General features: G+C 40.0%; 2 protein-coding genes across 3 annotated transcripts in view; both read right to left on the reverse strand.

Annotated features, from left to right (window-relative positions):
- Positions 1–16,915: 16,915 nt before the first annotated feature.
- LOC127652488 (neurogenic locus notch homolog protein 2-like) lies at positions 16,916–69,044 on the reverse strand. Its single transcript, XM_052138635.1, has 33 exons — positions 68,738–69,044; positions 66,812–66,878; positions 45,101–45,237; positions 44,303–44,638; positions 42,442–42,564; positions 42,123–42,356; positions 40,730–40,885; positions 40,423–40,608; positions 38,645–38,758; positions 37,426–37,539; positions 34,895–35,128; positions 34,657–34,767; positions 34,092–34,284; positions 33,852–33,997; positions 33,362–33,595; positions 33,115–33,267; positions 30,260–30,488; positions 29,974–30,175; positions 28,518–28,674; positions 28,243–28,427; positions 27,792–27,924; positions 26,227–26,481; positions 26,005–26,117; positions 25,262–25,791; positions 23,855–24,181; positions 23,619–23,767; positions 23,252–23,474; positions 23,067–23,157; positions 22,799–22,964; positions 22,215–22,519; positions 21,304–21,451; positions 21,119–21,216; positions 16,916–20,689 (listed from the first exon to the last, which is right to left on the reverse strand). The coding sequence occupies exons 1-33, from the start codon at positions 68,796–68,798 to the stop codon at positions 19,223–19,225; spliced, it is 7,377 nt and encodes a 2,458-aa protein (XP_051994595.1). The 5' UTR covers positions 68,799–69,044; the 3' UTR covers positions 16,916–19,222.
- A 74,452-nt stretch (positions 69,045–143,496) lies between these two features.
- rdh8a (retinol dehydrogenase 8a) overlaps positions 143,497–144,179 on the reverse strand; it is a 19,430-nt gene continuing 18,747 nt past the window's right edge. For both annotated transcript variants that reach the window (XM_052138638.1, XM_052138637.1), the window contains exon 6: positions 143,497–144,179. This exon is cut by the window's right edge and continues 169 nt beyond it. In XM_052138638.1, coding sequence (XP_051994598.1) covers positions 144,121–144,179 — 59 coding nt within the window. In that variant the 3' untranslated portion in view covers positions 143,497–144,120.

A 144,179-nucleotide genomic window follows, 5' to 3' on the forward strand; every position in this document is an offset into this window, starting at 1 on the left:
AGACATCCGCATACTCAATTACCTCGATGACCGGCTGATCCTAGCTCACTCTCGAGAGTCACTGTGTGTCCACAGGGACCAGGTGCTAAGGCACCTCAGCTGGTTAGGGCTTCAGGTCAACTGGGAAAAGAGCAAGCTCGCCTCAGATCATCTCTTTTCTCAGCATGGAGTTAGACTCAGTCTCAATAACAGCACACCTCACAAACAAGCGCACGCAGTCAGTACTGAATTGCCTCGCCTTATTCATCCAGGCACTGCAGTCCCTCTAAAACAGTTCCAGAGGCTCCTGGGGCATATGGCATCCTCAGCAGCGGTCGCGCCGCTCGGGTTGATGCATATGAGACCGCTACAGCACAGGCGCCAGACTCGAGTCCCCTGGACAGACCTCTGCTTTCTGCGGACAGGTGTCCCCCTGCAGCAGGTGTCCAGATGAGTCGTGGTTACCACAGATGCCTCCAAACTGGGTTGGAGCACCTTGTGCAATGGGCACACAGCCACCGGTTCCTGGACAGGGCCTCGACTGCTTTTGTAGTTCTTGCCCTACGCAGGTTTCTCCTGCTGATTCAGGGCAAGCACGTCTTGATCCGTTCAGACAGCACCACAATGGTAGCATACATAAATCGTCAAGCCGGCTTGCGCTCTCGTCAAATGTTGCAACTCGCCCGACATCTCCTCCTCTGGAGTCAGCAGCGACTGGAGTCGACACAACAGCGGATGCGCTGTCATGACATGCCACGCTCAGCGGAGAGTGGAGGCTCCATCCCCAGGTGGTCCAGCTGATTTGGGGCCAATTCGACAAAGCACAGGTAGACCTGTTTGCTTCCCAGGAGAACTCCCACTGCCCGTTCTGGTACTCCATGTCGGAGGCTCCCCTCGGGACAGACGTGCTGGCACACAGTAAATATGCATTTTCCAAGGTGCTGTGCAAGGTCAGGGAGGATGAAGAACAGGTCCTCATAGTGGCCCCTTACTGGCCCACTTGGACTTGGTTCTCGGACCTTATGCTCCTCTCGACAGAACCTCCCTGGCGCATTCCTCTGAGGAAGGACCTCCTTTCTCAGGGTCAGGGCAATAGTCAGGGCTTTGTGATGGCCACTCCAATACCTTGACTTTGTTGTCCTTAAGCCATTTTTCCACAACTTTGTAGGTTTGCTTGGGGTCATTGTCCATTTGGAAGAACCATTTGCAACCAAGCTTTAACTTCCTGGCTGATGTCTCAATATGTTGCTTCAATGTATCCACATAAATTTCCTTCCTCATGATGCCATCTATTTTGTGAGATGCACCAGTCCCTCCTGCAACAAAGCACCCCCACAACATAATGCTGCCACCCCAATGCTTCACGGTTGTGAGGGTGTTCTTTGGCTTGCAAGCCTCACTCTTTTCCCTCAAACATAATAATGGCCTTTATTGCCAAAAACAATTTTTTTTTGTTTCATTAGACCAGAGGACATTTCTTCAAAAAGTTAGAGCTTTGTCCCCATGTGCTCTTGCAAACTGTATTCTGACTTTTTATGGTGGTTTTGGAGCATTAGATTCTTCCTTGCTGAGCAGCTTCTCAGGTTATGTCAAAATAGGACTCGTTTTACTGTGGATATAGATACTTGTCTACCTGTTTCCTCCAGCATCACAAGGAGACAGAATGCGTCTCCTTCCTGAGCGGTATGATGGCTGCGTGGTCCCATGGTTTTTATACTTGCATACTGTTGTTTGTACAGATGAATGTGGTACCTTCAGGCATTTTGAAATTGCTCCTAAGGATGAACCAGACTTGTTGAGGTCCACAATTGTTTTTCTGAGGCTGATTTCTTTAGATTTTTCCATGTCAAGCAAAAAAAAAAGGCACTGAGTTTGAAGGTTGACCTTAAAATACATCCACAAGTTCAGAACACTTCCTATCAGAAGCTAATTTGCTAATTGTCTAAAGGCTTGACATAATTTCCTGGAATTTTCCAAGCTGCTTAAAGGCACAGTTAAATAAATTATGACCCACTGGAATTGTGATATAGTCAGTTAAAAGTGTCTGTAAACAATTGTTTGAAAAATTACTTGTGTCATGCAAAAAGGAGATGTCCTAAATGACTCACCAAAACTATAATTTGAAAACTATAAAACTATAAAAGTTTTAATGACTTCAACGTAAGTGTATGTAATCTTCTGACTTCAACTGTATATACAGTATGTGTTGGTTTATACAACTCCCATAGGATGACGTTAGTTGAGCCAGGTCCAATTATAACAGAGTTTGAGAGAAAAGTGTACGAGGAAGCCGAAAACATGGACCCATAAGAGACCAATGAGGAGACGGCACAGATCTTCCGTCTGATCTGCCTGTCAAATTCACACAAAATCTTTACTTTTACAATTGGACAGACACCTGAGGAGGTGGCAGAGGTGATATTATAGATGCTGTGCTTTTCTGCTTGTTGGTCGTGAAACCAAATGACATGAAAACATCTCGTATTTCTTACATTTACATTTATTCATTTGGCAGACGCTTTTAGCCAAAGCAACTTACAAAAGATAAGAGAATCATCTTAAGGAGACAGTGGTACAAAAGTGCCATATTGCAAAGTTTCACTAGCATCAGAATAGTATTCAAAACATATACAAGTGCAATTCTTTATTTTTTTTAGTGACTAGTTAAGTGCTCTTGGAAAAGATGCGTTTTAAGTCGTTTTTTGAAGACAGGGTGAGTCTGCTTCACTGATGGAGTTGGGAAGGTCATTCCACCAACGTGGTGTGATGAAGATGAAAGTCCGAGAGAGTATTTTGGTGCCTCTTTGTGGTACAACAAGGCGACGTTCCTTAGCCGACCGCAGGCTTCTAGCAGGCGTGTAGCTCTGCAGAAATTATTTGCGGTATGTTGGAGCAGACCCAGTAACTGTTCTGTATGCCAGTATCAGAGCCTTGAATTTGATACGTGCATCAACCGGTATCCAGTGGAGAGAGACAAGGAGTGGTGTAAAATGTGCTCTCTTTGGTTCATTAAAGACCAGACGTGCTGCTGCCTTCTGGATCATTTGCAAAGGTCTAATTGCACATGCAGGGAGGCCTGCAATGAGAGCATTACAGTAGTCCAGTCTAGTTATGACAAGTGACTGAACAAGCAGTTGTGTGGCATGTTCAGATAGGAAGGGTCTTATCTTCCTGATGTTGTAGAGTGTAAATCTACATGATCTTGCGGTCTTTGAGATGTGGTCCTTGAAATTTAGTTTGTTATCAATGGTTACCCCTAGATTTCTGACTGTTTTTGAAGGCGTTACTGTAGTCGAACCAAGCTGCATGGTGATGTTGTGTTCGACAGCAGTGTTCGACAGCCAGAGTTCAGTTTTGGCTGGATTGAATTGCAGGTGGTGTTCCTTCATCCAGGCCGAGATGTCTGGTAGGCAGGCAGAGATTTGAGCAGTCACGGTGGTGTCATTGGGCTGGAAAGACAAGTAGTGTTGTGTGTCATCGGCGTAGCAGTGGTATGAGATACTATGTACCTGAATGATGGACCCCAGTAATGTTGTGTATATAGAGAAGAGAAGTGGCCCAAGCACTGATCCCTGAGGTACCCCATTAAGTAGTTGATGTGGCTTGGATACCTCACCGCTCCAGGCTACCTTGAAGGACCAACCTGAGAGATAGTAGTTAAACCAGTCAAACACAGTTCCTGTAATACCCAGCGAGGAGAGGGTGGAGAGCAGAATCTGATGGTTGACTGTGTCAAAGGCTGCAGAAAGGTCCAGCAGAATCTGGACGAATTCCAGCAAACTCTCCAGCTGATTGTGTCAAAGAACCCTCCATTTTGTCATCTGACCGATTGGTTGTACATACCACTGACTGCCATGAAGCAAGCAGACCCTACAGGGCAGCTACACAGGAAAAATGGCAGAGTAGTTTTTCCAGAGTTAAATTGTTTTCCCTCCAAAAAACTTTTTTTTGCTCTATTTTGAGTGTACAGAGTAAAATGTGTCAGTAGAGTGGGAGCAAAATTAAAGTGTAACTGTGACTCCTCCCCAAAATGTTATCCCAAAGTTTAGTTTTTAAAGTAAGTAAAGTTTCAAAGTTTTATTAATTTACATAATACTCGCCTCTGTTTTGAGCTCAGATCATTTTGCCACGTTTTTTGAATATTATAGAGATAGCATTCTCATGTTACATTGATGCGAAGTTTAACGTGAATGTTAGTGCTCGTCACAGGGTTTAAGTTTTGCTAGCTAATGAGGGAAAATCACTAATCACTTGTTAGATGCTGTGGTGCACCAAAACTTCACTAAAGCCTACTTTAGCTAATTAAATGTTAGCTTCACTGTGGAGGCAAACACATAGCCTAACCTTAATTTAAGCTGATAAAAAGTTATCTTGTAAGCAAATAGCTAACATATACATATAAACAGATTACATGAACATTAATTGACAGCAGTGAAACTAGCTAGCTGCCTATCAAATGTTTGTCCACTAAATTATTGTGACGAGTGTGTCGAGTTGTGCACCACATGTACTTGACTCTGTTAAGAGTTAAGTTAACGTTAGCCTTAATTGGATTGCTGGAGGCCATTTTGATGTGGATGAGCATTGAGCACCATGCCTTAACAGAACTATTAGACAGTTATTACAAAATAAAAACACATTAGTGAACAAAGATAATTCATGTTGTGTTGTGCACTAATGCCTGTTCGGTGACACTTTAGAATATTGTTCCGTCATTAACGAATAACACTCTAGTAACTACTATTAACTAACAAGAAATTCTGATTAACTAATTAGTAAGTAATAGCGCTCAGTTGAATGAGGTAGTTCACTATTAGCTAATCAATAAAACATTTTCATACTTCCCATATGACTACTAAGAACTACTGTATAAAGATTCATAATTAATGTGAATAATGTATAATATAAGGTAATGGTAACCCACTAGTAACGACTCAAGCATTACCAAATCCATCTGAATCCATTTTGAAGGTAAAATGTTTGACATGCTTATCAATTTTGTGTTTATTCTCAGCAATATTCACCAATTCACTGTTTTGCACAGGCTAATATGTCTATTGGACTAATCCTCAATAGCTGTTTATCATGCTATCAAAGTAGTATGAACAGATAATCAGACCATTGGTTTATATTGAAGATTCTTTAAGCTCAAGCTCATTAGGAGATGCGGGGGCACGTCAGAGTATGATGACACAGCAGTGTTGATTAGAAGTCCTCCTTAAAAAAAATCGAGTTGACAACTTTCCCAAGTAAGGCTCACCGATCTTGCCTTTGAATTACATCTATATAAAGTGACTTAAATAGTAAAGACATTTGGAACTATATACACGTGCCAGTTGTTAATTTCTAATCTCTGCTCAATACATCATTCCCCTCTCCAGATGGTCAAGACATCCTAAAGAACATAAAGGTCATAAATGAATACGCTCACACTAAAAGTCTGTCAGATGGCAGAAGACGTGACATAATGAAAATCTTGGTAGCGCATTTGACAAATGAACATTGGTAGGTTGTTCATACAGTCATTTGTAAATTGATATTTATGATGTTATGGGTTGTAATTGGTTTATGTTTATGTGTGTAGAACAAGCCGTTCCTGACGTTTGAAGGAAGAATATGCAAAGGGAATCATCTCCCTATTCCCATACTTGGCTGACTCCAGGAGCAAACTTATGTTGAACAAAGGTTATGTAAGTAGCTTTTGCCTCTCAATCTTTTTGATTTACAGGAGGAGGATATACTCTGTATATTGCAGAGTAAAGATTATCTACATTATAATTGATATGGCATTTATTTCCTTAGTCGTGTAATGTACAGGTGAAACTCGAAAAATTTGAATATCGTGCAAAAGTTCATTAATTTCAGTAATTCAACTTAAAAGGTGAAACTAATATATTATATAGACTCATTACAAGCAAAGTAAGATATTTCAAACCTTTATTTGATATAATTTTGATGATTATGGCTTACAGCTTATGAAAACCTCAAATTCAGAATCTCAGAAAATTAGAATATTGTGAAAAGGTTCAGTATTGTAGGCTCAAAGTGTCACACTCTAATCAGCTAAACACCTGCAAAGGGTTCCTGAGCCTTTAAATGGTCTCTCAGTCTGGTTCAGTTGAATTCACAATCATGGGGAAGACTGCTGACCTGACAGTTGTGCAGAAAACCATCATTGACACCCTCCACAAGGAGGGAAAGCCTCAAAAGGTAATTGCAAAAGAAGCTGGATGTTCTCAAAGTGCTGTATCAAAGCACATTAATAGAAAGTTAAGTGGAAGGGAAAAGTGTGGAAGAAAAAGGTGCACAAGCAGCAGGGATGACCGTAGCCTGGAGAGGATTGTCAGGAAAAGGCCATACAAATGTGTGGGGGAGCTTCACAAGGAGTGGACTGAGGCTAGAGTTACTGAGCCACCACACACAGACGGGTCCTGGACATGGGCTTCAAATGTCAAACGTCTTACCTGGGCTAAAGAAAAAAAGAACTGGTCTGTTGCTCAGTGGTCCAAAGTCCTCTTTTCTGATGAGAGCAAATTTTGCATCTCATTTGGAAACCAAGGTCCCAGAGTCTGGAGGAAGAATGGAGAGGCACACAATCCAAGATGCTTGAAGTCCAGTGTGAAGTTTCCACAGTCTGTGTTGGTTTGGGGAGCCATGTCATCGGCTGGTGTTGGTCCACTGTGCTTTATTAAGTCCAGAGTCAACGCAGCCGTCTACCGGGACATTTTAGAGAACTTCATGCTTCCTTCAGCAGACAAGCTTTATGGAGATGCTGACTTCATTTTCCAGCAGGACTTGGCACCTGCCCACACTGCCAAAAGTACCAAAACCTGGTTCAATGACCATGGTATTACTGTGCTTGATTGGCCAGCAAACTCGCCTGACCTGAACCCCATAGAGAATCTATGGGGCATTGCCAAGAGAAAGATGAGAGACATGAGACCAAACAATGCAGAAGAGCTGAAGGCCGCTATTGAAGCATCTTGGTCTTCCATAACACCTCAGCAGTGCCACAGGCTGATAGCATCCATGCCACGCCGCATTGAGGCAGTAATTAATGCAAAAGGGGCCCAAACCAAGTACTGAGTACATATGCATGATTATACTTTTCAGAGGGCCGACATTTCTGTATTTAAAATCCTTTTTTTTTATTGATTTCATGTAATATTCAAATTTTCTGAGATTCTGAATTTGGGGTTTTCATAAGCTGTAAGCCATAATCATCAAAATTATATCAAATAAAGGCTTGAAATATCTTACTTTGCTTGTAATGAGTCTATATAATATATTAGTTTCACCTTTTAAGTTGAATTACTGAAATTAATGAACTTTTGCACGTTATTCTAATTTTTCGAGTTTCACCTGTATAACTACTAGGTCTGTGTATTGTTCTGGTCATAAGAGCATTATTACAATGCAGAAGATGGAAGTGGATACTTGGCATGGAGTGTTAAAACTCTGCAGAAAGAAGGATCAGAGGGATGGATGAAATGCCCACGGCAACCACAAACAGGTGCAATATTTGATGTTTGTCAGTGCTTTTATTAGCTTGGCTGCAAGGCTTGATAAATATATATATATATATTTTTTAATGAACATACAGGATGTCAGGATGCAATTGCCCTGATGAATCATACAGCTGACAAGGCAGTGGTAAAGGAAAAGATGAGGTTAACACTGGCCTATCGGCAGAAGATGCTGCACAACCCTAAAGAGGCATCTGATATTCTATCCATTTTCCCACGATTCATAGATATACCAGGCTTGGTATGTGAGACTTCAATTCTTTAAACAAACATACAAATATGAAATGAAGTGCTATTGTTTTTCTGCAGTAACAGACTTGTTAGGTAAACAAAGTGAGTTGTTACTGTGGTAACTACTTAAATTATCTTTGGCATTTTTTACAGATTGATCAAGATTTTGGACTTCTATTTGGTGATGGGACCTCTGCAAAGTGGTCTACCAACATAAAACCACAGGTTATTGCACAGAGCCGTGGCCTCACACAGACTAGTGAGCTCCAAGACCTCATCCAAAATGCTGAAGCCACTGAAGTTGAAGAAGGTGCTATACTATAAATATTTAAGAGGAAGTTATGCGTTCATGACAAGCATAGCTTTATTCAGATCTATAGAGTTTCAATTGTGGTCACAACTTTACCCATTAGACATAAATGATTCATATGCAAGTTATGCAACACAGACTTGCAATGGGTAAACTGTCAGAATGAAATTGACCTGTTTCTCTAACATTTCTACCCTGATCTTTTCTCAAAGGCCTAGTACAGGAGTTGCAGCTTTACAGTTTGAAATTGTTTTCATTTGGGACTCTGAATAACAAACGCATGGTTGATATGTTGTAGATCGAGTTTAACTGTATGACCGCATTTCAATATCTGTAGAGGTTTCACCTTAATTCATCCACACATCTGTATTCATCAAGACTTGGCCATGAATGTGCTGTTAATACTGAATCATTGTGCAGTATAAACTAAAGTACTGGAGTGGTTAATATATTTATACCAGCACATCATCCAAGGAGGATGTGTATGTAGGAGGGTATGTTCAACCCCATTCTACCTAAAAACCAAACCTAAAAGCCTATTTTTTTCGTTTTTTTGTTTGTCTTCCGTGTCTCCAGGTTGGGACAGCAATATGTCTTCCATTCTGATGCTGGTTCACCTTTTGCCACCCTCAAGTCAAGGCCGCAAAACACCGGGAAAAATCTCAGCTAGACAAGCATGTGATTGTCTTGTGAAATTCATCAAGGTGAAGACACTGATGAAGCAGGTCAAATGACACTAGTTCATAATGTTGTGTTACTATGTGACCTTGAACTTGCTTACTTCTCATTCAGGTTCTTAAAGATCACCTGTCCTTTAAATTATTGTTCTTGTGCTATTCTTTTCTACTTAACACATACTTAGTAACAATCTGTTGGAAGTATGTAATAGAGAAACTTTGGTGGAAGACATCACTGTATCTTTATTCATGCTGTATATTGACTTTATCTGTCAAGTTACATTGGCACTAATGTGTTTTCATTCTTTTACAGACCATGGGCACTTGGATAGCATTGGAGAGAGTCTCCAACCATATCTACTTGTTGTTGGGCCGAAGAGAAGTAGGGTCCAGTCTTGTTTTATTGTAATTGACCAACATGCTCTACCCTGTAAGGCCTCTAATTCACTGGCCTGTGTTGATGAGCTTTTCAAAGCTCACTTTGCCTTTGGCACCTCATACTGTCAGGAATTGACCAATGTGTATAGCTTTCTGCAAACCACTGTCTATGACATAGATGCTGAAACCACCAAGGTGAATCCAAGAGTGGCTGAGTTGAGAGCTAGAATGCTCCAATGAGCAGATGATTTGTTTCATTTGTAAAAGGGGGCATGCTAGTGCCAATGCCCTTATAAGGCACTTTAAGTTAGTGCTCAAAGAGGTTGTTCACATGTTTACCATAGTTTTTCTGGATTACGAAAGCATCTCAGCATGTGTTGTGCAATTTACAGTTCACACGCTGATTATGGGGAAAGCTCATTCATCACCAACTCCATTTCATTAGGGGATGTAGGTGTTTAACCAAACCAAAAATCACCTTGTGAGTCTGTACTCCTAAAAACAAATATAGTAAACAGTGGTATTTGAACTTAAAGTTGCTGGTCTCATGCTCATAGTCAAACTCAAGAATCTGTGAAAAACAGACTATCTTTAGAGGAGCCCATAAAAAGTGCTGTTGAGTCTCAAATTGATCAGTATTTTGAAAAAATGCTAAATTAAAATAGAAAAATAGATCCTGTTGAATATGTTCTCGGAACAAGATTTGCTACACGGCATAACAGAACAACTGGAACTTTTGCCCAAACAATTGATAAGGATACATTTGTATATATACCAATTCTTGAGACATTACAGTCCATTTATAAGCACCCTAATATTAAAGATATGATGACGAGAGATTCACAACAAAGACCAAATTGTCTTTATGACATACACGATGGAGAATTATTTAAGAATCATCCGCTCTTCTCAAAACAAAGACATGCAGTTCAGATCCAGCTTTTTTTTTTATGAATTTGAATGCTCAAACCGCCTTAGATCAAAACGAGGAATACATAAGTAAGGATTTATCTATTTTACCCTTCAAAATATTTCCCCTTAATACAACTTGAGTTTACTAAATATCCATTTAGTTGCTTTATTTCATGCACAAGATAACAAAACTTATGGGTTTGATAAAATACTAGGGCCGCTTGTACAGGATATCTCAACACTGGAAACCAGTGGAATTCAGATTCCTTTATTTGATCATACAGTTTCTGGAACCAATGTCCAAGTTACTGGTGACAACCTTGGTGTCCATTCTTTATTTGGTTTTGTGGAATCGTTTAGTGCTAGGTACTGCTGCCGCTTTTGCCTACTAGAGAAAGAAGACTTTCAGACAGAGTTCAGTGAAGATAGTCCAAAGATGTCAGTGCGAACTAAAGAACTTCATGCTGAACACTGTCAGAGTATGCAGAGCAATCCCAGTCTACCTTATGTAATGGGAGTAAAAAAGTCTTGCCTTTAAAATTCGTTGCAATATTTCCACACCACTGCAAATTTTTCGGTTGATATCATGCATGATACATTAGAGGGGGTTGCACAATGTGAGATGAAATGACTTATTCAGCACCTGATTGACAATTACACCACATCAGCAGAAGTACACAGACAAATTCAGTTTTAACTATGGCTTCATGGAACAAAACAACAGACCTCCTGATTTAGCATTAAGAGAGGGTTCCAATGACCTGGGCTTAAATGCCTCTCAGAGCTGGTGTTTACTGCGTCATCTACCCATTATGTTTAGAGATCTTGTGTGTCCTAATGATCAGCACTGGTATTTGTTCATTTTATTGAGATAGTCAATATAGTTCTTTATTTGAAACACCTACCTGTAATTGCAGAGCACCACAGTTTGTTTAAGCATTTGTTTCCTGATAAGAACTTGTTGCCAAAGCATCATTTTATTTACATTTATATTTATGCATTTGGCAGACGCTTTTATCCAAAGCGACTTACAGTGCAATTATTACAGGGACAATCCCCCCGGAGCAACCTGGAGTTAAGTGCCTTGCTCAAGGACACAATGGTGGTGGCCGGGGGGTTAGAACCAGCGACCATCTGATTAACAGCCCTGTGCTTTAGCCACTACGCCACCACCTCGCCACATTTTGTGGTGCATTACCCCAGTTGTTTTGCTACATTGTTGGTGCATGCATTACGAAGGGAAGCGTAACATTTTTAAAAAGCAGTTGAAAAGCTTTAAAAACATAATGAAAACATAAGCAAAGAAACACCAGTGCCAAATGGCTGACATTTGGCAAACATTTGATCCAAATGACATGACATTAGGTCCTGGGAAAATGGCCCCCTTGAATGAAACTTAAAATGAGAAACTTAATGTGCCTATGTGGTCTAAGGTCCTAAATGTGAAATGGGTCAAGCGCTGTGGAAATACTTATCAGTTAAGGTTAGCGGTTTGTGTTCAAGTTCAGAATGACATGCCTGTATTTCATGTAATCCAGAATATTGTTATCAAAGCAGGTCCTTTTGGTAACAACTGCACTGAAAACGTTTTGTTGCACATACCACAGAACCACCTTCTGTTTTGAGATTAAGGATATTTATGTCTTATGGTTGTGATTCTGATTTGTTTATTGTACCATATTGTTTCATGTAATTGTTCTTCATCTCCTCTCTTACATTATCACTATATGTTTTTTAGTATTATTGTTTTCATTATTATTATTATATATATTTTTTATGATCACAAGTGAATTATGTGTAATATTGTTTAAACAGGTGCTTGAAAAATGTAATTGTGAGACATGAGTATACAGTTTGATGTTGATTGTATTTTCAGACTGAAAAGCAAGTTTTTCATTTATATTTTACGGCTTTTTGAGGGTAAAACATGAATGGTGTAAGTCAGAAGAATACAGTAACTCTGGATAGAGTTATTCTTTGTAGTTCACTCATTGATGATAAACAACTCTGTAGGGGAAGTAAATTGTGGCAGAGTAAATTTGAAGGTTATATTTTTTAGCTCTGAACAGAGTCGATATCGTTTAGCTCTGAACAGAGTCGATATCGTTTAGCTCTGAACAGAGTAAAATTGTACGAGAGTTGATTAAAAAAAACACTAAATAGAGTCAAATATCACAGGAAAGAGTACAAAATATTATCACTAAATTGAGCATAATTAACTCTGGAAAAACGGCTCTATCAAAAGAGTAACTTTTACTTTTTTCAGAGAGGGACCAAATGTTGGCATGGAGTAAAATTTTCTTCAATTTGAGTACATTTTACTCTGAAAAATGTACTGTGTACCTGTAGATGCATTCTATGAAACTACCTTCCAGCATAGATACCATGTTCAGAGCTAGTCTGGGAATTATGCACATGCTGCAGAGGTTAAAGGGTCAAGGTGCTGCCTGAAAAACTCCTCGTAGCCTGAAGGTAGAGGACTCTAATTGAGAAAAGCTGCCACCTTCCCACAGCTATAGAATTTCAGAGACAGTTTCATACATGAGTGCGTACATGGATTGAATGTTACATGCTTTATATGTGTCTCTATGTAGTGCTCTAACCTTATTGTGATAACCATTATCAAATACCCTAATGTCAAAGTACAAACTTTGTACTTTTAGTGGAACATGTAATTCATAGTTACCATGTACAACAGCATTTAGTGCCCTGTGAAAAAGAAAAAAAAAAAATCAAAGATTTTATAGAATAAATGCATACTGTAGTAGGCCTTTTATGAGACAAATGTTTCGAGAATAAAGTTGTAAAATTATGAGTTTCAAAGCAACAATATTTAGAAAATAATGTCAAAATTACGAGAATAAATCTGTAGCATTATAAGATTAAAGTAGTAGCAATACATATTAATGTTGTAATAGTATGAGAATAAAGTTGTTGCACTATGAAATTAAAGTAGTAATATTTTAAGAATAAAGTTGTAATATTACAAGAAAAGGCATTTCTAATAATACTATGACTTTATTCTCAAAAATATTACTCTAATGACTTTATTCTTGATAATTAATGACTGCATCCTCGTAAAAGGTAAATTATGAGATTATTAAAAAATATTATGACCTTATTCTCTAAATCCTAGATGGCAAAGAAAAGGGGTTTTATTTAAACAAAAACACAACTAAATATAAACAAAATATTCACGGGAGAGAAAATAATATCAACAAGACAAAAAGAGAAAAACAAACCAACTGGGGAAAACTGGAAAAGTCAGGAACACTCGACAGGACTGGAAACAAACACAACGATATTGTGGGGTAGACCAGACAAAGGAGAAAATATATAGAGGAAGGGAAGATAGAGGACAGGTGCTGCTAATTTTTTTGTATTAAAGAGAGTTCGCCATATAATACATAGCTGCGACATTGGATCTATTGACTTGTACCTCTCTCTTGCACTTTACATATTATTGATAACCTGGTAAGAACACTGTGGAGGCTAAATACAAGCATCCTTAATAACCCACAATTTCAAACTTAGAATTCAAACCACGCTTACAGGATGAGCAACAAATCGGAAAGCTCCTTGATTCTCTCAACCTACCAGTTATATCAGGGGAACAAAATCAAACATTAACAGCTGCAATAATTGAGACAGAGCTAAACAGCAGCAATTCCAGGCTCAAGGCAAATATGTCTCCTGGCCCGGATGGCTTTCCATCAGAGTGGTATAAGGCTCGAACTGAATTGATATCAAGCCTCCTTCGGGCCTGCAATACATCATTAATGGAGGCTAAAATGCCTCCATCATGGAGCGTGGCAGTGATATCAGTTATCCCAAAAGAGGGAACAGACCAATTAGAATGCAGTTCATATAGACTAATTTCGGTGTTGAACGTTGATTACAAATTATGCACAGCCATCCTTGCCTAAAGATTGGAAAGGATTCTCCACCAGCTTATACATAATGATCAGACAGGGTTTATTTCTCAAAGACAAACTCATGATAATATTAGATGGTCATTACACATATTAAATCACATCCAACAGGACAAACTTGAAGCTCTCTTAATTAGTTTGGATGCGGAGAAGGCTTTTGACTCTGTGAGTTGGCTTTCCTTATATAAAGTTCTTGAAAGATTTGGCATGAATGAAAATTTTGCTAGGGGCATCCGTACACTATATAATAAACCATCAGCATGGATTAAAATAAATGGGTATCTCTCGGACACCATTGTCTTAGAACGTGTATCAAGACAAGACACCATTACTCTTTGCACTTTATATAGAACCTCTCACACAGTGGATAAGGCAGTCTGAAAGCATCAAAGGCATTTGCATAAATGGAGAAGACCATAAATTAGCATTGTACGCTGTTGATATTTAGATTTTTTTTAAATAAACCCACTAGCTCATTTCCTGAATTAATGAATTTCTAGAGACATTTGGTAGATATGCAGAATACAAGCTAAATATACAAAAAACACAAATTTTGACTTTTAATTATACACCATCAAAACACATTAGAGAGAAATTCCACCTTAATTGGGACCAGAACTCACTGAAATATTTAGCAATACATCTACCGAAAGAAATTACAACTTTGGCATAGATTTAACAAAATTTAACAAAAATTAAAAGTGAAATACATAAATGGAATTCCATCTCTTTCCTTAGCCTCAGTCATAGAATTGACTCTGTAAAGATGAACATACTTTCAAGATATCTTTACTTATTTCAAGCACTCCCTGTAGAAGTTTCTTCAAAACAATGGTCCGAATTGAATAATTCCCTTGGAATTATGGAAAAACCCAGGGTCAAATTCAAAACTCTACAGCTCCCAACGGAGGAAGGAGGAATGGCATTACCTCATGTTAGGGATTATTTTTATGTAGCTCAAACTAAACCCTTAATAAATATATGTAACCCAACATACTGTATCATGCTAGGTGGAAAGATATTGAACTTTCAATAATGAATGATCCCCCAATTCATGCAGTATTAGCATATACAAATTTGGGAAGATTTATAGACAAGATGCAAACCCCATGGACTAATGCCCAATTAAAAATCTGGAATATGATAAGAGAAGACCCTGAATTCAAGCCTAATATAATGGATCATAGATGTAAATCCTGGATTTCAAAAGGAATAACAACATTCTACTCCATTACAAAAAAGGGACACTTAAAAGTGTTTGAAAGCTTGAGAAATCTTCAAATACGTAATCATTTTGAACATGAATACTTAAGCACACTTAACACTGTCCACATTTTTCCACATTATTCTTAGGAAATGCTGATTTCCAGGCAAGAAGGCCAGATGAAAATGTATTTAGTATTTTAACGTCTGCTGGTAAAAAAGCGCCAACAAGGCGGTGGTTGCTTCCTGAATCCCCCACAATACAAGAGTGGATGCATATAGTAAATTACATTTATGTTATGGAAAATATAACTTTTTCACTTAGTCTTCAGAAAAATGTGTTTATTAAATTCTGGACCATGTGGGTAGAATATGTAAGGCCATTATGACCAGATTTTGTGGAGTATTGAACAAATTACACTTTAAGTTTGTAATCTTATCTGTTTGCTTATTTACTTGTTTGTTTGTGTATTAGCCCTTAAGTACGTACTCTGTACACAACCTCTCTACCCTTGCACATCTTTTCCCTACCTCTTTTCATTTTGGTATTATGTAAAAAAAAGAAAAATAAAATAAAATTAAAAAAAACTCTGGATTGCAGAGGAAATATACACCTACTTCCGTTTTGAAACATGTGCTGATGTATATGCTTCTACACCAAAATAAAGAATCTACTTGAGTTACGTTGTTTTGGGAAACAGGATGCAAAACTAAGATGAATCATAAGATGTATTCTATGATCTACATGGGCTTACAATGCTTTTGGGGAAAGAGGCCCTGAAACATGCTTTTCTTCTTCTTCTTTAAACTGTGCTAAATTTGAGAATGTTAAGTGTTCATGAACTCTGGAAAGGTGATATCTAAATTTAACATCATCATCATTATTATTATCATTTAACTAAATAATGTTGTCCTATCATAAAAAATCCTAATAGACTTATGGGACTTTCACCTTTTTGGAGGCTATATCAATTTTATTTTTATTGCTTTCAATGTTTGAATTTGTATTTAATATTCACTGCAAAATTTCACATTTTGCTTGACACCTCCTGTCTCCAGAATAATATAATACATGCACAGACATAAAGAAAATACAGCTTCAGCAGATATTAATATCAGAAATACCAGGAGAAACCAGTTGACATATTCCACAGTTAATGTAGCCCACAAATTCAGCTTCATCTGGTAAATAAAAAATAATAATTTAACTAAACAATATTTGTAGCCTACAATAATAATAATAATTATTATATTATTATGAAAACGCATTTACAAGGCATGTTTATAAATGTAAGAGTAACATTTAAAAATGTGCGTTTCATTTAGTTTTGACACATTTCCGGTTTAAGCTCTGCCCATATCTGGTTCTATCTGAATACAGAGACAGATAATTTTGTCATATGAACAAATACAGATAATGGCTTCACTGCAAAACCTTATGACAAACACAAATTGGCCTCTTGCATCCATGATGTCAGGGTAACCCACCAAAAGTTGCATAGCGTTAGCAGTCCATGCCAATTAATGCACGAGAAAACGTTTTATTGCAAAAAAGGAAAGTACCATCATCACAAATGTAATGTGTGCAAACAAGATAAAATGTTTTGGAGAGAATAACTGATAAGAACTGGAGTGAGACTGGTGCTAGTGTCACAAGCACTATATCTCAGAAAGTATATGGAATCAAAAGTTCAGTTACACAAATATGCGTATCCTCTAGCAGTGGCTTTTCACTCCACGTTTTGATGTCAGTTGTGTGTTATATCTTTAATGTGAGGAAGTGAGATAAAGAATAAGACATTAGTGGAATATAGTTCCTACTGCTTTATTAGAAGTAACATATTTTACAACTTTGTAGAAAGAAACTGTGAAAAAACTGTTTATATACAATGATTTTAAACTACTTTTAAACAAGTATTGGAAATTAATAATGAAAATAGAAAATATCTATGGCTGTTCTAGTAATGCAAGACCAATACAAAGTCACATCCTCACCTTAATAATGCTAATAGAAAAGTACATTTACTTTTTGTTCTTTTTAGTACATAATCATTTTAGAAAATAAGACATCTCATAAACAAGGATACCTAAACAAGGCAAACATATTTACAGAAAGGTACTGGTATTAAAAAAAATATATCTGGAGCACTCGGAAGTGAAAAGGTTATGGATGAAAGAAAGACTTATGGTATATTAGCTAAGCTTAAGCTTTATACTCATGTAGAAAAACAAAGCGGTCCTTAACATGAACCCTCCCAAGCCTTGAAATATGGTGATTGAACATTTCATAGCACAAATGAACACTACATACTAAGCGTGCCTTAAAAAGAGAAATATGTGGCAATTTTTAAATGCCGCAGTCTTGTGAAATGGGCTTGTTACTCTGGAACCAATGTGACCAATGATCTGTTTAAGTGTCCTTAAATGCAGGTCTTACAGTTGGGAGAATTTAAGACATTAACATATGGACATGTTTCAGAAAGCCTGGGGCATCACTACACAGTAGCGTTTCCCTCTTTAGTACTTTCTGAGAAGACACGACAGATGTCATTGTCTAGGCTAGTGGGGTGAGAACTGCTAAAGATGCAGAGAACACTGCATGCTATTTAACACCTCCCTGAGGAGTGACAGAGCACTAGCAGACCATTAGCAACCCCGTTAGCCTTGTACCCAGTACACAATACAGAGCCGAGGACATATGCTCACTACCCAAACCCAAAGAGCTGGAATATGATTAGACCACATGGAAATGCTGGACCTGAGGGATCAAATGGCATTGAATATCAACCAGACTACCTTGGCTTCTTAAGGACATGCAGCTGTTCAGTATTGAAATGAAGTGCTTGTGAAAGCTCAGGAACATAGTGAGATCAGTTCCGCAGCAGTCAGCAGCTCCACAAGTGCACAGATCGGGAATGTTTGCAGAGAGGAAATGGGTGCCTCCAGAAGAGTGACGTAGAGCAGCAGTCTAATAACACGTCTTAATACATCAATGTTCCACAGTCAACTGTGGCTCCAAAAATGTGGTTATAAAAAGAAGATTAAAGAAAAATAAAACACATTTACACAAGGAAAGACTATAAGGCAGTGACTGGCATATTTACCCCTGGGCAAATACCCCTTGCTGAGGGATTCTGAGATGGGAGGGCTGGCATGTTGGCCAGCTCGGTCTTTTTTAGTCAGTGAGGTCACTTAAGGAACTATATGCTCAAGTAATGTAATTTCCACTGATACAACAAAACACTGAAAACATTCCAAACACTGGCCCGTTTATGAGAGGTGCTTGTAGAGGCACTCCGAATGCTGAAACTAGGATTTCAGGGTTTTCTTACTGTCTCTTTCGCTCTCAAGTTTTTCCCCTTGAAGTGCTACATTCATACAAATACTTTTACAAAAATGTGTAAGATCACTACTAAAATTTTACTTGTGTCGATTGGTTTATATAGGTTTTCATGAGCCAATCTTTTCACGAATGCTAGCCTAAATAAATAATATCACTAAAATCTGAGAGACTTCCATCTCATTCTGTGACAATCAGTCAAATTAATTGATTCTGACTGTGTCCCACGTAACAGACTGAGCATAGTAAGGCATTTTTATGGGGGTCACTAAAAGAAAACAGGGATAGAACGAGGGCGAAAACACCCACAAGGCAGTTTGGAAAAAAATGTAAGACAATAAATAAAAAGAAAGGAATTTCCTTCAACATTTCACTTTTCTCTCAATCTAATTTTTAAAAAGTTTGTTAGTTTCAGGAGCGTCCCCAAGTCTTTGAAATGAAAGACGTGGTTTTCTTCTTCATATACTTTTTATTTATAATTAAAAAACAAGTCCATCTGTGACAGAATGTCTTACTTCATTAAATTGTCTTTTCTTTTTAAGACAACACAAATTTCCCTTTAACTTTCTTTCTGCGGACACCAGCAGACGGTCTTCTTGGCGAACCAACAGTCAATCCTAATCCAATTAAAATCTTGGAAATGGGCTGACGGATAAGTAAAAAAATAAGCCCTAGAGCAAGTCATCTCCTCTACTCTCCCAAAAGTCCCAAACGTTTCAGGTAGGATGAGCTGTTCAAGCAAACACCTGCATCTTCCCATTCGACTCTTGCGCATGGGATATCTGGGTTTGGGCGGGTGCCGTGACTGCCGGGCTGGGGGTGGAGTCGGACCAATCAGACACACAGTGAGGTGAGGGGCTTGACCAGGGTTCTGGAGACTCTGGAGAAGGGGTCAGGTAAGGGTGTTCGCTAGGCACATGCAGGTAATGCTTGGGCGTGGCATCCATGGCAGAACTGTAGCTGTGCTGGGAAGGCGGTGTTGGGTAGTCCTCCAGGCCTGCGGTGCTGCCGCTTGCCTGTGCTGGCGGTGCCTGAGATGGAGCAGCTTGGGCTTGAGAGGCCTGAGGGGCTGATGAGGCCTGTGGAGGCTGATAGAAGGCTGGAGGTGGCTGTGCCTGCTGTGGGGTTGGGGGAGTGGAGGAGCCCATGCGGGTGAGGTTTGGGTTGGTGAGCGTGTGGCTGTGAAGCTGCTGCTCTGCAATGGGGGGAAGTTTGACTGGGCTAATTGAGGGTGTGTTAGAGACAGGTTTTGGCTGCAGTATGGGCTGCTGGGCATTACGGAACACCTGCTGCTGGTGCATGAGCATGCCCGCTTGTTGCATGGTAGGTGTCTGAGGGAGCATGCCTGCTTGGCTGCTTATTGGATGCACCAGGCTAACCATAGGCTGACTGCACTGAGAAGACGGTGGCATGCGGTTGTGCCAGTCAAAAGGCACGCTTACCGGACTTACCATGCCCATGTTGAGGCTCATCTGGCCTGCATTCAGCACGTAGTTGTGGGGGCCCTGGTTGACGCCGCCCCCTTGCATGGCCACTCGACCCTGCATGGAAAGTCCGCCATCACCCAGATCACTCAGCTGAGCCAGGGACACAGCAAACGGGCTGGTACCATCCATGATACTGCTGTGCACCATGGGAGTGTTAGGCACAGACATAGAAGTGTGTGAGTGGAAAAGGCCAGGAGAGGGCATAGCTGCCGGAGAGGTCGGATTGGTGACGTAGCCGGCGTTGCTGGTGCCGCCACGTGGTGAATCCAGTGAGTCAACAGGAGACAGTGTGACAGAGCTCTCCAGCAGAGCACTCTGCATGTCTAGTGTCAGCCGTTTGTTGCGGCTTTTGGCAGAATCTTTCATTCCGGACACATGTTGCCCGGCGATGCCTTTAGCCCCCGGGCGACGGTTCTTCTTCCCCTGTGGGGTGCTCTTCAGCCCTTGGAGGAAGTTGCCGGGAGGGCACATGAGTGGTGAGAGTGTGTGGGCACCAGAAAGGTGGTGACCAGGCACTGAGTGGCCCTGTGGGCTTCTCACAGTGTTATATTCATCCAGCACCTGCACTATGTCATGGTGCATGCGATCTTGTGCAATATCTCGAGGGAGTCTGTCCATGTGATCCGTAATCTCTCGGTTGGCAAAGTGAGCTAATAAAACCTTCACTGCCTCACAACTACCTTCCCTGGCAGCCAAGAACAGTGGAGTCTCCTCCTGAAGATATCAAATAAATGTACAAATTAACATCATAGCTGAGGTTAGGGTAGAAAACATCAAAATTGTGTCTGTAATCACTTCAATTCACAGTAGCAAGATTTAATCTGATGGGTGTAATTTTTCATACTATTTATACTACTATTTATACTATCTACTTATAGTTGATATTAAAATCAACTATAAGTAAGCCATTTGTAGGTTGATTTCACATAAAAGTGTAACGTTGTGGCTCTGTGGCTCTATCACAACATTCCTCTATTCCATCCATCCAGCAACATTGGTTCAGACAATGACATGAGTTTCGGGCGGATTATCTGTTTGAACAACCAATTTTTTTTCCAATTCCATTTGGTTAAACTAGTAATGCAGAAATTACACTCTTCAGCTTAGAAATAGAACTTGTACAGGATGCATAGGATCACGTACCTTCAGGTCCTGCATATCTTTATTGGCTCCATTCTTCAACAAGGCAACTGTTGCTTCAACATTATTCACTGCTGCTGCCCAGTGCAAAGCTGACTTTCCTGTTAAGAAATAGAACCATCAGAAACAATGCAACTTCACATCTGAAACACAAACTCTACATCCCTTCTCTTCCCTTTTGTGCTTACCTAGTTCATCAACAGCATTGACATCAGCATGGCAGGTGATCAACTCTTCCACCATGCCCTCTACTGCCAGACGGGCTGCAAGGATCAGAGCGGTTGAGCCATCGTACATGCGTGAGTCCAGGTCTGTGGCACGGTTCCTGATCAGAATCTGAAGATGGAAGAATTTGGGACCCATTGTAAATACCATAATGTTACATCAGCACTGATATGCTTTCAATTGCTCATATCTACAGTATATATTAAATATATTATAGACTATATTATAGAATATAGACTTTTAAGAGATAGTTTACCAGTGGTTGGTATGTTATTTAAAAAAAGTAAAAGTAATCCATTACAAATGACTAATTACTCTGCTGTAATAAGAATATCTAAATTGTAATAAGATTAATTTTTCAATTAATTAGTCAAATAATCACATTACTTTAAAGTTACTTTTCATAGAAAAGTTTTTGTTTTTCCACATATTAAAATAATTCATGTTTAAAATGTATTGTACATAAATAATATAATTTGAGAAAAATGTGCAACCCAGGTAATGTACTTAAAGGAAATTCATTTTATTGACCATAAGTAACTTTAATCTGCTTACAAAACTTTGAAATGTAATGCGTTACACAACTTTTCTTTTATATGATAAAAGTAATTAGATTACTGTAATGAATCAATTTGTAATCAGATTACACTCAACCCTGTAGTTCACTCAAAGATTTATGAAAATGTAAATAGTTTTAAACTGGATGTTAGGCTGTATATTAGCCTCGGTCACCATTCACTTTCATTGCATCTTTCCTCTTCAATACAATGAATGAAGTGAATGGTGACAGAGGCTGACAGCACTTTTTGTGTTATTTTTGGGTGAATTATCCTTTTAACTGACTGCTTAAATAATCTTGTATGTTTTACTCTACCTGGAAAACTCCCTGAGCATCAGCTGCTACAGCTGCATGCAGAGGAGTGCGGCCTGTGTTGTCTTGTGCGTTTGCATCAGCCCCGGCATCCAGGAGTCTTTTAGCTGCATCAGCTCGGGCGTAGCGTGCAGCGAGGTGGAGAGCGGTCTCTCCAGTGCGGTCGGTCTGAGCAGCAAGTGACGCTCCCTGGTAAATGAGGTCCGATATGATGTTGGCTGAGCATTCTTCCGAGTCTTCATCTTCTGTCACCTCTGGCTCCAGCCCACCTCCACAGAAGGATGCCAGCATCAGGGGTGTGAAGCCATCTATATGGAGTGAATAAGTTAAATATGTATCTGAAGTTAATCAAAGTCTTTATAGGGATAGATCATCAAATAATTAATTACAATTGTCATAATTCACTCACCCTCATTTTTGAGGACAAAAAATGCAATGAAAGTGAATAGTTACTGAGACTAACATTCTGCCTAAAATCTCTTTAAGTGTTCAGTAGAGGAAAGAAAGTCACTAAGGTTTAAAGCAACATGAGGGTGCGTAAACGATTCTACATATAGCTCAGTGCACATATCGTAAACATATCATACCTGGGCCACGAACATTGACGTCCATGCAGTCGCTGTCAAACTCTCCCTGCGGAGGTGTGAGAGCCATTGAAGGTGGCATTCGGATGTCTGCTGCTGCCAAGTGGTGTTGAGTCCACTGTCTGCTGTCAACTGCATCTTCACCATCTGAAAGAATGCTGGGCTCCACCTGTACCAAAAAATACACATTACTAAGGTTGTTCATTTACAAACACACAACTGCTTCACTGATGTATATACACTGGAAGAGGAATTATAACTGGTCATTCACCTTAAGTCTTTTAGCCTCTGGGCAATCTGTGTCTATCCACTGGTCACTGTGATCTCCAAGTAAAGACTCTTCCACTGTCTTGGGCATGTGCCTGTAGAGATTCACGAATGCCAATTAGTGTCTATCAACAGGATATATTGATGACCTCTACTGAGAATTGTTATTAAAAGCTTTGAATGACTCACTTCATGCCCAGGGAGTCTTGGCCCACGGGTTCTCTGCGGTTCTTGTTACTGCTTGTTTCCTTCTTGAGGAAGAAGCCCTCGGGGAACCAGAGAGTGCTGTGCTCACGTTTGCGGCGTGCAATCAACATGCCCACCAATAAGATGACCATCAAGAAGAGAGCAGCCACCCCCACCAGCAGAAGCTTGCCCCATTCAGGAATGTCATCATCAAATATTCTTTCACCTGAAAAAGAAGGACAGAAGATCTTAGCAAATGATGGGCAAAAAGAGAATGTCCTAGTAGGAGGATATTCAATTATACCACAGTTTGTTTGTTTGGGGACTAGGTAAGTAAGCAGTTAAGTTGGTATTCAGTGGGAGTACTTACTGCGCACTTCTTTAAGGGGGTACGGGAAACGCAACATCTCCTGCACAGACAAGGCACCCAGGTATTCGGCAGCACTGTCAGCATTGCGGAAACAGTCATCTGATCCTTGCGAGCATAGCCTGTTGTCTATCTCCAAGTATACAATCGACCTGCAGTGGAGCCAAAGAGTGTTTGTCAAACAAGAGTAGAAATATAACAGGTATGTTGCACTGATTGCTTTAGTAATATCAACTTACCCAATGACCTCCTGCTGACTTAGAAGCTCCCGTTTCAGGCGTGCCTCATGGCCTTTGTATGGCCGGATCATGTATTCTCCATTGTGGTCAAGGCGGAAACGCAATGTAGTGCGTAGGATGGCGCTTAACTTCTGCAGGAAAGCTGTTTGTGTCCTCAGCAGCTCCTCTGGAGGCAGGAGGACTACAATAACCAACACACCTTCCGCGAGGTCTTCTGGAATCTTGCCTGCACAATCCAGTCCATCCCAGCCACACTCTTCAGTATTGCAGCCTTGATCGCAGCGCCCATCTGCGTAATGGTCAGTACAGTATGTCTCATAGATAGGGCTGTGGGAAAGGAGAAAAAGTTTTAGAGAAAGAGCTTCATAAACAGTTCTATTATCCATGTGTCAAAAGACGACATACATTTTGACCAATATATATCCATGCTGTTTGTGATTATGGAAAAAGATTTTTACACATTTACACACCCTCATGCCTTCCCAGATGTGTATGACTTTCTGTCTTCTGCAGAACACACATGAATATTTTAGAAGAATATTTCAGCTCTGTAGGTCCATACAATGCAAGTGAATGGTGATCAGAACTTTGAAGCTCCAAAAATCACATAAAGGCAGCATAAAAGTAATCCATAAAACTCCAATGGTTAAATCCATATATTCAGAATCTATATAATGGGCGCAGTGAGAAATAGATAAATATTTAAGTCCTTTTTTAAGATTTATAGTAAAAAATAAATAAAATATTGGTCTGTTTCTCACCCAAAACTATACAAAACCACTGGAGTCGTGTGGATTACTTTTATGCCTCTGTATGTGATTTTTGAAGCTTCAAATGTCTGGTCACCATTCACTTGCATTGTAAGGACCTAAAATATTGTTCAAAAAATCTTCATTTGTGTTTAGAAGAAGAGAGAAAGTCACACACATCTGGGATGGCATGATGGTGAGTAAATGATGTGAGTATTTAAATTTTTCAGACAGATTCGGCAATGAATCATTTGGACCAATTTGTGAATCTGTTAAACAGATGAACTGAAAAGATGCTAATCATAAAATGTCACTCAAATATTACTATGGCTTGTGAGCAAATGTATCTTTACATGCATGCAATCATTCAAATTCAGATTGATTCGATAATGAATTAGTCACACCAATTAGTGAATCTGTTGATATTCAAGTTAAAAGAAATATTTTTTTTTGCTAAAATATTCAGACATCACTATGGCTTTTGAGCCATCCGTTTTACTCTACATTCAAGCAATACAGTATCTTGTCGATAATATATTTTAAGAGCAGAGCTTCAATAAAACAAGTTACTTTTAAATGAAATAAAATGTAAAATTTTTACATTCTGTGATATTTCCAGGCTGACCGGGAGAACTCTGAATTTTACCACACCACTTACTTGCAGACTTTCTCTTTGTTCTTGCAGTCAAAGTTATCATAAAGGCACTCTGCATTGTTGCAGAACTCGTCACACTGGCTGTTGTTGAAGAGGCGCCAACAGCGTGAGTCTGCGCAGCGTGCCCAGGGGTTCGCAGCCAGTGAGCAGTCGCCTCCATCCCAGCGGCAGGCAAACGAATTGCACTCTTTGTCACACACGCCATCATTGGCCTTGCCGTGGCATTCGGAAATAGGGCAGGCAGAAGGGGATGGCGCCAACAGCCTGCTTTCCATTTCGCAGCGTTTACCCGTCCAGCCGTTGATGCACTGGCAGTGGAAGAAGGGGAAGCTAGTTTCCTCTGTGCACATGCCTCCGTTGCGGCAGGGCATGGAGGAGCAGCCCTCATTGCTACGGTGCTGACACTGTGGCCCGGCAAAACCCTGCATACAGGTGCAGCGAGCGCCCCGTGAGGTGAGAGTACAGCTGCCACCATTGTAGCAAGGCAGCTCTCTGCAGGACATGCTCCTCTCACAGTTAGCACCTGTGTACCCCTGAAAAGGAGAAAAAACAAGGACGTTAAGTAACTGCTTTTGGATTTTAAAAGGATAGTTCACTCAAAAATGTCATAATTTACATTTTTGGGTGAACTATTAGTTTTACACAATACATTAATGATGGAAAATGAGCTTTGTAGGTCACCCTTTTTCACAATGAGATTCTAAAAGCCGAGATGAGCTGAGATAAGCAAAGTCATGATTACTCACAAGCTGACATGTGCAAGAGTATCCCAGCGGTGAGTTGCTGAACGCAGAGCACGCGCCTGCATTCTTACAAGGTTGAGCCTCACATCCACCAAATCTATTCTGACACCCTCGCCCTGAAGACACAAGTAAGAATTTAGCATTTAGACACATCACAGACTCACATTCTTACCTCACGCACACACACACACACACACAGATTGAGTTTTCTAACATTAACCTCACCTGTGAAGCCGGGCTTGCATACACACTGGTAATCATTTGGCAACTGGATGCAGTCCAGGCTGTTGGAGGGGTTGCAGGGGTTGGAAAGGCATTCATTAATGTCTCCCTCACAGCGCTCTCCAATGAAGCCTGGAGGGCAGTTACACCTGTACCCTCCAACCCTGTCCACACAGGTACCATTGTTTTGACACTTGGGCATCCCTCGAGGCCACGAGGGCATCGCGCAGTCATCCTCATTTATCTCACAGAGGACCCCTAAGGAAAGGTCATAATAAAAAACATTATAGTGACCCCCAATTAGAGAATTTAACATACATTTCGGTACAAATTAAATTTCAGAAGTAATCTACCCAACACTGCACATAAATAGTTATGGATGTCATTGCATTACACAATATCAAACCAAGGTTATCCTACATGGCTATATTTGTTATTTTGTTGAATAACACAAATAATGTACATTTATTAGGACTGGGAAAATTAACACATTAATTTCTGCGGTTTGACTGTTCAACACTTAAATTAACTTAAAAATGAACGCAGTTCATGCAGTTTTTTTCACCTCCTGAATCTTCACTAATGTTCCCCACTTCCTGTATAAATATCCAGGAGGTACACGCTCGACTCAACTGCACATCCTAGCATAGAAACTGATTGTGTGGAGCAGTGCACACTTATTCATTACACGCAACGCATGTCTTGATAATAAACACGGGAGCGGATTTAATATACACAGAATGGAGACTTTACCCGCAAGTCGTGAGCCAGGTGTGGTTAAGATACAAGCAAGATGCAGTATCTCCTCGCATTGCCAGAAAATGCTCACTCACTGTCATCTGAACTAGTGTCACAATCAAATAGTGAGAGAGAGTCCAAGCGTGTGCGATACAGACTGAACAGCAGCCAGAGAAAATACGATTTTGAGATTTTAAACAATCAACAAATTAATCTTCAGCATTCAATTTGGTTTGTAACTGTATGTATAGTGTCTAATAATGCACTGACAGTTTACACTTAATTTTATCTTGCCAAAAAAGCTTGATATTAATTGAATCTGCCCATTTGATCCTATTATTAAAAAAGTCAACTGGAAAACGGCTTTAAATTAAAGACTTTTAATTAAAGCATGTCAAAAGATTTAATGGCATGTACACATATGTTTGTATCAAAGATTTACCCCTAAACATTTTAATTAACTCTATTTATTTTAACATTAATATATTTCAATAAATAAAATAAATGATGATTAACCAATTTCTTCTTGCAAGTAACAACATATATTTATTTAAATATAACGATTATTTTAATGTACCGTGAACCACAATTAATCGTGATCACGAAAACTGCGATTGATTTACACAATTTAACGATTCTCAGCCCCAATATTTATTAATTTTTTGTGTCTTAAGTGTTCAGAGTGTGGCTTGAGTGGCCAAATACATTTATATATTTTTAACTTGGGAGTGAAGGAGCTAATTGACTCTTTTCTGTATAGCATTTAGCATTTGACTGCTTGTCAGTTCCACTGAAATTTTATAGTAAGTTTAGAAATCTAGAAGTCTTACCAAGTGTGCCTGGAGGGCAGGAGCAGATATAGTGCCCCACTAAATCAATACAGGTTCCTCCATTCTGACACGGGTGAGATTGACACTCATTGATCTCTCGCTCACAGTCATTCCCCTCATAACCTGGCATACACTGAAAGAGCAGGAGGAAAGACATCTATTCAATTCTTCAGATTCTGTAAGCAGGGTTCCCACACCTTTTGGACAATGAATCTCCATGACTTTCCTTTAATTTATAGACAAAATCCTTTAGAGCTAAGCATAATGAGCATATTTAGCAAATAAAATATACAACTTTAATTTCCAAAATATATTCCATTGCCCAGAAATCACAATTTAAAAATTCCCTGATATGTCCAAGTTTTCTGTGACAGTAGTAGCCTGGTATTAGGCTTTGTTCAAATATGACAGAAATGATGCTGGTGTAGTAATTTCTTGAATTGACACTCACATCACAGGTGTGTCCTCCCATGTAGCTCCTGCAGGTGGCACCATTGAGGCATGGTTTGTTCACACAGTGGTCAAACTGGGAGTCACAGTAACTGCCTGTGTAGTCTGTGGGACATTTGCAGTAGTGTGTGTTGCCAGTGTTGACACAGTGTCCACCGTGGAGGCAAAGCTGATCTGTCTGGAGACCTGTAGGAGAGAAAGAGCTGACCATTAGCACAAAGCAGCCTGCAGTGAACCTCCATCCATAAAAAAGCATTCATTATTAAGTTTATATACCTCTCTGTCTAGCGGCAAATTCACAGGACACTCCAGGGATGTCACAATAACGACCTGACCAGCTGCTCAAACAATCACACGTGAAGGAGGCATCTTTCTGTCTGCAGCGGCCACCATTCTTGCAGGGATTATTGGGCCTGCACCAATCAACTGGATACTAGAAAGCGAGATCAAATAAGAAGAGTAATTAAGACTATAGAATAAAGAAAGAGAACGATGAGTGAGATGGAGAGTTGGGGAGCAGTCTACCATCACAGATTTTTAACTGTGACCATTAGGAACTCACTAATAGTTTTGTTCATATTTTCACTTAAGTTATTTATTTGGGGTCTACTATTTGACATTTGTATTTATTCAGGTTCATTTCTTAACTTTTTTAAGGTGCATATAGCTTTTTATCTGGTCTGTTCATTGTATTTATTGATTTCAAATCAACTTGTGTCTTCATTAATTATTTATTTAACAATTAAAGGGACAGTTCACCCAAAAATTAAAATTCTCTCATTATTTGTTCCCTTTCATGCCATCCGTTATTTATGATTTACTTTCTTCTGCTGAAAACAAACAAAGAACTTTGAAGCTCCAAAATTACATAAAGACAGCATAAAAGTAATCAATATGTCTCCAGTGGTTAAATAGTCTTCTGAAGCAATGCAATCACTTTGGAGGAGAACCAGATCGATATTTCAATACTTTTTAACTATAAATCTCCACTTTCACTTTCAGAATGTGAAAGTGAGAGTGGAGATTTATCATAAAAAAGGACTTAAATATTGATCTGTTTCTCACACACACCTATCATATCACTTCTGAAGACATTGATTTTTCCACTAGAGTCGTATGGATTTTTTTAATGCAATTTTTTTATGTGCTTTTTGGAGTTTGCATTACATTGTATGGACCAACAGAGCTGAAATATTCTTCTAAAAATCTTTGTTTGTGTTCAGCAGAAGAAAGTCATTAAGATCTGGGATGCACAAGTGAATAATGAATAAAAACTTTTTTTGGGTGAACTATCCCTTTAAGAATTCCAAGGTGAGAGTTAATATTATAAAAAAAGAGTCAAATGGTTTCTTTTGATTAGTAGAGGTGGGAAAATATTGTTTATTTAAGCCAGCCATCACTAGAGGGGGAGATAGGAAAGCTGGTGGACAGATAGTGTTCAGAGCAAATTAAGATAAGGTAACGCTGCATGAACGCAAGAATCTGAGGTAGGGACATGGTGTCGATTTTAGTACTGGATGTATATACGATTTCTAAAATAACAGTTTCATCGATACTCTTAAACAAGGTTGTTATATCTACAATTTGCACCTCTGTGCGGATATATATATACGGTTTCTAAAATAACAGTTTCATCGATGCTCTTAAACAGGGTTGTTTACACCTCTGTGAGCCATGTTCAAGTAAAAAATACACAAGCATGTTACTGTTTGGAGTAATGTGGGACTAATACCTGGCAACGGGGGCCAGTGTAGCCTTTGGGGCAGGAGCAGCGATATGACTCCAGGGCATCTTGACACTCTCCTCCGTTGAGGCATGGCTGAGAGTCACACTCATTCACCTCGTACTGGCAGTAATCTCCAGTGAAGCCCGAACGGCAGGTGCATTTGAAGCCGTTGATCCCATCAGTGCAGGTGCCTCCGTTAAAACAGGAGCTACATCAAACAAGGCAGATGATTAATTTCTGAGCTACTTTGAAATACAGTGATACTTTTGTCCAGGCTGTTTCTCTGTTTCACCTCTCAGTGCAGTCTGGTGTGTTGATCTCGCAAAGGAGGCCTGTGAAGCCTGGTTTGCAGGAGCATGTGAAGCTGTTGACATAGTCTGTGCAAGTGCCTCCATTTTTGCAGGGGGTGCTCTGGCACTCGTTCACCTCAGAAGCGCATCGTGACCCTGTGAAGCCTGGCAGACAGCTGCACCGGAAAGAGTTCACACCATCTGTACAGGAGCCTCCGTTCAGACAGGGGTCTGGAGAAACAGAGAAAGCTATTAGCTGTTTTGATTATATAAAACAACTCAATATTGTGAAAATCACAATGAATGTAATACACTATTTATTTGGCCATTAAGTTTCCTATACAGCACATCATTAAGACCAATTTCGTGATTTCTCGTCGCACAAATCACACGTATGAGAGCGTTTAGACAGATATGTATTAATTGGAGTGGTGGTGGCGTAGTGGGCTAAAGCACATAACTGTAAATCAGAAGGTCACTGGTTCGATCCCCACTGCCACCACCATTGTGTCCTTGAGCAAGGCACTTAACTCCAGGTTGCTTCAGGGGGATAGCATCATCACTCAAAAATGTTTACGGATGTTTCTGTGTGGTATTTGTCATATATTAAAATGCATTAGTAAAAATATATTTTTGGTAATAATTGTGTTGTATTGTTGGCACACATTATTCTGTTCTTCATAGTGCTCATTAAGTGAAAAACTGTGTGGGAAAACATGCACGCGATTATCTCTAACAAGATTTTTACTATATTTTTTTCCTTTGTACATTAAACATTCAGAGTCTAATTGGCAACGGTGGCTGTTTGTTCAAAATGATGGTTTCTCTAATTGAAATAAAATCCCCCTTTTAAGCAATTTCACAGCAAATACACTGATATACAGTACTGTGCAAAATGTTGCCTAGTGAGGACTTGCCATGAATAGTTTTCATTTATCAATTAACATCAAACAAAGTCCAGTAAACATAAAAAAGCTAAATCAAAATTTGTTGTGTCCACCTTTGCCTTCAAAACAGCACCAATTCTCCTAGATACACCTGGACACGGTTTTTCTTGGTTGATGACATTTTTTTCACATCAATCTAAACTCCATACCCCATAACGACAAAGCAAAAACCAGATTTTTTATGACTATGCAAATGTATTAAAAAGAAAAACTGAAATATCACATTGACATAAGTATTCAGACCCCTCACTATGACACTTGAAATTCAGCTCAAGTGTATCGCATTTCTTTGGATCATCTTTGAAATGTTTCTACACTTTGATTGAAGTCCACCTGTGGCAAATTAATTTGATTGGACATGATTTGAAAAGGCACACACCTGCCTATATAAGGTGTAAATGCATATCAGAGCAAGCCATGAGGACAACGGAACTGTCTTCAGATCTCAGAGACAGGATTGTGTCGATGCACAGATCTAGGGAAGGCTAAAAAACTATTTCAGCTGCATTAAAGATCCCCAAGAGCACACTGGCCTCCATAGTTCTTAAATGGAAGAAGTTTGGAATAACCAGTTCTCTTCCTAGAGCTGACTGCCCAGCCAAACTGAGCAATCGGGGGAGTAGGGTCTGGGTAAGAGAGGTGTCCATGAACCTGATGGTCACTCTGGTTGAGTTCCAGAGATCAAGTGTGGGGATGGGAGAAACTTGCAGAAGGACAACAATCACTTCAACCATCCATCTGGGCTTTCTGGGAGAGTGGCCATACGGAAGCCTCTCCTCAGTACAAGACATGTGAAAGCCTGCAAAAAAGCACCTAAAGGACTTTCAGACTGTGAGAAACAAGATTCTCTGGTCTGATGAAATGAAAATTGAACTGTTTGGCCTCCATTCTAAGTGTCATGTCTGGAAAAACCAGGCACTGCACATCACCTGCGCAATACAATCCCAGCTGTGAATCATGGTGGCGGTAGCATCATGCTGTGGGGGTGTTTTTCAGCAGCAGGAACTGGGGGACTGATCAGGGTTGAAGGAAAGCTGAACGCAGCAAAATACAGAGATATTCTTAATGAAAACCTGGTCCTGAGCGCTCAGAACCTAGACTGGGCTGAAGGTTCACCTTCCAACAGGTCAATGACCCTAAGCACACAGCCAAGACAATGCAAGAGTGGCTTAGGGACAACTCTGTGAATGTCCTTCAGTGGCCCAGCCAGAGGCCGGAACCCAATCTGGAGAGACCTGAAAATGGCTGTCCACCGACAGTTCCCATCCAAACTGAAAGAGCTCGAGAGGATCTGCAGAGAAGATGTGGAAAGCTTGTCGCGTCATACCCAAAACAACGTGAGGCTGTAATCGCTGCCAAAGGTGCTTCATCTAAGTTTAGGAGTTAAGGGTTTGAATACTTCAGTGTCAATGCCTAGTATCTGGTCAATGGGGTATGGAGTGTAGATTGATGTGAAAAAATAAATAATTTAAAGCATATTAGCATAAGGCATAATTTTGTTTAATAATAATAATAATTATTATTATCATTATTATTAGGCTATTATTATGAAAAGGCATACACAAGGCATATTTTATTAATAGAAACTATAAATGTAAGAGTAACACTTAAAAATGGGTGTTTCATTTAGTTTGACGCACTTCCGGTTTAAGCCCCGCCCACACCCGGTTCTATCCGAATATAGAGACAGATCATTTTGACATATGAACAGAGACAGATACAGATCATTTTGTCATATGAACAGATACAAAAATAGATACAGATAATGGCCTCCCTGCACACCCCTAATAGAGATGTAATTTTCATCCAGCCCTAATGTCAATCCTGCTTGATATAAAGGAAGGCTTGATAGTTTCCTTTATATATTTAAATTCTGCAAAAAAAGCTTTTGTATATTTAGTTCGACTCACTTGGTGAGCAGTCGTTGATGTCTGTCTCACAGTTGGGTCCGGTATAGCCAGCACGGCAGGAGCACACGTAGCCACCCAAAGTATTGGTGCATGTCCCGCGGTTCTTACATGGGTTAGAGGTGCATTCATTTATGTCAACGTTACACAACTGACCTGAAATTAGAAGCACAATTCAAGTTAGACACACTCTTGTAAACTGAATTCTTAACTGCAATAGACTTTTCGCAGAAAGCATGCCGTCACTTACCCTGCCATCCAGGTTGGCAGTTACACTGGTAGCCCTGGTAGTCAGACGTGTGCTCACAGGAAGCGTGGTTGGCACAGGGGTTGGGCGAGCATGGTGTCAGGACTTCTGCACAGGTGGGTCCACTATAAGGTGGCTCACAGAGACAGGTGAAACTGGCCACTCCATCCAAACAGGAGCCCTGATTCAAGCACGGGCTGGATGCACACTCGTTGATGTTCACCTGACATAAGTTACCTGAGGATGAGAGAGAAAGATAGCTGAAATGTCAGTGAATCCTAACATCTCCTTTTGTGTTCCAAGGAAGAAAGTATTACATTTAAGATCTTACATTAGGAGGAGTTATGGTGGAGTTTTTTTAATGTGAACATAATACCCACTATTTTTCAAGACATTCTGTTCTTCTTAGTAGTACAATGTGTGTAAAACAATATGTCTTTGTTGTTGTTTTTATTGTAATACGCATACTGAGCTAATGTAATGCATATCTCACCTCTGAAACCTTGCCGACACTTGCAGGTGAAGCCATTGAGCTGGTCGAAACAGGTGCCTGCATTCTGGCAGGGGCTGGGCAAACAGTCGTTTCGGTCTAAGTCACAGTTCTTTCCCACCCATCCAGGCTCACAGTCACAGCGATACCTGTAAGAGTTATACAAATAAGAGTCATGCTTAAACAAACGAGTCCATATTCATCGATTTCCTGCTGGTTGAAAAGTTTGTTATGGAGTTTTACCCATTGGGGTCGTCCCTGCAGGCGCCGTGCACACATGGGCTGCTGGCACACTCATCCACTTGTGAGTAGCAGTAGGGGTCGTGGAAGCCTTCAGGGCATTGGCAGTGGAAGCCATTTTCATAGTCAACACAGGTGCCTCCATTACGACAGGGATTAGAAAGGCACTCATCAATCTCATCTTTACATTGTGGTCCTGAGAGAGAAGGAAAAAGAGGAGAGACGCTAATAATTAGATTTTCCTTCCACGTGTCCATACTTTGTAAAGCCAAAAGTGAAAATTCTGTCATCCTCATTCCTCATGTTGTTCCAAAGCAGTATGATTTCTTTCATTTGTTGAACACAAAAGGAGATGTTAGGCAGATTGTTAACAGCCTCAAACACCATTCACTTTTGCATATTTTTTCAATGAAAGTGAATGGTGACAGAGGCTGTCATTCTGCCTAACATCTTCTTTTGAGTTCCACAGAAGAAAAAAAGTCATTTGGAATGATATGCTAGTGAGTAAATGATTTATGCATGAACTGTCCCTTTAAATGTATGAGAGAGAATGTGGAGTCTGTCTCACCAGTGAAGCCAGGTTTGCAGACGCACTCATAGTGGTTTATGCCATCTTTGCAGATGCCATAGTCACAAGGGTTGCTAGCGCAGTCATCAAAGTTGATTTCACAGTTGGTGCCTTTATGGGAAAAAAAAATACCATTCTTTAAAATGAAATAGAGAAATCTTTGAAGAAATGTAGATACGTATGTAGCCATATCTGTTATTTCGCAATTGAACTAAATCAACATTGCATTAGTCTTTACCTGAGGTGCCATGAAGACACTGGCAGATGTATTTGTTGACCCGGTCCACACACTTGCCGCCGTTCTGGCAGGGGTTGCTGTGGCACTCATTGAGCTGATTCTCGCAGCGGTAGCCAGTGTAACCAGGCTCACAGTTACAAGTGTAACTGGCAATGCCATCAATGCAAGCGCCATGGTGGCATGGGTCAGGCTTGCAGTTATCGATGTTGCTCTCACACAGCCTACCTTCAAATCCTGGAGACAGAGAAAAGGTGTGAAGGAGTGAATAAACAGAGTAAGCAGAGAAATAACAGAATTTACTCTGATAGTGGTTATTGCCTGTCAGACAAGACTGCCCTGAGAGGAATGATTGTGGTTACAAAGTGCGGTGAAACACGGTGAAATCGTCCTCATTTAAAGTATTTCCATATTACTACTGTCCTCCCATCACCATTGTAGCTCACAAACTCTGCCTAAGTGATTCAATGCCCTTTATTTGTGTTTTTGTCTGAGGTGTAAAACTTCCTCGGTTTCGCTTGTACTTTTTATGCTTGTTATCCAGCAACACCTTACTGGCCCCCCTCCTTTTTTTTGTCTGAAATTGTCTTTCCTCTTATCCTCAGTCTCAATCAGTTGTTTCTCTCTTTTCTGTCTGCTTCCTCGTTCTTTCTCTTTCTTGTGAAAGGTTCTACAGTTTGTAGTCTCTGTTCCCGTGGTTTCCATGCTGACAGGCTGTCAAGGCAGCGGCCTTGTGAGAAGCGGGGCAGGGGTGGGCTACAGCAGTGAGAAAGAGAGAGAGAGATCCCTTCACAGGCCTCACAGACCTGCTTTTGTCCCCGCAAACAGCAGGACAATACCCTGCGTCCCAGCTAACGGGACAGCTCAGCAGAGGGGAACTGGAGCAAGGAGAATACCAAACAGTAGGCTGCTTCACACACTGCACAAACTCCATCCCCGCTTCCCAATATACCGATGTACTTCTCTACTATATAGTATGCAGAAAGCAGTACATCAAAAAAGTAGGGTGTCCAAATATACAGTAGGGGGAAAAAACATTTGGATGACAAACGGCATCCACTGAGATTCTGAAATTTGCATTCACTGGACATTTTACTTTCCCATAATGCCACAGGAGTCAGATTGAAAACGTTGGGCTGCTCTTTTCAAGTGTAGGTGCTATAGGTACCCAGAAAGTTGTTTCTCATGATTTAATGTACTTGTACAATGCCAGAGTAAATTATTTTAACAATTTTTGTTAGTATGTCATAGGTTCAAGAACATATGGGTCAAAGGACAATACCTGCCTTCCCGGATGAAGTATATCCAGGAAGGTATATATACTGCACACTTGCAAACTTAAAAAAGTACATTCGTCAACGAATTCAGTACGTGGTTGATTCTTACGGAACCTTTTAATAAAATGGCATTTAATTTGAAAAAAAAAAAAATCTATACAAAAAATAAAATAAAAATATGAAATTGTATATTGCATAAAGAACATTAAGCCTTAATTTAGGACAATAAATATATTTAGCATTTTGACATGATTTTCAGGACACTTAAGCACATTTTTCCTCCAATTCACATTACTCTAACATATCACATTAATCTAGCATAATCAACAGATGATTAACTTTAACTATTCCCATTTTCAATTATGATTTTCTTTACCATAACAGACTTTTTTAAAAAACTGCATTACAGTAAAAATATACTGTTGTACAATAAAAAACATTTATCAGTGAAAATGAAAAGCAGTACCAAGGTCGCACTACTAGGGTTCATAAATTCAATTTAAACGGGTTAGGCTTATTGCGGCAATGAGAATTGGGGAGTAAAATGTGCTTAACTGTCATGAAATTAATGTCTAAATATAAAAAGTCTAAATGTTAATTAGATTAAATCCTAAATAGCGTATCATTTCTTGATTGTTTCTTTTGATTTTGGAGTAAAATAGGTCCAGGACATTTTCTTGAGAACGTTTTGTGAGATTCACCCATTTACTCTATTCAGTCCGCAGCTCATGTCTGTGCTTTCTGAAACCCTTGTGCCAAGCGATACAGGCAAGTATGTACTGTATCTTTATCCAGAACATTCCCATATAAGATCATGCTGTCATTACACATTAAGTCATGCTAATTTATTGGCTCAATCAAACCCAGAACACAGACATTCCTACAGGCAGAACAATGTGAAGGTGAACGCTGGGAGCTTTGGTTGTGCCATACGGCACTGTGTGGGTATGTATGGTGGCGTACAGATGAACAGATGTCAGGGTGATGACCGAACGTAACCCCCCTCATCAGCAGCTGCCGGCCCTCGGTGACCCAGTGACACTGGGGTCTGCAGAGTGGAGGAGGGGGGATTAGAAGTCTCTCATCAGTCTGCCCAGCAATATGACCATAGACATATGAAGCCAAGTGTATGACCCGGAGATGACTACACAGGTGTGTGATGATGATTTTGACTTTGAACCCTGAAGGCATCCACAAATCTCTGTCATGCACAGGATACACACAGAAACAGACACACATCCAAACAGAGGAGCTTACCTTCAGCACAGCGGCATTCATATCCATTGGGTCGGTCAATGCACTTGGCTCCATTCTGGCAGGGAGTGCTGGCGCACTCATCAATGTCAGTTTGACACATGGTGCCAGTAAACCCTGGGACAGGCAAACATAAAGGTTAGATGTCAGCCTATGGCAGCAGAGGTGAGCTCCTCACACTGATTGAGGGTCATTGGGTTTATCTTATGGGGGAGAGGAGCTAGGCCTATTTTGAGATGCTCTGCACCTAGGCTGAATCCGAGCTAGATAATTGACTTTTCAATGGACCAATAAGGTTTTACTCACCCTTATGTTCCACAACAGGAAATGATAGCCACTTTCTTTGCATCTTTATTCCAGACAATTAAAGTGAATGGTGACTAAGGCTAACCTTCTGCCAAAAATATCTAATTTGTGTTCCACAGAAGAAAAAAGATGTCCATATATTTATCAACTGATCCTTTCAACATATTTTGGCATCTGTTAATTTAGTTTTTGTTTAACATATTTTTCAGTGAACAACTTTATCTGGAAACTGCAGATGTGCATTTAGGGCAGCAAGTTTTAAACACTGATATCCCATGTCTGGGAAAACGTGCTAGTAAGTAAGAAAAACATAAAGGCTGGGGGCCCACAGAAATGTTCATTTCTGCATCTTTAGAGGGAGTTGTGTTGATTAACAGTGTTATGATGGGATCTATGCTGATGCCTAGGGCACAAGGTTAGAGGGGGTGATGCTAGAATTGTTTTCTTCAAGGCCAACGGCCCTCCCCCTTTCCTCGCACAAACGCTACCGGCTCAATAGCTAAATGGGGGGTGCGGAGTTGTCTGCCCCAGATGTAAATCGCGGACAAGGAAAAGAATCTCATTAGCAGGGCTGCTGTTCCCCCCCAACCACCTCAATGCAGAGCGAGACGGGTGAGACTGCTGTCCCTTCTCTATGGACAAGTTGGGAAGAGGAGGGGTGGTTGCGTAGAGAGGCCACAATGGTGTCTTTGTTTGGGCACGCAGTTGCATAGCGCTCAAGACCTCACTCTAATGAGTAATTACACAAAAAACTATCAGGCTAGGAGGCGAAATTGGGTTTAGTTTGATATAAAATAACTTGGGGCATTCCACAAGTAAATTTTGCATTATTTTTACACATACTGTTGAGCTGGCAATGCTGAGCAAATGACAGGGATATAAGTGTTCTTGAATGTCTGTGAGAAGGGCTTTATACCTGGCTGACAGGTGCAGGTGAACCCGTTGACAATGTCTCGACAGATACCGTCATTGACACAGGGGTTGCTCTCACATTCATTGATGTCCACTTCGCAATATGTCCCTTGGTAGCCTTGTAGAAAGACATAAAATGTTAAAAGTTAAACAGTTCTGTGACGACATGCAGTGTTTTCCAATCCTGGGGACAGATTCTCAAAACTTACTTAAAAATAAAATTCTGCTCAAAATATTTTTTTTTCCTTAAACCATCAATGTTTATAGTGAGATACCTTCTTCTATTTTATTTTCCTACAAATATTTTTGTGAATTCGACCCCAGGTCCTGGAGTTCCCCCAACACTCACAATATATATGCCTCCCTTATCGAACCTACCTGATTCAACTCATCAGCTCTTTAGTAGTGGCACTATTGTCTGGATTGGAGGTGTCAAATAAGGGAAATATCCAAAATGTTCAGTGATGCGGGTACTCCAAGACCAGAATTGGAATAGCCTCAATACTTTGAAGATGGACTGGAATTCCTCTCACACCACAGTTTCTCACAACGTTGGGGGCCCACAAGTTGTTCTGCTACACTGCAACCTACAGCAAGTTCATGTCTCAGGGGAAATGGAGAATTGCTCCATCTATGCAAATTGGGGCCCCTGGCTTTGACTAGAAGCACCACACCCTACTGTCCGCAGGATGCCCTATGGTCATATCTCTATTGAGAACATGCATGTTCTATAATGGGCAGAGTGCCTCTCTTGTGTGTCGCCCCATTCAGGTGAAACAGAGTGTGGGCTGGGACCAGAATGCTGACGGCGGCACGGAATCAGAAAGAATTGGCCCCTCCATGTGAGCCTGGGCCAAGTTGGCGATGATGAGGAGTGTGGGGAAGAAGAGGTGTCTGTGGAAATGAAAGGGGTACGGGCAGAAGCGGGGGATGGGGACGAGAGTGCTGGGAAAAAGTTTGTGCTCTCCTTCTATGTGTGAAGGGCAAGGAACGGAGCACAGAGGGGCCTCATTGTTCTACTCCATTCCCACCACTCAAGATCTCATTAGAATTCACTGCACACTCCTCCCCCTCTCCCAGACTGCCCAATACACCCCGCTCCCAGTGCTCATTTTTATAGTCCACCCCCCAAAAACCACAAAGATGCATGTAGTGCAGGGTACAAATTTTAATAAATGTGCATGTTGAAGATGCAACGCCTGTGGTTTGTGTGACTTACCCTGTTGGCTGAGTTCTTCTATCGTCTAACTGAATTACCTCTCTCTAAACCACCAGTATGTGATAATATATTGTATAATAAACCCTCCTCTTCTGAGTTTTGCATGTTTCCCTAAGTAGGTCTATAATGGAAAGTCTGATGGAGTCTAGAAAGGTGCGTGGATAGGAAGCAGATTTAGGGGTCATTCACAACGAACGCTTTTTTGTGTTCTATGTAAACATGCGCTGGACCGACAACTTTAACCATGTCTCGCTGTTTTTTCAGTGCCTCACACATGAGCACCCTGTTTTTTTAGGATGCCATGTCAAGTTCTTCATGAAAAAAACTTCAACTTCTAAAAACACATCTTGAGATACCTGCATTTTGTTCCATTCATAAACATGCTCAAGAGTGGCACATTTTTAAAAACCTCAAAAAGTTACAAGAACTGCAACTTTTAAAAACGTGTCACGAGACACCAACATTCTGTTCCATTCGTTGCACTGTGTATAGCTTTTTAATGCAAGAACGCATCACTTAGTGTCTCTGTCTAAGCTACTGTAAGGTCAAATGCACTCACGTACCAGGCATACAGATGCATGTGAACTCGCCGATGCGGTCCAGGCAGGTGGCGTCGTTCTGGCAGGGCATGGACAGGCACTCGTTGATATCAATCTCGCAGCGAGGGCCAGTATAACCCCGTCCACACTGGCACTGAAACGAGCCCTCTGTGTTTACACACTTCCCAAAATGCTCGCAGGGGTTGGCACCTGGCACAAAAGAGAGACGGAGGAGTCAGTTAACAGTTACTCGCTACTGAGGGAGACAAAGACGAGGGAGAGACATAGAGAATCAGCGAGAGGGAAGGCATTCAGAAAGTTGTAAATTTACCAATGGAACATTCATCCATGTCTTGGTTGCAGGCTCCGCCAACAAAGCCAGCAGGGCAGGTGCAGATGGCACGGCCATTCAGAGGGTTAGTGTCACACACAGCCCCTTCATTGCACGGGTTACTGACACACGCATCGTCAAGATGACATAGCAGACCTATGGGAACAGATGAATGTCAGTAATTGGACTCTAGATAAGTGTATCTAAACATCAATAAAATGAGAATTTGAAATATATGACTTGGCTCAAAAGCTTTTAGATCAGGTGCTTTCAAACGTTTTGATGCCATGGACCCCCAAAAATAATAATCCCCTTGCAAGGGACCCCTTCCGAAAATATAAATGCAGCTACATATGCCCATGTATAAAGACACATTTTAATAAAATAATTAGTGCTGTCAGGTGATTAAAATTGCTGATCATGATTAATCGCATAATTTTTCGTAGTAAATTGCGATTAATCACAGATTTTGAAAGTGCTGAAATTTGACTTTTCCTGTGAAAATGCATTTATTTCCTTCTTAGGAAAGAAAATAAAACAATACATTTTCAAACAAAGCCTTCCACAGTATAAAGATACAAATGCACTAAACTATCACCAATTCAAGTGACATTACACATTTCCGAGTATAAGTGGGCATTTGACTAATTGAAAGAACTAGTCTCCCCATAGACTAGTTGCATATTCATTGCAACATTCACAATATTAATCAGCTGGCACACTGTGACTATAGGCCTTGTAACAGCAATCATGAAGCCTCATTCATGATGCACGTCAGGGCGTCAGCACCAGCATCTAGTGACACTTTGAACTCCATGTGAAAAGCACTTGCAGACAAAAACATCTCATTCTGCATTATGGTTGTAGTTGACTTGACGTGCTTCTGTGGTAATTATAATGTACTATACCTAGGCTGAAAAATACTTGCTTTCTATCTCAAGTCCCATCTCGGCTTGTTTTATACAACAAATTGCATTAAGAGCTCCTTTCCCCATCACTTTATCACTATACTGAATCATTGCTGGGAGTGTGTTCATCAGTGTAATGACTCCAGACGGACACATTACAAAAGTTCAACTTTTTTAATTAATCGCAAGCGTTAACGCGTTCATTTTGACAGCTCTAAAAATAATCTAATAAAATTATTAATCTCATGATTTTTGACCAGTCTTTTGAAAACAGCATAAAACTGTAATCATGTCTAAATCTTTAAACGTTAACTTGTGCTACACCTTTATTCTTTGACATTTTTTGTGGACCCCAGTTTCAAAAACCCTGTTTAAGATGATCTGAATCCACAAAACAATCACAATATTTCTTGAGAATTTGGAACATGTAGGTGAAAATGGAAGAGAAAAAGCCAAACAATAAGGAATGATGAAGATAGTCTTACCAGTCTTGCCCACTGGGCACTCGCAGAAAAAGGAGGCCACACGATCATGACACGTGGCTCCATTGAAGCAGATAGCCATGGCACAGTCGTCAATGTTCTCACTGCAGTCGTCCCCTGTCCAGCCATTGACGCACACACATGTATGTCCCCCAATGGTGTTGAAGCATGTGCCACCATTATGACAAGCATTGGGCTGCATGAGACACTCGTTGACGTCCTCAGCACAATATTGGCCTAAGGACATAAAGGCAATGTTATGGTTGATTTCAAACTGTGAAGAAAATTCCCCTCGTGTAAACAGAAAAATTTGTATATTTACCTGTCCACTCAGGGAGACACTGACAGTTGTAAGTGTTGACACCATCTACACAGATCCCACCATTCATGCACTTGTGTCCAGGGCAGTCATCCACGTTCTCCTCACAATTGTGTCCCCTGAAGCCTGGGTGAAAATAAGGAAACTACATGACTGAAGCACAGGAAACTGGGGGGTAAATGTGGTTGTAATAATGTCTGATCTACTCTTCACTCTCAAGACACCCAATTACTTTCACTTAATGCTACTCCATGATTACGAATTTATGTGCAGAGTCGAGTGGGCAGTAAAAAGGTTCAGTGGGTGTTGAGTGTTTACATATTCTCACAGCAGTTCCCACAGTGGCAGAGCCAGGACCTGATGAAGGACCATACTCCCTGCCATGTTTGCTTGTTTTATAAACTCTCACGGTTTAAGTGACTTCCTCTCTGGCGAGAGACATTTCCTGCTTGCTCCCCAGAGGGAAGCAGAAAGGCCATAAAGTAAATTCCTGCCCAGCAGCCCACTCGCTCTCTCTCTTTCACGCATTGAATGTCTTGCTCTCTCACTCTCATGTGTATATCTATCTCTCACCCAGTCTGAACTATTTATAGTAAGAATGAGGCAGTGGTACAGCAGTATCAATGCCTGGAAAATCCAGATGCTTGGAATCAAGTTTGGGAAACCCCACAAACTAGGGACGGGCATGAGTACCCTGCATTAACTTCCACACTGGTTTACGCTGGTCTGGTGTAGCTGGTGGACCAAATGGCAAAATGAGGCAGAATGACAGCCTCAGTCACTATTCTGTTTCATTGTATGGAATAAAGATGCTATAAGAAAATAAATATTGACTGAGGCTGTCATTTTGTCTAATATCTCATTTTCTATTCCACTGAGAATTTAAAGGACTATTGGTTTGGAAAACATAAATGTAAGTAAATTATTTTGGGGAACTATCCCTTTATTTTACATATGGACTAGGGCTGTCAATTGAGTAAAATGTTTAATCGAATTAATTACATGGTGTCTCGATTATTAATCGTGATTAATCGCATATACAAATATTTGGTGAGAAAGCCCCTCATATAACAATAACTCAATATATAATGATTATACATATTTATATCAATATATAATTATACATAGTTATCTTTAAATATTAAAGAAATTATATATATATATGTATAAAATATTCATTTAATTAAAATGCTTTACATTCTTGTAGCAGAAGAGTTAATCATTGATAAGACAATACAAAAAGCGGCTTTAGAATACAATGTATTGTTTACTACCATATTATTGATCATAAGACAATCATTGTCATACAGTTAACAGCAATCCATTTCACAAGTGAATTTGTCAATCAGTTGGAGATTTATTATGAGAGCTTGTTTAAGGGCCCGTCAATTTACACCTACGTCATACGTCTCGGGTGTGTTGCGTCATAAACATAAAATGTTTAGGTCACTGTGTCAAGTTAAATATAGTTTAATACTCAATCTTTAAACACATCTTGAGATCCCTTAGATCGCATTTGTGCTCCTTCGAGTGTTTTGAACGCAAGAACGTAACGCATGTTTGTGTTGTTCTGCCTACTGGAGTGTTTTTCTTCACTGTATAAACTGCGCATTGCTCATAAAGCTGAAATTTCCCTTACTGCCCTCTGGAGTAAACAGGTGGTACTACAAGCTTGCATTTCTCAGGAATCTTCCTTATTATGGTCCGCGGGCATGCTGAATTAACACGTTGAATCGACAGCCCTAATATGGACACAAGCATACCATCATCCCATGCTGTGGACCAGCATCCAAAACACAACACCTGTTTAAAGCATGGGAACATGATTAAGGCATGAGATTATGTGTTTGGTGTGTATTTATACCTGGCAAGCAAGCACATTTGTAGGTGTTTTCACCGGTCTGATGGCAGGTGCCTCCGTTGAGGCATTGAGAGGGGGCACAGGGCTGGGTGGGCACTTCACATGTCCGCCCGTTGTACCCAGCCAGGCACTCACAGTGGAATGAACCTTGTGTGTTCACGCAGATGCCACCGTTAAGGCACTTTCCAGGTTTGCGGCACTCATCAATGTCATTGCGACAGTTCTTGCCCTGATACCCAGGTGGGCACGAGCAGTTGTAGTGATTATTCCAGTTGGCACAACGGGCACCATTGGCACAGGGCTTTGTGGCACATGCATCAATCAGGGAACAGTCCTGACCTGTGAACACAGGAAGTGTCATTCTGAAATAGCTCTGTATTGCCCACAAAATATACCATGATGACCTTATGAGCACATTTACAAGCACAATCTTACATAATTCTGCTTAATAAGCTGATATTGTGTAAGATCTTTTAACTGTGAAAGTTCATAAACTGTTTAAGTAAATAATGACTGGATAGATTTTAAGCCCATTAGCCAGATTTCTGTTAAAAAGTGTACTGTCTTGTGTGAAAACTGAAGGGAAACCAGATCATTTCAAATGTCATGTAAACATGGTTTTCTTGTTTTGCCAGGTTTTAAGAACAAGCAGGTTAGTTATTTATCAGTGTATTGCTGTTCATGTAAACACTCTCATTAAAATAATGAAGACATCCAAAATAATAACTGTTGTACTGTTGAGTGTGCTCCAGGGACAGTGCTGGGAAACACTGATTTATGATCAGTGAACCTCAAGCTTACCTCTGAACCCTCGCTGGCACACACAGGTGTACTGTGGGATTCCGTAGGCCAGCAGGCAAACAGCTCCATTTAGACAAGGCGAACGGTGGCAGGGGTCCAGATGCTGACAGAGCGAACCAATATAACCAGGTCGACAACTGCAGAGAAGCACAAATTCAGAACACCATTTTGGGCACCTCAGTGTAAAAGCCTTTTAGAGGGAAAAGAGAAACACTGGTGAATTCTGAGCAATTCTAAACCCAGTATCTCACCCGACTCATAAACAGAGCAGAATCAAATCACTGAGACCTAGGCACGTTTGGTTGGACATAAAAGTACTCAGCTCTTATTGTAGTATTGAGGTTAGGGAGTCAGTGGTAACACACAAACACACGGAATAAAACACTAAATGTCATGCTCTCCATCAGACTGTAACAGCCAGGCAAACTCTCCACATTCTTGGCTACTGCAATCTGGAAAGCATACTTCACTTCATTCCAGTTCACATTCCAGTAGCATTACTATATTCAGATTAGGGCTGGGCGATATGGCCAAAATTTATAATCACAATATTTTTTTTAATCGTTCAATATGGATATTTATAACAATATATAGTACATTTCGTACTATTAATAGAGGAGGAAATGCATTCCACAAGTTTGTTAGAAATCAAGACTGAATTAACAAAACTTGTTTGTTTAGACGTAAGCTCCACATTTTAATTTGAAGTTCAAGAATATAATCAGTTTTGCTTTTAATTCTACATAATGTGTGTGGCCTCTTTTCTATAAAATTTTGACAGATGTTTTTTTTTTGAGTGTGTGTGTTCAGCTGATAGCTGTATTGCATTGTCAGTGCTGTCATGTTCGGTACACATCAATGTTAAATTAACTGAATAGCTAGCTGCTAGCTAATGCTTCCTAACTGGCTGAACTACTTACGTTTTTAGTGACATGTACCATGATCCGATCGTCTAGATGTAGAACTAGGTTCTCAACCCTGTTCCTGGAGGTCCCCAGGACATCTCCCAAATCAAACACACCTGATTTAACTCATCAGCCCGTTAGTGGAGACTCTAAGACCTGAACTGGGTGTCAAAAAAGGGAGATATACAAAATGTGCAGTGTTTAAGGGACTCCAGGGTTGGGAACCACAGATGTAGAACATAGGCAATATATTGAAAATGACTCAAAGGTTTATCATTGATATAGAGGTTTGTTTTTTTTAAATATCAATATCGTTTTATTGCCCAGCCCAAATTCAGATCTCTCAGCAGCATTTAATTGTAAAGCACAGCTGTGAATAACAGTGTTACCTGTATTCACCCAAGAGACCTTCTGCAACCGGTACAAAGTTTGATTGGTTACGTTTACACTGGAGGCCACTCAAAAGACAGGAGACCACAAGTCGTAGGTATGAGGTGGTGAACAAGCAACTTTGTGCCAAAAGAATACACTTCTTTTTGCTCTCTAATTCTATGCCTTTTTATTAAATAAGGTTATCTTGACGGACAATTGAGTGTGACCTGAAACTATACAAGTAAGATAAAAAACAACAACAATGATTACAGTACTTGAAAACCCATTTCTCTCATGGGCTCTAGAGCCTTTGGTTGACAAGGCATGAGAAGCGAGTGTGTGTTGGGTAACCTTACACCCACACAGGGAGCACCACCACAGGATGAACTTGCACGTTTGAAAGGCTGTTTGAAGCTGATGACAAGCACTGGGATGGTCTGTTCTCTGTGTGTCCCCCCCCAGGCCCTCTCTCTCTTTTCACTGTAAAACAACCCCTGGGCAGAGACAACAATGTCTTTTCCTCCTCTCCCTGTTACAGGATGACAACTTTTTATACAGAACTATCTGTCCCTTTGTTGTTTCGCCTCTTTTGTGGCTGGCGTCTTTTCCCCCATAAGTAGTTTCTTTCTGACCTCAGTGAGAGGCTTCAGCGAAGGGCTTGGCCTATATGAGGTGCTGTTTTAAATCTCTGCCAGACCACAGCCAGAACCCGTTGATGTTCCATGATCTATAGACCTTATTCACAGTAGCACCATATTTGATTTTTTGACGTGAATGAAAAAGACACCCTGTGGGATAGATTGCAGTCTCTTCAATGGCATGAAATGTATTAAGATCCTACATCACATCTCATATTCCACAACTCCTGTTTTCTGCAGTTTTTTGTCAACTGAAATTTTGGGGAAATTTTGTTTTTTCCTAAGCAGAATGATCCAAAGCACCAAACAGTAAAATCCACTGAAGAGACAGCGAGTCTATCCCTCGCTGTCATACCTGCCAAAAATAAAGATGGCGCTTCTGTGTATAAGGTCTTTACAGTCCGTTCAGCCATTTTAAATGCTCAAACAAGTGATACTCTTAACAGTGGCAACTATGGCTGGCCAATATGGCCAAAAATATTATCACGATATTTAACCAATCATTTGATATTGATATTTATCATGATATACATTTCATTACATTAATGTGGAACTGCATTCCACATGTTTGTTGAACCTCAAAAATGAATTAAACACAACTTGTTTGTTTACAAGTAAACTCTACAGCATAAGGTCACTCAATTTAGGATTTAATCCTACAAAAGCTGGTTTGCCAACCACCAACAAATATCACAAGAAGAAAAACACTTTCTTGCCCATGACAGCGCAATGGATCATGAAAAAACATTTAACTAAATCGTACATAAATAAAAAGCAATTCTATTGATATCAGAGTTGTTGTTTTGTTCAGATGGTAGCTGTATTGCATTGTCAGCACTGTCCTGTTTGGTACACAACAATATCATCTTATCCGGATAGCTAACACAACTAGCTAACTTATGGCTACCAAGCCTCATTGCTGGTTTCAATGACAGCAGGAGGACTGCCTGCTAACACTTTCTAAAAGGCTGATTTCATGACTGTGATTCAGTTAGCTAGTTGTGTATAACTTTCCGAACTGACTGCTGTTTTAATGACATGCACCTGATCCGATCATTTAGATGTAGGAAAGTTATTTTTTATCTATTAACTAAAAATTACTAGATGTCGAAATCTCTTTTTTTTATTATTAATTATCTATATCGTTTTATCTCCCAGCTCTGGTGGCAACAACTGTTTTTCTACCCAGCAAGATGGAGGATGCCATGACAGTGATCTGCTGTGTGGGGGACACACTTACAGAAAATATTTCACATTCAGAGATATAATAATACTAATACTATAATAAAACCATCGTTGCTGCAAAAAATGCCGATTTAAAATTGTCACCAAGCAAGATAAAGTTATCTAGCTGGCTAATAGAAAAAGTTTTATTGAAATTGTGAGACAAGAATGACTTGTGATGTCTCGGAAGCATCAGTAAGAATAGGTTGAAGACTGCTCTAGACTACTACTAAATGGCAATTTAATTTCGTAAGAGATTGCACCTGTGCAACTACAACTACAATGCCGCTATTACAGTGGTGGCCAAAAATATTTGCACCCGTGGTAAATATGAGCAAATAATGCTGTCAAAAAAATCTGCATTGTTTATCCTTTTGATCTTTTATTAAAAGAAATCACAAAAATCGAACCTTTAATTGAAGTAAAATAATTGAAAGAGGGGGAATATCTCATTATAAATAAATATTTTTCTCAAACACGTTGGCCACAATTATTGGTTAGAAATTATTATGAGAAAAATATATCTGAAGTATATTCCCCTACATATTTTAAATATTTTAGTACACCCGGGTGACTAGGAACATGACAATTTTCAGCCATGACTTCCTGTTGCACAGGGGTACACATATGAGGTAACACACAGGCCAAATTTCCCTAATCATCAATCACAATGTGTTAGACTAAAGAATATAGTTCTGATGTGCGGCAAAAGGTTGTTGAGCTTCACAAAAAGGGAAGTGGCTATAAGAAAATAGCCAAAGCATTGAAAAGGTCAATATCCTGGGGGCAAGTAAAGACGCTGACTATCACCCCTGGAGTCACGAGTTTGAATCCAGGGCATGCTGAGTGACTCCAGCCAGGTCTCCTAAGCAACCAAATTAGCCAGGTTGCTAGGGAGGGTAGAGAAACATGGGGTAACCTCCTTGTGGTCACTATAATGTGGTTCTTGTTCTCTGTGGGGTGCGTGGTGTGTTATGTATGGATGCCGCAGAGAATAGCATGAAGCCTCCAGCTTCCACGGCGCTATGTCTTCATGGTAACGAGCTCAACAAGCCACGTGATAAGATGCACGGATTGATGTCTCAGACGTGGAGGCAACTGAAACTCATCCTCCGCCACCCGGATTGAGGCGAGTCACTATGCCACCATGAGGACTTAAAGCGCATTGGGAATTGGGCATTCAAATTGGGGAGAAAAATGGCCAAAAAAGAAAAGAAAATGGCCATTTACACCATCAGGGCAATAATTAACAAGTTCCAATCAACTGGAGATCTTAAAAATTGACCTGGAAAAGGAAGTGTCTATATTGTCTCCATGCACGGTCAGAAGGATGGTTCAAGTGGCCAAAGTGTCTCCAAGAATCACAGCTGGAGATTTGCAGGAATCTGTTGGGTCTAGGGGTCAGAAAGTCAAAAAAAAAAAAAAAAAAAAAAAAAGCAGACATCACCTACATCACCACAAGTTGTTTGGGAGGGTTTCAAGGAAAAAAGCCTCTGCTCTCATCCAACAACAAACTCAAGCATCTTCAGTTTGCCAGACACTACTGGAACTTCAAATGCGACCAGGGGCCGGTTAACTTAAGACTAACAATCTAATAATTAGTTTGACTAGCTAAAGATGCCATAGAAAGCCTGTTGCATAAAACAAGCTCACAGTTGTCTTTAGTAAGACAGTCTAAATTGCATTGCAGAATGGGAAAAGTAAAAAGCTTTCAAAAAATGGCCAACAGTGGATACAGTTTTATTCGCTGAAAATATTTGCTACAATTTTCTAGGACTTTTTTTGTTGAGGACTACAGTGCAAATTTTGTGATTTTAATCCAACATTTTGTTACCTTTGTTGAAGTCAAAGTCTTCTACAAGCCCCTTTTAGCACTCAACTGAAGCCCCCACTGGCTCAAAAGACAGTTATTTTCCATGGCAACATGGAATGCTAACAAAAGTTAGCCTAGGGGTGTGCTGTCTTACATTTTAGTCTTAAATTAGACTGATCTAAGTTTTATACAACTGATTGAAAAAATTAAGACAAACATTTTAGACTAAAACAGTTTTATGCAACCGGCCCCGGGTTCTATGATCAGATGAAATAAAAAAAGAGCTTTTGGCAGCAGACACCAGAGATGGGTTTGGCGCACACAGAGATGAAGAAGTACCCAATGCCCATGGTTAAATGTGGTGCTGGATCTTTAATGTTGTGGGGCTGTTCTTCTTCCAGAGGTGCTGGACATCTTGTTCGGATACATGGCATCACAGACTCAAATACCAACAGATAAAAATCAAAACCTGGCTGCCTCAGTGTATGAAAATGGGCCCTGGTTGGATCTTCCAGCAGGACAATTATCCAAAACAAACATCAAAATCAATGCAAAAATGGTTCACTGACCACAAAATCAAGATTCTGCCTTGACAGAAAATTTGTGGAGTGAAATGAAGAGGAGAGTCCACAAACATGGACCTCTGAATTGGAAGGTTCTGGAGAGATTCTGTTTGGAGGAATGGTCTCAGATCCCTTGCCAGGTGTTCTCCAACCTCATCAGGCATTATAAGAGAAGAATCAGAGCTGTTATCTTGGCAAAGGGAGGTTGCAAAAAGTATTGAATAAAAGGGTGCCAATAATTATGGTCAAAGCATTTTGGAAAAAACTAGATTTTTTTAATGAAAGATCAAAAGGATAAACAATGCATATTTGTTTTTCACAGCCTTCTTTGCTCATATTTACCAAGGCTGCCATTTTCTGCTGTGTATGGGAAACACCAAAAGCCAAATACTCCATAAAGTGTGATGAAACAACGCTACCCGATAAAACCGCATGACATGCCACAGCTCGGCACGAGTGCAGAGCAGGTTCGTCTGTGCTAATCAGTGCTGATTAATATTGTTAACTGCATTTGCAATATTAATGTACATTACTATTATTATTTGTTTCAGCCCATTAATGTATTTTTAATTATTTATTTTAATTTTAAAACCCCTAAAACCCACCGGTGCTACAAAATCAGTTAATTTTCCATCTGTGTTTATGATAAAGCTCTAATGAAATCTTACATATATGTTTAAGTTCCAATTATTATTGCAAATGAAAAACCTAGTAAATATTTTAAAATTATTATTTTATATATATATAAAAAAACATTTTCAGACACGTTTAAAAATATACTGATAAAAATAACCAGTGAAAATTGCAAAATGGGCCAGTGAAAATGGCATAACGTCAGGGCAAAAACAAATCTGAGATACTTGCTTGACCGGGCCAGCATGTTGAGCCCAGAAGTTGCCAGTGTCCAGAAATCCAAGTTTTATGAGTAAAGTGTCTTTACTTGTTCATGTCTGATATTGAACAGGGACAGTTATTTTAAGGATAAAATTGACTTATTGCTGTTAACGAATAGCCTAGGTGTTGCTGAATTCATAATTTAGAGGCATATTTTAGAAAGGCTGCGATGGACTGGCGACCTGTCCAGGGTGTCCCCCGCCTTTCGCCCAATGTTAGCTGGGATAGGCTCCAGCCCCCCGCGACCCTGTACACAGGATAAGTGGTTGACGATGGATGGATGGATGGATTTTAGAAAGGAAAATGTTAACTTGTGTCACTGATATTGTTCATTAGCGATGTCTGCTTGATAACAATATTGTTGACTTTAAAAGTCTAGGGTATAACAGCTGACGATGGCTGCTTGTTTTTATTCAGAAAGTCTGAGAATTTGAAAGGGAAAGAGGCCAACAATTGGATTGGACTACGGAATGATACTGTATATAAAAAAAAGCATTTAATCATGTTTTTTTCCCCTTCTGTAACTCACTCGATGTTGTGTCGAATGAAGTGACACAAGGGGTCTTCCTGGGATGCCAAACGTACCTCTGAACCTGAGTAAAGGTCAATGTCAAGTTGGCAGACAGAATTTGCATAACCCGACCCGGACATACGGGTAAAAAGGGAAGCGGGGCAGAGAATAACAGTCAGAATTTTTCTTCGGAGCCGAACGGTTGTGCAACAGTAAGCTGAGTTCACCACTGTTTCACTCACCTCTACTGGCAATAAGCACTGCTGTTGGATCTACGGCGCATTTCCAACTGGCGTTCTCTCTCTCTGCACGCTGTGCAGTCTACGCCCCTGGGTGCTTTGAGAGTTTATTTATATTTATATATTATATTTATATTTATGCATTTGGCAGACGCTTTTATCCAAAGCGACTTACAGTGCACTTATTACAGGGACAATCCCCCCGGAGCAACCTGGAGTTAAGGGCCTTGCTCAAGGGCCCAACAGTGGCATCTTGGTGGTGCTGGGGCTTGAACCCCCAACCTTCTGGTCAGTAACCCTGAGCCTCAACCACTGAGCCACCACTGCCTGAGCCTCAACCACTGAGCCACCACTGCCTCTTTTATTTCCTCTAAAAGAGTTTGAGTTCCCACTCATAAAAGAGTAATACACAGCATGCATTGAACATCCGTCTTTTTAAAGATGTCTTTCAGCCTCTGTGTAGTTCCTGGATGCGGTTGAATTCTCTCCACTTCTGATGGTCATAAAAGCTGCCTCTCGTGCCTGGGCTGCGATCACACGCAGGCAGCGTTTTATGAATGGTTCATGTGCTCAGTGCGAGAACATAGCCATGGCAACATTGCGGTAGCGGCTTTCTTTTCTCACGAGAGAAAGCCACTTCAGCTGGCCCCCGCGTCGTTCCTTCTATCCACGGGATTGAGGGCGACCCGGCTGGCGATTTGGGGATGACGACGGGCTCGGTTTTGCCGGGTAAATACCCACGACCCACCCGCCCCAACACGCTTGCTTACTTCCGTCCGAGCTCGGGATGAGTGCGGTCAGCCGGCATTCTCCCTTGAGCCCCCGGAATTGGATGACAACATCGCCGCTGCATCGGAGAGCGTCACAGCGGCGTCTGATGCTGATGACTCGTTTGGGCTGCCACCTTCGGGTCTGCTCGCCCAGTCTGAGGCCGATGTGCAGATGTCTGCTATGCTTTCCCGGGCCGCCGTGAGCACGAGGCTGGACTGGAAACCTCCGTCCCCCCTCACGGCTATTCGATTGGATCCTCGGGTCACGGCGCCGGTCATAGCCACATAAATCGCCAAGGCGGCATATGCTCTCGTCATATGTCACAACTTGTCCGCCATCTCCTCCTTTGGAGTCAGCCGTGACTCAGGTCGCTGCGCACCACTCACATCCCTGGCAACTGCAACACGACAGCGGATGCGCTGTCACGGCAGGTTTCGCACAGTGGAGAGTGGAGGCTCCACCCCCAGGTGGTCCAGCTGATATGGGACCAATTCGGCAAGGCACAGATAGATCTCTTTGCCTCCCAAGACAACTCCCACTGCCCGCTCTGGTACTCCCTGACCGGAGCTCCTCTCGGAACAGACGCGCTGGCACACAGCTGGCCCAGAGGGCTGCGAAGTACGCATTTCCCCCAGTGAGCCTGCTTGCACAGGTGCTGAGCAAGATCAGGGAGGATGAGTAACAGGTCATCCTGGTGGCCCCTTACTGGCCCACCCAGGCCTGGTTCTCGGATTTTTACACTCCTCACGACAGCACCTCCCTGGAAAATTCCCCTGAGGAAGGACCTTCATTCTCAGGGACGGGGCACCCTATGGTACCCACACCCAGATCTCTGGAACCTCCAAGTTTAGCCCCTGGATGGGATGCGGAAGATCTAGTGGATCTACCACATGCAGTCGAAGACACGATCAACCAAGCCAGAGCTCCCTCCACCAGACAACTTTATGCCCTAAAGTGGCGCTTGTTCGCGAATTGGTGTTCTTCTCGAGCCGAAGACCAGCAGAGGTGCGCAGTTCGGTCAGTGCTTTAATTCCTGCAGGAGAGGCTGGAAGGGAGGCTGTCGCCCTCCACCTTGAAGGTGTATGTAGCTGCTATCACAGTCCACCGCGACACAGTAGATTGCAAATCCCTAGGTAAGCACGACTTAATTATCAGGTTCCTGAAAGGCGCCTGGAGACTGAACCCTCCCCGGCCTAGCCTGTTCCCCTCCTCGGATCTCTCTGTGGTCCTCTTGGGCCTTCAGAGACCCCCCTTTCGAGGCAGGATGTGGCCTCTGCAGGGTTTTTTCCCCCTGAAAGGTTAGGACCGGGAAAGACCGCCATCCCCGACACATTTTAAAGCGTTAAGATAGCCCCAGCCACTTCACATCCTATGTGAGAGACATAGTGAGAGCAAAGGTGCGGCTGCCGGGCTCGCTCCCAGGCTAGTCATGTAGCACCTGTTTCCCCCCCTCAGGGGTGCGGGGAACCTAAGGTCTGAATGTGACCCCTCTTTGGGGGCGTTGGGGAGGGCTACGTGCAGCCGACACAGTTGCCTCTAGCACACAGTAGCCTGCTTGCACCTGTCTCGGTAGTTCACGTAACATGGTCAGTGCATGGCGTTTTTATATGGGACCCCTTGTGTCACTTCATTCGACACAACGTCGAGTGAGTGACAGAAGGGGAACGTCATGGTTACTGTTGTAACCTCCATTCCCGAGGGAAGGAACAAGCCTTTGTGTCCCTCCTGCCACAGCACTAGACCAGTCACTGTAAATGGCCGTACCTTATTTCGGCTCCTCGGTGCAAAATCCTGACTGGCACTCACTGCCCCGCTTCCCTTTATACCCGTATTTCCGGGGCAGGGCATGCAAATTCTGTCTGCCAACTTGACATTGGCCTTTTTTCAGGTTCAGAGTTACGTTTGGCATCCCAGGAAGACCCCTTGTGTCATTTCATTTGACACAGCATCTCGTTCCTTCCCTCGGGGAACAGAGGTTACAACAGTAACCATGATGTTTTTTTGTAGTCTTTTCAACACAGCCAGCAACATGAAATGCCATAAGGCAGAATGTCTATTGAGAGTTTTTCCTTGACTCAGCTACTAGAGTCTTGAATGTAAAACAAGGAAGAAATGGAGCAGCAATAATTCAAAAAGAGTTCTCCATGAATACCTCAAAGCTACTCCTGCACCTCTTGAGCCCCCAATGCACCGCACAACTTTTCCCTATGAAACCTTCACATGCTGGGAGGTCAGATGTCATAGGTCAGCAGTCTGATTGTGATGATAATGTCAGGGGGTGGGTTGGAGGGGCATCTGTAAGGGAATGTCTTTCGGAGGGTGGAATGGGGGACGAGTCTGGTATGGAGAGTCATGTCATGTCATATTTCCTGTAATCCCTCGTCTCCTGCTCTGAAAACACACTCTCTTTCTGAATCCCAGATTCCTGTTGCTGTGGTAACCTCACAGACGGCCTAGCAAGCCTGACACCCCACCAATCACCCCCTACCCTTCATCCCCTTGGCTATTTGTCATGGTTTGGCAGGATTTATTTAGAGGCAAATTAACTTTGTCTGGAATCTAGGAGGTCACCAAAAATATTTAACTGGGAGTTGCAGCACATAAAAAGCTTTGAGGAGACAGGGGTGGCGACCCCGCATCAAGGTTCAACTAGTATGCAGTCTGACACTCAAACCCTTATAAAAGTGCCCATTCGGGGCATGGGCCTTTAAGTGCTGAAGAATGTCTGGATACAGGCTAATTTACAGCCTGTTGCTCGCTTAGGAAACAGTTGATGTGAATGTGGAGAGAATGTGTGTCGCGTGCGTGTGTGTTTGTGTGTGTATGTACATGTTCAGCAGTAAAGGAATGTTTGATAAAGGCCAAACCAGTCACAATCTAGGGTATATCTTTCCATCTAGCTATTTTAAAATGTTTCTTGTTACAAAATCTCCAAAAAGTGGTGAGAAAGCAGTTAAAAAAGAAATGTTGGAAAGACCAGAATGGAGAGGACCACTAAGAAACTGCTTGTGGGATTTCAAAGAGTTACTGGACCTTGAGGAATTGATGATGTGTTGAAAAGAGCTATTTCAACATACAAAGAAAAGGAGGCTCTGGCCATGCAAAACACGAAAGCATACATGCGTGTGTGAGATTTGGAATGCATTCACTGTGTGTGTATCCATACTGGTTTTACAAACTTATTTGATTATGAAAAACCTTGGTAAAAGCGTGTGAGAATGTGTAGATATTGGTCAAGTAGCAGCAGGGGGAGGACTGTAGAGGTTATGCTATTTGTCCTCACACAGTATTCAGCAGCCAAAACATACATTCTTTTGTCTGAGCCTTGGCTGTGCCTATCAGAGTCCCTGAAAAAACATACAGCCAAGAGTCCTATCAGAGCGTTCATGGTGAAAAATAACTAATTGTAATAGGCTCCAACCTGACAGGAACTCCTTTGTGAGTGAGAATGTTCTATGAAGGAGAATTCTGTAACTTTTGAGGGCCAATGTACATGGAAAATTGCCGTTTTTGCTTTCAGCCTGGGCCCTTTGTTACTTAATCTGACAACTGAGTCAAATGTACCATGACCCTTGACCCCTTCGGAAGATCCGGGTAGACAAGGGTGAGGTGGGAAGTAGTAGTGGGTAGAAAAAGGAATCCTATAATGTCACAACATCAATGACGGCTCGCGCCAGCTGCAAGCACAGCAGCACCAAACAACTGTTCACATCTGTCAGCGCTGCTTTGGCTGTCTGCCTCCTCCCTAGTTTTTTCAAGGATTACACCCAAAACAATGGCACTATTCTGTCTATGAAATTAACTCCAAACAGATGCGCACAACACACACACGTTTTTGCGTCTATCCTGATGAGGATTTTCCATAGACATATTGTATTTTATACTGTACAAACTATAGATTCTATCCCCTAACCCTACCCATAAACCTAACCCTCACTAAAAACTTTCTGCATTTTTACATTTAAAAAAAACTTTGTAGGGTTTGTTTTTTGAGCAATTTGTATTATGGGGACACTAGAAATGTTTTCATAAACCACATTTATAGCATAAAACCATTGAAATTACCAGTTTGTTACCTAAAACAAAAAGGCACCCAAACCCGCCCACACACACTCACACACACAAGCAGGCAGTTAGATCGCATGCACATTGGTATTGGAAGCATGCTCACAACACACCTTCTCTGATAATGTTCAATCCAGAAGTAGGTTAATGAAGCAGTCGGACAGGGACAATTGACAATTAGGAACTGACTCATAGCTTAAAAAAAGACAAAAAACTGCAAGGCCAAACACCACCACAAATATCTCACAAGCACACTCAAAACACACTGTGTAACTTACGAACACTTTCCTCTCCTAGGACACTGAGAAACAACAAAGAAATGTCAGGATAAGAATTCAGTAGACACAGTGTAGGAAAATACAGATCATTCAAAAATCTGCAATCTTACTTAGAAATGTAAATCTATGTTAAAGGTTTAGTTCAACCAAAAAGTAGAATTATCTCATCAGTTACTCACCCTCATGCCATCCCAGATGTGTATGACTTTCTTTCTTCTGCTGAACACAAACAAATATTTTTAGAAGAATATTTCAGCTCTGTAGGTCCATACAATGCAAGTGAATAGTGACAAGAACTCCAAAAGCTCAAAAAGGAGAAAAAGTCATTATAAAAGTAATCCATAAAACTCCAGTGGTTTAATCAATGTCTTATAAGATGATCCAGTTGGTTTTGGGTGAGAACAGACCAAAATGTAACAAATTTTTCACTGTACATCTTGTCATTACAGTCTCTAGGCTTGATCATGATTTCAAGCTTGATTAGACTTCCAAGCACTTTATGCATACAGTGCTAGATTGCCCTATATGTAGTGTAATCAAGCTTTAAATCATGATCGCAACGGAGACTGTTGTCAAGATGTACAGTGAAAAGGAGTTACATTTTGGTCAGTTCTCACACAAACCCACTGGAGCCTTATGGATTACTTTTATGCTGACTTTATCTAATTTTTGGATCTTTGGAGTTCATTATTCACTTGCATTGTATGGACCTACATAGCTGAAATATTGAGCTGGTGTTTAGCAGAAGAAAGAAAGTCATACACTTTCTCAATGACGAGAGAAATTTCATTTTTGGGTGAACTAACCTTTTAATCTAAAGGCCAAAAATGTCTCTATGCAAGTACATAAATGCAGGCACTGCTAACAAAACAAGCTTGATTTTGTGCATCATTGCTTTCCAAAATGTGTCACACCACAATTCATAATTGTTAAGACCACAATTCATAACAGAATGCAAATATGCATTGGATTTTCAACGTTGCCTCAAGGGACACTATAGTGGATATTAGTATAAACATTTTCCAAGTAACATATTGTAACGCAGAGCAACATTTCGAAGGGAATATTGCTGAGCAAGTCAGTTAAAATCAATGCATTTATAGCTCAATAACTTACTTAAATAATAAGTAATTTGGTTTTATGGCAAAAACTTTTGCAGAAAAATGTATTTCCCCATTGAGCACCATCGCCACAGCGTTACATATGCCACTTTTCCAATGCACGTTACGGTTCGACTCGCCTCAACTCTCCTCGCTTTACGTTTCTGAGTTTGCATTTCCACTGCAGTTTAGTGCCATCTCAACGTGAGTGGGATTATAGGCTGATCTTCATAGTTGTGCCACCTCTACTGCCGTGATATCATTTTAAACGTGACATAAACTGACCAAAACAATAACACAAGCTAGCTGTTAGCTACTATCTCATTGTGTTGCATAAACCAGTTGTTGCATGGTGATTTTACACAAGTGTAACAGTTAAATTGGCCTGGTTATTTTAGAAGCAAGCTTCCAGTAGCTGGTCAACTAAATAAGCGTAGTTAGAGTTAGAGTATAGAGTTAACATAGCAAAACATACCATCCTCCATCGTGGATCAACGGCAGTCCAGGGCACTCTCCCTCCCATTGCTCGCTAGTATGATAGCGTCCATTTGGTTGAACCACTTTCCACTTTTCCTTGATGGTTCTGTAGTCACTTTTAAGTTTTTTTTAACTTTTCCCTACACTGTTGGTAGGTCTGGTGGTAGCCGTGTGCGGCCAAAAGCTGAGACACTTCCTGTGAGACTGTTTCGTTTCGCTAATCGCTAACGAGTGGACTGTCTACACCTCATTTATTGAACACGCCGTGGTTTTGCGTACAGCCATTTCTTTTTTCACAATCAGAAAGTTGCATGAACAAATGATACTGTTATCGCTGTTGTTAATTTTAAAACTAGTGAGTTGATGTCACGTGTCGGAAATCCAGTGATGTGGGTAGTGACGATTCTCCCTGACCAATCAGTGATCTGCAGGATTTTGACGTCACATTTATTATCAGCTCGGCTCGCTTGGAACTTCGACCGAGGTGGTACTAAAAAAGTATCAGGTACCAGGTACTATCCACAGTGGAAAACCCCAAAAAAGCAAGCAGATTCGCTGGACCATTCGTTTGCCAAGAGCTTGTGTCTTCATTTGTGTACTTGCATGAAGCATGTTTCCGTCCTAGGTGTATTTACAAATCATATCAAAAGAAATGAATAGGCACTGATGGCTTTTAGGACTTCCAATGAGTTGTAAAACTTAAATGTGTTAAAAAAAATGTAGATGCTGTCGGCATGATTAATGTGAAGCTCGGCATCTCTGGTTATCCTATGCTGTTTTTCCTGCTCTCTGGGTCATTGTAGTGGTGTAGCCTGACACTATTCTCCTTAGTACAATACCATACAATTATCTAGCAGTCTAAGGTCACAACACCTGTGGATGAGAAGCAAAAACATGCCATGTCTCCCTAAAAGAGCTTCATGTGGTCAGTCATGGTCCAGGAGGCACCAAGCATGAGAGAGCTTCTGACAGGATTCTAATCTGTTGGTTACTTGAAGCCATCCTTCCCACACTTGGGTGAAAGACAATAACTACACATTCCACAAGCCTAACACTTGCCTTAGTACAACAGGAAATCAGTTGAGGGCAGGTCATCCACTATTAATGTCACTGAAACTAAACCCTGTTTTGTTTGCGTTGAAAACAATGAAAGTGTGAGGTTTTAAGCAACTTTCAAGGTATCAAAATGCCAAAAAGTCCCTTAAGAAACAAAAACTGTCTCTGGCAGTGTCTGGAATATAGCCACTCCATTCCTTTGTGAAGAGTCCATACTGACACCACACTGCCAACAAGAGCTAGCTCCCCCTCCTCCAACTGCCCCCTCCTAACTACCCATATTCTCAAAGAGGAACCAATGTGGGGGTAGGGGAGCACTGTGGGCCAAATAAAAGAGCTAAAGGAGTCAGAACCCTATTGTCTGAGAGTGGGGGAGCACTGGCCCAAACTGCTGGGCTTTCAGGTCTGAGCTCAAACGAACCAACAAGATTCAGCTGTAGCCTGGCAACAGTAACCCATGGCTGAGGAGAGAGGGTGGGGGTTTGTGGGGACAGTTTCAGAACTTTCACAGGAATTGAACCTTCCAGATTTCACTGAAAGTAAAGATTTTTTTTTTTTTAATGGGCCTATGCATTCGAAAGTTGTTTTGAGAACATGGTTTTGAGGCATGATTCCAATATTATGAATTTGAACCAATATAAAAATATAAATTAAATATAAACAGGGACCTTCTCAACAAGCAGCACCTGCAAACCTAGGGAACCTAGCTATCCAAGATTGCCATCCTATGATACTATCGTTCTGTTTTGTATTGGCCATAATTATCCATCCATAAGGTTATTGCTTACTGGAAGTGGTTTGCACTATAAAATGATAATGGTCTATCATGTCTAAAGATTTTGAAAATAAAGCCTTAAAGATCATATAAAATAAAATATGCAATATTTCATTTTAAGTTCAAAATACATTTATCAGACTACATTTGATCCTTTTGAAATGAATTGGTAAGAAAATTAAACCAATAAATGTCAATGCTAATGAAAAAGAACTCTGGAATTTCTGGACTTGCTAACAAGCCAACCATAACCACGTTGTATGCATCCCAGACTTGAGGTCTTCCAAAGCATTCTTTGCTGTACTTCACCACAAAACCCCACAACCTAAACTGATCCAGATCTCTTGGAACTCAAAGAGAAGCTGTCTTTTCATACTGATACTGCAGATGTGAAGCCTCATGACTGTGTTCACTAATATGGCTCTTCAGAAAACTAGAGATGGAAATCTGAAGATGTTTTGCTTTGCACAATCACAAACTAAAACTCCACATATTTTCAAAACAGTTTTTGCTATAGCCTGGTTTGTCCTTCATAGGGTCCTGCAGAACTCATTTTGAAAATAAAATACATTGTTCCAGAAAGTCTGATATGTCTGGAAGACAATGCTCAGGTAGCGGACAAAGAATGCCTTTTATCAAAAGCTCTGTCACCCATAAACCGCTCAGGCATTTAGAGTTAAAGGGTGAGATCCCCGCTTTTATCTTTCCGATTATCAAAAACACCAAACCAAACTGTAGTGCTCTAAAACCTACTTTAGCCCAGCTGGGCCTCCTTATGCACTATGTGCATGTGTATATCAGAATAATTTCAATAAAATGATTAGCAATTTTTTAAAACCAGAACTACTGGGTGGTTTTATGTAGATAATATCTTTTGGGTCCTTGGTAGGTGAGCCACACTCACACAAAACAGGGTTTTTCTTTGTGCAATCTTAAGTTTCATAAAAATGAGTTCGCAAGAGAGAGAGGGCAAGAGCAGATCATAAGCTTTTCTCAGCTGTCTTGATAGACAGGATATGAGTTGAGTATAAGGGTCAGGAGTCAGCACTTCCTGAGACAGTGCCTGGGAACCAGGGATCCCTGCTTTCAGCCTCAAACTACGCAGGCCTTAGTTACTACTTTCCCCCAACTGTCAAACTCAATTACACCCCAACCAATCTCAAACCCAAAGTTCATTGAATCATTAGGGTTCTCTTCTCAATCTACTTACTATCGAGTAAATGCCTCAATCCATTAAAAAAAATGGACCATGAAATTACACAGGCAGCATGGGCAGTGCAAATCTCACCTTTTTGACAGTTTTGCTTAAAAACACTCCTCAAATATTCCAGAATTTATGACATTTCTTATAATATACTCTATTCTTTATTTAAATGTTAAAGTGTCTTGCATATCAATTGTTAATCTGCACTAAATGATTTCCCTTTTGTAAGGGCACCTTTAATGATTTTCTATAAATAAACTCCAGCTGTAAGTCCGCAGAAGGCCAGTGGTTGAGGAGCCTGCTTCATGTCTAACTGTCTTCATACATCATTTCCTGAGAGCTTCCATGGGCCACTAAAACACAACACTCACAATTTATAGAGTCACTGTGCTACTGGGGTCAAAGCGACATCATCAATAACCCATAGAGATTCACTGTATCCACTTCCTGTCTCAGAGAAAGAGTGGGGAAAGTGTAAACACAGATTTCTTTTTGCCTCTCATCCTTGCTCTGCAACTCGCACACTTTCATCTCCAGTCTGCCACTATTTGTTCTCAAAGAGTGACAGTGGCCTGGGCTTTAAGTACAATGAGTATTCACAGACAATGGGGGAACCTCCAACATAACTTCTCTGCGTGTGTGTGTGAGCATGTGTTAGGAGGCCCGTGGGCCGCCGGCTCCGCTCCTCCATTGGCCCGTCTGTCTCAGCATGGGGCGTCAGGCCGCTCAATGGCAGCACCTGGCCCTTCGCTCCCCTTTTGTACAGGTCTGACTTCACTGGATTACCATCACAACATCCACCAGCTGTCCCTCCACACCCTAACACAACCCCCTCCCCCCAACTAACACACATCCCTACCCCCGCCTTACTCTTCCAGCTGTACCCTTTCTGAAAGACACCCTGACAATCTGCCTAATTATCTCTTGGCTTCAGTCGAGATTTTATCCTCACACTGCGACTGCACTTGCTTGCATGCTCTCTATGCTGTGGGGATGAGATTAGTGGCACGACAGCACTTTAACAGAGCTTCCTGACTCTTCACAACAAGTGCTTGGCCATTCCATGCCTTGCAGAGAAGACAAGAGGGATTCAAAGTGTAACGGACCATGGCAGGGCCAGAATTTAACAATCCTACGGAATAACTAGCTCCACAGCACAGTATTCACTCTGATTTCTCCCTAATTCAAATGTGAAGACCTCAGTCTAGTGATGTCATCAACAGGTGGTTGACCTCATAGGGATTACATGCCAAAATTAGCTAGCACACCTGTGCCAAAGTAAAGGCTCACAGTCAATAACTGCTTTCACAGAAAATTTCAGATGTTATCCTTGTGCTGGCTCATAAAATGTAGCCCAAGAAACATTGGACTGTGGCCCATTGTGAGGAAGCACTCAGGGGAGAGAGTTATAGAGGGATTACTCCTGTAATCTGTCATGGATTCTACTAGCCACTGAAGATCTCAGCGCAGGGGACCATGAAATGACAGAAGCCAAACTAGAAATAGGTTAGCCTAGTATTTTCTTAATACAGGGTCACAACAAGAACCGGGTGGAACAACAGTCAACATAACAGGCACATAAATGAGCCGGTAACAATTACAGTATTAAAGGTGAAATGTACATAATATTACAGTCACTTGAAATCTTTTATACAACAAGGATGCCACACTTGTAAATAGGTTAATCAACTTCCCCTAGGCACACTAGCTCTCATGTTAAGGAAGCAAAATATGTCATGGCGAGGAACAGGTGTCTGGATGTTTTTCTCAGGGACTGGATTGCAACACAGCTTCACAATCTCAGTGGAGTTCTTATGAAATGCTGAGGTCCAACCAGTTCCAAGACACATCTACTCCTTACTACGTCTGACTTCAACCTTTGCCTCTGACTGTCGAAGGTGCCATTATCCACTCTTTTCCCTTACTCTCATATTCCCTTTCTTCCTCCTTCCACTCTCTCTGGTCTCTCTAGTGGTGCTGGGTTACAGGTTGGTATCTGGAGGAATAAAGGTCTCTTTCTGTTGTTTTGGATCTCTGGTGTCATTAGGATCTCTAGGGAGGGGGTTGGAGTGGGACTTCTGTCCCAATAGCACAAGGACAGGTCAGACTACTCTCCTGAGGCAGGGTCATTCTAGATGCTTGTATTACCATGTTGTGTGGCATGACATTTACTGTTCCCATTTTGCTTTGAGAAATACCACCCGCTGTTGGCGCCAACCCAACAGATTATGCATGAACTGCTCTTAACTCCCCTATAAACACACACTATGAAAAATAGCATTAAGCTTTTCACAAGAACATAAAATGTCTGTTGTGATATATATGACTAAATCCCTAATATAAAACAATCTTTTGAATTCATAATCAATTCTCAAGAGTAGAACAGGGATGACAAAGGACAAAACAAACACCATTTAACACCATTACACATTTACTAACACACTGTGTTTATAACTTGGCTTGATGTGTGCTGGGTAATGATTAAGGACTGTAAAACTGACACAGAAGGCATTCTCCATCTCAATGCATATTTATCAAATTCCCGAGTTTTATAAACAGTATCTTATTTTGTCCTAAGAAACCAATCAAGCCTTTTCCCTAAAATCACCCAGCATTCAATCATCAATCAGTGAAGACATAGACTTCCAAGTTTCACACCCACCCATAATCAACCACCTCTTCCTGCATTAAAATGCCAGGTTAAAAATACAAAAAGGGTTAATCCAAAATACCTGGTCAGTGACAAGTTGATAGCAGCATGCCTGAGGGTATGAGATTCATTGGTTAATACTGGGGTGATTAAAGGAAGCTTTGTGCCTCAAGGACAAAGAAACAACAGCGGGCGACAAATATTAAATTACCTTAAATTAATGTTAATCTTAATAAAGATTAACATATTGTATTTAGCACTAGCACTTAGAATCTATATAACATATATGTTTTCTCAGGGAACTGACAAAAAGAGTGCTATGGGACACTTATAGTTGTTTAATCTCTATGCTTTTTACAATTGTCACATACAGTAGACCTAACATTCAGTATTAAACTTGACTATAGAATATAAGTAGGAGTTCATTCTCAAATGAAGATTGAAAAAACAATCAAACAAATTGAATCACCTCTTCTTCCCCTTCTAACAACCATCGGTTGGTGGAGGCACACCTTCCAAACATTTAAATGGATTGCTTATAGTTTAACAGCCTATTGATTTGGTGTTCACTTACAACCACTGAGAGTGGTTCCCACATACCAATGCCTCTTGGGAAAAACTCCCCACTAATCACCATGAATGGAAGCTAGAGTGCATAGACACAATTTTCCAAATCAGACGGGAAACATAAAACAACAGCCCCAGGCTTACATGTGATAACAATCACTTTGTATTAGCATAAACAATGAAGACAAAGCCTGTTGAAGGGAATGTTAAGCATTTGGAACGCTACATGGCATGACTGAAAAAATACCAAAATACCAAAATTTTGGCTTTTTACAATACCAGCCCAGGTACCTTGATATCAATACTAAATTGATACTATAATCAACAAATAAAAAGCCTCAGGTTTTTGATTAAATTACACAGAAAATTACTTGATTAAAAGAACTGCATAAAGTCTTACAGATACAAATTCTGCATTTTCCTTTTAAATTTTTCTAGATTTCATGTTACATTTTTTAATTAAAAGTTATGATAAAATGGTGTTCACAGATTACAGATATAATAAAATGAAATATAATTATTATTTTTAACAAAATGTCATTTTTGGTAAAATAAAATGCTACACAACAGAGCTTCACATTATAAATGAAAACAGAAATGAAAAAAATAAATCTGATTACTTTAGGCACAAGGCAGCTATGGCTGAATCACAACATGCTGATATTCAGTTCATTTGCTTTTGTGATATTGCTTACAGATAATAATAATAATAATAATACAACCATTTAATATTATACTATTGTTATTATGAGTATTATTAATACTTTTTGAATATTATATTTTTATTTTTATACAGAATTTATATATTCAATTGCACGCATCCAGCCGAATAGAGCTTTCATTTTATTTTAATGATTACTTTTATTTTGACAGACCTTTGAGTTCTTTTTTTTATAAGTTAGTTTTATCTAGCTTCCCATTAATGCTGGAATAGTTCTGGCGTGACTCGCAAGCTGAAATCTCTGAACTGCACCAGAGAAGGAGATTTTTTTGTAGAAATATATTGTTGTGCGTTCACAGCAGCTTATACACTAAACACGCTCCATGAAAATCAAGCACCAGTAGTGTGTGTTGAAAGTGTATATGTGTGTGCGCACGTGCATGTGTGTGAAGTAGATCATAGAGCATATGATGGTATCGCGATATTTCGTTAGTACCGGTATATCGCACAACCCTAGCACACAAGATTACAAATATTCTTTAGGTGACTGATATATTGAGAACAGGTGCGGTGAGGCTGAATGCATTATTGTTAACACTACATTCTATGATCCAACCTGAGTTAAAGGATCTCAAATAAGAGTCACAAAAAACAGTGAATGATTTAGACACTTATACTAAGACTAAAATTACACTTTTCACAGCATACAGTAGATCTAAACATCTCCTAAAGCAACCATGTTTGGCTTCATTCATAGTCCTTTTTCTGCACTGTGCAAGTGTTTGAAACTCAATGTGAAAGTGATATGTAACCAAGGTTCAATAACAACAGCAATAGTCATCCAGATCAGACCAGGGCAATATTGCCAAACAATGCATTTGATCTGAAGTTTATAACAACATAGCATGAAATAAAAGTGCGTATGCAATGAAATTACTGTGGGCTTACACGCATCTTGAATCGTCACACACTCCTCCATTTTCACACGGTTTTATTGTATCCACGCAGTGCAATCCTGTGGAAAGAGAGGGCACAATGAGGCAGAGACCACTTTTTATTGAGCAATAGATGGAAAGACCAAATCATTTTCTATTCAAAACACTGAAATAGGACATATTACATTTAATTTATTTTAATGAGCCTGGTAAATAAAGGTGTCCAGCATATCCCACTCCTTCTCAGGGTGTCGTACAGATTGTCCCACTTTAGGTTTGTTTACTCTCTTGCAAGTATAAATTGCATCTTATCTTCAATTGTAAATGGGTGCCATGCTGAAAGGGTTGGCCGCTAGATAACATTCAGATTCTTTAACACAGACTCCTGCTTTGTTTGAGTGACAATATAACTCAGCATGTGAATTCTTATCAAATACTAAAACCGACCAATACATGATCAATATTCATAGGCAGTAGTATGTTTGTCCATCTAAATTGTATTATTAACCCTGAAAAACAGAATTGAACCTCACATGGCTTTTATTTATATAGAAACTATGGTAAACACTTTACAATAAGTTTCCATTTGTTAATATTAGTTAACATTAACTAAGAATGAACAACACTTTTACAGCATTTAGGCTAGCTATTAATCTTGATTCATTTTCATTTCAACATATAGCAATACATTTTTTTAAATCACAAATTTGACATTAATGCACTATGAACTAACATTAACAATGAACATTTTTATTTTTATTAAATTGCATTAACAAATGGTGTAGAAATATATTGTTCATTGTTAGTTCATGATATCTTATGCATTAAATTGGAACTTGCATTAATGAAACAGCAAGATATTAGCTATTTATCTGTTAATTTGTTAGTTAATTCTGAATTATTTTTATAAGATTTTGCTTTTGTAAGTGTATAAAACGTAATTTGAACTGACTGAACAATGTACATTTTTAAATAATAACAAGTTGAAATCAAGTTGAATTCATTTAAGAGGAAACTGACATGCAAATAAACTCCACTGTGCTTCTATATTTTTATGGTAACACTTTGTGAATTTGATGTTTTCACTTATTACCCCACCCCCACACCTCTGCAAAAACAAAGTTCAATTGTTACTGGCTCCTTGTTCATAAAAAGGGGGACAGCTAAGATCTCATCATCAAACCGTTTCATGTTACGCAAACTCACAAGCCTACAGGTTGCATTCATAAAGATTGAGAATAAAAAAGTGAAAGTATGAAAAGGTAAAATATGAAAGACAGATTGCATAACATAGTGCCGTGATTTAACAGTAGAGACCTGTTGCAAATCGCAATTTATGCTCCTACGGACGCTGATAGGTCGTTCACTTAAAAGCCCAGCGAAGCGACGTTTACTCTCGTGCTATTTTCTCACGGTTCAGAGATTCTGACAAAGACAAAACGCATACCGATCAAAGCAAACATGACTGCCTTAAATTACTAATCTCATGCAGAACAACAACACGCTGTTTATGTTCAACCGTAAAAGTTACACTACAAATAATTATTTGAAAATGCTACATTCCTCACCGACAAAAATACCAAAATTAAACTTATGTTAACAAGTTATCGGTGCGGAAATATAAAAGTAGCCTACAACATTTAATCGCAAAATCAGTTTAATCATGTTTGAAGTGTACTGCATCACATCACATCACATGGACCGATATGAACACGATTAACCTGCTCTATCTACACTTTAAGAAGCTGCACAATGTGATGATGCTGAAGCATAAAATGAAAAGGGAACATACAAATATAAGCAACCTAAAAACAAATGATTCCCGAGTGATTATCGATGTTCTTCCACTGGTGCTGAAGTAACAGGTTATACGCCTGCACATGTCCCGTAACTCCGTTAGACCAGACAAAGAAGAAGAAGAAGAAGAAACCAATCTTACCTTCGCAAGTTTGCGCCAGATATAAAATTGACAGAAATATCCAAAGACTGTAATTCCCCATTTCTGTTGAAACTCGTTCCTACTCCTTTTCGAAATGTTAGCAATAATACATCCTTTAAAAAATGACACAGTGACTGAAGCTCCAAGGAATCACATGAAGGCAACGCAGCGTCATAAAGTTAGCTTGAGTAATTTGTATAGAAATTCAGCGTTTGCGATATAGTCCAAATCCGTATTTTCCTCTGCAGCTCGGACGCGGCTGCCGTGTGTCTCGAAACACCTCCAGGAACTTTTGAAAAAGTTTCCTCAGTTCACTTCGGATCGGAGTCCAGCGCAGTCCTTGGTATCACTCCGCCCCTTCTCAAGTCCGATCTCAATGAAGGATGTCCGCCTCATTGAATAGTGCGGATTCGCAATTCGGTAAACTGTGGGATGTAGAAATATATAACTTAAACAAGTTACAGGTAACATTTGTTTATCACACAAATCATATACTGTAAAAAGAGAAACAGAGATGACACTTGTTTAACGTATAGCCTAGTTTGAAATAGCTTAAAAACATGTTTATGATAGATAAACAAGTGCTAGGCCTAACATAAAAATTGTACCTGCATATTTGGCAATAGCCTTTGTTCTATATTACATTACAAACTTTCAAGACAGGATTCTGAAGCACTAAACTACCACATTATCCTTGCTGTCTCTCATTCAGGGCAGCATGTCTGTGTATACTTGTAAAAAATAAAAAACATGGATAGAATATGAGCTGTGTTTGTGAGGTGGAAACGAGCGCAGACGACGACGCCCTTCCTCAACTCTCGTAAAGCAGCACGCTGTTCATTGAAGCTCTTCACTACACCTGGCCTGTTGCAAGCTACTCGTTTTCTGCAACATGCTCTGTGGCACAGAACAGAGCTAGTTGCTTACAGAGACAATGACAGTGATTTAAATGAGAAAAGGTCTGCTGCATTATGACACAGTTTCTCTCTGCAGAGGGCACATGAGGGGAGGGGGTAGAACACTATCATTCAGCATATATTGCATTAATTAGTGGTAAGCAATGTCTATGGAATCTACAAAGCTCATTTTTAAATAAGTTTGTTAGAGAGAAGGACATTATGTTGGGCAGAGTAGAGTGTTTGTTTGGCCCATCAGGTATTGTGTACCACAGAACATATAATCCATTGATCAGCAAAGATTTATTTTAACTTGAAATCGCAACATTCTGTATTTAATACATGTAGAAGGATAATTATTATAATGATGTCTCTGAACACTCATGTTCGCTTGAATACTATTTGACAGGCCTGTTCTGTTTCACAATAATTGATTTAATAGTATTAGAAACAACAGAAGTAAAGGGCCGTTGGAATTCAAGGGTATAAATATCACGTAATACAATTTGTTGTCAAACAGAGAAATGGGATACTCCAACTGCCCCAACTCACTAGGCCGTTTTTATGATCATAACTTGATCACCATATGTTGTGGGTTAAATAGATGATTATTTGATTAGACAATTCGGTTTAGTTTCATCACTTTAAACTCTCTGATTTTTATGAAGTAATTTTCAATTATAGTCTTGCTTTTGGACCCTTTTTATAGACTGGTGATTTGTTTCTGCTTTGTTTGCTTGCAGTGTAAATTTAGCAATTTACCGCAATCCAATTACTATTTTTCCTCACTTTTGGTAAGTTGTTTAAACATTATTATCATATTTTCTTTTGCTGTTGGAGCAAATGGCGGCGCAAAAATAAATATAGTAGGCCTGCCTGTACCTTAAGCTTTGAAATCTGATACAAATCTTCATTTACATTTGCATCAATGTAACATCCCAACATCCTGTCAGACTTAACCATATAACCCTCATGCCTATTCCTCCTCCACTAACTAGGCATCTCTGGGTGAGACTACGAAGTAAAGATTGCGGGAGAGTTGTTTACAAATGTGTAATGGAAACAAAAGTTTAGAATGACACGTCTTTGTTGTTGTTGTTTTTACATGGGATGTCATGAAAGTACTGTATGAGCCCTTCAGAATTTACAGTGCGAGCCCTCGGACCCTAGGAGCAAATAGTAACATTGACATCAAGCGTTTAAAATGGGTACTAAAAATATTGGAGAGAGTTGTTGCCCCTTCCCCCTCCTCCACAGTCAGGTTGCCAGGTTGTTGCCAGGTTGAGGACACGCAACAGGAACGAGCAAACTGACAATGGCAAGCAAGGGGCTTTACACTGTAAATTGATCAGCTAATTTTTCCGTTATCATGTTTTTATAAAAAAAAAGCTAATTTTTTTTATAACTCGTACCAATGTATTGCTGGCTACTATGGCAGCTGCACCTGTGTTTGCCCGTTAAACTTGTTTCAAATTTGGCAACCTGGGGTGACGAAATACTATTGGTGAGTGGGCAGTGGGCAGGATTACAAACAGAACTTCTGACCCGGAACCAACATTTTAAAGTAGAATTAACTGGCTGTAACATTGTTTTTGTAGAAGCCAGTATTTCAACTTAGCATGTTTCCTAAATCTCTGAAAACATATTATGATAATTATATGCTTTAGTAAAGTAAATATATTACATATTGTACTTTTAATGCATATTGCCTTTGCTTTGTATAAATAAGGTTGCTGCAGCAAGGATCATGACATTTCTAATTAATTTGGAATTCATAAAAGCACCGTACTCTGCTTTGTGCATGCGTGCAAGGTATTTATGAATCTGATTGAGAAAGTAGTCCGATTCAAAGGTTTACTTGGCTAATATTCTTCCATTTAACAGATTAATTTATTTCTACACCATCCCTTTTAATTTTATTTTGATGGAGCTCAATCAGATCGAAATGTTTACACAAAAGGTTTTCAGTCCGATTGCGCTATCAGTTGGATTATTAAACTGATTATTAGCAGGGCTTAATTTGAGCAGGATCCTGTTCTGGAAAATGTAAGATTTGGGATATTTGCATTCCTGAAGTTGTTTTAGATGATCAGGCATTAACCAGCGCATTGTTAAATGTTAACTGTCTCTCTCTCTCTTTCTCTCTCTCTCTCTCTCTCTCTCTCTCTGTGTGTGTGTGTGTCTGTGTGTGTGTTTGAGAGAGAGAGAGAGAAAGTGTGTGCAGGTGTGTTGACTTTCTTTATTAGTGCAAACTCTCTCTCATTGGTTGATGCTTGTACTTGTAGTACAAGGAAAGTGGAGAACCAGTGTGTCTAACTGGCGATATTGTCTAATAAATTTAGGATAATTTCAGCAAAAATGTTGAAAAGACAATCAAGCTTATATATATTATTTAAAACAGCAAATAAAGCTGATATTGTTCCTGATCAAAAGTGCTCACGAGAAAATGAAACCACTTCCCTTGACTACACTGCTATAATGCCTTTCAGGAGGAACTTTCAATTCACGTGAAACTGGGGTTTAAACACTCCAAAATATAACAGATTAATTTGATTTAAACAACATTTAAAGGTTATATAGTACATGAGTTTAAAAAATATGTAAGTGCCTCAAGTAACTTTGATCTTTGTTTTTTTTTAAGAAAAATAAGTGCCACAATGCCACAAATGCTGTCGATTGAGCTTAACTCGGAGTGTCCTTTTAAGCAACAATTGTCTGATGTAGCTTCTTTGAGATGCCATTTTCAATACTTGTGGATTTGGAGTGGTAACAGGAGGCATTCTCACCCACTGTGTTTTGGGATGCCGTTTTGTTTATCGTGTTTTTGTGTATGTGATTAATTCATGCACAACGTCCGTGCGCTCTTTAGTGAAGATGAGACAATATTTTTGTCTGTCTGACACTCAGTGGTTATGGTTGGAAGAAGACTTGGCAAAGATCCATATATCCAGTGCTCTGGTGACAGAGGGAGTGTAATTTGAGTTCCTTTTTAGATCAAATTTGAGAACATCATAATGAGCTCTGGTTTTGTTGTTTTCCTAGGGATTTTTTTTTTATTTTTTGGAGGAACATATTTAAGCACAAAATGCATAGCATAACATTTTGAAACATTGCTTGAACTGATCGGATGACAATTTTTATCTTTTCATGTTATGAAGCTTGACATTACATTTTTCATCTGTGTACCTCAGATGATTAATATGGCCAAGATAATATTAACCCTTTTGTGTTATTCTGAGGGACTAAAAACGAACTCGAAAACTGTATTTTTTGTTCCGGTTCAGAGGTTCCTCAGCCTCCTTTACATAAGGTTACCGGTTAGAACAAAATAAAAGAATGGTTAATAATTTTATTTTTAAATGACAGTACTCTACACTAAGGGGTGGGTGACATACCTATTGCAGTGTTGGCAGATCTCGCAAGAGAAACAAGCAACAAGCCCAAAATAAATGAAAATAAGCAATTAATTTTTTTCCTGTGTGGTGGATTTATCACCATAGAAATCATAACAAGCTGTTAATTAACAGTTAAGTATCATTTTATTTACAGAACTGCTTCTGAGGCAAAACCCAGCAGCGTCAAGTCTGTGTTAATGCATCATATCTAACAATAATTCAGAGAAGACTTGGAAACAACTGAGAAAAGTTTTAACTGTACATCTAATAATGTTTTCCTTGCACCTGGATTAGCCGTGCATATACTGTATATACAGTAATTATACATAGTTGTTAAAAAGGTCTTCTTTCACAGAATGCAACATCCACAACTGGCGATTAGGCAAAGAAATGTGTGATTCAGCAGTTTCTTTCAGGATCTTTGCATAATGTTTAATTTTTTTCGGGCAACATGAAGTGGTGCAGTTCCAAAAATGTACTGTGATTAACCCTTTCACCTTTAGTTTCATAAAAAAAATTATTGGAACATAATTAACCGGTTACCAGCATTTAAAAATAATGTTTTCACTCCGGAACAATTGAAAATCACTTTGTTTTCCGGTTATCGGTTCCGTTCTGCTAAAAATTCATTTGTTTTTTGTCTCTGGTTGGTATTTTTTTTATTATACCAGTTATATATATCAGTTTAGCTTGAATTCACTTTTGAGTATGGTGATATTTAATAAGTTATAAGTTAGTGATAAAGGACACACGATATTATATGTTGATTTATATCAGCTCCGTGTGAAAATGTATAGGTGTGTGTTTTAGATAGGAAAGTGAATATGAAGGGAAAGGAAGGTGACAGGATTCTCGCGAAGCTCAGAGGGGTTCCATCATCAGACAAACAATGTGACAAACAACATGATTTACTGCCCAAATGACTGCTGGTGAACAGAAAACATGGTTTCACGCCAACCCTCAGCACCTGGGTGCACAGTTAAAAGTGGAGGTCATTTCCCTAGTTTTCTGATTAGTTAAACATCCCATTGATGTGGTGTTTCCAAACGAGCACTTCCATGTTTAGGCTATCATTTTCTCAGCTGCAACGACTCTGATGATATACTACACTGATGCACATCAATCATTGCCACATGTTTGAGTACCATTGTGATGTCATGCTTTGTAGTCCAGTCAGCTTTTTTTGTTGTAGCTTTTTCTATTCTTTGTGTGAATTGAATGGTACTGTATGTTTGCCTTTGTTGTAAAGGAAAGTGGGATGGGAAATCTGCCTGGTGAAAGTGGACCACCCTGTGGAGAGCAAATCTGAACGTCCCTGTTTTCCTCTCTTCACCAACTTAACCCCCAATCCTAGGCAACCAAAGGGAGGTTGCTGATAACTGTGCACTGATACATAAGAAAAATAAATGTTCTGCACAGCCACAACAATAATTGGTGTAAGACTGAAAAAGAGGGATTGAAGACTGAAAAACTGCATTAGAAATGGTCAAGAGAAATTATCAAGAGGAGCAGAATAGCTTCCATCCTGTTAAATGATTTTGTTTGATTATGATTAGCTATTAAGATCTGTATTGTTTTGAAGGTGGCCTCTATAATGACAATTAACCCCCATTTACAGGTGGGTATTTGGGTGTTTAAGACCAACTCTACGAACAGCATATTGAACATACTGTTTTCATACAGTTTTCAGATATGGGTGTGAATTTCTAGAAAGTAAAACCATTTTTCACACAAATTTTTAATTTTAATTGTATTTGTCTATTTACAATTGTGGCTTTGTGAGTGTTTCCGGCTGTTGCAGAGCAGTTTGCAATCATTAAGCCATATTGGAAATTTATGACAAGCGATTAACTAATGATCAACTGTTTATGATGATGATGATGATGATATAGTGTTGATGTAATATGACAATGTTTACTTTTAATCGTTTATATTGTAATACATTGTATATTATTGTAGGAGTGCACATTTAATTTCCCTTATCTGTTTGAATGAGCAGCTGGAAGCAGTGAAGTGCATACATTTCAAAATAATGCACTTTGGTGTATTTCAGCCTTTAAAGCCTTTAAATTTCCAAGCTATGAATCAAAACTCAAATCCTGACAGTTGGTGTTTTGGTTGCACCATAAACTGCATCTGAAATTTAATTGAATTTGGAATATTGTAGCCTCTGTCTGGCCCTCCCCATCACAGGACGAAAGACTAAGAACATTTAATATAGGCTACCAATTTTAAAAACTATTGGCAGATTAATTGCCTTTCTTTCAACACATTATCATATCAGCAAAATCATATTGGTCGACCTCTAATTTGTATTAATTTATATAATGGTACATAAACCAATTTTAATGTGATATAAACTCAGCAAAAATAAAGAAACATCTTCTCATTTTCAACTGCTTTTATTTTCAGCAAACTTAACATGTGTAAATATTTGTATGAATATTTGTATGAAACTAAGACATAAACTTAACAAGTTTCACAGACATGTGTCTAACAGAAATTTAATAATGTGTCCCTGAACAAAGCGGGGTCAAATTCAAAAGTAACAGTCAGTATCTGGTGTGGCCACCAGCTGCATTTAGTACTGTAGTGCATCTCCTGCTCATGGACTGCACCAGATTTGCCAGTTCTTGCTGTGTTACCCCACTTTTCCACCAAGGTACTTGTGAGATCCTGGACATTTCTGGGGGAAATGGCCCTAGCCCTCACCCTCTGATCCAACAGAACCCAGACATGCTCAGTGGGATTGAGATCCAGGCTCTTAGCTGGCCATGGCAGAACACTGACATTCCTGTCTTGCAGGAAATCATGCCCAGAATGAGCAGCATGGCTGGTGGCATTGTCATGCTGAAGGGTCATATCAGGATGAGCCTGCAGGAAGGGTACCGCATTAGGTAGGAGGATGTCTTCCCTGTGATGCACAACATTGAGATTGCCTGCAATGACAACAAGCTCAAAAGTTATTTGAATTTTTTCAAAATTATTTTTAAAATACAGTGTTCTGAAAAAGGGACGTTTCCTTTTTTGCTGAGTTTATATGAGGAAAACCTGTCTTGAGTATTTTAAATTACTACCCTGTTTTACTGATAAGCAAGGTTAAGGCCATGTTGAATGTGTGCCCCTGCCTGTTTAAGTAATAGTCTGTGATACATTATTTATTTTGAGATTGGTGTGTTTTGGTATGGGAATATGGTATTCATTTTATTTGTTCAAGTCTTGAAAAAGGTCTTAAAATGTCTTAAATTTTATTAAAAAAAAACTCTGCTGCAACCCTAAAAGTTAAAACAATAATATCTGTACATAAAAGGCATTTCTCTACAGCAACGTAATTTCCCTTCAATGCTAGTGTAAATGACAAACATGGGATCCGAAGAAGTCTTCACTATTTTATTCTCTGTTGCTTTTTGTTTATTTCCAAATATTCCAGCGTTTTTGCTGTGTTTGTTTCCTTAACTTTCATTTGCGTCCTGCAGCGGAATTGCACTGCAATAGTGGTGATTCCCTCTTATGTCAAACTCCAGTATTCCTCAATATACTTGAGTACAAATACCCTGAGGTAAGGGACAGTAGTCAATATTTTTAATTGATATAAATAGGTCTATTTTATAGTCTATATGCTTTTCCCTTTTTCCACTTTACACAAGAAATGTTGAATTCTTTCCACTGTGTTCACTTGCTGATACGATGTATGGCTCCATTCTATGATGTTATTTATCCGATCTGTTCAATGCACATGCACACTCTTCAAAAATCTTGAAAAAAATGTGCTTTCATGGCCAAATAAACTGTGTTCTCCGCGAGAAACCTGAGTGTGTTAAGCCACTTTCTCTTAATCCTTTAAACGGCGTAAGGTTAACGTGTTCTCGTTTACATGACATTTCAACACGTCGCTTTCTGCAAACACCCTGGAATAAACCATTTTCTTAAGTGCATGTAAGCGTGGTCAGTGAGAGGATGTGTGTGAACTGTTCGTGTTAGCATACTACATGGCCTTTCTGTCCTGTAGCAAGGTATGATGACTGAATAGACAATAATGATTTTACCACCCCAGTGCAGTGTGATTTATGTGGGAAAACTCTACTGAGTGCCTGCAGAGAGTGTGGAGAGAATTAGAGCCCCCACCACAAAACTTGTCACGGCCAATCAGCAATGCAGACCCCCTACTGAGAAACATCATGGCCAATCAGAGAGTTACTTTAGTGACCACTGTCTTTATTACCTTGTGGTGAGCTTGTGATCTCTCCATGATCAAAGTTGGGAGATATCACTGCCTAGTTTTTCAAATTTATATTTTCTTGGCCGATTTGGAGAAGCTGTAGTAATGGTTTAGAGATGTCAATTTATTGTTGTCAGACATTTGCTGCCTGTAGTCATTTCCTAGTCTTTCCTCCATTGTCAAAAATTCTCAGCTTCTACATACTGTTCTTTGTATAACAAGAAATCAGTCCAGTGGTCGTTCTGGTGGGGTTGGAAAACAATGTTCATATCCCAGTTAAACCTTTTCCTTTCTCAAGCAGATAAATATAAAGTCACAAAATATGTTTTTTTTCCCCTTATTCTGAGAAAGACCACAGACACCATAACATTGTTATATTTGCTCATGTTGATGCCAAAACAGTGGGGTTTTAAATTGTCTTTTTGTGTTTCTCCCCACAAAATAAATATGTGGATGAAGTTATGACTGTATGTTAGGAATAGTGAAGCATAATGTGCTATTTAAAGCTCAAAGTTTGTGAAATAGATCAGTTTTTATTATGACTTAAAGCACAGCAAGAATTTCTAGGTGAGAAGTATCTCCAGTTTGACCCCTCTCTTACAATATTTGCCATTTTTTCTCTCTCTAAATTCACTCTCTCTCTCTCTCTCTCACATACACACACAGGTTGTTATCCTAAACAAATAAGTGAGGGATAGATCATTGACTGACAAGGTGTTTGATTTTCACACCAGACAACTAAACGATTATTAAGTTCTGTGAAACTCAGGGCTGTTACAGTGTCTGTAGATGTGTGGGAGCGAAGGAGTGTTTATGCTTAGGGATCAAGGGTTCATTTATTCTTTGGCGCATTTCCCATGCTCGTAATCTCCTGTTCTGCTTTTTCTCCTTCTTGATTGTACTGGATTTAGGCAAAAGTGGTTTGTGACCAGTTGGTGGGTTTAATTGCTGGTCTCAAGGGTACAAACCCAAAATCTTACAGCCATGGGAAACTACACAACTCTGTGGGTCCCCATGCCATCTATCTACTGACAGAATGCAAAATGCTCAGTCCCTTTTAACAAGTCATCATCCCATTAAAGATTGTCCACAGTGTCCTTTACTGATGTCTGTTATTTGCAGGAACCAGTTGAGTGTGGCTTAGTGTCAGGAAATTTTTCAGATGAACACTGGACGAGAGCCAGCTGGTGGAATTCCAAATGCCATTGCTGTGTTTCCGTGTGAAATAACTGCATAAGTCCACTATGGACAGCTGCAGGACAGTGCCCCCTCCACTGCGGCCTCCTCCCTAGGGCTGTAAATCTGACTTGAGGACAGGAGGAACTGGCTTTTGTTGAAAAGGTCTCCTGAGAAGGTCCTGAGGTTTAGTGCATAGGGTCATAGGGGCTGCGCTAAAGACCTTGCATCTGAAGCTCAAATACCTATACCCACTGATAACCCATCGTATGCCTGAGGCTACACTGTTGCTCGTCTTTCTGCTCTTCCATCCAGAGGGTTGAATTACCAAACCACACCTACAATTACTCAGGGCTGCTGAGTTTGTGCTGCTGTGCTTAGGGTGATTTCTGCTAGGCCGTCTGTCTGTACAGAGACTGATGGAATGTCTGGACATTTAAGGAAGTCGCCACATCATTTGACTAATCCGACAAATAACCGCTAAACAAATAAATTATGGAATGTCTCGTTCCCTTTGCACTGGATAAAAGGTCATTGAAAATAAACATTTTAACACTCTTCAAATACGATTTTGTCTTCTAATGATAATGAAAACAAGATAATTGTGATAAAAAATGATTGTGCCACATTCCGTTTTGCAATGAAACATCCCGGAGTTATGTGTTTAAATCATCTCTTAGTAAAGTTCAAATAATAAGCAAGCGGGTTATGAAAATAAACTCTGAAACTGGCATTTCTCTGTGCAGTCAGCACTGCGTCAATGAGTTGCGTGAAGTGACCGGGGAAGAGACTGAATATTCTGCCTCCTGATGCACACTCTGGTGCAGGGACACTCGTCACTCGTGTGCATTTGCAGCAGCTAGATTATAACATGATTGCTCGTGACGCAGTGAATCATGATATATTTGTCACGTTCACTGTGTGTATCTTATCTTGAAGAAAATTGGTGATGCACAGCTCTATTAAGAAGAGAAAGTTAGTTTTTTGTGAGTTAAAGATGGATCGAAGTGAATATAAAGGTGAGAGAGTCTTAGCCCCTTTCACTGGAACAAAATATGTTTTTAATTGGTCTTTTCTGGCTTGTTGTCCAAAACAATACCTAAAACTCCTTTAAAACAACATACATTTACTTTAGGAGCTAAACTGCAGAAGAAAAAATTGTTATCGGAGAATGTTGAATACAATAGTTAATCAGGGCTCGACATTAACGCTTGTCTGGGACAAGTGGATTTTTTAAGGGGCCAGTGAAAAATAATTTTGGTCTTGGTGATGTATTCATGTAAACACAGAGACTGATGTCTAAAGTGAACATAAACAGCATAAATGTAAGCTAAATTGACCTGCTGCTGTCTAGTGTGTCGTCATAATCAAACAACCATAACAAGAAAACCTCTAACTGCTCTTGAGTAACTTTAGTAGCTTTAAAAAGTATGAATGTATTATAATCATACAGTGAAGACCAGCAGTAGTTTTGTTGCATTTCATTCTGAATGTTTTCTTGAATACTTGATTAAAAACTTTTAAAGCTGTTAAAAAAGCATTTAATTTCTTAATTTGCATTTTTTGTTCTATTATTTTTAATCTATTTCTATTCATTGCTGTTTTTTATTATGTTATTGACTGTTTGCTAGTCTTGAATAATTACTTGAAACCATTCTTCCATAATTAACATATTAGTTTGTGTTATTATTTGAGAATCGTCAAATTTCTGTACAGGTATTGTGATAATAATGTATAGCCTTTATTGTACATGGTAGATTTTTCTGCAATAACATGATGAAAAAAGTAGACCTCATTCCATAGAAGTGTGAGCACCCCTGCTGTATATGATGAGGATGGAGGCTTTCCTTGATTTAACTACCATATGTAACATAAATGTATCATCGTATGACAACAGCCTCCTCCCCTACCCAGTGCAGTTTACATTTCAATTTAAGGAAATCCACTGTAAATAATTTTTTTTTAAAGTTCAATAAATGCATGATGTTTCCAAAGTCAATGAGTAATCGTGTTAAATAATCGTGATCACATTTTTGACCAAAACAATCTATAAAGATTATGATTTTTGCCCTATGTTCCACCAAAAATGTCAGAAAAAAACATATTAAGAAAAATGACTGAATTACAACTTCAACTGATCCTACATTTGCCTCTGGAATAAAAGAGAAGAAAAATAATTTGAGGCAACCCTAGGCCTCTGTAAGACTTTGTCCCTCCTGAGTCAATTGTTCCTTAAGCCTGGTGTCAACCCTGCACCATTAATCACCCTCTTTCAGAGGAGGGGAGACAGGGTGGGGACACGCCCCTCAGGACAGGGGGGTGGTAGTTCTCATGCCCTCCCCGCCTCGTACAGCCCCACATCCCCACAGTCACAACTCCGACAGCTGGTCTGGTCATTAGGGTAGGCTGGGACCTGTGGGCCCCCGAACAGCAACGACAGCTGCCTGCCCACTGTCCCCCGGCACCCACACAGACTTGTTCACCCCAATCCAGACTATGATATGTATTATATCTGTAATCTATTGTCATTTCTTTTTAACTTCCTTGGGGAGGCAAGAGCTTATGTACTTAACTTAAGTCACTTACAGATGCTTCTTTATAGAAAATTCTATTTGTATGCTTGCATATTCACATTTTGTAGTGGTCAGCCAGATTATTCATTAAGTGCAACAGCTACCGGTTGCCACTACAGTCTTATTGCTGTCTATTTGTATTATGTTGTTAATTGTACTATATACTAGGGATGTGCCCGAAGCCGAATACTTTATTCGGAAAGGCATGAACAATGACTTCAAAATGAATAATGGATTCATTAGAATAATAGAAAAAAATATTAGTTTGACTGATTATCCAAGAAGCACAAGGATAAAGCGACACTGTAAATAAACATATCCAAAATTACAACAAATTTATGAATCTGTGAAGCCAATGTTTCTAAAGTGTAAACCTTATGAATGAAAATGAGCACGTTGGGATTTCAGATTGGATGGGAACAGTCTCGATCAGTGCTCGAATTGTATCACGTGTTATGGGGGGTCCCCAATATAAGATTTTTTTTTTTATTTTGTTTTGGGGGTTAGCCTCATAATATACAATTCATACAAAATATACAATATATTTATTTGATCATAATATACAGTGAGGAAAATAAGTATTTGAACACCCTGCTATTTTGCAAGTTCTCCCACTTAGAAATCATGGAGGGGTCTGAAATTGTCATCGTAGGTGCATGTCCACTGTGAGAGACATAATCTAAAAAAAAAAATCCAGAAATCACAATATATGATTTTTTAACTATTTATATGTATGATACAGCTGCAAATAAGTATTTGAACACCTGTCTATCAGCTAGAATTCTGACCCTCAAAGACCTGTTAGTCTGCCTTTAAAATGTCCACCTCCACTCCATTTATTATCCTAAATTAGATGCACCTGTTTGAGGTCGTTAGCTGCATAAAGACACCTGTCCACCCCATACAATCAGTAAGAATCCAACTACTAACATGGCCAAGACCAAAGAGCTGTCCAAAGACACTAGAGACAAAATTGTACACCTCCACAAGGCTGGAAAGGGCTACGGGGAAATTGCCAAGCAGCTTGGTGAAAAAAAGTCCACTGTTGGAGCAATCATTAGAAAATGGAAGAAGCTAAACATGACTGTCAATCTCCCTCGGACTGGGGCTCCATGCAAGATCTTACCTCGTGGGGTCTCAATGATTCTAAGAAAGGTGAGAAATCAGCCCAGAACTACACGGGAGGAGCTGGTCAATGACCTGAAAAGAGCTGGGACCACCGTTTCCAAGGTTACTGTTGGTAATACACTAAGACGCCATGGTTTGAAATCATGCATGGCACGGAAGGTTCCCCTGCTTAAACCAGCACATGTCAAGGCCCGTCTTAAGTTTGCCAATGACCATTTGGATGATCCAGAGGAGTCATGGGAGAAAGTCATGTGGTCAGATGAGACCAAAATATAACTTTTTGGTCATAATTCCACTAACCGTGTTTGGAGGAAGAAGAATGATGAGTACCATCCCAAGAACACCATCCCTACTGTGAAGCATGGGGGTGGTAGCATCATGCTTTGGGGGTGTTTTTCTGCACATGGGACAGGGCGACTGCACTGTATTAAGGAGAGGATGACCAGGGCCATGTATTGCGAGAATGCTTCCCTTAGTTAGAGCATTGAAGATGGGTCGAGGCTGGGTCTTCCAACATGACAATGACCCGAAGCACACAGCCAGGATAACCAAGGAGTGGCTCTGTAAGAAGCATATCAAGGTTCTGGCGTGGCCTAGCCAGTCTCCAGACCTAAACCCAATAGAGAATCTTTGGAGGGAGCTCAAACTCCATGTTTCTCAGCTGACAGCCCAGAAACCTGACTGATCTAGAGAAGATCTGTGTGGAGGAGTGGGCCAAAATCCCTCCTGCAGTGTGTGCAAACCTGGTGAAAAACTACAGGAAACGCTTGACCTCTGTAATTGCAAACAAAGGCTACTGTACCAAATATTAACATTGATTTTCTCAGGTGTTCAAATACTTATTTGCAGCTGTATCATACAAATAAATAGTTAAAAAATCATACATTGTGATTTCTGGATTTTTTTTTAGATTATGTCTCTCACAGTGGACATGCACCTACGATGACAATTTCAGACCCTCCATGATTTCTAAGTGGGAGAACTTGCAAAATAGCAGGGTGTTCAAATACTTATTTTCCTCACTGTATACTATTTATTAAAAACAGGCTTACATATAATAACAGGCTTTTGCGTTGATAAAGAATTATATATATATATATATATATATATATATAGATCGATCCAAAAGGGCAACTACAGCAAATACTGTATACCAGGCTCTTGAAGACCCATAAAAGCATGAGGTTTCAAAATACATGGAAATGTCTCAAAAACAGTAGTAAATAATCAGATGGCTTCCAGACTCAATGGATGATATCATCGTTAGATTCAGCAGTGGCACAGGAATAATTATTTCATAATGTCTCAGAAAGCAGTGATAAAGCAGCAGTCAGTAACTTCTAAAGGACCTGTTTAAGGACCTTTTTTTTATTACTTAACAAAAGGATGGCAAAATACTATCAGGTTGTAATGATACTATAGAGAGAAGATTAGGGATGAACCCAGGTGCGGGAGCTTTATTCAAAGAATGCAGGACAACTGGGCAAACAGGAGAGTCTTTAGAATAGTTCATTAATTTGACATAGGCATGTCCACAGGAGATTCTCAAAATCAACTCAGCATTCATCCATAACAGCTGTCAAGGTAATTTCAGGAACCAGTGGGTGAAGACATAAAGCCAAACTCATGACAGGTAAATATTCACTGGCTGGTATCATCAACATCTCCTTGGATTAGAACAGGTAAGTATCACATTTTTCAGAAACAGGGATGCATGCTCAGGTTAGGTATAAACTCGGTCTCTTTGCCCACAACTGAAATGGAGAACTGAACATGTTTCTCAATGCTGGTAGGAATAAACGTAGCAGTTCCAAAATATAACTTTGAAGAAGCTGAGTGAATATTCTAGGAAAATCAAATTAGAGGTCAACCGCATTTCTAGGACACAAAAAAGTGCAACAAAGTCAGTATTTCCACCAAATACTAACTACTTAAAGTATTAAAGGTTTATTACACCCAAATAATACCTTCTATCTTGCAGTTGAACTTGGTTGCTAAGAGATGCATGTTGTGTAATTTGTGTGACTTATTAGCATAATTAGCATAACATAATTAAGTAAAATAAAGAAGGAATCATATGCAATGGCCTTTTCAGTCACTAGATCTCAATCACATAAAGTACAGAGGCAAGACACAAGGATGACTCTGGGGGCAGATTCAAGATTGTGTATATTTTATAAAATGACCATAGAGCATGCACACACATTTATACTATACATATATAATTAATATCAATCTTCATGCCAATTAATGTTAATATTACTGTTATTGTGTACTGTTCAAATATTTGGAAAAATTGTATTGATGCTTTGGGAACACTGTTGCTTGAAACTGTCAATAAAGCCCCTCTGAATTGAGAAAAAGAGAGATGCAAGAAACTTTTCCTGACCCTTAAATATTTAAAGCCCAGATTGTAAAGTATGAGGCAGCACTACCTACCAAATGAATGTTCTCCCTTCTTTCCTCAGTTGTTTGATGTATTTCTCTATTAAATGCCTCCATTTAACTGAAATAGTAGATGGAGAACATAATGGGTTTCCAATTCTGGGTTAACAGAAATACTGTTAATGCTTTTAAAAAAAGGATATATTAGACATGGTGTATTTTCTACTCTTAACTCTGATGATAATCAGGACTGAAGAAGGTCTGCTCAGCCTCCTGCAAAGACAAATTCTGTAGCACTGCCAGGCCATATATGATGGCCTATCAATAGAAAATGGTTAATTTAAATATACACAGGTCTGTACACAAGCAGCATACAGTATAGTATACAGTAGGTTTGAAAGTGCAGGAGCAGGAACATTATATTGTTAGGCATACCTATGGAAATAGAATGCCACAGATGAACTGCAAATCATCTATGAAGTTCAGTTGCAATGGTGTTCTATTCAGTACTGTCTTCAGAGAAACAAAAAGGGTGTCTTGTTTTTCCATTGTCGAGGTAGACAGGCACCCTGGAAGAGGACACCACTTTGAAGGCTTCCCATGGAGTACAACATATGGGCAAATTATATTGCCACAATTTTTTTGATGTAATTGGATTTTTTTAAGTGTATAGAGAATGGCAAACGACAGTCATCACGCAATGTATTGTGGGGAGGATCCGCCAAATTGTGAGACCACGCACTCTAGCCAGTAACCATGCAAATGCAGCGTTTACCTCGTATTTGTTGAGTTTACGTATTTTTAAGTATGCTTAAAAATTGTTTATAACAAGATGGTTTGTACGGAGACAAACTCCTGCCTGACGCCCAAGAAACGCTATGTTCAGAAAATCAACTTTATCGGACATGTTGATCCTTATGAAGTCCCAAAAGACCAGTGGGTCCGCGACCCTGACACCTTATCTCCCGTAACATTTCCTGATATTTTTACTTATCTTGGGTGTTGTGTCTGTGCTTATACCGCTGGACAATTTCAGAATTATAAATGTTTGAAAGCCCACATTCAGTTCACCAATGGATGGTACATGACCTGGAGATTTATAAATATTACTCAAAGACCACATCACAGTTACTAGAAGCTCACTTGCACATCCATGTAGTCTGGATCTTGCACTGTATATAAAATATGTATATTAAGTTTATTCTTAACAGCCCTTTTGTTACTGGTTGCAATATTATTTTTTTGCATCTTTAAGATGTTTATTTTGCTTGGACAATTTTTACAATCTTTTGCAGTTACATTGATCATATGTTGCTGTAAGTTGTACTTGTAACCTTTTTTGTTTCACTTTCTGAAGAGGTTTACGTTTATTGATGGAAAAATTCAATTAAATTTAATTCAATTAAATCATATTTGCAAATTGCATTTTTATTAAACAGTAACAAACTAATTGGTAATCTCTTATGTAATAATGTGTACTTGTTGCGCATACTACCAATCCACCTTTCAACATGAATCCTCAGGTGTGCCATTGCTTGTATATTTTCCACATCCTTAGCATAGAGTTGACATCTTCCCTTAGTGAATGCGGGAACTTTGACCTCCGCACACATCAGAGTGTGCATGTGCTTTTAAATTTAATGGCGTTCTGTACGCATTTCAAAGCAGTCGACAATAATAGCAACACATTTCACAAAAGCTTCCGAAAATTTATGTGGCATTGTGGCTTGTAAGCAATGACTTTCTGGCCAGTACACCAAAGGGTTAAGCTGTGGATACAACACCTCTATGGTGTCAGTAAAGGCAGTTGAAAGAGTTTTACGTGAGACAAAGAGTTGGGCAAGGTGCTGTACTGGAAGATCAAGTCGCAGACGTAGGAGTGTTAACAAAAGCATCTGAAAGGATGACAACTTTTTGGTAACGGGCAGGAAATCCTAAACATTGTTGAACAATGACAATAAAAAAAAACAGCAAAAAAATGTAACTCCTGTGTAGTACCTGACCTTATTGGTGTTAGCTTTTAAAAAGTCTTAATGCATCTTTCTCTTGTTCAGATCACACCTTAGCTCCCCGTTCTCCCGCAACGGACCGTTGATTTCTGCACTTGTTGCGCTGACAGAATTTACATTGTTCTAAGTCTCGTAGCTGTTGGTTCATGTGCCACTTCATCTTCTGCCTGGTTTCCACCTTCCTCATCCTCTGCTGCTTCCACATCTGCCCGTTCTCCACATTCATCATCTTCTACAGCTCCCACCTCTGCCTGGTCACCACCTCCCACATCTGCGTCAGTCTGGTCAACTTCCTATTCTTGTGCTGCTCCCACCTGGTTTATTTCTTCCTCATCTTCTGCAGTAGTTTCGCCCTGCATTTGGGATTCAATGAGTGTCCCAGGTGCAGTGTTGGAGCCCAATCAGGATGTGACTCATCCATTTCATATGCTAGTTTACCTTAAAGACATCAATAAATAAATAAATAAATACAAATGAAAACTACTGCAGTGAAACAACTTCTATTTAACAAAACACAAAAGGTACATATTAAAAGACATAACACACCTTATTTCCTTATAAAGCTGTAGCTAGATAGATAGATAACAAAACTACTTGTTTGGGTTATGTAACCCGCACAAGAAGAGACAGTCACAATGTAAGTCAAACTGCGTTTTATTGCAGGCAGGCAAAAGTACAGAAAAAGGGTAAATCCAGTGAACGAGGAGTTGTCGAGGGAAGCGTAGGGTCAAAAGCCGGGGAATCAAAGAGAGTAAAGGGGGCAAATCCGGGAGAGTAGTAGAGGGGAGCGAGGGTCAAAGCCGGGGTAAACAGGATCAGCGAGACGGGACTAGTGGGAGCAAAAGACAGGGGAACAAGGGGAGCTGGCAAGCTAAGAGGTGAACGAGAGGAGGTCAAAACTAGACGAGACTAGCGGGGGGCAAAGACACGGGAAACTAAATACAATAACCAACAGGAGTGAGACGAACGGGTTGTGAAATATATAGGAGCGAGTGCAGGTGTAAACAATGATAGGTGATGAGACGAGTGCAGGTGAAACTAATGTGCAGGAGTGCAGATGACGCGAGTGCAGGTGGTCATAATGTTCTGGGGGATTGGAAACGCGTGAGAAACTCGAGGAAGGGAGATAACCTACGAGCATGTGAGTGAGTAGGAGCAAAGTGGGCGTGAGGGCTCGAGCGAGCAAAAAGAGCGTGAAAAGCTCGAGGGGGCGGAGCGAGGGAGTGAGGTCGAGGGAGTGAGTGTGTGTGCAACGAAGCGCGCGGAGGCGGAGCCGTAGGAGGCTCGGGAGTCTCTGGGAGTAGAGCCGGGAGAGGCTCGGGGAAAAAGGTCATGGAAGACTTGAGAGGCTCTAGAGGTGGGGCCCTGGAAGGCTTGAGAGGCTTGAGGGGGGGAGTCATGAAAGACTCGAGAGACGAAGCCCCGAGAGGCCGGAGGAGCCCTGAGAGGCTCGAGGGGAGGAGGAGCCCTGAAAGACTCGAGGGGAGAAGCCCTGAGAGGCTTGGAAGGAGGTGGAGCCCTGAAAGACTCGAGAGAAGCCCTGAGAGGCTTGAGGGGAGGAGGAGCCCTGAGAGACTTGAGAGGCGAAGCCGTGAGAGGCTTGAGGGGTGGAGCCATGAAAGACTTGAGAGGAGAAGCCCTGAGAGGCTCGAGAGTCTTGAAAGGCAGAACCCTGGGGGGCTTGGGAGGTAGAGCTCTAGGAGACTCGAGAGGCGGAGGCCGCGAGGGCTCTGAGGGGCGAGTAGAGGCTGGCAGAGCTGTGGAGGACTCTGGGGGCGGAGCAGAACCCGGCAGAGCCGTGGAAGACTCTGGGGGCGGAGCAGAAACCGGCAGAGCCGTGGAAGACCCTGGGGGCGGAGCAGAGGTCGGTAGAGCTGTGGAAGACTCTGAGGGAACCTCTGCGGTCTTGAGCACAAGACGAGACTGGGGAGAAGGGGCCCTCTTCCTTCTCTTGCGTCCTAGGCCAACAGGGGACGTGGCCATGGGGACAGTCGAGGCTACAGGCGCTGGCTCGCCGACCGTGGCAGACATGGGCGCTGGCTCGTTGGCCGTGGCAGACATGGGCGCTGGCTCGTTGGCCGTGACAGGCTTCGGGGCTGGGGCCGTGACAGGCTTCGGGGCTGGGGCCGTGGTCTGGAAAGCTGGTTCAGTTTCTGCCTCCCCCACAGTAAACGAGGAACCAGCGTACAGTAGGGCGAGGTCAATAAACTGAGCCTGGTTGAGAGAGCAGCGACCACCAGGCATGAATGATGAGGCTGGCTCATTCAGTCCAAATTGAAAAATGTCTTTCAGAGCCACCTCATCAAAATTCACCTGGTTGGCCAGGGCACAAAAATCAACCACATAAGCCTCCAAGGGTTGATTCCCCTGACGCAAAACCAAGAGTTGGGCCGCTGGGTCCATAATGTTAAGGGCACGGTTAAAAGTTCTACAACCGCTGCCCTGCATAAACAACCCTTGGCAAGCGCCCGAAGAGCCATCAAACCTCTCAGGGGGTTGAAGGCTTACGGCGCTCAGAAATGCACTGGAGGCATAAACGGGCTCAGGGGCAGACACAGGTGAAACAGGGTGACATAAATCAGACAAGGGACATACCTGCTGCCCCTGGGCCGCGAGTGCTTGGTCCTGCCTCCAAACTGTAGCTCCTCGCGCCGAATGTGACGTGCACCTTCGCTCTAGTGAGCTGCGCGAATCCTCAGCGCGGGGCATTGTGACTGTCTTCGGTAACGGTTGGTTATTGTAACCCGCACAAGAAGAGACAGTCACAATGTAAGTCAAACTGCGTTTTATTGCAGGAAGGCAAAAGTACAGAAAAAGGGTAAATCCAGTGAACGAGGAGTTGTCGAGGGAAGCGTAGGGTCAAAAGCCGGGGAATCAAAGAGAGTAAAGGGGGCAAATCCGGGAGAGTAGTAGAGGGGAGCGAGGGTCAAAGCCGGGGTAAACAGGATCAGCGAGACGGGACTAGTGGGAGCAAAAGACAGGGGAACAAGGGGAGCTGGCAAGCTAAGAGGTGAACGAGAGGAGGTCAAAACTAGACGAGACTAGCGGGGGGCAAAGACACGGGAAACTAAATACAATAACCAACAGGAGTGAGACGAACGGGTTGTGAAATATATAGGGGCGAATGCAGGTGTAAACAATGATAGGTGATGAGACGAGTGCAGATGACGCGAGTGCAGGTGGTCATAATGTTCTGGGGGATTGGAAACGCGTGAGAAACGAGGAAGGGAGATAACCTACGAGCATGTGAGCGAGTAGGAGCAAAGTGGGCGTGAGGGCTCGAGCGAGCAAAAAGAGTGTGAAAAGCTCGAGGGGGCGGAGCGAGGGAGTGAGGTCGAGGGAGTGTGTGTGTGTGCGACGAAGCGGGGATGGGGCAGAGGAGCGGGGTTCGTGACAGGTTATGAAGAAGAAAAAAAAAAAAAAAAAAAAAGACCCAGGCTATACCAGACTACTACTGCTTGGTCCAGACAAATTGTGGCACAGTGTGGAGTAAGTGTATTTAATAATTTGCCACTCAACTGAATGAAAATGTCTGGAAAATTGATGTCTGTCCATCTTACGGTGATATCAAAGACAACCATAGTCTCTTGTTACATCCGACACATTGTGGGAAAGCTAAAGAAAGACAATCCGTTGTCTAATTTCTTACATTGTCGGTCATGTGAACAGACATTACAACCAACAAGTTCTTCCCGTGACTTTAAAGTAGTCGAAATGTAGCTGTATGCTTTTAATTAGTGCAGTGTCTGATTCGTGTCTGCCGGCTTAACACGGGTACTGCAATGGCGTACACATCAGCCACCGCGGCGCACTTTTGTGTGACATCACATTGCCAAGCTCTATTGTGTGGTAGCTGTTGGTCAAATAACAACAGACATTAAAGCTAGAATATTGTCCAAGTACCACTAAATGCTGTTCAGCTCCCTATGACTGTACAATGAAGTCCACCAGTCTCTTTTCCTCTGCAGTGCAGTCAATGACAGCTTCCATGTGACACTCTGAATACTGGCTGAAGGGTTCACTGTTGCAAAATTCAGGCCTCATCAGCCCAGAAGGCAAACCTCTGGCCATTCTTTTCAAACATTAACAACAACATTATTCTAAAGTGTTGCGTAGGAAAAATCTAAAGTATTAGTGCAAATTTGCCATAAATACTCAACACTCAACACTGCCATCCAGAGTTACATCTCTTGGTTCTGATGGTCTGCTGATAACATCAAGTTAATGGAATCAACAGGTGAATATACACATCGTTTATCGTTTAGGGCTGTCATACCAAATCAATTTTAAGATGCTCCATCAGAAGAGACCACCATTCCGAATCAAAGGCATGTCCATCTGAAAGAAATGTTACAATGAGGAGAGTCTTTAGTTTTTAATGTATCCTTTTTCTTCAAGATGAATAGCATGTACAGCAACATTTAAAGTAAGCAATTCCTTCTTTATTTACGTTTAATCAACTTACCTCCTGGAATTCAAACTCTGTTTCAGAGTCATACTCTTTCCTTTGTGACAAGCACAGAGGAGGAAAACATTATTTACGGTGTTGACAGAAACCTGCATTTGCTTACCAAAAAAAATAAAATATATATAATATATATATATATATATTTATTATTAATGTTGAGACATTACCATAAAAATCACACAGTCGTTTCCACAGATCTGGCGTGGCAAGCCCGAAAATCAACAATAAAGAAGGTAAGGTTAGTGATGCATGAAACCTGGCTGATAAATCAAAGCTGCCGTCATTTCTTTCACCTGATGACTTCTATATAAAATGCAGATTATGGGCAATAGATATATTTCTTTGGACTATCCAATTATGCATATATTATTCACCACAATATAATTAGTCTTCTCAGTCCAGCTCCCAGGATCAATTTGCAGGGCAAAAAGACAGATGATTCATGAAGATCCACTGACAGTGGATGCAGTGGTAATGCCACCGTGGTCTGCGATATAATCCACATCTGTGAATGGTATACCCTAAAACATAAGACTGTAGTATTATGATGATAATCAGTAAATTATGAATACCTAAAATCTGAATAAAGAATCAAGTTACCAAAAAGGCATTAGTTTGGATTCATTGCGCAAATGGAATTGATCATAACATTCAGGCTGCTTTTCATGCATAGACAGTGCATCTGGAAAGTATTCACAGCGCTTCACTTTTTCCACATTTTGTTATGTTACAGCCTTATTCCAAAATGGATTTAATTCAGTATTTTCCTCAAAATTCTACAAACAATACCCTATAAATGACAACGTGAAAGAAGTTTGTTTGAAATCTTTGCAAATTTATATATTAAAAAAAAAAAAAAAACGAAAACACAAGTATTCACAGCCTTTGCTCAATACTTTGTTGAAGCACCTTTGGCACCAATTACAGCCTCAAGTCTTTTTTGTGTATGATGCTACAAGCTTGGCACACCTATTTTTGGGCAGTTTCTCCCATTCTTCTTTGCAGGACCTCTCAAGCTCCATCGGGTTGGATTGGGAGTGTCGGTGCACAGCCATTTTCAGATCTCTCCAGAGATGTTCAATCAGGTTCAAGTCTTGGCTCTGAATGGGCCACTCAAGGACATAAACGGAGTTGTCCCGTAGCCACTAGTTTGTTATCTTGGCTGTGTGCTTAGGGTCGTTGTCCTGTTGAAAGATGAACCGTCGCACCAGACTGAGGTCCACAGCACTCTGGAGCAGGTTTTCATCAAGGATGTCTCTGTACATTGCTGCGTTCATCTTTCCCTCGATCCTGACTAGTCTCTCGGTCCCTGCCGCTGAAAAACATCCCCACAGCATGATGCTGTCATTACCATGCTTCACTGTAGGGATGGCATTAGCCAGGTGATGAGCGGTGCCTGGAGAAAACCAGTCATGACACTTGCCATTGAAGCCAGTGAGTTCAATCTTTATTTCATCAGACCAGAGAGTCCTTCAGGTGCCTTTTGGCAAACTCCAGGTGGGCTGTCATGTGCCTTTTACTGTGGAGTATCTTCCGTCTGGCCACTCTACCATACCGGCATGATTGTTGGAGTGCTGCAGAGATGGTTGTTCTTCTGGAAGGTTCTCCTCTCTCCACAGAGAAATGCTGGAGCTCTATCAGAGTGACCATCAGGTTCTTGGTCACCTCCCTGACTAAGGCCATTCTCCCCAGATCGCTCAGTTTGACCATGCGGACAGATCTAGGAAGAGTCCTGGTGGTTCCAAACTTCTTCCATTTACAGATGATGGAGGCCACTATTCTCATTGGGACCTTCAATGCTGCAGAAATGTTTCTGTACCCTTCCCCAGATCTGTGCCAATCCTGTCTCAGAAATCTACAAACAATTCCTCATGACTTAGTTTGTGCTCTGACATGCCCTGTTAACTGTGGGACCTTATATAGACAGGTGTGTGCCTTTCCAAATCATGTCCAATCAACTGAATTTACCACAGGTGGACTCCAATCAAGTTGTAGAAACATCTCAAGGATGATCAGTGGAAACAGGATGCACCTGAGCTCAATTTTGAGTGTCATGGCAAAGGCCATTTTATGTTTTTATTTTTAATAAATTTGCAAAGATTTCAAACAAACTTCTTTCACGTTGTCAATATGGGGTATTGTTTATAGAATTTTGAGGAAAATAATGAATTTTATCCATTTTGGAATAAGGCTGTAACATAACAAAATGTGGAAAAAGCGAAGCGCTGTGCATACTCTCCGGATTCACTGTATTATAACTCGATTTGCATTTCCCAAGAGAATGTTTGCAAACTTTATCTTCATGGAGAACTGTGGTAACTGGTTTAAATGGGTTTTTACAGGTTACCTAACTGGCTCTGGGAAGCACAAGCAGGCAAACGAGGTACATGAGTTCCCCTAAATGTTTCCAATTTATGCAAGGAATACAAAAGCCCCGACATTGAGTGGATAGATATAGTAGAAAGACATAGAGAGAGAGAGAGAAAATTACCCCTCAAAAAAGTCAGTAAGAAGCTTTCTCTTCCTGACTGCGAGTGGAGATTTATTATTCTCCATTTTCTGGCTAAAGTTAGCTTCGCTGAAGCAGTTGAAGTAAAAATTTTTTACATAAATTTAAGCTTTTAAAATGAATACGACTCTGTTCTTGTTGTGGGTCTATACGAATTCACGTACACATCTATATAGTTCTCTCACAACATTGGTTGTGTGCAGCAAACGGCACTCATTCATGGGCATGAGCGCGTAATCTAATTTTAAAGGCAGGATCGAAGTCGGAGTTGACAAAGAAAGTTGATGACAGCGACCATCGTGGTACAGGCCTCAGAGAGCGATGTATTCCTGAGGCCTATATATCCATACCATAAAGGTTGCTGAACGCATTTATGGTTACAGGATTCGTTTCATGTTTACGAATTCAAACCATTCCAATCAGGATTAATTGTTACCATGATGCATCTCACCAACTTTCTCTTTCAACTCAGGCTTCGAGACTGATTTTAAGATTAGACTACGTGTTCGTGCACGTGAATGAGTGACATTTGCAGCACACAACCAATCTTGTGAGAGAACGTGATTCACTTCTCGCGAGAGACTCAGCGGGATTTACCGCCTGAAAGCTGATGATTATGAATTTAAATGAATTTAAACTGTGCAAAAGACATTGTAAAAAATAAATAAATAAATAAATAAATAAATAATAATAAATAAATAAATATATATATATATATATATATATATATATATAAGAAATAAAATACATTTGCACTGCTCAAGAGTTCAGCAGGAATCCATGAAAACTTAAAACATATGATTTACACAGTACAAGGGATAACTGTGAAATTATGAAGCAATTAAGACATTTACACAACAAGAAGAAACGATTCACAAATTCTTTAATTCTTAAAGTTATATATATATATATATATATATATATATATATATATATATATATATATATATATATATATATATATATATATATATATATATTTTAAATACAACAGCTGGTATATCGACGTGTAAGTGGATTCATATAGGCCCACAACAAGCTCATTTTAAAAGCTTACATTTATTTAGAATATTAAAGGCTTAATATTTATTTGAATTGAATACTTTATCATTCAAAACTATTACAAAGAAATATAGGCTACTATTGATTACAAAATGAATAGAGACTATAAAGATGAATATATATGGAGCTTAAGATGGCTGAGTTGGTGCTGGGGTCTGGTATGGCTGGATTCTGAATTGGGCGATCTGTAACATAGGATGGTGCAGAAACAAAGAAGGGGTTTGTGTGGCATTCACCCGTTTCCATAGCAATATTGAGCTTTTAATATTTAAAAAAATGTTTTTTCTTTATTTATTTTTTTACATGTATTAAATTAATAAATTTTACATGATGTTTTCTAGATAGCCTAATATATTATGTTTATATTTTCAAATATATTTTTTGCTATGGCTACAGATGGTAAATGAAAAGCAATTCAATTTGAAATAAAATACAATATATCTACTGAAAAACTACATTTAGATTCTCAAATAAATAATTTATCATGAAGAGTCGATTTTGTGGATTTCTAAGATGTTATTTGTGAAGTGTGAAGTGTGAGACACTGGGGAGTGACTTGATTGCGTCAGAGATGTCATTTCACACACAGCTGATTTAGCATCTGTTAGTGATCTGTAATCCAGAATAAAACCTGCTACAAAGCAGATTAGCCATGTAGCGTAAATTGCTATTGGCGATGAACACGACCAACTTCATGGTACATAAAATCTGGGGTTGAGGCATACTAAACAAAATATGACCTGGCTAGCCACCAAAACTGGCTTCATGGCACAGGCCTCTGGTGTTCCTGATAAAATGTTCAATGAGTGTGCATATACAATGCAAGTCAATAGGGTCCTACACATCCAAGCTCCAAAAGGATTTATAGATAGCATAAAGATAATCCATACGACACATGGTTTAATCCATGTCGATACGATCAGGTTTGGGTGAGAACAGACAAAAATGTTACTCCTTTTTCACTAAATTTTGCCTTCTAAAGTCTCCTTGGTGATCTTGATTTCAAGCTCTATTTAATTCATAGCACTTGACACATGTGCTCTGCCCATGTACACGTGCTGTACACACACTCTGTATGCTTCAGGAATAGTTCACCCAAATATGAATGTCATAATTTACTCACCCTCATGTCATTTCAAACCTGTATGACTGACTTTTTTATGCAGAGCACAGAAGAAGAGATTTTAATTAATATTCTGGTATCTTCTTTTTAATACAATGGCATGTGAAAAATTGGCACAAGACAAAAAAAAAACTGTGTGAATGAGCTTCTCTCATAGCATTTAGGAATACGTGACAGACGTCAATGTGTTCACTGAAAAACAATTTACATTTCAGGTTGATTCTCATATGTCTATCAGTATAGCTCATGAATTGAATGGACAACTTTTTTGATACTTTTGGTTTAAATTGATTCAATATCAATTGCCACTTTGGTGTTCTTGATAAAAAGAAAGTCACACAGGTTTTGCTGTGAGAAAGGGTGAGGAAATTATGACAGAAGTTTAATTTTTGGGTGAACTATCCCTGTAAATCATACACTTTTTCTGCAGGCAGTTTCAAATAAAAAAGTTTAGGTTGATGACGCACCTATCTGTGATTTATTGTGTGCTTTGTCTGGATACAACATACATTTCCATTCACATTAATCCACCTGCATTAGCATTTATCATAGCCTTGTGTGATTGCCCACAAAAAGTTATGGAAAGGTAATAGAAAATGAAAATCTCTGTTTGACTCCATTATAACTGTGTGTTTAAGAGAGAGAAAACAAGGCAATGTGTGAGAAAAAAAGTGTCCATGTGCATGCACAGATTGATGATCAGCATATTTGTGTCTATCTTTGTGCGTGTAAGTGATGAAGGAAAAGAGAAAAGACAAGTGGTAGTTAAGATTACGCCACACTCCCTCAGGCTCTTGTTACTCATGAACTACTGGCAGAGCACTGGTTCCCACGCCTCCTCACAGAGGTGAGTGAAACTGCACCCACAACGTCACCTGTACATGCCTGTCTCAGCACAGCCCTCTCTAGCTGTAGCCAAACCAGCATTTGTTTTTTTCCCTAGAACCATAAAGAAAACAGTACAAGATGACAAACCAGGCAAAAGTTCAGCCATAATATTAGCTTGGAAATTACAATGGCAGAGCTCCCTTACATTAAGGTATTCACTGGAACACGTCCCCAGTGCATGTATATCAGTCTGAAACAAACAGGCTTGTCAGTTAAAGAGGTGCAATTTTCTATCCCTTATGCTATTGTTTCATAACTATTCATAGCATGTAATGCTTTGATATGTGTATCACATATCAGCATTTTTGTTAGCATATGTTAATTATAAACTTTATCATTAAATATTAAACATGCATTTCTGAGCTCATAAACTGCCTCACATTACATGACATTCACCCAGTAAACTTATTGGCTGAAAGATGTTAAACGGATAGTAAATTCTGTCATCAATCGCTCACCTTAGTGTTGTGTCAAACCCATTTAACTTTCTTTCATGGAACACAAAAGGAGATATTAGGTGAACTTTTCCTTCCTTGTGTACTAATCAGATGAGGTCATGGTTTATGCAGATTTAGTAAGTTGCTGGATGCTCCCAGAAGGTTACCATGCAACTCCCGCATGACCCAAATATTCGCCTATTATACCTTAATTTAACATCTAGTTAAACAGCAAGATGGAGAGCAATGGAATGGAATAGAATGTAAGGATCTTGAAACATGTTTTAAAAGTTGACTCATTAAATGCAATATACAGGACATCCATGCATTTGTTAATTGCACTATTTATATACAATTCTTTCAGAGGCAATGCAAAGGATGCATCGTCCTTTGTGAATGTGGCCTAAAACAGTAGCAAACCTGTATGTACACTCTTTCTCTGTGGAAAGCAATGAAAAGCAGCCAATTATAGTGTGATTATATATATATATATATATATATATATATATATATATATATATATATATATATATATATAAATAAATAAAAATATACTGATCAGCCACAACATTAAAACCACCTGCCTAATATTGTGTAGGTCCCCTTTGAGCCACCAAAACAGCGCCAACCTGAATCCCAGATCAGCAGTCTGAGATTATATTCTTCTCACCACAATTGTACAGAGCAGTTATCCGAGTTACCGTAGACTTTGTCAGTTCAAACCAGTCTCTCCATTCTCTGTTGACCGCTCTCATCAACACAGTGTTTCCATCTGCAGAACTGTCGCTCACTAGATGTTTTTTTAGTTTTTGACACCAATTCAGAGTAAATTCTAGAGACTGTTGTGTGTGAAACTCCCAGGAGATCAGCAGTTACAGAAATACTCACACCAGCCTGTATTTTTTACAACACTGTACCATAAAACTACATGTATTGTCTTTTTAAATATATATATATATATAATAAATGTAATGTATATTTTACAGTAACTGCTCGTTAACCAATTTTTGTTTTTTACTGTTGCATTTTTACAGTCTTTTACCTTTAAAATTACGGACATTTTTTACAGTGATATATATATATATATATATATATATATATATATATATATATATATATATATATATTTATATATAGTTATAAATATATTAGGGCTGGGAAATTATATTGAATTTTTGAGATTAATAGTTGACTGTTTGATGTAATAAAAATGCAAATAATGCAGTATCCATTTTTCCCCACTTCCTGTTGCTAAAGTTGGCATTGATACATTTTCAGGAGGTACACACTCGACTCGACTGTACATCCTAACACTGATCGTGTGGAGCAGTGCATGTCTGTTCATTATGTGCTATGCATGCCCCAGGCATTTAATGTAGGGTAAATGGTGACTTGACCTGCAAGCGGTGAGCCAGGTGTGGGAGAGATACAATTAAGCTACCTTATCTTTTTGCGTCAGCCAAAAACACTTTCAATGTCATCTGAAACAGTGTCAAAAGTGAAACAGAGATCCAGTGTGTGCACGTTAGAGACTGAATGCAGCCAGAGTAAATAATAGTTTTGAGAAGAAAAAAAAAAGCATTCAATTTGGTTTGTATCTATATGCATAGTGTCTAATAAGGCATTGGAAATGTACACTTAAGTTTTTCTTGCCAATAAAGTTTAATAATAGAAAACATTCCCTGCCTTAGGTCAGTTAGGATCACCACTTTATTTTAAGAATGTGAAATGTCGGGATAATAGTAGAGAGAATGCTTTATTTCAGCTTTCATTTCTTTCATCGCATTCTCAGTGGATCAGAAGTTTACATACACTTTATTAGTATTTGGTAGCATTGCCTATACATGGTTTAAATTTTGGGTAGCCTTCCATAAGCTTCTCACAATAAGTTGCTGTAATTTTGGCCCATTCCTCCAGACAGAACTGGTGTAACAGAGTCAGATGTGTAGGCCTTGCTCGCACATGCTTTTTCAGATTGATGTCAGGGCTTTGTGATGGCCACTCCAATAGATTGACTTTGTTGTTCTTAAGCTATTTTGCAACAACCTTGGAGATATGCTTGGAGTCATTGTCCATTAGGAAGACCCTTTTGCGACTGAGCTTTAACTTCCTGGCTGATGTCTTGAGATGTTGCTTCAATATATCCACATCATTTTCCTTCCTCAACTGCTTAGTTACAGCAATCATGAAGCCACATTCACGATTCGCATCAGCGTCTCATTCTGCGTTTTGGTGATAGTTAAGATATGACGTGCTTCTGTTGTTAATAAAATGTGCCTTACATAGGCTTAAAAATACTTGATTTTAGTCACAAGTTACACCTAGGTTTGTTTTGTACAACAATTAGCTTTAAGAGCTCCTTTCCCCATCACTTTATCACCGGCACTGAATCACTGCTGTGTGTGTGTTTGTGGTGTGTGCACATCGCAAAGGTTCCGCCCTTCCAACCAGTGTTTATGCTGTATTAACTGTAAATGGATTAATCGTGATTAAGGAAAATGAACCCATTAACCCATAACTTTTTATGTACGGTAATTTTCACTCAATTTAATTGTGATTTAAATGCTTACACTATAGACCATGTAAATGCAAAAGCTATATATTGCTTTACAATGGTGGATACTGACAGTCATGACAAAATCCACTGTGCCCCTTGGCTGCTATTGCCATCAGAGCCTTTTGAACTGAAACTGGCCCTGAACATGAAATTAATAACGGGGTCCCCTCTCTAAATCTAAATCTGTAGGTCAAGTGTCAGATAACATTTTTAATTGTTAACCAACTCATCCACCTCTTCATCACACAGCCCACACTGCATATTCATGGATGTTATCACACACAGCAGTGCAGCGGCTGTTTCACTTCATCAGAGTGGAAGTAACTGATAGACTGGCCGCTTGGCTGGCTTTACCGAGCCTGAGTGATGATTAAGCCCAGAGAGAGAGAGAGAGAGAGACGAGAGAGAGAGAGAGAATGCAGAGGGTAACATGCAATTTATTCATGAATTCAAATGGACATTTTGTTTTAAATCATATTCAACTGACCCAGGCTTAGGGTAGAGGAAACAAGCTGCATAAGCAGTTTGAGAGGAGGAGAACTGAATAGCGTGTAAAAGGAGCAGAGGCCTAGCAGGAATGAAATAACTTGCATACTTTAGGCATTAAGGACAACCATCTTTTACAAAAGAATATTGTGGAGGATCTCTCCACAAATACGCTCTTGCCAAAATAAGCCATCTGGAATTTATTCATCAAGATATAGTGAACACAGAGATGCATAGCTGCCTTAGACTTGTTTGTCCTCATAACAGGGCAACAAGTGGTCTGTAGTTTTCCTAGCAATATTTGGACAAGCCTCTAAATCTATGTCATATCTTTATGTATAAAGTATGTTTAGTACATTGCAAGCTTATTGTAATGAAACATGTTTTGCCATATTTGGGTTCTTTGGGTCAAGATTGTGAGCTCTTTTCTACTGCGGGGGGAGTGAAGAAGTAAACAATGCATGTTGGCCTGAGGGCAGGGTGGGGTTATCGTTAAGAGCACTTTTATTAAAATATATTGAAGGAAAACAACAAGTCACACTGTTGGAGGGATGTGAAAATCAGCATGATAGACCTCTCTCTACGTACAGACTTAAGTCTACTCTAGCCGTAAACCTTATGTTCACGCTTCTGTTTTTTCAATTCTCAGTGTTTTACTCTCTTTAGCTCCATATTTGTGCAGCTTCATTGATTTTGTTAATACTTTAAAAGTCCAACAATTGTAGTCTTAAGATCAGCAATCTGATTCACTCTTTTCTTTCACTGTCAAACTCTCTGTTTTAAGTCCTCACTCTTTCAACCCCTTCATTTCCTCACTCATTATGTTTCTGTCTCCATGAATACAATGGCTTACTGCCTCAGGTGAGGGAGTGTGGTTCACAGTCCACGACTAAGGAGTTACATTCCACTGACCATCTACAATAAGCAATAATTGATATCCTGGCCCTCCTCTGTGTCAGGTTGTTTAATTAACCCTGCCTCTGGCCGCACTGATCATTCTGATCTGGTTAGTGTCTGTCCGTGAAAACCAACTAATTAGAAACCTGATAATGCAAGATAAAGCAGCTTTTCACCATAGCGCTCTGATCTCTTGACTGTTCAACCACTCACCTCTGATTAAAAATAAACAACAAATGAATAATTATGCCCAGGCAACAGTCAGTATGATTACATGAATTTTAAAAGTTTACTTTCAGTTGAACAATAATAGTTCTTTTTGAAAATGTCATGCTTTGGTTTGATTGAAGCTGTGAGTTTTCAAAATGGTGCTTTTCAAAAATGAGAAAGCATGGTTTTTGGTGTCTGCAATGTTCCTCTCAAAGCTGTTCAAACTACTACTCAAGCAGTGAAATTACTTAACAATAATAATGAATTAAATGTGTGCAAATAAAACATCAAATAAAATGTGTTGCGTCAGATTGCAAGTAACTGCGTGTATATATATATACCAGCCGGCAAACACTGTACACGACAGCGGTGCTTTTATATTTCATATATTTGTGTCAACCATGTACATAAAAAGTTGAACTATTCACAGTTTGTTTGCGAACCACCCATTTAAGAGCTCGACCAATCAAATAAAAAATACATTGATTGAAAGTCTAATGTCCAATAAACAGTCAGACGTAGAATGGTAATAAAGAAGCTCTTATAGACACCCAGAGAAGCATGGCATCAATAGTGATGTGTGAAATTTGACACTAACATTGCTAAAATCTTGAAATACACAGAGTAATATGTATATAATATAGACTATTTGTGCACATATATTCCTTGTCATAGCTGCAATTCTTATGACATTTTTGTGGAAGCTGTAATTCCCGTGTAGTCTTAAAGTTGTTACCACTGAAGCAGACCTAGATAATGTGATTGTAGCTTTACTTCACCCATGTGAACCCTTTAGTGTGATTTAAATAGTACCTGTCCGATTTTTTTATATAATGCGACTGTTTCTCGACTTCGTCCATTATGTATACATATTTATCGGACCAAAATTATCCTAGCCATTGTACTTTTTGAAAAACTTGCTAAAAAAAGTTTTAAGTTAGAAATGTATTTGAATTTACCCCAAATAGATCTATTACAGGGCAAATAAGATTAATGGACGTAGTGGAAAAATCCAGTAATTTGCCCAGATGTTTGACGGCCTTGCTTCAAATATTCAAATATGTGTTGTGCCATGTATACTTAGTCAGACAGATGAAGACTGTAGCTCAACTATGCAAAACTCTCTGTATCTCAATTAATACTGTGCATGTAAACATGTTTTACGTTCATCCAAGAAAATGTGAAGACTTTGAATGCTTGCAATCCCTTACATTGGAAAGCTGTTTCATTCAGTGTGCATTCACCATGTGAAAGTATATTGCCCACTGTTGGGAATCTCTAACATCTACAGCAAAAACCTTCTCTGTACTGTGTTTGATTTGCCAGAGCTTTGAAGTGGGAAAGCAATGGGACGATCCTAGCATTCCAGGGCTCTGTCGTGTCATCTCCTAGTCTCTAATTTGGGAGCAGCTGTCAGGCTCTGCAAGGCCTCAACCATCAAAGCCCAACTAAAGGGGGTTGGAGGGAAGAAGGCACTGAGGTCAGCCCCACAGAAAACACCCCAGCACGCTCTCCAATCTCTGGCAACTCTTTCCAAGTACACAACATCTGCGCCAGGTTAAGTGTAGTGAAGATTACAGGACGACTATATAGTCATTGGGAGCAATAATAAAGAGGCAGTAGATGGCTACTATTAACCAGTGTCCTCTCAGAATTTAACAAAAGTGTTTGCACCAGCAGATATGTTTTACTGTGAGTAAGCCAAGACAGAAATGTGGTCTCCTGTTCATACGTTCTACTCTGTGTACAGAGCTTAGCAGGATGTCACCACTGAATGAATCAACTTACTCCCAGTTTTGGAAGCCTTCCAGTTCTATTATACTTGCAGCTATAAACTGTGAAAAAACAATGACAGAGCCAAATTTTGGGCATTGTTTGAAGAGCAATGAAAGATCAAAGCAAAATCAGTACACTTATTTAATTAAAAAGTCTAGTTCTACCTTTACAGAGTCACCAAATCCACAACCAAAAACTTTTGGTAACCTCTAATTGCGCAGCAACCTGCAGTTAAACTCAGTGATCCCTTGAGGTTTGTAGGTACTCTTTACCCAGAGTACAGTTTCTCACACTCTGGTGGGCTTGTTTAGGCACAGATACCCTTGAGGATTCCAGATGTGGTCTGGTTCCTGTTCCAAGAAAACTGTTAATTACGCCATTAAGTTTTTTTTATGGGCCATAATTAGTGGGAATCAAACTGTTTCAGGTCAGGTGCACAGAGATTGATTTATCATCTTCTCTTTAACTCCACCGCTCACATGCGCTCTACAGGTCATCTTAGCACAAATGTGCAGTGACATTTCATTTTTAATGTTTAAAAACGACAAAAAATAAGAAATCTTTTTTCTGAATTCACAAATGTTGTTCTTGAACATAATGATTTTGTCAAGGATTTAAAGTTTCAGATGCTGGTCTTGGCCCTATTTTTATGTAACTTTCACAGTGATGATCCAGGGTTCTCTTGTGGAGGTTCTGTTTTAACTGTTTGTACCAATTCAGCTGCTTCTTTATTCACATTGGACAAACAAAAGAAGGGGCACTATAGATAAGACAATAAGATCGCCCTGGGGCCCGACAGTAAGAGAAGCTGTACCAGTGATGTAGGGGACTGCAAATCTGGCAAAATTTTCACATGCATTGTTATAATCGAGCTACAGCATGTTTTTGCAAAAGTCTATCTGTCTTTATCTGTCTGTCGAAGTATACGTGACACAATATGTAATCGAATCTTTGAAGGATGTCAGCTTAAGAAGTGTGAAATACACGTTGCACCTCAACTCTGTCTTTCAAGCATGAGCACAAAACAAAGGGCCAATTGTGGTCAAATTAATATGTCCAATTAACTACAATCACATTATCTAGGTCTGTTAGTTTGACCTTGCAAAAATCGGACTTGTAAGATTTCAGTCAGACGAAAGCATTTCAGTGGGATTTAAAAAAGACAAATTATTGTTTAAGTCTGACTAAAATGTAACTTTTAAAGTGCATGTAAATGTACTGAGATGCCAGGGCTCATCTTTATTCTTTCTTCACCCCCCTAAAGCTTTCTCATTTATGTATGTCTTACAGGGGTTAGCTCAATATTTGTGGGACATTTGAGGTCTTGTTGAAACCTCAGTTGGCTCCTCTAGGCCAGTGTTTAATTCAAAGCCTTTATCCTTTGGAGGTTTTTTACCCCATGGGTAATGGTCGCTGGTCCTGACAGTAACACTTCCAGTTTAAACACAGCTGGTGGGCAGGAGAAGACATTTGTGGAAACTGAGACTCACTTTGAACAAAAACCACACTCCACTCTTCCTGGGACAAGTATGCGGCGTGACTTCTCTGAAATCCAGAATAAATAAATGTATGGATTCTGTGTAAATAATGAATGGATTTGACTCAGTGAGTTTGATCCTAAACTTCTTTTCTTACGAAATGAAACACATGGTATGAAATGTAACACTTGGCAGTGGCCAAATATGTTCAGCTATTTAAATGGCTGAAGGCTTTTTTCAGTTCGACTGAACAGATAAAGGATTTATTAGATGATTTCAGTGTAAAGAGAAGACAGTTGGAGAACAAAAGGTCAATCACAGGTTAAGACATGAATTTGCCAGCAAGTTTTACAGGTTCTGTGGAGTTGAAAGAACTGTGGTTGTTTTGACATTTGTAAGTTGTAATGAATAAATTATTTTTTTTTTTTTTTTTTGCCACGACGTCTTATATTTAGTAGCATCTTAGATCTAATAAAGTGCTTGGTACAAGTAAGTACTCTATGTGGAAGAATTTGGCTAAAACTACTTGGAGTTTTAAAAGGCTGTAGGCATGTGTCAAGACATTTGGTCTATGCTGGGCATCAAGTAGTAATAACTTGACACTGAACTTGTTTTAACTTCCATATCCTTTTAAGCCCAAAGTATACTTCCATCTGACGTGAACGCTGAGCAAAACTCTTGAGCACTGAATGCATGCAGCCCTATACTATGAAAGGCTTGCGTTCGACTGTATGCAGACGCTGAGCTTCATGTCAAAATGGATGTATACCTAGGGCTGGTGTCCTCCCTTCTGAAAAGACCAGCATTGGTGGTCACCAGCCTATGTTGTGTTTTGGATGATGGTGTCTGCACCAGGTTTTTAAACTATCTTAACCAGCTTCTCAACCAGCTGGTCAACCAGCCTCACCAGCCATGTTTTGTTGGTGAAAAGCATGGCTATGCTGGTCCACCAGCTAGACCAACACCAAACCAGCACTAACCAGAATAAACCAGCCTAGACTATCATGGGAATTGCATGCTTGTGAAGCTGATATTTATAGCAGGGCCATCATAGCACTTCCATCTCTGATATGTTGTCCTATTTGTACACTGGATTGTTGACAGTGCTTTTCTAAGAGGCAAAGCACTTATGTCAAGAGCTTCCTCACACATCTGATGACAGAAACACATGGGTTGTGTGGACATTTATGAGCTTGGAGTGCTTTAGTAACAGCCTGGCGCCTACAGTTCATCTTTTGTTCCATGACTCAAAAATCCCAAACTTGGAAAATCCTCCACTTGGTCTTATTGAGCTAACTGCCAATACCAGATATCTGGATTGAATATCCAAAATTTTCCGCATTACTCAGACCTTGCTTGGATGCTGTTCGCTACTTTACTGTGGTCATGAAAAATTAGTAGCAGGATGAGACTGAAAGAGAAGCAGTGCTTGGAGCAGATGTTAGACTCTGTGTTTATTTGCATTTCTGCAGGGAGTGGTAATGTGGGAAAGCTCCTCTCCACTGTTGGGATCAATGGAGGAGAGAGAAGCTCATGATGTGGCCTTGGTGAAGCGTGGATGAAAACTGTTTTGATGTGAGAACTTCCTCCCATGTAGTAATTTCAACATAACATGAGTTTCAGCAAGGTCACTATGAGAACTTCTCTCCCTGTGTGACGTGTGCTCTCTGTAGACACTACACCACAAGCCTTTGGGAACATAACAGGAACCTGATCTGATATTTTCCCATCAGGTCTTTAGGATGGGAATCGAGAGCAGAGATGAGAGGACGTGGGAGAATATCATCTGTTACTGGTGTACACAAAGCATATTTAAGAGACTGAGATACAGAAAAAAAGAGTCTTACATGAATGCTGAATATTTAAGGAATAGTTCACCCAAAAATGAATAGGTTTTGGCAAGAAACATCTTGGACCACGTACATAAATTAAGTTCTTCCTCGAACACGCAAGCTACTGTGAACAAGCTTTAATCATAGCGCATGTGCAACAGATGTGAAGATTTTTGGTAAAAAAAATATTACATTTTGGGTTGTTACACAGCAAATTATATACTTAACTTATGACATAAAAGTCACATGGACTACATTTATCACACATTTGGGTCCTTTTTTTAAGCATAGTGAGGCACTATCCACTGCCATTGTAGTGAAAAGACGGAGGTCTTTTGTCATTTAGACTTTTGGAAAATTTTGATTCTGGTTTGGAATGACATAAGAGTAGGGCTGGGTGATATGGCTACAAAAATTATATCTTGATATTTTTCAGCCTATTGATGTTATTCGATATATACTGTATCTTGATAATTATGTATTAGCTCTGAAATAGCTCGAATGTGATTTTTTTTAAATAAGAGTCTAATGGGTAAAGGACGGGCAAGGAAGTGGTGGGAACCGGCTGAACAGTAAACAAAGTTTTAATGGGGAAACTCAACTTAAAACAAATGTAAACAAACACAGACACATATGCAACGTGGCCGCGTGCGTCACTTTCTCTCGAACTGGCGTCTCCAGCTGATCAGCTGATTCAGTGCTGGTGTCTTAAAAATATATGCTACCTATCAGGATATGCTACCAATGCTATATTCGTATAGTTGTAGGGTTGGGGTTTGGGGTATGGTTAGGGCTTAGTACAGCCTCACACCATATCACACTAGCTGATATTTATGCTGGTAGCACATCCTGATAGGTATTATCTGCCTGACAAGATGTGCTACCTAGGTTTTTATCACATTTCATGTTGTTGTAGTACATATCGACAGGTTCTCCCATGCCTCCCGACATGTACTACCAGTGTTTTAACTTTACATATGACTGTTTTTACTGCTGGTAACACATCCTGAGCAGTTAGCATAGATTGTCAGAACACCATCATGGCCCGGCCACGCCCTCCTCCTCATCGCAAAGAGGAGCTATTTTTTATTTATTTTTTTTAAATCAGAGGAATCTAAAAATCCACTGCAGCAGATATTTTGATATTTCAGTAAAAAATACAAGTAGATATTTCAGTAAAAAAAAAAAAAATGTAATTATATTTAATATAGAAGAAAAGAGATTTAATCATTTTGATTGTTATGCACTTTAATATTTACATATGAAATACAATAATACATAGTAGCTTAATGAAAAACATTATTTACATTCATATATTTTTATTAAAAAATTATGTGTGAATGAACAAGGTGTGCAAAACGAACCCAGTTGAATATTGCACAATACAAAATTCTTACTCTGGGATCCATGTCAAATAAATTTTTATTTATTTTAAATAAATACAAATATTTTTATATAATGCTAAATAATCATTATTATTTTAATGATTAGATTAGTTTTTACACAAGTATTATATTTCTGTCCTATTTACTTCACGTTCCCCTGGAGCTTTTATTTTGACAATGAATGTGCCGTGTGTATTTGACAGTTTACATTGTTCCGCATCTGGTGAAACGCTGTCATCTTCTACTTTTCTCTTGTAAAGTGCCGCATTTGTAGATTTGTTTAATAACTTGTAGCCCTTACTAATGTATGGAATTGCCACTTTTTTCCCACAATGCATGTGAACTGCTCCAAAAGCGCTAAAAACTCAAACATGTGACCCCCGTGCATGCACAGAACAGTGTGTCACACAATTATTCTGAAGATCGCACACAGACCACGTTTATCTGTCTTTAATCGCAGACTTTTGCAGAATAATCACACATGACCATATCACAATTTTGATGTTATTTTGATTAATTGTGCAGCCCTGAAGATCATGAAATGAGTCTATGGATGCGCTCTTTATGAAACGTAACGTCCAAATAAAAAGCACATAAAAATGACATTCACAAGTTGATATATCAAATACATGAAGAGGGTGAGTAAACGACAGAATTTGTTTGGGTGCACTCTTCCTTTAAAACAATGGAACAATGGCAGGACTTGTAATCTGTTATGAGACCCCTATGTTTACCAAATTCTTGATGCACTCAGCTGTGGTTGATTGCAACTGCCTGATAGGAACACAATTGTGAGAAAAGAGCAAACTGTCTCTACCTGATTCAATCAGTGTCTTCCCATTTGACTTATGACTTACTATTTTACTTTCCTGATCTGACTTTTTTCACAAACACTCCTGATCTGACATATTCCTCCTGCAGCTGTCATGTTGTTAAATTTGTCATTACAGGGAGAAATATTACTTCAAATAAACATTTCAAATCACTCTCTGTGGCCCACAGTGGAAAGCACAGAGTGCCAGTTATGGGAAAACAGCTCTCTTTGTTCCTCTCATTTGGTAGCTGACAGGCTTATACATATATCATTTTTAAGAAGATAAATTGCTTGCACTAAGGTGAAATCAAGCAAAATAAGCGTGTGAGAGACACATACATGCACATTGCTGAGTGGTAAAATGGAACTACGTTGATATGCACAAGAATATTCTTTTATTAATTTCTTTAGTCATTTTCTGATAATGAAGGTGTCAAGCAAATGCATTAATCTGCTTGTCAAAACCAGATAAAGACAACAATTCAGTTTCTTGACATGAAAAAACTAAACAAAAACTGGCCTATGCTTGGAATAATCAGAATGCTGGTTTATGTAAACACTTTATTCAGAATATCCACTGTAACTGCACATTCGTTTATATCTGGCCATGCCCAAACAAAATAAATTCAAAATTATATTAGATACAGAGAGTTGTGAAAAGCTAATCTATTGAAGAAACAACTTTTTGGAGCTATGAGTTTTTTTATTTGCATCCTGACTGCAGCTGATAATATCAAACCTCATTAGCCATTTTTCCACTATCAGGCCAATGTAAGCCAGGGCTATACATTGGTCAGCCAGGGCCAATGACCTCGAGCCGTGAGACGAAAATCGATCTGCATTCCCACCATTGGGCCAATAGTCCCACAGCATTGCCCTAAAACCTGCCATTTATACGCCACCCCAGTACCAACATCACACTCAAAGTCCATTTCACAAGCAAGAGCTATCAGACTCAAAAGGAAGATAGATTTGATTACATTTACATTTATGCATTTGGCAGACACTTTTATCCAAAGCGACTTACAGTGCAGTTATAACAGGGACAATCCCCTCCAGACCAACCTGGACTTAAGTGCCTTGCTCAAGGACACAATGGTGGTGGCTGTGGGAATCGAACCTACAACCTTCTGCTTACCAGTTCAGTGCTTTAGCCCACTACGCCACCGCCACTTTGATAAAAAAAATAAATTCAGAACAATTACTGATGTGCACTGAATACACAATCCAAATATTCAGAAAAGCCCTGATTTCATCTACCGAGACATGAAAAATTAGGAAATTAATATCTTGGTGCTGAAACCTCTGACCTGACTCAGTGAAACTCCACCTTTATCATTGACCCAGCCTCAATCCCCAGTTAGCCTTCTTTGGCCCAAGGGTAATCGGTGGGCCAGACGCTTTGCGGTTGGCCCAGAGGAAGCCCAGATGAGGGACGATGAAGCTCCAAAAGTGACAGTGGGAACCCAACTGGACCTGGCACGCACTAGCAGACTCTCTTTTAGCCCAATAGTGGAGACGGCTAGTGATTCTTGTGCGACTCGTGACCTATGAGGATTGATATTATCAACATGTCACTATATTGGATTTTAGAGCTGTTTATGGACATAATAAATGATTTTATTTGAGTGAATAACATCTTTTCAAAGTGATCATATATCTTCAGAACACTTGGGACAGATCACAAGTCGCATGGACTACTTTTATGACACTTTTGGGTGCTTATGAACAGCCATTGTGCTGAATTTAGCCAATGGGCATCACAAAATTATTTTGTTACCAAAAAAAGTTAATGCAGGTTTGGAAGGACATGAGAGTGAGTAAATTATGACAAAATATCATTTTTAGTGAACTATCCTTTTAACCAGAATATGGACCTTAATCAGAAAATGATATGTACTGTATATAAACTTCATCCCCGAGCATTATTCAGAGAGACCGTTTGACAAAAAAAAAATTATTAAAAAAAAAAAAACATCCTGAGAATGGGGAACCAAAGTTTGAACCAGGATAGACTTAAAAGAACAAAATGATCCAATGTGGCATTTAACTGTAAACAGAACTGTGGGCACAACTCTGCGGTGCACCATGTGTGGTCTCTGTCTTTCTTCTCAGCAGTACTGTGGATCGCAGATCTTAGGCTTTGCTGCAAGCTTGTGTAAGGAAAGGGGAAAGGTCCAATAAACAGGCCTTTCTGATCCAAGCACAGCCCTCTGCCAAATCCTCCTTTTGTCTCAGCATAGACAGCACAGCCATCTTGCAGTCTCCTCTGAATCCATTTCTCTTAGCTGTTGTATGGCAGCATTCAAAGGCCCTGCTGCTTACAACCTGCAGATCAGAGACAGGGGAACAGAGAAAGAGAGATTTCTTTATCTATATTATCCTACAATCTTTTTTTTTTGTGAGCTTGCATCTCAACATTTGGCTGTTATCCTTCAACTGGTAATTACTCTGAGTAATATCTCCAATCAAGGCACATTATACACATCTGTTGTTAGCTTAGTTGTCTCACATAATCTCTTAAACCTGTTTTAAACTGGTCTGTAAAACAAATCTAGGGTGGCCAAGCATTCCTTTCCAGTTGAAACTGGTCGTAAATATGAAATAATGATAAGAAAATCTCTGTTGGGAAAAGCAGTGTTCCACGAAGCCCTTTTTTCTTCCAAGTTCTTTCTTTCAAAATATGATTTATAGTTACAATTACAAGTAATTTTATCTCCATTTCTGAGAGCAAAAATATTGGAAAGAGTTTACAATTGTTGCTTCACTTGTTGCCCACCTCTTATGAGCTATGGTTTGGCCCAGGCTCTTGGTATATAAAACCAACTACCTCAGATGGAAGTGTACTGTAATTCCATGTAAAAGTATATGGTTCCTTTCACCGCATAAAAGAATATTATAAAAGAATAAGTGAAAACACTATCATGCATATCAGAGAAGACACTTACCATTAGCTTCGCTGAATCACTTCTGACTACACCTGTTGATGTCCCATGTGTCCCAAGTCCCATGTGGTGACAAAGAAATTCTCTGCACCAGGCTGGAATGGTTTTTGCTTAGAATAAGCTTTAAAAGCAGAGATTTTCTCTTGGTCTTTGTTCTCTTCCACCTGGCAGAAGGGGTTGGAGTTTTTCCAGTTGTCAAGGGGACTGTGATTATCACCATCAAATTGCATTTTGTTGAGTTGTTATTTCAAGTTAAGGCCGGTTCCCTTGGTTCACTCTGTTCCTCCTAATTTGTGGAGCTAGGTTGAAGAAACTCTAAACTGAGCATGGTATCAGATGCACTCTGCACGCCTATTTCCCACAGTTGGGAGCAGGCGGCATAGGCCAGATATTTGACACTAATCAGTCATTAATAGTGTAATGCAGCTCCTGGCCAAACCAAGGAGACTGAGCTTGTGACAGCTGCTGGTATGTCTAAGCAAGAAATTCCAAGAACACACAAAAAACACAAGAGACAAAGAACAGCATCTATTGTGACGCTCCTTTTCTTTTCCAGAGCCTGCATTTCATTCGTTGTGATAGTTTCAAGATGGTGAGAAAAATTTAGGAAGTTAACCAGTGGGGGAAAAATAACCAGATCAAATTCTTGGAGACAGGGGATATTAAATGACATTGTTTTCTGCAGAGTAGGTGAGAATAAGTTGATTAAGGCACTTCAGATGTTGAGGAACACTGATTTAATTTAGAGCGTGAACTTCAGTTTATGATGCAGAACTAGGGTTAAGGACTGTGATCCCTGAAAAGACCACCAACACATGTTGTGTGCATCCTAGTCTTATAGAATGAACATTACTACTATACAAACTGACTTTTATGTGCCACGTTCAACGTTTCTCTTCAGTTTCCTGGTGAATTGATCACTAGAGGTGCTACAACAACTGTGTGTTTTATTCACTTTCACACAAATTATGACTACAACAGCTGATTATGACTTTATAACCACTTATTTTTCACACCATTACTCACACACGGCTATAATATCGTAATATGAAAAACAACACATTTTAACACTTGTATTACAGACCCACCTACTTTTACACAATTAATTCCAATGTGATTAGCTTGCGCGGCAGCTCAGCTGATAGACTTTGGGCTCAGAGACCAAGCCTCAAGCCCAGCCAAGCATGTAAGTTGACATGTGAGACGAAAGCGTCATAGAAGCGACATAGAATTATGCGGTTTCTTCAGAAAATTTGCTTTTCATGTAACTCTAGAAAACTATTGGTTAGTGTAAAGGGATCAATGGAAAGGAGGAACCGGCTTTTCAACATAAATAATATTTTAATAATAAACTTAAACAAAAGACAAACACACACACGGACGTGTCCGTAAACTATCTCTCTCTCCCGCACGATCCTCTGCAGTCGACCTTTATCCCCCTCGGGAGGCTTGATTAGCCTAATACGGGACCGGGTGTGTACGATCACGACCCGGCCCCGCCCTCCGCCCTGCCACAGTTAGGTTTAGGTGTTGGTTTAGGGTTAAGATGATAGCTTACCTCTCATTTGCCTTTAAAACACTTTTGTTTAGGTTTAGGTTAGAGTTTTATTGAACTTTTTACTAATTTAAACCTAATATTCTCGTTAAAACCTCGTCTGATTACTACACAATTTCACTTGCTTTTGGCACCCCCGCTGGACATTTCACAGGGAAACTGCAGCGAAGCGAGTCATTAAGCATGTAATATTGTTTTCCAAAATGTTTTCCATGGTCATGTAATGTTCTGGAGATCAAACTAGTTATGTTTTGGATGCTGGTCACTGGCATAGGACTTCTTAACTAGCTTAACCAGCAAACACTTCCTGTGTAACCAAACCAGCACTAATTAGCATAACCCAATTTGGATCTTTTCAGCAGGGGTATCTAGCACCCAGGCCCGGACTGGCCATCGGGAGCACCGGGACAATTCCCGCTGGCCTGGCGACTAAGTTGGCCTGCTGCCAGCTAGCGTTTTTTTTATTATTATTATTTTATATTACTACCTTTACCAGTGATCATTTTTGAATTCGTCATTCAATAAAATTATTATTAATATTAATAACAATAAAAAAAAAATCAAGTACATTTTTACCTCAGTACATTTCTTCTGTGAGTTTTCTGTGTGCACTCATTTGTTGTTTTGATGGAGCAGAGAGGGAAAGGACAAAAAAAAAGAAAGCACTCCAAGAAGAAGCAGCAAAATGTTGCAAAATTACTGACCTGTTCAGGGCTTCAAGTGCAGGTCAGTTTCATCTGTAAATACTGTCCTTTTTTCTTCGTTAACTTAGTATTGAACTGCTAGCAAATGTAAGCAGTAGCGCCTGTCTAATGTTACATTTGTGGAGAAATCAAAACAAATGAGTGCACACAGAAAACTCACAGAAGAAATGTACTGAGGAAAAAAATTCTAATTGTTGTTTTTTTATTTATAACATATGATTTAGTTTAACATAACACAACTAAGGGAGCTGTTTTGCTGAATATTATCACGACTGAAAATGTTACATTGAATTTATTGTTCAATAACAAGTAGCGTAGTTAATATTTATTATTAAGTTACTTACATTTTAGACACAAACCATATTAACTGTTTTTGTTCTATTTCACCGACTAAAATAGTTCCAAAGGAATAATTTAGGGGGAAAAAAAAACAAGGTTGTCCGTGTTTCAAAATTTTATTTGGGTGCATAGGATGGCCTGGATGGGTGTAGGATTTCCCGGCCTGAAATTGTGCCCCCTGCTAGCACCTGTTGGAGTCTTGGATCTTGCGATAGTGGAACCAGCCTCAAACATAAGCAACATACGCTTGTAATGCAGCCTGTCTGTGATTTCCTAAAGCATTTAAAATACGAATAACAACTTTCACTTCCAACAGCCTCAGACAATGTTTTACCATTTTTGAAAAACATACACAGCCATAAAGATATTGCTTGTATCGACTGAGCTAATTATTTAAAACAATCTCTCTCATAAATAGCTTTTGTAAACATCCTAGGTTAAGAGACAACTCTAAGGCATGCTAGTTTTTTATCCCAGTGTAGTGAATGGAAAAAATGCATGCCCCTTTGGCACCTCTTTCCTCTTCACTCCAGCCTCTTGAGATAGGGATATAATAAGGCCTGATCTGACTTGAGGACTGCAGGCTTGCATGAACTGTGAAAGTCAATTTATAAAAAGATTGGTCCAAATGAGCACAGGAACAGAGAGCAGCACTTTCCCACAGTGTTGCAGAAGGCCAGCATGCCCAGTCCAGAATCCTGTGCACTACCCTACCCATGTGGATACACTGTTAGGGCACTCAAACACAGAGCTATTCCCTCCTCCTTTTACCCTGACTGGTAGTATGTATGTGTGTGTGTGTGTGGAGGGGGACATCTACTCCCGTCTGAAAACAGGTATGCGTTTACTAGAACTTTTGTTTGAACACGTTAATTAGTGACAGCAATTATGAAAAAAATAAAATAATAAAATTTGACTATTAAAAAACTAACAATTTAAAAATTTGTCATGCCCCTTGACCCATATGTATACGAAGGATTTTCCTTCCATCGTTGAAGTACTACCTTTCTAAATCAGATAGATGGATTTGATTAATAAACTGGCATATCATGTAATTAATTTGATTAAAATATTTATTGATTTACAGCCCAAGATTTGTGTTGAAATCATAGCTTCATAGCTAAGACAAACAAAACTTTACTCAATGGTGCCACTTCCTGGCTCGTCAGAAGGCCTCAGAGGAACAAAGAACAAGTGTAAAGTGCAAAACTGCGGCTACACTCTGGCCACCTGTTACTAACCAGAACATGCATGAAAATGAACTTGGCCTGAAGTGGCTGGATCGTTTACAACTAAAAGTCTCCCTGAAATCTCTCGAACACTCTGGCGTGCCTTTTAGCAAACTCCTCTGTATATGTGCTCTTTTCCCTCTCTTTTAGACGCTTTTTACGGCTATCCAATATCAACTATAGTGTGCCATTTGTCTTTTACATTACATTGTGCTTTTAAGTTACCCTGACACTGGCCACAAAGGCATGAGCCCCCTCTGTGTGACTGACATGTAGGGATTGTGTTTTTGAAGAGGAGTTATGTGGATTAATATACACACTTAACATTGACCCACAACAATTTACCACAATGTGAGTAGAGCATGAACAGCATCAGGCCATGTGCAGAGAAGGTAGATCACATTTCAGAAATACTCTTAAGGACATGTATCATTCAGGATGCGTTTAAACACCTGTAACTTTTTCCCACAACTCAGAAATGTACTCTTAAGTCTTAAGACTTCTTAATCCTGAATTTCTTTCACATGCAAAAGCTGTTAGTTTCTCAAAATTTCTTAAAATGTGATTTATTTACTTGCCAAGCAAAGTGGCATAAGATATTAAAGGAGGAGTGTGTGATTTTAATCCAATACACTTTTTGGCAAATTCTGTGAATATCTCTAAATGGTCAGCTAGTTGTCCATTCTGTGTGTTCGCTGAAACAAAAATCGAACTAACTTTCGTGAGGTTAATGCTTAAAACAAGGAAAAACTTTTTGCAAATGGGGTAAGAAAAATAAACTTGTTTTTCCTTTGAATTAAGTTTATTTTTCTTACCCCATTTGCAAAAAGTTTTTCCTTGTTTTAAGCATTAACCTCACGAAAGTTAGTTCGATTTTTGAAAACAAGACAAAATATCTTATCAAGTAAATGTATCTTGTTTTATGAATGTTTACATATTTTAACTGGAAAACAAGAAAAAAATACTAATTAAGAAAAATATTTGTTTTCACTGCATCTGCCATGATCATCACAATAGCCTATTTTCAACATAGAATAATATATTGTATATATAATAGTAATGTCTATATAGTTTATCAGACATTCAATATTTAACATAAAAATGTAATTCAACAGCAAGAAGCATTTGTTTATTTAGAATTTCCCTTGAAACTCCACCTCCACTTTTGTGTCATTAGAAGTGTTCGTAAGAGAAGAGCTGTAAACTTGCCAAATACAAAACCAGCTCCTTGGAGAAAACACCCAAATAAGCATTTATGCAACATATCTCACCTAATGTTTTCCCCAGTTAACCAAAAGTGCTTGACTCTCAGTATCTCTGAATATAAAATCTGACATGATAGAAATGTATCTTCTAAAAACAAACAAGCCTGGTCATTTAGAAAAGGATTAAGAATGAATTGTTCCCTGTCTGTCGCTCACTTCGACATTGTTTCGAAGAAGCTAGGGGTCTCTCTTGAGTGCCGAATATACCTCTGATCTATGAAAAAAGGCCAATGAGAAGTTGGCAGATGAATTTGCATGTCCCGCCCCCGGACATAAGGGTATAAAGGCGGGGGTATGCGTCTGTTTCAGAAATTGTCTTCGGAGCCGATGGTTGTGTATGCAGCGATCTGCGAGTCACACACCTGTTCCTCTACCTCTGAGTGATCTGCTGTTGGATCTACGGCGCACTTCAGCAGCTTTCTCCTTCTCTGCACGGCAGTGCAGTTTGCCCCTGGGTGCTTCGACAGTGCTAACTTAAAAGAGTGTTGTTAAAAGAGTGATTTTCTCTAAAAGAGTATTTTCCTCTAAAAGAGCAATACACAGCTGCATTAAACGTCCTTTTCAGGACGAGTCTTTATAAAGATGCCTTTCCGCCCCTGTGTAGTTCCTGGATGCGGTAGATTGCTCTCCGCTTCAGACGGCCACATGTGCTGTCTCGCGTATCTGGGCTGCGATCACACCAAGGCAGCATTTGTGGATGGTTCATGTTCTCACTGCGAGAGCATGACCATGGCATCGTTGCGGTCGCAGCTTTCCTTCGCCACTCCAAGGAACGCCACTCCAGCCGCCCCCCCGCGTCGCTCCTTCTTTCCACGGGATTGAGGCCGACATGGCTGGCTATGGAGGCGATCTGGGGATGGTAGCAGGCTCGGTTTTGCCGTGTACACACACGCGAATCACCCGCCCCCTGGCATGCTCGTTGACTTCCATCCGGGCTCGAGGCAACAGCGGGTCGCCTCACAGCCAGCCTGCCTATCCTCTGGAGCCCCCTGAGATGGATGAGCTCGCCGCTGCATCGGAGAGCGGTCCGGCATCCGACGCGGGTGACTCGTCTGGGCTGCCGCCTTTGGGCCACCACACCCAGGCTGAGGCCGACGCCCAGATGTCCGACATGCTTGCCCGGGCGTGGGGCTGGACTGGAACCCTCCGTCCTACCCACAGCCGTCAAAGCTGGATGATTGGTTCCTGGGGTCTGCGCGCCGCTCACAGCAACATCCCCCCGGTCCCTTTCTTCTCGGAGGTGCATGATGAGCTGACGACTGCATGGAGAGCACCCCTCTCCACACGTCACAAAGCCCCTCGCTCATCCACTCTCAATACCCTCGACGGTGTAGCGCCCCATGGGTAAACGGCGATTCCCCAGGTCGATAGGGCGGTTGCGATCCACCTATGCCCCGAGAACCCCTCCACCTGGCGGGGTCGCCCTGTGCTCCCCTCCATGGCCTGTAGGAAGACGTCATCATTGGCTGCCAAAGCCTACAGCGCCGCCGGACAGGCCGCTTCCGCACTGCATGCCATGGCCCTCCTGCAAGTCCACCAGGCCAAGGCACTCAAAGATCTGCACGAGGGTAGTCCTGATCCCAAATAATGGCAATGCCTGTATTAAGGAAGATTCCTGAGCAATGCAAGCTTGTAGTACCACCTGTTTACTCCACAGGGCAGTAAGTGAAACTTCAGCTGTATGGGCAACACACAATTTATTCAGTGAACAAAACAACCCTTCGGTAGGCGGCACAACACAAACATGCATTACGTTCTTGCGTTCAAAACACTTGATGGAGTGAACTAGGGGATCTCAAGATGTGTTCTAAGTATTAAACTATATTTAACTTGACACAGTGTCCTAAAAAAAATTATGTTTATGACGTAAACGCACCCGAGACACTACACAAGTATGTCTGACGCAGGTGTACATTAACAGGTCCTTAAACAAGCCTTCATAATAAATCTTGAACTGATTGACAAATTCACTTGTGAAATGGATTGCTGTTAACTGTATGCCAATGATTGGCTTATGTTCAATAATATGGTGGTAAACAATACATTGTATTCTAAAGCTGCTTTTTGTATTGTCTTATCAATGTTTAACACTTCTGCCACAAGAATGTAATGCATTTTAATAATCTGAATATTTTTAATTATATATATAATTTTGAAATATTTAAAGATAACTGTATAATTATTTAATCATTATATATTGAATTATTGTTATATGAGGGGCTTTCTCAGCAACATTTTTATATAAGATTAACTGCGATTAATTAATCGGGACACCATGTAATTAATTTGATAAAAAATTTAAATCAGTTGTCAGCCCTAATATATATATATATATATATATATATATTCTTAGTAAAATCTAGAGATTAGCAGTTACAGAAATACTCAAACCAGCCTGTTAGGCACCAACAATCATGTCATGGTAAAAATCAATGAGATCACAATTTGCTTCTATATGTACAACGAAAGCTTACATGTGCCCATTCTGATGGTTGATGTGAACATTAACTGAAGCTCCTGATCATTATCTGCATGGTTTTATGCATTGGACTGCTGCCACATGATTGGATGATTAGAAAATCGCATGAATAAGTAGGTGTACAGGTGTTCCTAATAAAGTGGTTGATGAGTGTATATGCCAACCTACGATTTTTACTGACCCCCCTTTTATCTCAAGATAAATGTCTTTGCTGGAGAGCACAAAGCTATGAGTTTCTCAACTTCTCTTTTCCTATTTCAACAAGAGAATAAAAAACAGTGCTCATGGGCAGTATGTTGGCATGCATTATTGAATTATTTCTGGGCAGCTGTTGTGTAGCATGAAGTCTGTCCAATTTCCATTCGGCACGCCAGAGCTGCAATATGAAATCATGCACTAGTGCTCAACTGAATTTGCGTCTATATGTACAACGAAAGCTTACATGTGCCTATTCCTTGAAGGAATTGTTCATCTTCTTTTGTGTTCCAATGAAGAAAGAAAGTAATAGAGGCTTGGAACAACATGAGAGTGATTAAATAATAACAGAATTTTCATTTTTGGGTGAACTATCCCTGTAAACTGTAGGCCATGTTGTACTCTAGGACTATCTCTGTAGTTTCTGAATAATGTGGTTCTCCATTCCCACACTACAGATTTATTGCATGTGGTGTGGACAGCCTGTTCCATTTCCTGCACTCTGTGTGCTTGTTTCTTTACACTGACAGACTGCACTAATCAAGCACAAATATGGAACTTTTTACAAATCCATCTTCTTTTGCAAGTCTTTGTATTTTTTTTTCTCCTTTTCAAATCTCCCCTCCTTCCCACAGAAGCCCCCAGCATGATGACTTTAACTTCCAACATGTAAGGATGGCTAAATAAGCTTCTTCAAAAGGCAGCTTTTCCCATTTATGAGTCTAATGGGGCTTTATATACTGGGAACTGAGTAGGAACCCCATCAGAGTGTGATAAATTGGTATGCAACTCTAATTTCACCTATGGCTATTGGTTACTTCTAATAACAGTTAAATATCAACCAGAAAGCCAACAAATGTTTTCCTGGGACTTTGAGATTCTCACAGTAAAAACAAATAGTTTTGACAAAGCTAAATAAGAGGATTTTCCAGTGGAGCAGTCAGTGGCCTGTGTCAATGGAGGGGTCAGAGGCAGCCTCCCACAGGACTGCACATTTTTGTGCGTAATATTGTTGTGCAAAACCTGCGTCTGACTCACAAACTACCTACCAGTGTTGGGTAAGTTAATGAAAAAGTAATCCACTGCAAATCACTAATTATTTATCTAAAATTGTAATTAGATTACTTCAATAATTACTTAATTGATAGAGTAATCACATTACTAATGACTATTTAGTAACTAATTAGTCATGCGCTGGGTGCTGTGGTGCCATGCCCACCTTGGGACTCGATTCTGTAGCCAGTGTTGGAGTGGTCTCATATGCATCAACCCGAGGGGGAGTACTGCCACCGAGGATGCCATATGCCCCAGGAGCCTCTGAAATAATTTCAATAGCACCGATACCCTCCGCCTGTAGGTTCTCAGACAGACCAACACTGACTGAGCATGCTCGCTCGTAAGGCGTGCCATCATGGTGACCGAGTCCAACTCCATACAGAGAAAAGAGATGCTCTATGCCGGGGAGAGCTTGCTCTTTTCCAAATTGACCTAAAGCCCCAGTCGGTCAAGGTGCTGAAGCACGAGGTCCCTGTGCGCACACAATAGAACTCGTGAGTGAGCTAGGATCAGCCAGTCGACGAGATAATTGAGGATGCAAGTGCCCTTCTCCCTTAGCAGGACCAGAGCAGCCGCTGTGACTTTGGTAAAGCCGCGAAGAGACAGGGACAGAAGAAAGGGAAGGACCTTGTACTGTTATGCTCATCCCTCGAAGGCAAACCGAAGAAAGGGCCTGTGTCGAGGAAGGATCAATACGTGAAAGTATGCGTCCTTAAATTTGATGGCCGCAAACCAAACCTGATTTCGTACTGATGCCAGAATGCACTACAGCGTCAACTTCTTAAACAGAAGCCTGTGAAAGGCTTTGTTCAAGGCACGCTGATCCAGAATTGGGCACAACCCACCTTTGGGCACGATAAAATAAGGGCTGTTAAAGCCCTTGTGCGTCTCGGCTAAGGGGACAGGCTTATCGTTCCCTTCGCCAGAAGGGTGGCGATCTCTGCCTGAAAGTCCGAGGTATCCTCGCCTTGCACTGTGGTGGAGAGGATGCCACTGAACCTGGGCGGCCGTCTGGCGAACTGGATCGTGCAGCTGAGATGTTTCATCCTGATGAGCCATCATGACGGGCTGGAAAGCGCTAACCAGGCTCCCTGCCTCTGCACTGATGGCACCAGGGAGACGATTGGTTGATCGCAATGGTGGCCAGTGGCTGGGGTGGGTGTGCGACTTAAAAAGATGGTAATAGTTTGTGCGAGCTCTATTAGAGGAAGTATACTCTTTTTTTTTTTTTACACCTGTAGACCACTGATATGCGCCATAATTCCAGCAGCAAATAGCGAGGTGATGGGACGAACATACATATGCGCTCGGATCCGAAGATTTAGTCTGACTGAGTGGTGCATGCAAATTCCACTCGCCAATTTTCATTGGCCTTTTCTGAATACATTTTTGTGGCTTTATGTTCAAAGTAATCAAATTACTTATTACCATACTTATACATTACTTTCTAAAATACTTTTCACAGAAAAGTTTTTGTTTTTTGCACAATAAATTCTATATAATATCTATATTTCCTCGTTCATTGTCACATGCAAGTCATTCACTAAACACCTTATGTTTCTTTCTTACAATGTCTCATCACATACATATGAACACAATTCATGTTTTAAATTCTACATAAATACTATTTTAGAAATGTGTTAACCAAATAATGTGCTTAAGAGTAATTAACTTAATTGAAATTCTGTAACGGTATTCTGATTACTATAATTTTAAATGTAATGTGTTACAATACTAGTTTTGACTAAAAGGTGATTAGAATACAGTAAGTAATTACTTTGTAATCAAATTGCACCCAAAACTGGTGCTAACTACTTTTAATGTTAAAAATGTATTAGTATAGGCAGAAATTAACATTAAACAAGAATAATAAATACTGTAAAGGTATTGTTCATTGTTTGTTCATGTTAAGGTAAAGTATTACAAGTTTCCATAACTTCATAACATTGGCAATTTTTGGGGGTATACAAGAGGAATTACACACACACACTCATCAGTTTGGTGTGTGAATAGAAGCTTAAGGACAGCATATGTGACAACTGACTGATTGGTTAAGTGGTGCATTGCACTAATGATTACAGTTCAAAGGTTTGTGTTCAAAAGTGTGGCCTGTTCTGATTTGATGGCTAATAGATTACAAACACTAAATGTGTCCCATCATGTCTGTTTTTTTGTCTGTCTCTCATTTGATGTATCCAGGCGGCTCTTGGAACCTGATCTCTGTGAGACAGTCATAACAGATTGTCACTCACACTATCAACCCAGCTCATGGAAAGTGCAACAACCTGCCCCAGTTATAATCTCACTCTTACAGAAGCCATGAAGGCCCTTTCATAGTAATAGAAGCTTGAAAGCATAAAGTAAATGTTATCTGCTCATCTATGTTTGGAAACCACATTAGCCAACTTTTACACTTTTACAGTTCTACAGTTGAAGAGATTTACATACACTTGGGTTGAAGTCATTAAAACAAATTTTTTAACCACTCCACATACATTATGTCATATTAGCAAGCTATAGTTTTGGGAAGTCATTTAGGACATCTACTTTGTGCAAGACATGAGTAATTTTTCACAATTCTAGTTGGTAAGAAGTTTACATACACTAAGTTAACTGTGCCTTTAAGAAGCTTGGAAAATTCCAAAAATGATGTCAAGCCTTTAGACAATAAGCTTCTGATAGACATATTGGCTAATTGGAGGTGTACCTGTGGATGTATTTTAAGGCCTATCTTAAAACTCAGTGACACTTTGCTTGACATCATGGTAAAATTAAAAAAAAATCAGCCAAGACCTCAGAAAAAAATGGTGGACATCCACAAGTGAGGTTAATACTTGGGAACAATTTCCAAATGCCTGAAGGTACCATGTCCTTCTGTACAAACAATAGTGTGCAAGTATCAACACCATGGGACCATGCAGCCATCATACCACTCAGGAAGGTGACTTGGTAAAGCTTGGTAACAATTGGGTCTTCCAAATGGACAATGACCCCAAGCATAGATCCAAATTTGTGGCAAAATGGCATAAGGACAACAAAGTCAAGCTATTGGAGTGGCCATAACAAAGCCCTGACCTCAATCCGATAGAAAATTTGTGGGCAGAACTGAAAAAGCGCATGCGAGCAAGGAGGCCTACAAACCTGACTCTGTTACACCAGTTCTGTCTGGAGGAATGGGCCAAAATTCCAGCAACATATTGTGAGAAGCTTGTGGAAGGCAACCCAAAAGCTTTGACCCAATGTGGCAGCGGGGGGCGTGGTCAAGCACCCGTCCGGGAGAGGAAAGCGGTAAGGGCGCTAATTAACCTGAGCTAATAATTCCAGTGAGCACGAGGAGAGCGGCATAAAAAGCAGCCTCCAGAAGGAGACGACCGAACAAGCCAACCCAGTGCGCTTGTGTTGTTGTGTGTTTTATTTTCTGTGAACTATTGTGAGACAGACGGCAATTAAAGCCTTACCTTTTGTTGAAGCCTCGTTTCCTGTCCTCCTTCCCGTGAGGGTTCTACACCCAAGTTAAACAATTTTAAGGCAATGCTACCAAATAATAACAAAATGTATGTAAACTTCTGGCCCACTGGGAATGTGATCAAAGAAATAAAAGCTGAAATAAACAATTCTCTCTACTATTATCCCGACATTTCACGTTCTTAAAATAAAGTGGGGATCCTAACTGACTTAAGATGTTTTCTATGATTAAATGTCAGGACTTGTGAAAAACTGTTTAAATGCATTTGGAAAAGGTGTATGTTCATTTCTGACTTCAACTGTATGTGGGCATCGTCTGTTTAAACTTTTCATATAAAGCCCAACAGACAAAGCAACAAGAGTAGGTGAAGCTGTATGGAAACGTTTACTGTTCTTAAATGCTCTTTAACTGCTCTTACTATGACCTGCAGTTGACAAGATCAACATGTGTTAGGGTTTGTTTCAAATTTGGTTAATAAGGGATAAGCTCAGGTTAGGGTTAGAGATGGAGTTGTAGCAATAACATTCAGGCAAATAGTTTTTTTTTTGTTGTGCTGTGATCTTGATGAAATAAAAAAGTATGTTTTTTTTTTTATTATTACTATTTTCAAAAAATAGTAAAGTTATCAAAACTGTGAAATAACAAATGGAAGTAAGGGAATTGTTTAGTGAACAAAAATGTTTGTAACCTAACCCTACTTGGTACACTAAATCTGACCCTAAACACATCAAAGTGTATTTTATTATAGCTTCCTCATATTAGCCATCCATTTCCCTTAGATCTCTACAAACACAACCAGCCTCATGAGGTGCTATCTGGCATGCTTTTTAAATAGTAGGAGGAGTTTCCAAATGTAACATGTATGCTGTCCACTTGTTGACTGCTTTTCCATCACTATCTGGTAACTCATCCATAAAACAAAAAAGTTGTTTTGTCTGAAAAACGTATTCTAAGTATTTAAGCATAAATCTTAAATCATAAAGAAATATGCTGTAAATCATAAGACATATAAATTCCGTAATTTTTAGGCTGATAGTGTATCTAGTTCATACTACTAATAAAAGCTTGTTTATAGCCTATATAATTTACTGTAAACATATTGGCTTATAAAATATATAATGTCATCTCAGATTTTAATTACATTTTTACCATAGTGTACCAAATGTGCTGAAAGAAAGTTATATTTCCTCTAATTGTAGATATATTCAGACCCAACAAAACTCTTAACATCTGTCCTGTGTATTTTGTGATAACCAAATACTTTGATATGACAGATTTTAAGGGTTGAGTCATGTTAATATTTAAACATTCCCGTACTTCAGAATACTGGTAATGAATGACAGCTAACAGATGTGTGTCATTGCTTTCCTGAATGTTTTGCCTCTGCTTGTGTACTAATCTCTGTTGCGACACCTAATGAAGGGTATTGATGTTTAATCTTGTCAAATTTACAACAACTTCATTGGATCCTAGTTGTGGTAACTGTCATGAACAATACAATGTAATGAAATTGAGGGACATCAGTGGTCAGACAACATTGAATGGAAAAGAAACCACATCACAAAGCGAACACTTTCTTAAATTTGAAATTAATACTCTGAAATCCTTGGAAAATGTAATCAGTGAAGACAGTTGTATATGTTCCACACAAATCCTGTGAAACATCCATAAGTAAAATGAATTACAGAAAGATTGCATCTTATTCACTGGGTCCCAAGTGCAAACCTTTTCTCTTTCTGTTTTTTCTCTTGGAGTTTTCTCCCACGCTGGCCTTCCTCGAAATTATTGACATCGTTTATCACACTTCAGCCAACAAGCATGAACATGCCATTCCCCTTGTAAGCAAAGATCTTGTGTGAGCACTTGGCAGATTCGTGCTCACCTTGAGGGTGTGGGCGCAAGGGTGTGTCAGCGGGCTCTTTCTGAAGACTGTTCTACTCTATGTTTGAGCTGATGTATGTGTTGGTCGCGCAACTTGGAGTCACGTCCTCCCTTTTGGCCTACTAGCCAAAAACAACTCTGCGTGTCTCTCTCAGGGGGTTCATTAGATTGAACAAAACTTAAGATAAATAAATGAACTCACCCCAAAATTGTTGTGTGCGTGGGAGAGTTCAGAGCTCTTAAAATAGCTTTGGGTAAGGTTTGAGGAATGAACTTGGTTATATGGATTGTTTCACCATATAAGGTCCTGCTACCAGACCACCTCTTCCATCGTCACCACATCATCCTCTCAGAACAGCTCGCTGCAGTATTGTGACCTTTCCACTTCACTTTGCTCTCTCCCTGGTCCAGAGTTTCTCAGTCCTGTCCCTTGGGTCTCCCAGCCTAGTACATTTTCAACTCATTCCATATCTAAGGCCCCATTTACACCTAGTATTAAGATACGTTTGGGCGATCTGAACACAAGTGGTCTGGCGAGACATCACTGTATACACCTGGTAGTAATACTATCAATGTGTCTCCTGTGATCGCTTGTGTTCAGATTTCGAAGGGAAGTTTTCCAAATTCCTGACTGCATACATCCCTTACAACATCAGTTTATTACTGCATGACAAATTGCCCCAAAAAAACTCACACTTTTTCTCCCAGTTATAGTTTCAAACAGAATACCTGTACTATCTGAGCTTTGGATATGCATGCTTCTCATCTATGTTATTGCATGTTGATCTCAGTCAAACAGAAGAAGTTCTGTGAAGACTTGTTTCAGACGGTTTGGCAGTTTATTTTTAAAGCTGCACATAACTGTCCAAATATATAACTATTGTTTAATCTCAGTAGTTGACTGACAGATGGTCATCTGCTGTTGTTCGAATGCATTAGCATTTACACTACAAATGGAATGTGGTCGAAAGTGTTTCTCTGAATACGGTTGAAGTGGATACATTTTAAAATGTTTCAGATCCTGTTTACAGCTGTATTAGCATAATCCCATTTCAAATCCCTCACCTTAAATGGATGCTAATTCCAAGTGTAAACGGGGCCTAAATGCCAAAGTATACTTTGGTTTATCAAGTGTTGTTAAGTCTCACGTACAGTACGTGTGACACTAAATTAAGACATTGGGCTAATTCCAATCGAAAATGATAATCCTATGCCTTACTCACTATGAAAGACAGAGCTCTTCATGTGGGCACTCTGAAGGGAGAATGGCATTACAGTTTAAATATGGCCTTCACTAAAAGTCTTTTGAAATGTGGGCCCTTTCTGGAAAAAAATTACTTTCCATAAGTGCCCTTCAAGGGCGCAGAAATGGCGCTTGGAAAATGCTCATCAGCTCGAGGGGACAGTCTGTGTGCAGCCTAGTTTTTCTAGGCTATGAACAGTCATCGTTGTGTGACATCTACACATACACTCACCTAAAGGATTATTAGGAACACCATACTAATACTGTGTTTGACCCCCTTTCACCTTCAGAACTGCCTTAATTCTACGTGGCATTGATTCAACAAGGTGCTGAAAGCATTCTTTAGAAATGTTGGCCCATATTGATAGGATAGCATCTTGCAGTTGATGGAGATTTGTGGGATGCACATACAGGGCACGAAGCTCCCGTTCCACCACATCCCAAAGATGCTCTATTGGGTTGAGATCTGGTGACTGTGGGAGCCATTTTAGTACAGTGAACTCATTGTCATGTTCAAGAAATCAATTTGAAATGATTCGAGCTTTGTGACATGGTGCATTATCCTGCTGGAAGTAGCCATCAGAGGATGGGTACATGGTGGCCATAAAGGGATGGACATGGTCAGAAACAATGCTCAGGTAGGCCGTGGCATTTAAACGATGCCCAATTGGCACTAAGGGGCCTAAAGTGTGCCAAGAAAACATCCCCCACACCATTACACCACCACCACTAGCCTGCACAGTGGTAACAAGGCATGATGGATCCATGTTCTCATTCTGTTTACGCCAAATTCTGACTCTACCATCTGAATGTCTCAACAGAAATCGAGACTCATCAGACCAGGCAACATTTTTCCAGTCTTCAACTGTCCAATTTTGGTGAGCTCTTGCAAATTGTAGCCTCTTTTTCCTATTTGTAGTGGAGATGAGTGGTACCCGGTGGGGTCTTCTGCTGTTGTAGCCCATCCGCCTCAAGGTTGTGCGTGTTGTGGCTTCACAAATGCTTTGCTGCATACCTCGGTTGTAACGAGTGGTTATTTCAGGCAAAGTTGCTCTTCTATCAGCTTGAATCAGTCGGCCCATTCTCCTCTGACCTCTAGCATCAACAAGGCATTTTTGCCCACAGGACTGCCGCATACTGGATGTTTTTCCCTTTTCACACCATTCTTTGTAAACCCTAGAAATGGTTGTGCGTGAAAATCCCAGTAACTGAGCAGATTGTGAAATACTCAGACCGGCCCGTCTGGCACCAACAACCATGCCACGCTCAAAATTGCTTAAATCACCTTTCTTTCCCATTCTGACATTCAGTTTGGAGTTCAGGAGATTGTCTTGACCAGGACCACACCCCTAAATGCATTGAAGCAACTGCCATGTGATTGGTTGATTAGATAATTGCATTAATGAGAAATTGAACAGGTGTTCCTAATAATCCTTTAGGTGAGTGTATGTCTACCATTGATTGTACAAAAGAGTACAGAAAAGCAGTCATAGTGCACGTGTCAAAAACGTCCATATGGGCTTACGGACAAGAGTAAACTTTCAAAGACTGAGCGCTCAACCGTGCATGAGATCTATCAGCACACGGAAAAACAAAGTGTACCCTAGCCTCTCTCCCAGGTCCAGAGTTTCTCAATCCTTTCCCTTGGGGCTCCCAGCATAGTACATTCTCACAAATCTAAGGCTCTATTTACACCTGGTATTTACACCAGGCATTTCACTCCTGATTTAACTCATAAGTTCAGTGCTTGGAGGATTAAGAAACCATTCCCTTGCCTCAGCCCTGTTTTGCTCATTTAGGAACACAATTTGTGTTCTATGTACTCATCTTGGATGATTGTGAAACAGGTGCTGGTATTTCAAAAGTACACAAAAGAGTTTCTCCTAATGACGTGTCACGTCTTAAGTCATTTTTCAGATATGCAAAAATTCTATGCTCCTACACCCTAGCAAAGTGTCACAGTGGATGTCGAACACCCAGGCTGACACGCGCCATGTTGCAGGTTTGCACTGTTCAATCGTGTGCTGATTTTATTTAGAACCTGTTTGTGCTGTCGATATGTTTGTGAAGCTCACTTGCAGACATCGGAAAACTCACTGAACCCGATCTGTGTTTGTCAAACCTCCAGATTTTGTAACTGCTTAGAAAAACTTGTTTATAGCCACTGTGTCTGCCCGCAGCCACAAAGCAAACAAAGTCAATGTATGCATCTGTAACAAATGTGTTTTCTTGCACTTTTTTCCCAGATATGGAAAAAAAACTATTGAAGAATCTCTCTTTCTTAGCTGACCCAGGTCCTAATTCAGATGAGATTCTGGGCCATTCTCCATGATTCACTGAAGAAAGCTTTATCATGGGCCCCAGCACCATTAGCAGACTGTTTTAATTAATTCTCTTGTGTGCCACTGCCAAGTTGGATCCCTACAGTGTGAAAAAAGACACCAGAACAGCATCGGTCTTAAAGGCTTGTTTGACTGTTCATAGCCAGTCAGGCTAATCCCGTGTTCTTGGCTTATGAAACCTTTGGAGGTTTAGAAGTGCTGGCATATAGTGAGAGCTGTCAGTCTGCAGAACTATGGGAGATCTGTGATTAATTTGTGAGAGAGGGACAGACCACTGCAGAGGAAGGACAAGGCTTTTGTGGCAGTTTTTTTACACAGTGTCCTAAAAAGGCACAACAGGAAATTGCCAGTTCACAGCGAATGCAAAATTGTTGCACAATGTGATAGCCAATCAGAATATGTTTAATGTTTAATGCACAGCAAATAGGAAAGGGATTTTGGACCAATGAGATTTTCCAGTGGGGGCAGGGCTACCCAGCTCGACGCTACATAAATAGAAACTATGCAATCGATAAAATTACCTGTCTCTCATCGTACGTTGCTAGTAGCAGTCGCAGCTGATTTAGACAAAAACTCAGATTTACATGGAAGAGATCATTTTTATCACTTGATGCTTTTCATTGGGTCTGGGACACTGTGTAATGCATTTATTTGATCTTTGTGTTCATGAGGACATTTTTAAGTTGAAATGTTAGCATAAGTCATTGTGAAGATGAGGCAGCATTTTGGCTTAATTGGAATTTGTAGCTTGTCCGACAATATTATGTGGTATAATTTTGTGGTCAGTATGTGATATAAGATTATATACAGTATGTTCATACTAGTTGGTGAGCATGTGTTTGCACTCCTGCAGTTCTTTTGGCTCCGTTCACAGCCCAAGACCCTGGGAGAGTCTACATCTCTCCATAATTACTCAACTGTGCCAGAGCATGTCAAAGCATAAACTGCTACATTAATGGCCCATGGATGAGAGTGCAGATCCAAATTCTTATTAAGCAAGCAGTCTATTTCACAACTGAGGCTTTTGATCTTTTGTATGTGTGTGAACATTCAGGTTTCGGTATCGCTATGTTTTTCAGAAATCCTGAAAAGTCAGTGTAGAGTGATGAGTGTATTTTGCAGCCCAGTGTGTGTATGGACTTGTATGTGTCGTGTGCTTGCGTGTGTTTTAGAGGTGATGGAGGACGGGTGACGGATAACGGTGAGGCCAGGCCAGTTTTTCTGGTTTCTTGTTTGGGACTCAGGCAGTCAAGCAATGGCTTGCCCTCTCTGCTCCTCCCAGAGCCTGGGAACGAGATCACCACTGTGCCTCTGCCTCTCCACTCACACTTGGGAGTCTTTCCCATCCATTTCATGTTATTTTCCTGTGTGGACTTGTGTATTGCAGAGGGCCTCGGGAAGGGGGGTAGTAAAAAAAGATGGTGCGCTTATATTTCATAAACAATATTCTAAAATGGGACAATTGTCTCTGTCCTAGAGGCAGTTCATACCTTTTTGCGGATTCAGATTTTTAACAGCAGTGCAACTTCCAGACAATCTTTGGTTGAAAGAAAGTGTACAAAAAATAACAAAGCAATTGTCACAGACAGCACACCGGCAGCATGATATAATAGGCTTCAACCAGACATATTGGCTCACTGTTTAAGTCTACTTTTTACCTTTTTTCCCAAAATTTAATGAAGATTACTCATCAGGTGACAACTCTCGTTCCAGTTATTGGACGGATGGGTGAGTCTCAGGGCTTCTCAGCAGGAACATTTGTCATTCAACAGTGTGATAGTGAGCCAGAAAGGAGCTGTTGTCCATACTGTGAAATGCCCCTTGTATGGGGCATTTGTGAGGAACAACTGAGGGAGAGCTGAGTGCCTCTCTGTGTCTTTGCTGTGCCGGAGGGCTCAGGCTGGAGGTACAGTAAGTGTTGTGTCAGCAGTGGGTGTTGTATGTTGGAGAGAGTGGGTATGTGTTGGGAAGAGTGCAGCCTGACCCCTCGACCCCATAGAATATCCCTTAGCCTTAGGAGCTGAGAAATGCAGGGCCTTCATGCCAGCCCTACCCACGCCCCTCACAAAGACAAATTCCGAAGGAACGCTTTTCCCACAGAATCCCAAACACACAACTGTATTCTTTCCTGGCAGGAGACCAGGAAAAGTGGGTGTTCACATGAGAGGGATTCTACTTTCTGCTCTTGGTTCGGGTGACCCCACATCTGAGGGCACAACCCAATTCATAGAGCTTGGCCCACTACCAGGGAATACACTGGCTTTTGTCACACATCAACAAGCCCCATGATCAGTATATATGCTGGATTCACAATCCACACACACACACACAGAGATTTTATAACCCAGAGTAAAATTATTATTTTTTTTAATTATATCTACTTTCATTGCTCAGGAGACATACAGTGGAGGCCAAAGGTTTGGAATAATGTACAGATTTTGCTCTTATGGAAAGAAATTGGTACTTTTATTCACAAAAGGGGCATTCAACTGATCATAATGTACAGTCTGGACATTAATAACGTGAAAAATGACTATTAAAATTAGATTTTTTTTTTCAAAACTTCTTAAATTTCTTCGCAGAGTTCTCATAAAACAATCCTACATGTGCAGCAATGACAGCTTTGCAGATCCTTCTAGCAGACAGTTTGTCCAGATACTCAGGTGACATTTCACCCCACGCTTCCTTTAGCACTTGCCATAGGTGTGGCACTTCTCACACACTTTATAGTCTAGCTGATCCCTCAAAAGCTCAATGGGGTTAAGATCTGTTGTCCAATGTCTGTGTTTCTTTGCCCACTCTAACCATTTCTTTTAGTTTTTCTGTTTCAAAAGTGCAATTTCTTTGCAATTCTTCCCATAATGCCTGCAGCCCAGAGTCTTCTCTTTACTGTTGTACATGAATCTGGTGTTGAGTAGGTAGAATTCAACAAAGCTGTCACTGAGTACATGTGAGGCCTCTATTTCTCAAACTAGAGACTCTGAAGTACTTGTTTAGTTGTACATCTGGCCTTCCACATCTCTTTCTGTCCTTGTTAGAGCCAGCTATCCTTTGTCTTTGAGGGATGTAGTGTACACCTTTGTATGAAATCTTCAGTTTTGGTGAATTTTAATCATTGTATAGCATTTGTTCCTCAAAACAATGATTTCAATGAAGTTCCCCGTCTGTCGCTTACTTCGACGTTATGTCGGGTGCTGTACAAGGTCAGGGAGGATGAGGAACAAGTCACTCTGGTGGCCCCCTACTGGCCCACTCGGACTTGGTTCGCGACAGCCCCTCCCTGGCAAATTCCGCTGAGGAAGGACCTTCTTTCTAAGGGACGGGGCACCCTCTGGCATCTGTGCCCAGACCTCTGGAACCTCCACTTCTGGCCCCTGGACTGGATGCGGAAGATCTAAGTGGCCTACCACCTGCCATTGTAGACACGATCAACCAAGCCAGAGCTCCCTCTACCAGGCAACTTTACGCCCTAAAGTGGCGCTTGTTCACAAATTGGTGTTCTTGAGGTGCTCAGTCAACCTTGAAGGTGTATGTAGCCCACAACGCTGTGGATGGCAAGTCCTTGGGTAAGAACAACTTGATTATCAGGTTCCTTAGAGGCGCCCGGAGGTTGAACCCTCCCCGGCCAAGCCTGTTCCCCTCCTGGGATCTCAGTGGTCCTCTCGGGCCTTCGGTTGAGCTCAAAGTCCTCTCCATGAAGACGGCCCTCCTGATCACGCTAGCTTCCATCAAGAGGGTTGGGGACCTGCAAGCATTCTCTGTCAGCGACCCTCTTCATGGACCAAGTAGTGAACCTTCAAGCACTGTCCCGGGAGGAGACAGACCCAGCCTTTTCGTTGCTGTGTCTGGTGCGTGCTTTGCGTACTTATCTGGACCGCACACAGAGCTTTAGATGTTCTGAGCAGCTCTTTGTCTGCTTTGGTGGACAGCAGAAAGGGAACGATGTCTCCAAACAGAGGCTTTCCCACTGGGTTTTTGATGCCATAGCATTGGCCTATCACACCAAGTCCACACTCGACGAGAAGTGTGGCATCCTCGTGGGCACTGGCCAATGGCACCTCCCTAGCAGACATATGCAGAGCAGCGGGCTGGGCAACACCCAATACCTTTACGAGTATCCTGATCAGGTGTACCGCTTGCCCCTAGCGCCTTTCCCCTCCACTGAGGCTATCATGTGTGCTCTTATCCCAGAAGACCCCACTAACTAAGCTCCCTGGATGACTCCTCCCTAGCCCTCTGGTCCGCAAATTCAGCGGAGGAATTCCCCGACCAGACCCACTACATGTACTGAAACTACCCTGTTCTGGAATAGGTGCTCCACCACCCGTGTGTATTTTCAGTGGTCGCCGTGTTGTAGCAACTCCTCCCTTGCAGCAGGAAGGATCTACACTGCACCATTATCAAAAATAACATTTTTCAAATAGTGATGGTTTTTTACATCAGTAATATCCTGACTATACTTTGTGATCAGTTGAATAACACTTTGGAGAATTAAAGTATCAATTTCCTTCCAAAACAACAAAATCTGTACATTATTACAATCTTTTGGCCACCAGTGTAAAAAGAGTTCTCAGTTGTGTTTCACTAAGTGCATTTACATGCACGCCAGTATGTAAATAACTACCAAAAATCTGCTAAATCATCAAATCTGACAAAGCTAGTAAATGTTTTACATGAGCTTTAAAATCATTGATTATTCTATGCTTTTGATGTTAAAACGGAAACAGGCTTGAGCTTATTTGATAAGCCGGTAACACCAATGTGGCGCTCCTGCGCAAAGTGCTGAAAACATCATGAAATGCTGCCCAATTATCATAACATCCATCTATCATACTACTTTTTTTTTTTTTTTAAACAATGCAGATGGACGCAAAAGCGCATTCAGTGTGAAGGGCCCCTTAGCTACTATTACTCTCATTGCTGTCTAGGAGAAGCAGTTGTTATATTAAAAAGATTTCATTTAAAAAAAAAAATATTTCCTATGAGAACATACAGATTTGTAGACAGCTGTCATATATTGATTTTTAAGAGATTTTGTTTGGGTAGTTTTTGAGGGAGATAAATGCAAGTTTTTGCAGTGACAGATGTTTGGTTTTTTCTTGTTCTTCAACAAGGGCGAGAAATGACCTTCACAGCCAAACTGGTCTAGTCCCTGTAGAACAGCTGTAAGCTCACTAAGCAAAATAAAAGATGTAGACAGCAGCACTGATCCTAACCAGACCCACACACACTGCTTGTAGTAAAAAAATAAAGGACATAATGAAAGCAAACACAAAAAGTGTGAGATGGTAAGGACATAGGACAGGGGACCGGGAGTAAAGAGTTAGAGTATGAAAAAAGGGCTGGAATTGGAAAAAGGGAGATGAAATTGGGTAATGACAAGAGATTTAAGTGTGGGTGTGTGTGCGTAAAACAAGTGAGAGCTGGGATCAGCCAAATCACAGAGGCGTGTTTGTGTTTAAGGTGGTGATTACTGGCAAACAAGCAACAAAGAGCTCAATGTGTAGAAATGTTTCACAAATTCAGTAAATGGAGGTATCCTCAAGTTTTTTTTATATAGGGAATTTTAGGGGAATTTTGTTTCACTGTGAAAATTCTGCACATGTTTTTGTAAGAATATTCCAGTTCCTGTGGAATATTGGAAAGTAATCTTGCATCTACTCGCCAAAAAGTGAGACAGTGAGGCTAAATAAACAATGATGAGAGCTAAATGGCTTCCGTACAGTCAGCTGGCATAGAAAAGACATGTTTCCACCCTAACCAGACTTGCGAGAGAGTGAATGAGCGTGCAAGCAAGTGAAAGATTTATATTCAGAGCCCAGAATTTTGGCTCACTTTTGCTTAGGTTCTTGACCCATGTAGCCAGAGAAAATGTTAGAGATGCCTAAGAGAATCACTATGGACACTGTGGAAATTTTCTCCTCAAAAGAATTTGTAGCTTTAGAGGTAACATGACCACCAGTCACAGTTTATACTTTTCTTCGTTGATCAGACATATAGTGAGGCAAATCAGGCTGTAAAGGAACAAGTTAGACAAACCAAGGAATTCTGGGAAAACTGCAAAGTTGATAATTATTTGAAAATTAGGAGGAACCAAGAAAATGGCAGTGTCAATGACTTGACAATAGTTTAGCTATTTTTATAATAGTCTTGATTTTCTAGAACCAGGGTACATTTTCATTCGAGTAGCGTTTTTCTCGAAATATTACAATTGTCACATTGTATTGCAATGCAGCAATTGAACTGAGGGAGTAGTCAAACACGCTCATCTGAACAATACTTTCTCAGTTCAAGGAAAACAAAGTCAATAACAATTATTTAATTAGTTCTTTTTGACAGTTCAAATAAATGAATCGGTTACAAAAAAACATTTTATTTAGCATTGGGAACTCTCTGGGAGTTTTCGGACATCCTACTCATTTGACATACTGCTTTTTGCATACTGTGTATCAGTGAAGTATGCATATTCAGAAACAAGGATTGTGAAGATGGGCAGGCTGTGAACAAGCCAGACCAACCAAGAAATTATTGGAAAACTGCAAAGATATTAATCTGAAAAATCCAGGAAAATCTCTGAAATAGCAACACAAGCAATTTCTGGGTTGGGTTTATACAAATTTAATTAAAAACTAAAAAAGATGGATGACTTGAATTATGCTGTTTATGACATTTGTACAGGGAGGAGATAGTGTGATTCCCAAAGAAAAGGGTGGAGTCGAGGAATAAGAAACCATCAAAAGATTCGAAAAAATTGGAGACACCACAAATGAATTGTGGGATGAAAGAATGTGTCCAGAGGGAGAGAACTGCAGGTGAATAAAGGATATGACAGAGTGGGAAGGAGAGAGGTAAAGAACAGGGAGGATAACTGGCAGAGTTTGGGGTTTGGCTCACCACCAGGAACTATCCAGCAGACATCGTGGGAGCAGGAGGAGTGCCTGCAATGACCTGGAGTAAGGAAGGAAGGGAAGAGAGAGAGAGAGAGAGAGAGAGAGAGAGAGGGAGAGAGAAATATTGAAAACACTCAAATTTATGCTTATTACCTACATCCACAACTGGGCCCATTGGATTAGTGAGGTTTTGGTGTTTTGACACCGCTCTATTCCTCCTCCTTTCATCTTGTGATTGGTTGTAAAAATACAAGCCAAAGGGGCTTATGGGGGTCTGTGTAGTCTGAACGTGGGGGGGCTCAGTTTTTGTGGCCACAATATAAAATAGGATATCATATTTCTACACAGATGGGTGGCAATGGTATACTTGTGTTTCTCACCCAAGCCTGACGCAAACACCATGAGCAAAATGAGTTCTGACCAGGTTAATTGCGGAATAGGTGATGGACTTCTTTAAACAGATGTTCAAAGTAATTTAAACCACAGAAGTTTGCAGAACAAACAATTACACATAGTTGCATGGGATGTTGCATGGAAATCACTGCAGAGCTGTTATGCTTTACAAAGGAGATGGAAAAGTGTGATAACTGAAGTGTAGTTGGGTAGTTAACATGAAACCTCAAGCAGTTTCAGCAGTGTGACATTTTATAATTAATCTAAAATTGTTTAAAGCAACAAAAAAAATCAATTCTTATATAATTAGTATGTGTGGTCGACTAATAAGTTTGTCCTAGATAATAAAAATAGAAATCTTTTAAAAAGCTAGATTAAGTGGAGTCATGTGATGCAATGCGAGGAGCGGACGTGTAAATGGTGAGCTCTGCGCACTTTGCTAGTTTTTAATTATTTTTATGTCATAAACTGGTAAGATTTGATACACCCTACTACATATCTGTTCTTTGAAGTCAACATGGCAAAGAATTCAAAATCCTCAGCTCTGGAGATATTAAAAGACACTTCCATGCTAAAGCTGGTGCCTTGTACGGGCTAACAGACCAGGGACTCGGTTTGGACAGTGCTGTGAGAGAAATCCAGTGGCAATTGGCGAGCATATCTATGTTGCTGACGAAAGTTGTTGCTGACTTAGAGGATTTTGCTGTAATATGTCGATTGATTACTGCGATGGAAATAAAATTCTCTGAATTGGTTACAAGGATCAGGGATGTCGAGAAATTGATCGATTATCTGGAGTCATCGGAGAGGGAATTAGCTGCTAATCCACTAGGGACCAAAGTAGATTTGGAATGCGTGTTGGAAAAACTTGAGGATTTGGAGATTCGTAATCGGCGAAAAACATCAGAATTGTTGGAATTCTGGAGCATGAAGAAGGCAGATATATGGTGAAATTCCTAGACGAGCTCTTCCCGAGTCTGCGTGACATAACAGGCCATAAGCTGGAAATCGAGCGAGCTCACAGAGTCACGGATTGCAGATCGGCTGAGGGAGACAAGCCCCGATCAATTTTGGGCAAATTTCTGAGATCATCCGATAAAGATCTTGTGTTACGCGAGGCAAGGAGCAAAGGAATGCTCTCTTGGAAAAACCACAGCATTTTCTTGTTCCCAGACTTTTGCGAATTCTACATGAGAGAAACATGATCGATTTTAGGAATGCAAGAAACTCTTACATCAATGGAAGATCTCTTTAGCTCTGATGTTCCTGGCCAAATTGAAAATAGATACTAAGGATGGCCGCAAAATATTTACATGCCCACAGCAAGCCTTGTCTTTTATAGAGACATTGGGGTGAGTAAACCATTTGTTGTTTATCATGTTGCCCCCCCCCAAGTGAATTGACTTGCTGTACATACACTTGACTGTCTGAGGAAGCTGTGCACCATTTTGTTTCTTTTTGTGTTGGTTCCGCCTAGCGGCTGGAGTTTGTTTTGTGGAATAACACTCCTTCGGGACAGTGTTGTGAATGAATCTGCTCATTCTTTGTGCATATGCCTCCTATTGGCTGGAGTTTGATTTATAGATTACTTTCTGTTATGCAATTCTCTCTCGCAAAATTTGTATAGAAGCACCGGACTTGAGCAATCCAATGGCAAAATTGTCACGTGGAATCTCGTAGGCGTACATGGACCTTTTGATTTTAGAGGGATGGACGATGGAAGGGTTAATGCACACATTTTTCTTTTTCCGGTTTGTTTTGTTATGGGGAAGCTTCAGGGTTTGACGTTGAACTAATGTTGCAAGGTGGTCTTTATAATTTTTTTCTGACACACAATTTATTTTTTCTATCATGTCAAAATGCCAAATGTTAAGATGAGTGGATTGTCTCTCTCCACATGGAATGTGAATGGGTTGGGGCACCCCATTGAAATAAGGAAGGTTATTTATTTTCTTAATAGTAAGAAATATGATATTGTGTTTCTTCCAGAAATGCATCTTTCCCTGCAGGAAGCTGAAACATTTGGGAAGATATGGGGCAGACATGTTTTCTTTAGTGTAATGTTTTTTTTAGAGCCATCTAGTAAGAGCAGTGGAGTCAATACATTGATAAGTAAGCATCTACAATTCAATTGTCCCAAACAAATTAAAGATAAATTAGGAAGAGTCATTATTGTTTTAGCATTATGTGCTTTTTGGACCTTAACATTTCTGGCCACCATTAAAAGTCATACACATAGTAATTGAGAGTTCATTAAATATTTGTTCTTTTAAAATTAATTAAAATCTGTTTCAAAATGGTGAAAAACATAATGGTGACCAGTTACAGGACCTAAGATATACACTTTTTCTTACACATTTATATAAAATGTGACTTAAAAAGTTGATGTTGAATTAAAACGTCATGGACATGTTATATGTCAACTATACTGTAATTAAATTAAAAGTCTTGTTTTACAACTCAGCTTTGTTTCAGTAATGGTAGATGAGAGCCTTATAAAGCCACTTAGAAGGATCACACAGATTGTTCCAACAGTGAGCTATGAAAACATGTTTGTTTATATCATGTTGATTTCTGTGTTCTTTAGCAGGCATGCAGAGAGTCAGACAAGAGATAGCCCTGGGTGCTTTACTGCTCTGTTGTTTACACTGGCAGCTTTGGCAGGCTGTTCTCAAGCCAGCAAGTACTCAGTAATGTTTCCCAGGTGTTCTGCCCTCAGAATAATCTCCTACATCTTTATTGTGGCCTAGGGTTACTGACCAATCCCTAAGTTTCATATAATGTTCTATTTTCACCGTGTTTCTTAATATGTAATAATACTTCATTTCTTTTCAATGTTTTATGAAACACTACATGTGAGAGTCTACTCAATGTATCACAATAGGGGTAGAAGTATCACTGTAATGGCTAAACAAAAGTGAATTGTCACATGTTAAGAAAGTGTGAATGGTTAATTGACAATATGAGGAATAGAATAATTTATCTGTAGGCATCTGGGCACAGCCACAATTTATCTGAGTATAGATGGTAACTTATTGGCTTAATTTACCCAGGAACACTATTTAAGGATGATCCAACTTTTTATGGAGATCTCATCTGTGCACTCCTGAGATGAGAGTGGCATGCTTGCATCTAGATGAAGACTGCTCCTACAGAGCTCCTGAGGGTTTTGCAGATGGCAAAGGGCTGAACCAAAGAGGACCCATACTCTTAGTGGACAGACCAGATGTTGCAGGAATGCGCCACACAATCCGTATGTCAAAGATAATGCTGGAAGCCATTGACCTTTCTCTTTTCCCCCTCTTCCCTGCTGGCTTTTCCGTCTGCAGAACTGCCACTCGCTGGATTACTGTATTATAATATATTGCACAAAGAAGTAAAAGAAGAAAAAGAAAGCATTAAAGGTACACTGTTTCTCTCTGTTTCTCTTTATACTTGCATTTAACCTAAGCACAAACAAGATTTTAAGAGTGTAATTTTCAGTTATTTTAAATGGAGCACCTGTATAAACTGAGCTTCAGGTAGGTATGCTTCTCATCTGTGTTCCGTGAAGCTCTTGTACATTTGTGCTTTTTCCAATTACCCAATGGGATGGTTGTTTTAGCACAGCGGTTAGTTTATAGGTGAGTGGGCAAAGCTTCACTGTTGTTCAAACACATTCGAACAGATGGGCATTAACACAATGAACCCAATATGGTCACATGAGTTTTTGACCATATTTGACCTACTAATGTGGTTGAAGTGTTTAAATACTGAAATGTCTTGGACCCCTTGGTCTTTAGCATCATCCCATTTCAAACAGATTGTCAAAAAGACATTTTAATACCAGGTGTAAACTGGGCCAAAGAGCCAACATATCTGTAGTTTTGAAGTTGCCTTTATTTTGTGCATGTGAAAGCTGCACCGTGCTCTCTGGGATGGTACATTTTCCCATGAGTCGGTCTGAGCCCATGCAAGACAATACTACGGCTGATTATGTCATAACTGTTTTCCTTGTTTTGCGACACTACAATGGCCTAATAAGAATAATGGTCTTGTTTAATGAGATTTGTAACTCCTGCATTTGCTCAATTAGTAAAGAGGTCCCCTATTCAATGCAGGGTACCCTGGCCCTCATTTTCCCAAATCAGACACATCCCCACTCCACATCACTCCCCACAGTGGCCCACATCAAGTCCATAGATTCAGGACACACAGCGGCCCCTTTCCTCCCCCTCTGGACTGCCTTCCATTTCCCTTTTGATTGTGACTGACAGATTCTTTGTCTCATTGTACTAAGCTGTCGCCTCCGATGAAGACACACGCACACACATGCATGCATACGAATGCAGACTCTAACTCACACACCTTGTCCTTCTCGGACAGCACAGGACAGAAAGGGTTGCCATCAATGATTCAAACGTTCTTGCATTATTTGCAACAGGAAAGTCTCTAGATGTTAAAACCACGGGTACTGATAGACTCAGGAGAGTGGGCTTTGATGGCCTTAGTGTTTAGGGTGTACTTTGTTTTTCTGCATGCCGTTACATCTCCCAAACAGTCAAACACTCTAGCCTTTATATATAGTCCAGACGCGTACTTTTCACATGTTTAGAAAAACTGGGCCATGGACAGTCCGTGCTGATGAAATTTGTCAGACTTCGAAAATTCAAAATTGTGCCAGACATACCAGCACACAGGAAGCCATAGTATATTTTGGCCTTTACGTCCCACCTAACAAGGAAAGTGCCAACAACTTTGGCTAACTGTATGTTATGTTATGTTATGTTATGTTATGGTTGGGAACAAACGTTAAAATAATGCAAATGGAACATGCTTATGATGCTCTTATTTGCTAAAAGTTCTCACAATGTTAGGAAAAAACTTTCTTAGAGCAAAATTTTTTAATGATCTTAAAAGTTTTTTATTCAGATAGCGAAAACTGATGAAGTTAGCAAATTACATTTTCAGGATGTGTTCTCATTTTCAGGATTGTTATGCTAACCTAAATAACATTCTACTTTTTCATGTTTCTTCAACCACAAATGTAACATTTGGACATCTTTTAAACAACATAATTTGGTAGTTTCCATTTTGTGACTGTGCAGTTCGTCTGCAAGCTGCGTTGTGCTGCAGTGGTGTGACTGAGAGGGACATCTGGTGGGGGAGGCAAAAGAGATGCTCAATGTTGTCTGAAGAGGTTGTCATTAACACAGCTCCTCAGGGATGGGAACCAGGTCACATTTTCTCACTATGCACAAAGCAGTGTGTGTGTGTGAGAGGAAGGGTGGCGGATGGGGCTAGGCCATGACCTCTTTATATCCATCAACATATCATTGGCTGGGTGTGCGCTGTCCAATAAGCAATGCGTCGGAATGTACGTACTAATTGTGCTCTCATGCCTCTTGAGTTCCTCTCTCCCTGTCACAATCTTTCTATCTCATCCACATTTGTCTCTCACACATCTCTCTCATTCTCTCCCCTGTTCCCCCAAACGATTTTTATTTGAAGTTGTTTTTGTCTCTTTTCCTTGTATACAGACAGAAACAGTAGTCTATATTAGAGTTTCTCAATTCTGGTATTGCAGTAATCCAGCACTACACTTACTTAACACACCCAGTTCAGGTCTTGGATTGGAGCCTCTAATGATGAGCTAATAGGCTGATAGGATTTCCATGCTTTACTCACCGTGACTTAGACATGAAACACTCGCCTCTTCTTTCATAAGTCCATTTTGGATCTAGCAACCCACATACCTGTAGTCATGGCTGCGTCTCGTTTGGAAGGATGCGTCCTCCGGAGGTCTCATTTGTCGGCCGCATACGTCATCAAGGCTGTCTCGATTCATTTTTATTTATTTATTTAAGTGCATATACATAAAAGGCATTGATAATAGATTCAACAAAAAATAAGAAAAAAAAAGAAAAAGGAACGAGACAGCCTCTGTGACGTATGCGGCCGTCAAATGCTACCTCGGGAGGACGCAGCAGTGACAAGCCTTCCAAACGAGACTGTAGAACGCTGCCCAGTGCAGACTACTAAAACTCAAAACTACTCTGCTGCCCTCTGCTTGTTGCAGTGAGAATTGGCAGACTTACTCAGAGAAGCGCCATATTAAATTTTAGACGGGGGAAAAAAACGAGGCAGTGAGGACTTACAGTTTCTTCCATGAAATGCACTTTATAAATTATATAATGCTCCTAAACCACATCTACATTTTAAACTCGTGTCTATATAGCATTCTTTTCTTTCCCGCCAAAAATTACGATATGAATACAATATGCGTAAATTGCCTGAACAAGGTCCATTGGGAGAGTAATTCCACAGTATGGTGATTAGTTTAGCACAGTGTTTGGGTTTCTTTAAATTCATACTATCTATTTAAAGTTTATTTAACATTAAAATGAAGACAACAAATACTGTTTATTAATGAATGAGCCACAAGAAATACAGGGTACACAATGTTTACCCATGCAAAACTTGCCACTAAGATGCTGGTTGTGGATGGGATGCAATGCAAATAAGTGTTTGTTTTGCTTTTATGACCCCGCTTGGGTGCTTTGTGTGGTCTCTATGGCATTACTACCCAGATTACACATCTCTGTGATGTCTGTTTTATATAATTTAATCTGCAAAGCATCACAATCTAATTAACATCTGCTGATGTGTTTAAAAAGATCCGAGACATATTTATTGACATATGTCTTATAGACGTATTGCAGATGAGCAAAGAACCTAAAAAATACATCTTCCAGATGTAAAAACACATCAAATAGACTGAGGGTAGGTTGTTGCATACTGGCCCAAGTCACCCAAGTCCCTACTATATTCTGGTCCTTATATGATATGGCTTGGCCCCTCCTTCAATATAAGTCTAATGGATCCTTTAACTCAATTTGGTCCATCAGGTGGAAATTGCAAGTCTGATTGCTTAGTAAAGTAACATCTCCTCAAAAGGTCATACAATTTGGGGTATATTATTTTATCATTTGTTTGTCCTAGGCACAAAGCTTTTCTTCTTTAAATGAGCATTAGTAATAGTAAGTGATGCTTTCCTTAGAATAAGAAAGACATGAAACAATTTAACAACTTCAAACTACTTCATATACATTTTTATCCATTTACACACTCAACAAATTGGACCAAATGACATTATTTAGATTCAAAATCAATGTAACTTTAAATATGTGTCTGGCTACCTAAATGTTCATGTTAATTTAAAAAACACAGACTTACACTTAGCTTATAAAAGGAGAAAAGATGTGCATGAAAATCATTAGCACAAAAACAGGCAGCTATGTGATTATTTGTGATGATTGAATTATGCACAATCAACATCACAAGAGCAATTAGTTAATTATTGTCAGTAAATAGCTTTAAAACAGGTCTGTTATGGTTTACTGTTTGATTGCATGTGGCAAATGTTTTGTACATGCAATAATGCTTTATAATTAACAATGTAAGTAATAACTTAGAATCAGCTTAACTTCTGCTTTGACAGTAACTCAATTGTTTAGATTAATACACATATTATAATTAATACAATCTGTAGACAACAAGTGGTTTGATTGAAAAGAAAAATATTTCTCTTTATATAATAATACATGTCTGTTGTAATGTCAAATACTCCTCTGAGGTATTATCATGTTTGTTGGGTAAAGTTGTGACCTGTACTGTGATCCAAGGATAGTGTAAGTGTATGTCTCTCTGCTGCTCTCTTCAGTCAGGAGAAATGGTGCGCCTGCGCAGGCAGCTGCATGTCAGGCACTTGAGGATGC

This window comes from Xyrauchen texanus, chromosome 12 (genome assembly GCF_025860055.1).
Source record: "Xyrauchen texanus isolate HMW12.3.18 chromosome 12, RBS_HiC_50CHRs, whole genome shotgun sequence".
Classification (NCBI taxonomy): Eukaryota; Metazoa; Chordata; class Actinopteri; order Cypriniformes; family Catostomidae; genus Xyrauchen; species Xyrauchen texanus.

Bases quoted from the DNA above. Each gene is read 5' to 3' on its own strand.
- LOC127652488 (XM_052138635.1), bottom strand. From the start codon at position 68,798: ATGGGGAATTACAGTCTTTGGATATTTCTGTCAATTTTATATCTGGCG. The intron at 34,768-34,894 runs GTAAAGACTAAT...TTTCCCATAAAG, and splicing joins GTGTCTTCATGGCACCTCAG to GCACCAACTGTGAAATCAAC. The intron at 33,998-34,091 runs GTAAAACTCCAT...TAACTCTTACAG, and splicing joins TGCAGGGACGACCCCAATGG to GTATCGCTGTGACTGTGAGC.